The sequence below is a fragment of the Carassius carassius genome, chromosome 18, assembly GCF_963082965.1.
Source record: "Carassius carassius chromosome 18, fCarCar2.1, whole genome shotgun sequence".
NCBI lineage: Eukaryota > Metazoa > Chordata > Actinopteri > Cypriniformes > Cyprinidae > Carassius > Carassius carassius.
The window spans coordinates 9509533-9628455 of NC_081772.1; the positions used below are offsets into that span (position 1 = coordinate 9509533).

The window sequence follows — 118923 nt, forward strand, 5'->3', positions numbered from 1 at the left end:
GGCGCTACTTTCAAGTAGTGATGGGAGAAACAAAGCCTTTTTAAACTCTAAATCAGTTCAACCAATTGCTTCTCAAAATGATTTACCATTTGAAGCACTCAGAACACTGCTGCTGGTTGAAAAGACACAACCCAAACGTGCGTACACTTTTTTTCTCCAAACCAATTACAAATGTTTGTAATATAGTAGAACATGTTAAATGTAATCTACAAATCATTAAATGCTTTATATTAGGCACCGGTTCATACGTTTACAGTCCTTTGAAATCACTTTTAGAATTATTTTTCCAGCTGATGAAAACATTGACAGCATCTGAATGTAAAGTTAGTGTGGATTATATTGCTAATATAGTTATTTTTATCTTTATCAGTGTTGATTTGAAGAGGTATTAATTCTGTGAGTTTATAGGGGGAGCAATATTGTTGGAATCAATTTCAGAGTAGTTTTATAGCTAAAAACATTATCATTTTGCATTTATAAGGAGATTGTGAGAGTGACCTCCCTCACCGGTCTGTAAAAGCAAGATGGCAGAGAGTCTTTGCATAATACTTACCTCATCACTTTACATTGTTTACAAAAGCCAAAGGTATCTCAGTTTCGTTACTCCTTAATTTCTAGTTTTTTTGATGTGTTGCATGACAGGGTGCTGGGAACAAACAGAGATACAATGGTGTGGCTGACGCACACATGTTGTGGTCTGAGATGCGGTGCTCATGCACGACATCTAACTAGGTGGTTGGAAAACTGTATATAGTTACTTTTAAATAACTTGAGCATTAAAAGCAGCAGCTGGGACACATTGCAGCTTATAGTTAACACTTACTGTATAGTATAGTAAACGCAACATAATCGTCCGTTGGTGTGGACACTAATATAGTTATTATTATAGTTATCTTTAGTCATCGTTCTTGGTGTGAACAGGCATTTTTTACTCTAACCCTAACAATCTCTTTCCCTCAAACACGTACATGTGCCTTAAATCACTCAGCAAAGAGCTTCATTTAACACAGCGTGATACTGTGTAACTCAGATCTGTTTGCTTTTGTCAGTTTTGCTTCGCAGTGATGACTCCTGAATGACTCACAATTTACCCTCAACAGCACTAAATGATGAGTAATAAAAATATTTTCTCCTACCACGAGGAGGCTGCCCAGCCGCTGTTTGAAAGGCCTAATATTTTCCGACCCATATGTTGGCACTTTTTTTACAGTTGGCGTCAGTGCATGGAGAAGGTCTAAGTGCAGGCACTTTGAAGTGTTTGTGGTGTCGCCACATCTGCCAACAAGATGTGTTTGCGTGGGATATGGAGCAGGGGATTCAGGGGTTGTCGGTATTCTTTAACATCATGTGACAATGAACAAGATCTCTTTCCTGGTGAGAGAGACTCATAAAATATGACTGTTTATGTTAAGAATCTGCAGGGTGTCTGCATTTTAATTTGTGTTCATAAGGTCATTGAACAAGATAATAAGGATTACATTGAAGTCATTGACGGGAAGTGACTACATCCATTTCCCTGACATCGTTCGGATTAGCTTAATGCAGAGAGTTGTCTGCGCAATTTCTCATGCCAGTGCATGTCCTAATCCCTTCACACATTCCAAATTTGGGAAAGTAATAACAAAGAAACTGATTTCAAGGTCGCTTTCAAAACTCTTGGATCTTTAAAAATAGTAACTGCTCGAGACGAGACCAAGTCTGAGGTTCACTAGCCCTAGGCAGAGCCATCTCCATATTTCTGTTAACCTCTGCACCAACAATTATGGCTACAACAGAGCCTTTAACACAGTTAAATGATGGCAAAACCACAGAAACTGTAGTTTAGCCAGTTTCTGCTGTGCCCATATTTGACTCACTGCAAAGCATTTTCATAGTTCATTATTTTCCTCTATAGCTTCAGTCTTGCTACTATGTGCCAATTCCGACAGCAGCTCTGCCATTTGTTACCATTATTAAAGTCATATTTCTCAGCTCGGTTCATAAATCGTATTCAAAATTGGTGAGCGAGCTGCCCGCTCTCTCATTAGTAGGGGCTTTGCTGTGGCCTGGAGACGACTGTTTGCTTAGAAAAATTCTGCATTCTTTGGTTGGAGCCAACCAATGTGAAATTAATGAAAATGAATCAACAAGTTTTAAGCTATAAATGTAATTGCATTAGGCTTAAATGTATTCAATGATGTTGGTAATAGTCGTTTAGTGGATTTTTGTTGTTGTTGTCCAAAGTGACTTTGAAAGTACTAGTAACTTTGAAAGTTTAAACTTTTATAAGTTTAAGTTTTTATAATAGCAATTTGCATATACTCCAGAATGTTATGAAGAGTGATCAGATGAATTGCATAGTCCTTCTTTGCCATGAGAATTAACTTAATCCCAAAAAAACCTTTCCACTGCATTTCATTGCTGTCATTAAAGGACCTGCTGAGATCATTTCAGTAATCGTCTTGTTAACTCAGGTGAGAATGTTGACGAGCACAAGGCTGGAGATCATTATGTCAGGCTGATCGGGATAGAATGGCAGACTTGACATGTTAAAAGGAGGGTGATGCTTGAAATCATTGTTCTTCCATTGTTAACCATGGTGACCTGCAAAGAAATGCGTGCAGCCATCATTGCGTTGCATAAAAATGGCTTCACAGGCAAGGATATTGTGGCTACTAAGATTGCACCTAAATCAACAATTTATAGGATCATCAAGAACTTCAAGAAAAGAGGTTCAATTCTTGTAAAGAAGGCTTCAGCCCAGGGTATCCAAGAAAGTCCAGCAAGCGCCAGGATCGTCTCCTAAAGAGGATTCAGCTGCGGGATCGGAGTGCCACCAGTGCAGAGCTTGCTCAGGAATGGCAGCAGGCAGGTGTGAGTGCATGTGCACGCACAGTGAGGCCAAGACTTTTGGAAGATGGCCTGGTGTCAAGAAGGGCAGCAGAGAAGCCACTTCTCTCCAAAAAAAACATCAGGGACAGATTGATCTTCTGCAGAAAGTATAGTGAATGGACTGCTGAGGACTGGGGCAAAGTCATATTCTCAGATGAAGCCCCTTTCCGATTGTTTGGGGCATCTGGAAAAAGTCTTGTCTGGAGAAGAAAAGGTGAGCGCTACCATCAGTCCTGTGTCATGCCAACAGTAAAGCATCCTGACACCATTCATGTGTGGGGTTGCTTCTCATCCAAGGGAGTGGGCTCACTCACAATTCTGCCCAAAAACACAGCCATGAATAAAGAATGGTACCAAAACACGCTCCAACAGCAACTTCTTCCAACAATCCAGCAACAGTTTGGTGAAGAACAATGCATTTTCCAGCACGATGGAGCACCGTGCCATAAGGCAAAAGTGATAACTAAGTGGCTCGGGGACCAGAATGTTGAAATTTTGGGTCCATGGCCTGGAGACTCCCCAGATCTTAATCCCATTGAGAACTTGTGGTCAATCCTCAAGAGGCGGGTGGACAAACAAAAACCCACTAATTCTGACAAACTCCAAGAAGTGATTATGAAAGAATGGGTTGCTATCAGTCAGGATTTGGCCCAGAAGTTGATTGAGAGCATGCCCAGTCGAATTGCAGAGGTCCTGAAAAAGAAGGGCCAACACTGCAAATACTGACTCTTTGTATAAATGTCATGTAATTGTCGATAAAAGCCTTTGAAACGTATGAAGTGCTTGTAATTATATTTCAGTTTAAATGGTAAACATTTTGCAATCAAGATGATTCACTGATCACCAGCCTTATGATTTTTTCCCCTCTAATCTAAATAAAAGACTGTTGGCATTATCCCACAAGTAATAAAAACCAAGCCTGAACCCCTGAATAGGTACCTGCTGCTACGTCCACTCTAATGGCTCTCTCAGGCTTTCTCTATATTTTATTTATTTTCTCTCATGGTGATCTGTTCTCACGACCCAGCTGCGATCTAATGCAGTTCACCACAAAATAATCTGAAAAGAAAGAGTTTGTTCTCAACAACAAAAACATCCCCACTCTTACTGTGGAAACCAATAGTGAATCATGAACCTAAATAGCTGGTGGAAAACAGTTCATGTGAGAGTTATTTTGGCTCATTATTGTGTAATCCGAATTGAAACCAGCATGAGCAATGATTCTTCCAAAGCCTGAGAGGACTACAAGGTGATTATACAGGTTATAAACAAACAGCAAAACCAACAGATTACTAGAGACCGAATGTGTTGTTAACCACTCCTTTGAATCTAATTGGGTGGGTTTACAATTAAACTTTGCACACTGTCCTCAAATTAGGTGCTAGCTGTAGCTAATTATCTTAAGTTATAGGCTTGCATATATAGTTTCCTTCCCTTCTTTGTCATCTAATTAACCTGGAAGACCCCTGAAAAAAGAAGTGAAATAGAAATGTTTCCCTCTCATCCCCTCAAACTATGATATAGTATAGAAAACGTACTCGGTTACTAAACGTAACCTCGGTTCTCTCTAGAAGAGCGAACGAGTACTGCGTCTTAGCTAAGACGCTACGGGAAAAGTCTCTTTTCACGAAATACTGAAGCAAAAAATTATCCTTAATTTTGTATTTTTGTAAAGCGCATTTGCAGCAGTACACAGCCATAGGCGAGACGGCTCGCTCGCTCATTGGCTTGTTCTGCGGCAACTGCACAGCCTATCGAGCGCAGGCTGATGCAACATCAGACCAATAAGGGCGCTTCGCGCCCTTCTTGCCACTTCCCGCCGAAACGGGTGTGGCCCAACCTATAAAAGGAGCTCAAAAAGGCTGACTCACCTGATTTATTTCATCGCCGAAGCGAACCAGAGTGAATCGTACGCACGGCAGAGAACGCAGTACTCGTTCGCTCCTCTAGAGAGAACCGAGGTTACGTTTAGTAACCGAGTACGTTCTCTTACGAGAGCTCTCTCGTACTGCATCTTAGCTAAGACGCTACGGGAACCTGATGTAAAACGCCGTGCGCGCAGGGATCACACACCAATAAACCTGAAGCAACGCCCAGGATTTACAGTGCACAGTCACCTGAGGGACTCACAGAGAGTCCGGGACAGAAAAGGGGGAAAGCCCTCCGTCCCATATCTAGCAGCATCCGTAGATGCGGCAATATGACATCACACAGCCGAGGCAAGGCCTGACCAATGTGGCAATGCGGGTCTTACGCAATACTGCCCATATAACAGTCGGCAGCGCATAGCGCTCATGAATTCAGAATTCCCCTCAGGGCCCTGATTCTTCTATACCGACAGCAGCCTTGCTTGCAAGGCGGGAACCTCCAGGTTATAGAACCTGATAAATGTAGACGGCGAGGCCCAACCCGCCGCCATACATATATCCTGCAAGGAGATCCCAGTAGACCACGCCCACGACGAGGCGACGCCTCTTGTGGAGTGTGCTCTGACGCCCAACGGGCACTGAAGGCCACTGGAAGCGTAAGCTAACGCTATGGCGTCAACTATCCATCTGGATAGAGTCTGTCTCGAAACAGCCATTCCTTTGGAATGTCCACCGAACGAGACAAATAGCTGCTCCGTCTGCCGAAAGGCAGCAGAGCGAGACACATAAGCTCTTAAAACCCTGACAGGGCAAAGAAGACTCGAGTCTCCATCCTCCCCTGACACCGGCAGGGCAGACAGGGCAATAACCTGAGCCCGAAACGGTGTGTTGAGGGATTTCGGCACATAACCGTGCCTAGGTTTGAGTATGACCCTTGAGTCATTGGGCCCAAACTCCAAGCACGACTGGCTCACAGAGAGCGCGTGCAAATCACCCACACGCTTCACAGAAGCGAGAGCCAACAAGAATACTGTCTTGAACGACAGATGCTGAAGGCTAACCGATTGGATAGGCTCAAAAGGGGGACCCTTCAAGGCCTCCAAAACCGCCGCAAGGTCCCACATAGGGACTGACGGAGGTCTGGGAGGATTCAGCCTCCTAGCTCCTCTGAGGAACCAGATGACTAAATCGTTCCTTCCTATTGACTGACCGGACGCCGTTTCAGAAAACGCCGCGATGGCCGCCACATAAACTTTGAGCGTGGATGGGGCTCTGCCCTTATCCAACAGCTCCTGTAGGAAGGAGAGGACCTCCGTCACCTCACAACTAAGGGGTGAATAACCTCGAGCTGTGCACCAGCTGGAGAACACCGACCACTTCGAGGCATACAGACGTCGTGTCGACGGAGCTCTAGCCTGAGTGATGGTATTTAGCACTCCCACTGCGAGATCAGCGGGTAACCGTTGAGTGCCCATACATGGAGGGACCACAACTCCGGTTGAGGGTGCCAAATCGAGCCCCTGGCCTGCGAGAGGAGATCTCTCCTCAACGGTACCGGCCATGGGGCGACATCTGCTAATTGCATCAAATCTGGGAACCATGGTTGGTTCTTCCAAAGAGGTGCCACAAGCAGTATTGAACATCTCGTTTCTCTCACCCGTTCTATCACCTGCGGAAGGAGGGAGACGGGAGGGAACGCATAAAGCGGGCAGCACGGCCATTTCCGTGACAGCGCGCTTTCGTTCTTGGAAAAGAACGCGGGGCAGTGAGCGTTTTCGTGGGACGCAAAGAGGTCCACCTCCGCCATGCCAAATCTCTCCCACAACAGCCGAACTGTTTGCGGGTGTAGAGACCATTCGCCCGTAGGGACATTGCCTCTGGACAGCCTGTCTGGACCCAGATTCTGCAGTCCAGGCACATGCACTGCTCTCAGCGAGCGCACGTTGCGTTGAGCCCAAATCAGGAGGCGTTCCGTCAGCCTGTACAGGTTTCGGGACCCGAGACCGCCCTGGCGATTTATGTAGGACACCACGGACATGTTGTCCGAACGGACTACGACATGGTGATCCTTGATATGGGGACAAAAGCGCGTCAGCGCGTTCTCCACTGCCAGCATTTCCAGGCAGTTGATATGATGGAGCTTTTCCCGTTCTGACCATAGGCCAAAGGACGGTCTGCCTTCGAGCAGCGCTCTCCATCCCGAAGTGGAGGCATCTGTCGACACCATTTTCACACTCGGGGAAGTCCCCAGGCTTACACCTGATCGGTACCAGCCGTTCGCTGTCCAAGGTGCTAGAGCCGCAACACAGCTCTGATCGACCTTGAAATGCAGCCGGCCAGACGCCCACGCTCTGCGCGGCACCCGAGCCTTCAGCCAGAACTGCAGGGGGCGCATGCGGAGCAGGCCCAGCCGCAGAACCGGAGATGCTGAGGCCATGAGACCCAGCATCTTTTGACAGTGTTTGAGCGACACAGTCGCGCCGCAGCGGAAAGATCTCGCTGCGCGCTGAATGCCCATCGTGCGCTGTGGTGACAGTCGCGCCGTCATGGAACACGAGTTCAGAACTATACCCAGAAACAGGATCGTCTGACTGGGGTTCAGCGAACTCTTCGCCCAATTGACACTGAGGCCAAGCTTCTCGAGGTGATCGAGTAAAACGGCCCTGTGGTCCACGAGCTCCGCTCGTGATTGGGCCAGAACCAGCCAGTCGTCCAAATAATTCAGCACTCGTATGCTTCTGAGTCTGAGAGGAGCGACCGCTGCATCCATGCACCTCGTAAACGTACGAGGAGCTACGGACAAGCCGAATGGCAGGACTGCAAACTGGTATGCCTGGCCCTCGAAGGCGAATCTCAAAAACGCTATCTGTATTTGTATCTGTATTTGAAAATACGCGTCCTTCAGATCTATTGACATGAACCAGTCCCCTCCACGAATCTGCGCGAGGAGCTTCCTGGTCGTGAGCATTTTGAAACTGCGTTTCATCAATGCCTTGTTCAGCTGTCTTAGATCCAGTATGGGCCTGAGACCCCCGTCTCTCTTGGGCACCAGAAAGTATCTGCTGTACAGCCCCCCCTCGCTTTGAGCTTGAGACACAGGCTCTACAGCCCCTTTGCTCAACAGTTTTGATATCTCGGCCCGAAGTATGTGTGCTACTTCTGTTTTGACCGTAGTTTCGACGCGCGCTGAGAAGCGCGGTGGGCGTCGAGAAAACTGTAGCGAGTAGCCTCTCTTTATAATGCCTAGCACCCAATCCGAAACCCCTGGAAGCGCTGACCATGCATCTGCATGAATGGCTAAGGGCTGGATGTGACACGCGCTCTGTTGACTGGGCAACGGCGGCGCTCGAGTGTGCTACGCATCTGAGGCGGGGAGCGCGCTGATCACAGCGGGCAGATCGCTCATCCTCGACCCCGTTCCGGCGCTTAACCGACTGGAGGGAGGCTGAGCGGGTCCCGTGGGACTCAATATATCTGCGAGTAACCGTGGGCTGCATGTGTGCACTTTTACCACTTCCAACTCGCCGTCTGCCTGTGCAGAATGTACGTGCACGGGCCTCGTTTTTACAGAAGCCCCGCGCCGTAAGTGACATAGTGTATGTGGGCACTGGGAAGTGGGCACGTTTACTATGCGGCGCGCTCGACCGATCTGTGTCGATCTTATGTGCGCCAGCCCTGTGTGCAGGGCTTGCTTACATGCGGGGATGGGCACTGGGTAGTGGGCATCGTCACTGCAATTAAAGCACCATCGGCCGTGGCCGGACGAGCGTGCACGGGTTTCGTTTTTACAGAAACCACATGACGCGTGTGACATAGTAATTGTGGGCACTGAGGGGTGGGCACGTTTACTATGTAGTGTGCGCGACCGACTTGAGTCGACATTATGAGCGCAGGCCCTGTGTGTAGGGCTGTGCTTACATGTGGAGATGGGCACTGAGGAGTGGGCATCGTCACAACATTTATAGCACCATCGGCCGTGGCCGGAACACCAGAAAAAACACTGTTTTTGTGAAACATCTGGGTAGCCGTGATAACGGCTTTTGTGTGCAGGCAAGCGGGCACTCGTGCAGGCTTGCGCATTGCAGAAGACACTGAGGCAGTCGCAACTCTTGGAACTGCAACAGCGGCGCGCTTGGGTGAGAGCTCGGCCGCAGCGGAACTCGAACACCGGCGCTTTCCCAGCAGTGCTAGGATGCTTTCGGGGCTTCTGGCTTCACCGCAATCCTCTGCCGCGGCTCCCGCGGCGCGGGGCGACGGCTCGAAGAGCGAGAACGGGGTCCCGAGCTGCGTTGCTGACGCTGTCGTGATGGCGCAGCAGGAGGCGGTGGGCGTGACTGAGAGCTCTGTGGGGCCGGTCTAGAGCGGCTAGCTGCAGAACTGGAGCGCTTCGGCAGGAAGTGCTTGAACGCCTGTGAAGCTTTCTGGTCCTCGGCGAATCTCTCCACAAACTCGTTGACGGAAGATCCAAAGAGGCCGGCAGTTAGCGGAGCGTCAAGAAACGCAGCGCGCTCAGACTCCTTGATGTCAGAAAGCGTCAGCCACAAATGCCTCTCAGCCACCGTAGCGGAAGCCATAACCCGTCCCATGGCCTGTGCAGCGGACTTAGTAGCGCGGAGGGAGAGATCCGAAGCACTCCTCAGATCCGCGAGACAGATCGCTTCAGGTCCCATCTCATCCAGCTTGCGGAGAAGATCGCCCTGGAAAATCTGTAGCGTCGCCAAGGTGTGTAACGCAGACGCAGCCTGCCCAGCAGCAGAGAATATCCGTGCGAGCAGCGATGACGTCATGCGGCAGGCTTTGGATGGCAACGCCGCCTTAGTCCGCCGTCCAGCAGAGGGCGGGCAAAGGTGCGCTGCTATAGCCTGTTCCACCGGCGGAAGTGACAGGTAGCCTCTGTTCTTAGCACCGTCCAGTGTGGAGAATGCTGACGAAACAGATGAGCGGATTCTCGCCGAGAATGGAGCATCCCAAGCCTTCGCCACTTCTTCGTGAAGCTCAGGAAGAAAAGGGGCGTGTTTTGAGCTTGAGGAAGAGCGCTCATCCAGAAGATAGCTACCATCCAGCCGGGAACGTGAAGGGGGCGCTGGTGCAGACCACTCGAGGCCGAGGCTCGCCGAGGCCAACGAGAGTACACGCATCAGCTCCTTATCGATATCCCCCCGTCTGCTGGGCCTCTGAGCAGCGGGCGCGAGATCCACGGAGCTCGCCCAACCCTCACTGCCCGAAGCAAGCAGAGAGCACGTGTCTTCTTCCTGCGACGCGGGCCTGAGATCCACTTCCTCCGATGACGCGTTGGCAAGCAGCGGACGCTGAGCATCGGGAAGCGATGCAGGGGAGACCGGCGAAGCGGAGGGAACCGGCGAGCTCGGCCGAGCTGGAGGCGGTTCTGGTAGGCGCTGCGAGCGGCGCTTTTTACGGCGCTGCGGCGCAGCGGATGATGCAGGCTTCGAGAAGGATGCCAGGCGAGTCCTCAGAGTCACCATAGGCATCAACTCGCAATGAGGACATCCGCCATCAGCGAGCGCGAGCGCTGCATGGTCTTCACCCAGACAGGAGACGCAGATGACATGACGATCTCCTTCGCTGAGCGGGGTTCTGCACGAGCCGCACGAAGGCATCTTTAAAAAGACGCAGCTCTTTTGTGAATGTGCGTCGCAGGGCGAACACACACACAGAATATCACAGAACAAGGATTATAAAGGATATGGGCGCCGGATAGCGCAGCAGGAACGGCAGTGGAAGGCGGCGGTGCCAGCGGCTTCAGGATGGCTCGTCCTGCTGATATGCTCTTCCAGACGGCGCTTGCTTCCTCGTGATCCAGCGATGCGTGAGCTTCGCTGAAGAGATGAAAAATCAGGTGAGTCAGCCTTTTCGAGCTCCTTTTATAGGTTGGGCCACACCCGTTTCGGCGGGAAGTGGCAAGAAGGGCGCGAAGCGCCCTTATTGGTCTGATGTTGCATCAGCCTGCGCTCGATAGGCTGTGCAGTTGCCGCAGAACAAGCCAATGAGCGAGCGAGCCGTCTCGCCTATGGCTGTGTACTGCTGCAAATGCGCTTTACAAAAATACAAAATTAAGGATAATTTTTTGCTTCAGTATTTCGTGAAAAGAGACTTTTCCCGTAGCGTCTTAGCTAAGACGCAGTACGAGAGAGCTCTCGTAAGAGAACAAGCTTTTGGCTTAGTTGTGGCAAAACTAACACATGTTGCTAGTCAGGCTAGTAGCTCATGGAGCGCTAATTAGGAAAACCGGCAAATATGTTTATTGTTTGTGCCAGTGTAGTTGATTATCATCCCCCACATTGTAAAAGCCCAATTCAGTCACAAGAACAAATGTCTGACCTCAGCGACCAATCAACAACATCAGGCCAGGCCAGACAGGGTCACATGATCGTTGATGAGGCAACCGTGGTTTGCTGCTGACATTTTAAGGTGATTGTGGCTAAATGTATTCTCCTCAGTAGTACCAGACAATACTGAAGTAGCTACTGTGGTGTGTTACGACCCTGTCTAGGGTAAGGCTGCAACATAAACCGAAATCCGCAATCAAAGATCCTTTGTACATTTATTTACAGAACCACAGAGTAAAGCAACAAGGGGTGAGCAAAGGCCAAAACAACAAACAAACACCAAGTAAGCTCCTAACAGAAAATACTAAATTTCCTAACAAAAGAAAAACTAAATAAAAATACAATATGCTACCCTAACTCCCCATCTAATGAAAAACAGGAGAAAACAATATTTGCAAAAGAAAATGGCACTCCCCCCCTACAGCTTCAAAGTGTAGAAAAGAGTATTTACAAAACTTTACAAAATATACAAAATGGAAAATGAGATTGACAACACCTTATCACCTCAAAATCCACACTGCACACAATAGGCAGATCACCAGGCAAGCTAAGAGCATCAACACTCTGTAGCAAACACACAACAGCACATGTACAATGGAACAACAGGAAATCACAAGATGAGCAGAGCTCCCTCCTCAGGCTCAAAAGATCTTTTTATTGCTGCTCCTTGGTCCCATTTGCACCAATCAGATCTGGAGATCACTTTGGTAGGATCCAATCCTGTGAAAGAGTGAGAACTAGGGGACCAGCAAAGCAAGACACACACACACTATATGTCTCAAGACGTAACAGGTGATATGAACATTTGAGATTGTTTAGCTGGTGAAACATCTTTCCAAAAAAAATTTCAGTAGACAAACAACATAAAACAGTTGTGAAAGTCTATCCCTCACAGCCTCATTTTCATTAATGTTAAATTCAAAATAGTTTCTAACCTAACTAAGGTGTATTTTCTTTATACCCACTATGATGGTAATGTTAGATTTATAAATCTTTACAAAAATGATTTAAAATGACTGTCAGTGGAATAATATAAGCACAGTGTGAAAATAAATGACTAAATGCGCTAAAATAAACCACTGCTCCCTGTTTGGAATACCAATCCTGTTTAATAATTCATATTATAATCAGATTTCCAAAATATTCCCCATTGGTCACCCTACCTGTTAGCCCCACCCCAAATGTACGCCATTGGTTGAGCCATTGTTGCAAGCTAGAATCAGGGTATCTAAAGTGTTTATCAGTTGTACCCTTCAAAATCCTTCATTCCAAGGGGCCCTTTGAAGTGGGCATTTAGCCCTTCGGTTTGGAAAGACCTTTATTACAGTGTCTATTATTGTTCTCACTCCAAAGTGACCTTCGTAGGCAAATTTATCCCGTCTGGAACACTGCAACAGTGTTTTTTTCACAGTTTTTGGGGGAATGTACAAATGGCTTAAGCCTACTTATCTCTGCAGATAGTCATACCAGAAGGCAATTTGACACTTAAAATACTATATTCCATTTAAAACCATCAATTTGTCATGCAACTTGTCAAAGTTTGAACAGTTTGAAGATCAAATTAATGTAATCAGCAGTACATGATAGGGGCAGTGCATATCTGAATGAACTATTGAATATCAGCATGACCTATACAAAGTATGTGTAACTGAGCTCTGGCCTTTGAGCTGACGTAGAATAAGGTTGAGAGCTGGTACCAAACAACAAGCTGTGAACGCTTATGGTTGTAACTCTGTCACACTCCTGGCAGGGACCAGCCCCAAATCATCACAATCCTTCATAATGATTTAAAGGGAATATTTTGAGATTTAAATGCATTTTTTTTATTATTTTTCTTTTCTCAATGCGCCAAACCATAATATGTCAATCAGTGGTATCACATTTCAAAACTCAGAGGACCAATTTTCCTGGTATCAAGCCTGTAGTCATAAGACTTTGAGGTTAAAGTCTAGTTACGAAAGGCATAAATTCGTATTAAATTTGAGTAAAATGAGATTTGAAGCAACTTGCATAAACTTTGACACCACAAATGAGCATTAGTCTTTTTGAAAAATGAGAAATAATTGTTGAATAAACCTGAATTTTGATGTCGCTGTCCACTGCCAGCTCTAGGCACACGATAAGGTGGTGATAATTACTTATGTCAGTGCAACACTCCCAGTTGTCTGTCAATGTTATGTTTGAGACTCTGTGCCTGGAGATTGGCCCAGTCCAGCTCCAATATGACCAAATGTATTAATGTTATTTCTGTTAATACAGACCATTAGCTGCCAGACTGCCTCTGAAGGAAACAAGAAAGATTAAACTTGATAGCAGAAACTGCCAGATACGTTCACCATTTCTGAATAGGTGAATAGACATTTGAATGCTATTTACACAGATTTATAAAATAAATATGACTGCAGCCTGAGGGTGTTTTGAACTTTGAAACATGTATTTGCAAAATCCTGTGAGTGCAAGGAATATGCTTGGTAAAGAACCAGCATAGATCACTCAAAAACATAACAGACTGACTGCATTGCATGCTCTGAGTGTTTGCACTTTTTTCCCCCAACAAACCGCCTATTCACGGGGAAAAGGACCTGCTTGAATTTTTACACTGCACTGCTCAAGACATCTTTGTGAGGCTTACATGCTGAATATTTGAGGTGACTTGCTGATGCTCTTTATGCAGACACGTTCTGACAGATTTGGACACAGCCCAGATACAAGGCAGATACAAAAGAGTAGTCTGTCAAAACCAGGGATAATTCCCTTCCTCTCTACAAAGACACCATCTGAGAGCCATTTTCCTAAACAGTGTGGTTTTTCATGGTTGGGAAAATACAATGAAGTTTTGAACTTTTTGACATTATTTATTCCTTCTTTAAATATGTGAAGCAGAGATCTGCTTTAAGAGACACAAAGAATACTTACAGGAAATATCCAACAAATGCTCATCATCATATCCTCAGCATTGTACGCAAGCAAAGATCCCCTATTACTGTAAGTTATTTTATATTTGCCCATTTTACCTGGAAAGCGTTGTTGTTTAAAAGACATACTTGTCCAACAACTTAAAGCATTTGGGAGACATCATGACCAATGTCTCTGAAAATGTTCATTAATACAGTTCAATGATTTATTTCTGTATTGTTATGATTTATTGTTGTAATAAAATAAATGTCATTGATACAGTTTTTTAAATGTATTACTCAGAATGATTAACATTTTGTACTCTAAATAACAAAAAGAGACTATAATGACACAATTCTTTCAGTTACAGCATTATTTTCTTGTAAAAAAATAAATAAATAATTTATTTTTCTTTAAGATACTACAGTAAATGTACAAAATATTACATCTTTTTAAAAGGGTGATACAATTATATACATCTATGTATTACATTTCAACAAAAATGGAATATATATATATATATATATACATATATATATATAAATCTACACCACAGATTTCTGTCAAAGCCAAAATAACATGTTTGCACTTCTACGTGATGTTAACCTTAGATGTTTTATGAAGTAGAAACAAAATAGCCTGCTTCAATTGCTTTCCGAAACTGCAAAAGCTACTGGAAAGATCACAAAAAAATAAAAAAATAAAAAAACACTGATTCCTTACACTGAAATTACTACAGGTCAGCTGGTAAATGGAATTTAAAAAATATATAATTTTATGCATTTATAATATATACTATACAGAGGTGCAACACATTCATCTAAAAAAAAATACTCTGCTTTTTCCAAGTCTTTCCTTTAGTGCATGGCGATCATCCATACAGGCACAATGACCTCAGGAAAGCCTTCTTGCTTTTCCACGTCCAGTATGGTAAGGCCTGCTGTCTGAATAATGTTCTTCATGATGTCCAGATGGCGAATAATGCTGCTGTCAATGGGATCCAGCTTGCAGCCCTGCCGCGCCATGTTATCCTTGATGATGATCACACCATTTGGCCTCAGGCTCTTCTTAGCACGCATTAAAAACTCCATCAGGTCCTTATCAGTAAGATGACCTGAAAAATTAAAGATAGTTTGTGAATCCTTGACAAAAAGAGTGTATACATTTCAAATGTCCACAGTCCAAAAGTCATTTAGCAGATACTAAATATAACTACTTGCTGTTGGTCAATTTGGTTAGGTCTAAAATAAAATCTGTCACCACCTGGAATTAATGTATTATCATTATATGGTTTTAAGCAGTTTCATGTAGAAATATCTGCTGCCAGTGTCAAATGTACACAGACTGGAGTGAGGAAGATGAAACTGTATACTTAAAAGACTCTGACTAGCATTCAGCTGCTCTTATTACAGCAAATGGGCAAAGATAGCCTGGTCCTACTAAAATAAACAAAAGTAAGACAGTAAGACAAAAGCAGACAAAATACATATTCCATAAAATAAAATAATCCATGAAAACAATCAGTTCACTCACAGGCAACCCACTGCAGCCAGATGACATCGTATCTCTTTGTAGGTGGGATGAATTCCTGCAGATTGTAAAGGTAGTATGCTTCAACTCTGTCTGCGTAATCTCCAAGGTAACACTCATGAGCATGGAGGATGAACTCTTCCATCATGTCAAGCATCTCCATAGATTCAAACACAGGAAACAGAACTCCTTTAGACACCCTCCCGATTCCACAGCCACAGTCCAGTGCTCGCTTGGTGCCAGCCTTTCCTGGACCCTGTCAAGAATATGCATAATAATAAAACACATAATATATGATCCATCTAATTGTTTTCCATTTGTTTTGGTGTTCAAAAACAACAAAGAATTATGAGCGCTAGTCCAGGTTCATGGTCAAAGTTTCAGCAGAACAGCTGAACACTATTCATGAAGCAAATGCAATTTGTCAGCTTGGATGTGTTAACTAACCACATGTTCAAATAGTGTAATAGAGACGTGTACAGTTTGGTCATTCTGATCTTGAGGTCTTGCTATCTAAAAAGTGTGTGTGAGCAGTGAAAAGGCAATAGGCAATTGAAAATGATTGTCTGCTGTTATAGACTGTATCTGATAAATAGGATATTATGTGTACATATATATATATATATATATATATATATATATATATATATAATGTACTCTTTTTAACTGATGTATGAAAACAAATGAATGAAAAAAATTGGCGTAGAAACAGTTATCACTTAGAAATTTCTAAAATAATTGCATTGGAATAAACATGACATTCTGAAGTAGAAAGACTGAAATAGTATTTTCTTGTAAAACATACTCCAATAATCTTTGTTTTAGTTACTTCAAAAGAAAGGGTAAAATTTCATACAAGAAACTTCTTCAGGAACTGTCTTGAGCCTTCAAGGTCAATCTCTGATATCTCCACAAAATCTCCCATCATGCCCTCCTCTGATGCCGGGACATCCTTGTAGAAGTTTTGTGCCCTGTAGTAAAACTGCTTCTCCCCTTTAATGTACTCACAAGTCACTGCATAGAGTTTCACTGTAGGGCAATAAACATACAGGCAGTGAAGAAAACAATGCATAAAAGTTTTCAGGTTTTTGTGAGAATTTTGAATTCTTCACAGACTACATAAGAAAAATAAGCCATTAATTTAATTACTAAAATCTAATATTGTGTTGTAGTTGAAATATAACTACATTTACTACAACTATATTTGATCCCGTCTTCTGTGGGATCAAAGCACCTCAAGGGAAAGTGTACAGTTAAGAGATGAAGTTTCAGTGCAATTGTATCTTCTTATTCACTGCTCACAACAACATTTAATCATAAGTATTTTTTTAAGGTACCGGTTATAAATAACATCTGTTTATGGAGCAAAATATCTGAATTTCTGCAAATTGGATTAAAGCATCAAGATACTGTTGATATTGACACTGTTGTAGTACAACATTGCAAAGGAATGCTTTGTTGGCACATTTAGGGGGTTAGATAAAGCAACCCAACATGCGATACTCTGTCAGCAGCAGTCTAATGTCACATTATGAAGTTCAGCTGGAACATCTGCTCTCTCGAATAGCTGGTCACTAAAAGGACAGACCAGTTATTAAGTCACTGCATGCTTGGAAAGTTCGAGTCAAACATCAGATCACCGGATGATTACTGGCAAGACCTTGCTAAAGGGCTACAGGTGAGAAAACTGGGTGAGCGAGTGAATTATGATACTGAAATTACGAGCAGGCTTTGACATGTGAACCATAAGATTACTCGTCCAAAGTCAAAAATAGTAACACGGGGTAGTGATTCCCTGTGGACTCTTTTATTTTGGACCTGTATATTTTTAATGGCCCTCTTTATAGCTTGACAAGCACTCATCTGCTTTGCCTTATTGGTTTATGAGGCAACATTAAAACAACCTGCTAGTATTAGAATACATTTCAGCCTAAACAGACATTAATACTCATTTTTTTGTGAAAGAGAAAAATCAATTTACATCCTTTTACTCATTCTCATGTCATTCCAAACTATTTCTGTGAAACATAAAATATATTTTGAGAAATGTATCAGTGCTTTTTTCCATACAATGGGTATAGAAAATCTGTTTTCTTTAAAATATATTCTCTTGTGTTCCACAGAAGGAAGAACATCATAAAGGTTTGGAACGACATGAGGGTGAGTAAATGATGACAGAATTTTCATTTTTGGGTGAAATATCCCTTTAAGCTAAGCACAAAACACTGATGGGTTAATTTCAGTCCTCCAAAAAATTTTAATGATTGTCTTCCCTTTTAGTCTAAAACACAGTTTATGTCATGTATGATGCATTACAAATATTTTCGCTGCTAATGCTTAATTTTATTGTAATTCATTATGAAGAAATTCACTGTACTTTGCTGTAATTTTGCAAGGCATTTCCAGTTTCCATCGTGCTGAATAGGGTAAATGTTTTTTCAATTTTATGCTTTACTCTTCCCACAAACACCATACATTATATAGGCTTATTTTTGGATGATAGCAGCAAGTGCTATTGCTAGCTTTTAGTTACCTGGAAGATGTTTTATAGAGTTACCTTTTTAGAGTATAGTTCACACTTTCTAAATGTTATAAAAACTATTTCAAATATATTGCATTATGCATTATTCTTGTAAATATAATTTAATACCAACTATCAATTATATCTGACTATCTAACTATATTGTTTTACCTGGGTAATGGCTAAGGGTAAAATGTGTAGTTCGTTGTGCTTTCTTATTTTTAATGCCACACCAAACTCATCAGTAACAATGCAAATGGGTATGATTGTGTCTGTTGAAAGAAATCATTATATCATTTGTTAAGTTTTTTAATGTTTTCTCAATGTTTCACCAACACTTAACCACAATTTCCAAAGCCTTCCAATACTTTGAAATCAAGCAGTCATTCCTGCCAATACACCAACATAGTAAAGCCACAGCTGATGTTTTATTATTCAGTGTAATGTAAAATATGCAGGATGCACATACATGGTTGTGCAATTATGCTTAAAATAACATTGATTGCTATATATATATATTATATGTACAGTGAAAATTAATTGTGTAAAAGTGTAATGGTTCGGGCATAGTTGTTCAACCGTATTTTCAGATATCATTTTGAAGCAGCTTTAATAGGGAAATAAATGCTAATAACATGAATACTAATGGTCACAGGCCAAATACTGACAACTCTGGCACTTCATACTCCAACACCACGACTCCATAATTAAAATGTCTACCTTACAGTTTTCATCACAACAAGATTTACAATAAATATCAGTAATCTTCAAAAGGTCATAATTCATACAAACAATTCACTGTGCCACCCACACCCACATCTTACCCAGAGGAATCTGTTCCAGGAGGTACAGGTAACTGGCGAAGAACTCCTTCCTCAGTGTATTGTGCAAGTGGAAAGACATACTGTGCTTGCACATCTCGTCATCTGTCTTTGCCCAGCGGTCTCGGAAAGCTTGATGCGTCCCACTAAACTCCATAATGGAGGTGGAATCAGACATCCTGAATCTTCTTCAAAGTGAAACAGATAATGTGTAGCTCAAGGTGTCTCTGGAAGAAATGCTAAAGTCACCACGGTGCTGCAATATCTGTGGGCCTCTGGTTACTCTATTCTGTTTACTCTACTATTCTATTCTCAGCAGTACTTAAACCTACCACATCTTATCAGATCACCTGCTTTAGGCCTGGGGTGGAGGAATGAGAAAGGGTTGGGTAAGCTTGCCTCAGAAAATGGGTGGGGCCTTCTTCTCGAGTTCCAGAAGAAGCTCCTTCTCCTATGTTCCACAGACACAGAATGGCATATTAGTGCATACCAAAACGAACCAGAGAGTCATGCATTCATTCACAGCTAGCGACAAGCGGCTTATGTAGTGGCTATTCTTAGCACTGCCTTCTCATGTTTTTTTTTGTATACACAGTATTGGTGGCAAGTTCACAGTGGTGAGGAAAGTTCAAAGACAGATCTAATCTGAACATGCTGTTGCTGCTTATTGTTTGTTACAATAAGAAAAATGCAATTCACTAAAAGAAATGTTTTAGAGTTACTCATACAAATTGTGTGAAAAAGCAGAGAGAGGGAGAGCGAGAGAGAAATAAGATATCATTTTTAGTAATGTCAGCTCATGGGCCATGTGTTGCTCATATGACTGCAGATTTAAATTTGGATAAATTGCCAAATGATCATCACCTTAGTGTATGTGATATTCAATCAACCAAAACTGAACCAGTGCTAAAATTGGAAAAGCATGCTCAGTGCAATTAGAGAAGACTGTTTTTAAATAATGCAGTTCTTACAAAGCTGGTCCAAAAAAGTCATATTTAAAAGGGTAAATGTTGCAAACATTGTCACAGTTTGTTTGAGGTTTTAAAAAAATCTTAATAGATATCACAAACCACCATACTTGCCCAGCTGATTCATCACATTATACAATAAGATTTTTTTTTGTTATACACGTTTTCTGAAATGTAATGTCTAAATATGTAAATGAGGCGTTATTTAATTAAAAATTAAACCTCACTAATTTGCATAAATTTCCAGAACAGAAATCTGAACATTAGATGAAGCCAGATTCAAAATTAATAAAATTTTGTTTACATATTACAGTTAAATGTCTTGGATTATTTATATTTTTTACCACACAATAAATACTGTAGACGGGTTTTCTAAGGTTTTAGAGGCTAAGTTAATAGCTAGTTCACGTCCAGCTTTTTATAATATAGCTAATTATATATAAGGACTATATAATTTTTGCTTGAAATTTATTTAATTACGCTTGAACTAATATATAATAAAATGCGCTGAAGAAAAACATTATACGTATAAATACATTCGATACAAATTAATTCAACAACAGTCAAGCCAGCACATGTATTCTAAGCATAGACAGTAAAATTCTAAGTGAGCGGTACATACCTCCAAATGTACAGATGGCGCTAGAGATTCTTACGCCCATTTCTACTTCTTCGCTCTTTTACGAAATTTCAGGACACACCCATAGCAACACAAACATCAGCATCCTGTCAGAGCAGAAACGATGAAGCAGTGAAGACATTAACAACACGTCAAAATATCTGACAGAAATCAACCGCACGTTTATTTGCTTTGATTTATGAGCAACAATGCAAGCGGACGACGCCAGATATTTAAAACGGTGAGTGTTTGTGTAATGCGATCGAGCTCTGTCATTAACTGTATATTGATGGAGCTTGAGCAACACTGCATAAAAACACCATATATGCCTGTAAATGTTGTTTTCTATGATGTAAGATATAGATTTTTGCTATATGTGTTGGCAATCTTATGCATAGGCCTTTCTTTCAAATTATGGCATCAGTTTGTATTTATGTGTCGGAAGGAGACGTTTGTATGATCATCATCATCATCATCATCATCATCATCACCAGATCATCATCATATTAAATAGTTATTAATGAATAAAATATATAAGTACGAATGCTATATTTATAAGCGTACTGAATGTTTACATTAATATTTTACAAGGTGCTTTGAAATTTAACATGGTACTATCAGGGAAAAAAACAAAAACAAATCACGATTGTTTTACCAATAAAGGACCCCTTTTATTTTTATTATAAGCCTTATAAATCGACCATCATAGGAAAACTGCATAAGGCAGTAATCTGTTATGTTTTGTCTTCAGGAAATATAAGGGTGGCAGTTTAGATGTCCACCCCACAGAAAAAGCCCTTGTTGTCCAGTATGAAGTGGAAGCGACGATCCTGGGGGAGATGGGAGACCCAATGCTAGGAGAGCGCAAGGAGTGCCAGAAGATGTACGATCCTTTAAATAAATGGAATAGTAGGCAAATTGATTGTGCGGTCGATTTTTAGAGCTAAAATTTCCCTCCGATTGCAGAATCCGTCTGAAAAGCCTGAATTCCAACACGGACATTGCGTCTTTGGCACGGAAGGTCGTGGAGGAGTGTAGACTCATTTCCCCTTCCAGACTTCCTGAGGTGGAACAGTTATTGTTCTACTTGCAGAAACGCAAGAAATCTGCAGGTATGCGAAGAAGAATGGGGTAATAATATAATAGATAATGCTTCAGTACTTTAGTGATTGTTTATGTTTTGTTTACTCAGAAAAGAAAGAGAAGAAACAGATCAAGCCAAGAGATCTGACTCCTTTTGAAGGCATGGAGGTATAGCTGAAATGAATATGCATTTGTTTCATTGTTTTTGTGTCACATATGATAGTTCTCAACCATTTTTGACTCACCTAATGCTTTATCTTGTGTCCTGTAGCTTGATGAGGAGGCCAATATTAATAGCATAGATGACTATATTGAGCTCTTGTATGAGGACATCCCGGAGAAGATCAGAGGAGCTACACTCATCCTCCATTTGGCCCGTAACCCTGACAACCTGGAGGAGTTGCTGCAGAACGGTGAGTCACGAACTGGAGCTCATGGCTCGAACGAGTCATTTTTAAACAGTTTAGGATTGCATTTTTAGTGTTCAAATACCTTTACATTACAATATAAAAAAGCCTGGATTTGATCTCATGTAAAATTGTATGATTAAAAGCATAGTTCACCCCAAAAAAAGAAAACCCTTATGTCCTTCCAAACCTGTATGACTTAATTTCTTCTGTTGAACACATAAGAAGGTATTTTAAAAAATGTTTAAGTGTTTGTTTTTGTCTGTGCGATGACGGTCAGTGGGCTCCAATGCTGGACCCTAACCTTTTACAAGATGTTTTCTTATGGGTTTGAAAACAAGAAAGAAAGTCATAGAAATTTGGAACAAACTGAGGTTCAGTCAATTATGACAAATGTTAAATTTTTGGGTGAAATATCAACTACTTTTATAGGATGCCATATTTGATATTTTGATCCTCTCTTCACAGTCATTCTCATTGCATTATTATACGTACCTCATTCATTCCTTCATAACAAAAGGATCTGTATGCCCTATTGTTTTTAACCTCTGACCTTTCCTTTATGAAAAAGGGATTGTCACATTAGCTCAAAGACTTGAACCCTACACTGTAAAAAAATGATTGTGATTTTAACAGTAAAAGACTGTAAAAATGCTACAGTAAAAACCTGTTAATTGGTTAACAGTAAGTTTCCATGCTATATATGAAGAATAACTGTGATTAAATTCAGTGTAATTTTACAGTAAAATACTTTTAAAGTTACAGTCTTTGGAAGTGAACAATAAAAAGTCATTGTATAATTTATGGTGAATTTACAGAAAATGACATTCTCAGTATTCCCTGCATGATGCTTCATATTTTATGTTTTATTATTTATTTTTTTTTCAAATTGAAATAACTTTGTTTCTTTATAGTTTTTTCTTATCAGTTGTGTACATTAGGGTTTTATCTTAAAATGTTGCTACCCTATTTTTTACGGTGAAGTTCTGGCAACCACATTTGCCGGTATTTTACCGTAAATGTCAGTCTGTAAGATTAAAAAAGAAAAAAAAATTATTTTATCCAGCAAGGATACTGAATGCTAAATGTAAATGCCACTAATAGTTAACATTAATAAAACAGAAAATGAGGGTCTATTCATAAAAAAGGATGTTTCTTCTATTTCTGCTATCTTTCATGTGTTCAATCTCTCTGACCACTTTGGCCTCTGTAACTCTATATTTGTGGCTCTACAGCCTGTTTTACAATTTCCACCAAATATTTGCCCATTAGCATCTACATCAAAATAGTGTCATTTGATTTCTCCCATCATAACATATTCTCAATTTTCACAAGCAGTCACATTTTTCAAACCGTTGCCACTTTGTATTCACAACGTGAGTTCTTTTCATGAGCAATGAAAGCATTTAGTGTTTATTTGTCTGCTCTCCCACAGAGACAGCTTTGGGGGCGCTGGCCCGGGTCCTGAGGGAAGACTGGAAGCAGAGTGTTGATTTGGCAACCACCATCATCTACGTCTTCTTCTGCTTCTCCAGGTAAACGGGCTACACATCTGCACGCTCTAGCCAAGACTCGCTCTTCAGTTTGATGGCTGAGACACAACAATGACAATGGCGAGAATATATTTTCTTACATGAGAATCATAATAGTAAATACTTCTCTCATAATACGTCACATCAGCTGCTGTCAGGACTCGTATGAAAAGCGAGGCTGTAGGTAAATGTGAAAGCTAGAATCATTCTTGAATCTCTGCCCTTCCGATGTTATTGTGCAATGGTTTGGTTACGATTCATCATATACTCTCTGTGAGCGAGGGTGTTTGACATGGGTTGAGGCTTTATTTTGGCATGGTTGGAAACACGGTGAAGGTTAAACAAACATGCTTTTTATCTCCAGTTTCTCCCAGTTCCATGGCCTGATCACTCACTACAAGATCGGAGTGCTGTGCATGAGCATAATTGAGCATGAGCTGAAGCGCTATGACCTATGGCAAGACGAACTGCTGAAGAAAAAGAAGGCTGATATCCTTTCAATGTAGCAGGGATCATAGGTGAAAGAGCGATGGGATGTCAGAGAAAGAGTTACGGTAAAGTCATGCCAAGGGGTGTTATCTTTTAATTAAAATGTTGCCCTCTAATTACTGCTCTGAACACAAGGGTTTAATAGACAAGGTCCTTGACTTTTTGAAACGGGACGATGACCCAGACAATCAGAACCTGAAGAAGGAGTACGAGAAAGCCCTGAAGAAGTACCATGGATTGCTGACCAAACAGGAACAGCTTTTGAGAGGTAGAACACATTATTACCCACATATCCACAAAGAAATGTCTCATTTTACAGCTTAAAGAAGTGTTTTGACTAGACAGGCTGATACTGATGCCAAATATGATTGTTGTGGCCGATTTTATAAATATGCACTGTTCAATACAATATTAAAAATCAGTTGTCTTTCTGTAGATGATGCTTGTAATTTTCTTATTAATGGAAGACAAGAGCAGTGATCAGAAAATCCTTTTGAAAATAATTATTATTTTAGAGTTCTGTTTGTAATCTTTAGTCGGGGACATCCTTAGTTTTAATCCAGTCCTGCTTTCTTCTGAAAGTCTTCCAGCTGTGCTGTAGGCACATTTGCTGCTATGCTGCTTTAACACTGAACACAGTGAGAGCCAGTCTTGACAGTCACGGTAGCATGGTCGATTAAACCATTGCAGCGTTTCTTTTCCATCACCCTAATTAATGAATGTCTAAAATATAAAAAGAAAAGGAAGCCTAAAATAAGCCCAATGTCCGGCCCGCGTGTGAGCTATGACATTAAAATTGACCTGAAGCCTGGCCCTGAGGGCGTAAATAAGTCAGACCACGTCGGGCTCGGGCTGAAATGCAGGTCTCTGATTTTTGTCAAAGCTGAAAACAGTTGTGCCGTTGTATATTTTTGTGGAAACTGATAACTGATTTGTGTGGGTTCTTTAAAACAACAAGTATTAGAGATAATTTCTATTGTTGTAAAAATAAGTCTTTAATGCATCAAATTTTGATGTATTGCTTTTAATGCATATTTGCTGAATTGAAGTATTTTAAATCTTTCTGACTCCAGACATTTGAATGGTAGTGTATATACAATTTGAACTAAATATATACATATATATATATGCTTTCAATATTATCTTCTTTAAATAAAGATTTGAAAATGTATTGATAACTTTGCTGCTTGTGTTTCTATGCCATCAGTTGCTCTGTACCTGCTGCTGAATCTGTCTGAGGACACCCGCACGGAGCTGAAGATGAGGAACAAGAACATTGTCCACCTTCTGGTGAAAACACTGGACAGAGACAGTGAGGAGCTACTGGTGCTGGTGGTGTCCTTCCTCAAAAAACTCAGTATCTTCTTAGAAAATAAGAATGACATGGTAATACTCTCATATGTTTTTAAGTGACATTAATTTAGGGATGTCTTCAAAGCTTACAGACATGGACTAATATCCCCAGAACTCCCATTTTGATTTCATGGGGTGTTTAAAAGCTATGTTAAAAGATTGTAACCTGGAAGGTTGCAGGTTCAAACCCCTCAAGTCTACACCCCCCAGTTGTTAATTTCTTCCTATTACTTCCTAAATCAGCCACACCTGTTTTCATGATTTGTTGCTTATATGATGTTCTGTGCTACTTCAGGACAGTTTAGCTGTACTGTGTAGTTGACTACTTATCCCACACTTCCTCCACCTGCAACCAATCACACACTTAACCCTAGAACCAAGGTTATCTCAGCAGTCATTTATTTTGATTCATAAATCAGCTAATTTCTGATCTTCTAAATTAAACACATTTGTAAAGGCAGCTGAGCAAAGATTGTTACAGTTTTGACAAATGCTATGGAGATGATGGTTCTCGCCCATTGTTTGACGCTGACTGTGAAAGTAAGGTTGTAGATGTAGGCAGTTATTAACATTGAAGGCTTGATTTGAAAACTAGTTCCAGGCTGTGAACTGTGGCTTTAATGGGGATCATATTTCTGCTGGGCTGCCTATCTGTGGTTGTGTTTGACCACAGCTGGAACAGGCAGATGTGTTAACAAGCAAAAGCAAAGGCTCAGGCACATACATCCCTCTCTTTTTGATAGGCTGAGATAGATACAGTCGAGAAGCTGGCGAAACTGGTGCCCTGTGAACATGAAGATCTCCTGAACGTCACTCTGCGCCTCCTCCTTAATCTTTCCTTTGACACGGGCCTCCGCAGCAAGATGGTGCAGGCAGATCTTCTGCCCAAACTCACCGCACTGCTAGGTAAGATTCAAGGTGTTTTGGACTGCTTTCCACGGTTTTATTTCATTTCATTTCATAGTAGGGATCAAAATCTTTTTTTGGTGCTTTTTTTAAGCTATATATAACTCTAATCTCTATAAATCCAATTTTGGACAATTTATTTTATCTTATAGATTTTTGTTTTTACTAAGAAAATGTTAATATTATTTTTTTATTTTATATGTACTAATAGTAAGGGTGCAACAGATTGTAGATCCAGACCAGGACCCACGGTTTGGCACACAAGTAATTGACAGATTAACTGTTAAATTTAACCATCATAGAGTGAAAGTTTATCATTTGCACGTGTTTTGTCTTGAATCGGGACACACACACATTGTTTTTTTGTGCGCACAGCAGAAGTGCTCAAACACACACACAGAGAGAGAGAGAGAGAGGTGCAATTCAGACAGCGCGAGAACACTGCATTGATTACTCTTTCACGTCTATTTGTGCTTGAACGAACACATACACACAAAGCTATGTTAAAATACCCAATTTGGCAAGTATTCTGGTAAACACAGTTGGTTATGTCTTAAGTGAACGTAAACTGCTGAGAAAAAAGCCAGATGTGTATCAGTTCTAACTTAGGTCCGTGCATTTGGTCTTAAAGAGACAGCAGCCTATCAATACCTGCTTCTGTCTGCTAATCAAACAACACCACAGCTCTAACAAAGGTTACAACCATTGAGACAGCATAAGTCTTGCTAAACGTACCTGTTGTTTATGTTGTGTTTGAGGAAGCAAACCTTTCTCAGCCTCATAAAGCAGTTACAGTCTTGCTCTGTCCTGTCTTTCAAAGACCACTTCCTGAGATGAAATGAAACACACGAATGGTGCATGGACTACACAGAACCAACAATGTGTTTTTTTTTTTTTTTGCAAGGCCTCAGGGGTGTGGTGTGTCCCATGCAATTAATGTAATTTATTTGTTAAAAAAACAGCTTCAGCTCTAAAGTAAATGTTGTTCTTCCAGCACAGAGGAAGTCCACATTTAGCGGCTTACGGAGATTTTCTCTCTCCGTCAGACACATAAAACTACTCATTCTTTATAAACACTTTGGACTGGCTGCCAACAGCTAATGGTCCTTTAGATGATGTGATGTTTTTGTATGTATTTTTGGAAGAAGGTGTGTGTAACTTTCAGGTCTGCTTTGTAAGAAAATGACGTCCTGTCAGAGTATTACAGATGCCTCATGAATCTTCATAGTGGACCGAGTGAAGCTCCTATCTGCTCTCCTGCCAGAAGACCCTTTGAGGGTCATGACCTTGCTGATAAGATGAAAGTGAAGCTTGGTATCCTCTCAAAGCTCCTTAAAGAATGACCTCATAACCAGAACCCACTTACTGACAACTCCCTCTCAAATCACACTGCAAAAAAATGATTTTCTTATGATGATTATTTTTGTCTTGTTTATCTATATCTTATCATTCTTATATTAAGTTACATATGCTTGAGAAGCAAAATGACATAAGATATTACATTTTGTTTTTTTGAAATGTTTTTTTTTTTGAGTCTTTGCTTAAAACAAAAAATTATATCTGTTAAGGGGCTAAGAAACTAAACTTTATTTTTTCCTTATTCATTGACAGATACTTTATTATTTTAAGAAAAAACTCTCTTAATGTAACATGTCATTTTGCTTCTCAAGTGTGTCTTGATATAAGAATGTTTAGATATGTACTGGAAAACAATACTTTCCTACAGAGTAAGAAAATATTTTTTTGCAGTACAGGAAGAGTTTACATCCAAGTGCAGTAAAGAACAAATTTCACCTGTTACACAGCACACCACTGCTAATACATCACATATATTTGCATTGAACTTAGCAGTGAGCACCTACAAACGCCATCCAGTGCCTCTTTTATGGTTTCAATATTTAAATGTGTGTTTTTTGCAAAGAACTGTATATTGTTGTTTATTTAGATAATGTTATATAGCTGGATAACATAGATGAGGTTAAAATATGTACAATTTGGAAAAGAAAGGGCAGAAACAGGAGTGAAGTGAAAAAAAAGTTTTGCTTATTATTTTTCAATCTGTGACCATTGTTTGCTAACATGTAATTTTGACATTTTGTACAATATAATTTACTTGGGTTTTTACATTAGCTTATTTTTATTTCTTTTTTTTATCTGTGGGAGTAAAATGACTGCCCCCCCTCCCCCCAGTTATTCCATCCTTCTGATGGGCCTGAGATAGATATACATATATATATAGAGAGAGAGAGAGAGAGAGAGAGAGAGAGAGAGATAAACAAGTCAATACCACTAATTGAGTAATCAGTTAATGGCTAGTGGACCAACTTGGCCCATCCCTTACTGTTTACCATTAGTGTGTATCAATGTCTCAATCAACTCTGAAGGACAAGGGCGTTAAGGTTGTAGTGGTCTCCTGAAGGCCTTGCTGCCATGGCTTTTATGTTGGTTGGGTGGTTTAAATCTTACTGGGGTGTAATTGAAGTTTAGCTCTCCTGTTCACCCACTAAACACACCCTGAACAGGATAATGAATTTTTAATGGGCTTTTTTTCCCTCCCAGGCTCCAGGGCTGTTTTGAACATTTTAACAGGCCCTTCTCCTCCATCATCATAAAGGATCCCCCGTTTTCCTCCCCCGACATGCAGGCCGAGGCGATAATTCTGTGTGTGTGTGTTTGGTGTGTGTGTGTGTGTGTGTGTGTGTGTGTGTGTGTGTGTGTGTGTGTGTGTGTGTGTGTGTGTGTGTGTGTGTGTGTGTGTTTGTGTTTGTGCTTGACCTCTGAGTGTGTGCTAGAGCTCGTTTGTATGCTTGTGTGTGTCTTTCACTAATGAGAAGCACATGTGTGGGCTAGTCGTGGTGCACGCGGTGCAGAACAGCTTGGCTTGAAGTTATTAATCGCAGTAAAATTTATGCTTCCTCCTTTTTTCCCCAATTAAATGGAGAAGCCCTTCTCTTTTCAGGGGTCTCTGGGAGCACATCTGGTTCCAATAGGCAGAGATAACCTTGCCTAAAGGGCTTGTGGCTGGCTATGACCCATCCCCGCCCCCTCTTCCCTCTCTCGGGGTCTGGGTCTGTCTGTCTGATTAAGTCAGGGTTCAGGTCCTTCAGGTTCTTACCAGGTCCAGGTTTCAGTCTGCTTTGTGAAGGGTAACTGTGCTTTAACAGGGTCAGAATTACTCAGTCCTGATATAAATACCAGATAAAAAATACAAAGATTAACAAAATAATTCTTGCAGATTTGTTTTCTCTATATTAACACTACTGTTAAAAAGTTTGAGGTTAGGATTGTTTTTGAAAGAAGTCTCTTATGCTTATCAAGACTGCAGTTATTTGATTAAAAATAAAGTAAAAACTCAGAAATCATTCTAATAAGCTGATTTGATGCTCAAGAAACATAACAACTTAATACTTTTGTAGAAACGGTGGTACATTTATCAGAACTCTTTGATGATTTTTTTTATGAACAGAAATGTTGTATCGTTATTGAAGTATTTAATGTAATTTTTGTTCAATTTAATTCACCCTTTCTGAACAACAGTATTTCTTTCGGTCCAACAAAACTGAAAAAATACAAACTTTTGGATGGAAGCATAGGTCAACATTAATGGCCAAAAAAAGTGTCTCATTCCACTCCCTAGTTTCCTATGACATGAATCCTGAACACGGATTCTGGCACTAGCAAAGGGCCTATATACTGTAAATATTGGGACACTTGTGCCTCGAATTGTCCTGTTTATCCTGCTGTGTGTTTAGATAAGGCTACCTTGAATATGCAGAGAGTATGTCTGTCCATTCATGGCTCGTGTGTATTTGTGTTTCAGGAGACGAAGCGCAGAGACAGATCGCCATGTGCATTCTGTACCACATCAGCATGGATGACCGTTTCAAGTCTATGTTTGCCTACACGGACTGCATTCCACAGGTGAGAGGTCAGCCTGCATTAGCATGATCTTATAGCATGGGACAGGAGAGCTCTATATCCACTCTCACACCATGTCTAAACCGAGTGTGACTGTTGTCACATTTTCTTGAGTCATGCGTCATGAGCGTTGTTCATATCTGGTGTAGACACTATGTCTCAGATAACTCACTTACTGGCCCTCTCTGAATTTCTTTAATACTGTAAATGTGTCTGTTGTGAGATTTGCACCATAGAATTTCATCACCTAAGGCCTGCTGCATAAACCTTGCCCCTGTGTTAAGATTATCTTAAGAAGTACCGTATTTTCCGTATTTTAAGTCGCACTTTTTTTATAGTTTTGCTGGTCCTGCGACGTATAGTCAGGTGGGACTTATTTATCAAAATTAATTTGACATGAACCAAGAGAAATGAACTAAGAGAAATGAACCAAGAGAAAACATTACCGTCTACAGCTGTGAGAGGGCGCTCTATGCTGCTCAGTTCTCCTGTAGCATACACTGAGCAGCATAGAGCGCCCTCTCGTGGCTGTAGACGGTAATGTTTTCTCTTGGTTCTTGGTTCTAAATGCGACTTATAGTCCAGTACGACTTATATATGTTTTTTTCCTCATCATGACGTATTTTTGGACTGATGCGACTTATACTCAGGTGCGACTTACAGTCCTAAAAATACAGTAGTCTGATTGACAAGCAGTTAACCAAGGGGTAAATAGTCTTATTTTTCAGATTCACATTAGAAAAGCTTAATTATCAAAGGAAATTTTAGTTTGAGTTTTTTTGATAAGACCAAAAACATGCTTCATGACAGTAATAAAAATTATTTTCATTAAAACGTTAATGATAACGATTTCGTTAACGATTTGCCAAATCAAACATTAAACTACAAAACTAATAATTGTATGTTTTTTATACTGATCACAATTAACAGGAAAGGCATGAAAATTCTTCAGTCGAAAGGTGTGAGAACCCTGTGTAGTGTTGTCACTTTCACCTTTGGCTTGGCGAAAGACGAAAAAGGGAAAGGATTCATTTTTTTCACATTTAAAACAGGTTACAGAAGCATGTTCGAGATTATAGTTATCATTCAGTTACACCGAATAGGGAACCAACAGACATGTGTAAGAAGAAAGGATATAGAAAGGTCCTTCATAGACAAATTGGGTGACTAGAGAGATTGAAACATGGTGACAGCAGGCTGGGGGTTACCAAGGTTTTGGTGGGGCGACTGGATGTTGCATGTGAAAGCAGGGCAGGTGCCAGTAAGTCTAGCCACAGTGATTTAGGCTGCAGGGCGGCTGCTATGTGATACTCAGAATGGGACTGTATGCTTTGCATACTCACCGCTGCCTCCTCACTCTCTCTCCGGGCCTCCTGCTTATTGTTAACGTCAGGGGGCGATGTTGACAACCCTTGACCACTTCAACCCTGGTCTGGACCTCTGCCCAGTACACTTTTCCCCCATGCTCCCTTCCTGAAGCCCTACCGTCCCCTCAGGTAGCAGAGTCCGGTTCTCTTTTCCACTCGGGGTGTGGTGATGTTAGCCAAGCTAATGGAGAGTGACATGTAAGGTTTGTGTCTAAAGTTCGGATTCACTTGAGAAAAACAGGAACCCCTGGACGTCTGGGAAACTTTCAAATTGGGTACGGGGGTTTGGAAAAAATGTTAAAAAAGGTCTGTCAGCTTTTAAGTGGGACAAAGGCAGGTTTGATTAAAGTTCTAGGCGGGTCAGGACTTCAAGTCAGCTGCTGACTGTTGAGTTTGATCTTTCAAGAAGGAAGGGCACACTTGAGCTTGAAGCTTATGGGTATGAGGGAACCAGATTTTTTTTTAGAAAGGATGCATTTAATTGATCAGTAAAGTGACAACAAATATATTTAAAATGTTACAAAATATTCATCAAAAAAATCCTCAAAATGTATTGCAGCTTCCACAAAACTATTAAGCAGCACAGCTGTTTTCAACACTGATCATAATAAGAAATGTTTCTTTAGTACAGAATGCTTAAATATAGTGCAAGACGAGAGAGAAAACCCAGGTCTGGTCCTCTCTCGTCTTGCACTGCTGTCACTCCTCCTTTTATCCTTCCGGAGCTCCTCTGTGGCACTCGAGACCGGTGAGTGGCACAGGTGTCACTCCTTATTACTTTCACTCCACCGGCCTCGCTCCATTCCCACGGCTTTCTGCCTCGCCCCACTCATCACACCCACTGGGGAAGTCGTGGCCTAATGGTTAGAGAGTTGGACTCGCAATCGAAAGGTTGTGAGTTCGAGTCTCGGGCCGGCAGGAATTGTAGGTGGGGGGAGTGCATGTACAGTTCTCTCTCCACCTTCAATACCACGACTTAGGTGCCCTTGAGCAAGGCATTGAACCCCCAACTGCTCCCTGGGCACCGCAACATAAATGGCTGCCCACTGCTCCGGGTGTGTGTTCACAGTGTGTGTGTGTTCACTGCTCTGTGTGTGTGCACTTTGGATGGGTTAAAATCAGAGCACGAATTCCGAGTATGGGTCACCATACTTGTCCGTATGTGACGTCACTTTTTTCACTTTTATAAAGTCTCGAGATGTTTTTTCAAAGTTAAACTTGCATTAAGTTTACATGGCTATATCAAAATGTGAATCTTTTGTGCGATATGCAAGTGCAATGGTTAATGGTTAATTCATTGTGTTTTGTTTGTCAGGTAATGAAGATGTTGTTTGATTGTGGTGAGGAGAGGATTGACGCTGAGCTCATTTCCTTCTGCATCAACCTGGCTGCCAACAAGAGGAATGCCCAGATCATGTGTGAAGGTGAGAATAGTTACAAATGTGCAACCAAAAAACAGTGAAGTGAAGACTAGGTGCTTAATTTAATGGGTTTTTTTCAAGGCAATGGCCTGAAGATGCTAATGAAGAGAGCACTGAAGCTAAAAGATCCTCTAATGATGAAGATGATCCGAAATATATCTCAGCATGATGGACCTTCTAAAAATCTTTTCATTGTGAGTGTCAAAAATGAGAATACATTCATCCATACATATGAAGTTTATTGTAGAGATGTTCATTGATGTTTACTCCATTGAAAACTAATAAGCATGTAATGTGTTTGAGGACTATGTTGGAGACTTAGCGGCTCAGATCGGACTAAAGGAAGAGGAAGAGTTTGTCATCGAGTGCTTAGGAACTCTTTCCAATCTTACCATTCCTGATCTTGACTGGGAGCTTGTGCTGAAGGAGTACAATCTGGTGCCTTATCTCAAAGACCACCTCAAACCAGGTCTGTCTCAGTCCACTTTACTATTTTACATCACAATGGAAAATACATGAGAATATTAATTGCAAGGTCTTTTTTTAAATGACTTCCACTTTTTTTTCTTATGTAGGCTCTGCAGAGGATGACCTCATTCTGGAGGTGGTGATCATGATTGGCACGGTCTCAATGGATGACTCCTGTGCCGTAATGTTGGCCAAATCAGGCATCATTCCTGCTCTAATAGAGCTGCTGAATGGTAGGTAGATGCTCAGATTGCTTTTAAAGGGCATGTGCTGAAGTTGACATGTGTTAGTGGAAAAAGAGAAATAGTAATCTCTCTCTTCTTTCTATCCTCAGCCCAGCAAGAAGATGATGAGTTTGTCTGTCAGATTGTGTACGTCTTTTACCAAATGGTGTTTCACCAGGCCACCCGAGATGTCATCATTAAAGAAACACGTATCCTTCATCTTGTAAAACCTGCAGATGCATGATGATGTTGTTGCTCTGTCATTCAGCGGTTTCTATTTTAGGGTTTTTGTACTTGACTGCTTTCTTGTCAGAGGCTCCAGCATATCTCATTGACCTGATGCATGACAAAAATGCAGAAATACGCAAAGTGTGTGACAATACATTGGACATCATTGCTGTGAGTATAAATCAGCTGTACCTCAAGTAGTGAGCTGTCTTTCACCAATTTCAAGTTGTTTCAGTGGGCATAGGGGCCTAGTAATGGTCAAACAAATTATTATAGCCATTATGTGCATGTAACCCTTTTTACATTCAATTCATATTGAGGAACCAGTGTTTTTGCTTGACGGAATGTTCTATTTTGGCTCTTCACACATGAGGGCTTCAATCCATCGCTTAATGACATTGCAGAAACTATCTGTGCATTCTGGTTAAATCACAAAACAAAGTACACACAAATATGTCCCTGCTTATGATATACAATCACTGATAAACATCTTTGATTTTAATAATGGAAAAATAATCATGCAAGGGTAGATTAGAACCCAAAACCTTGACACAGAAATTGTCATTAGACTGTTTAAGACTACGATTATTTCTTGCGTATCTCAGTATTTATACACTGACGTGAAGAATCTCGGGCCTAATGGTACATTTTATTATAGTACATGTAAGAATGAAACTATCACTTTAAAAATAAGTTCTATGTTGATACATTAAACCCCCCCCCCCCCTACACACACACACACACACACACATCACTGGTTTATAGTCGGAGTCATTTGACATAAGAGACTGTTGGATGAACACCGTTGCTAGCGGGTTAAGTGTATAAACTATTCTGAAGCAGCTCTGTCAGATGTGATCTGTCCCAGGTCTCAGATTAATGTAATTAGGGCTGGTCTTGAGGCCATGGGAAGTGTTCCATACATCTGATCGGAAAGGGCCATTAAAGCTGGGAGCCACATCAAAGAGAGAGGAGGAGATGCCTGCTTAGTGTCACATGGGAATGGTGGACAGAGCGCAGATCCACTGAATACCACACATTCACATACACGTTGTCGGTCATCATCCCATTTTTCTTTTTCTATGTTATACAAATATGAAAATGTGAAATCTGATGACTTTTGTTGAATGTTTTTCTACTTTATCTTGTCATACCCAGACAGGAGAAGTCATTCATAATTTTGAAATTTGAATTTAGATTTTTTTTTCCCCAGATTTATTTATAAAACACCCAAACCTGCTCTGGATCTAAATGTTCAGTAACATCATGAGCTCAGCTGCTTCAAGATTGATTAGCCGGGGTATCAGACCACATTCATCACTGTGATTGGCCACGGGAGTGCAGCATGTGGTGCCTTTAATGCTTTACAATGATGAATTTTTGGCATGGCAGAAAGTGTCAGTGTGCATGCTGGTGGTGCCAAACCGGTGACAATGAGGCCTGTTTGAGGCCTAGGCCTCAGGTGGCCATCAGAGCCCCAGGCCTTCCACCCTGTCTGGGGATGATTAATCAGAGAGCCGGGTTGCTTAGCTGAGTTATTTCCACCAACCTCAAAGAGGTTTTATTACGCTCAGTCCCTGTAGAGTTCAAATAAAAACTTACCATGTTATCTGTCTGCCGAGCAGCACAGCACACCTGATTCATCCAACATCTTCAGTATGTCAGTGCCTTTCTGTGTCCTGTGCTAATATTCTGGCTGTTCTCTCTGTCTGTGTCTGTAGGAATATGATGTGGAATGGGGCAAGAAGATCCAGAGTGAGAAGTTTCGCTGGCATAACTCTCAGTGGCTGGAGATGGTGGAGAACCGACAGATGGATGAGGCAGAGCCTTTCATGTATGGAGACGATGGAGAACCTTTTCTTCAAAATGGTGACATCCTGGAACGGCCGGACCTCTTCTACAGTGCAGGTTATATTGGGCGTTTTTTTTTTTTTTTTTATATAGCCGTTTATATAGAAGTTCTTATGAATAGGGTGTTTAAATCTTATTTTATTTTTTCAAACGTGTCATCATACTTTGGGTTAGGGTTTTATATATATATATATATGTGTGTGTGTGTGTGTGTGTGTGTGTATATCTTTCTAAGCAATCAGACATGATTTTATTTGGGAGAGTAACACAAGCCCTGCTCCCCATATTGGCCCCATATATAAGATATGTGCTCTGGTAATTCTACTGTAAATCTGACAATGCTGCTTGTTTCAAACCTATTTATGGACAGAAAGTATTGATATATTTAATAATTAATTAAATGTTTCCTTTTGTGCTTTTGTGAGATTCGAGATTCTAAATGTGTATTTTTCAATAAAAATAATATTTACTGGGGTAAAAAGACATGATTTCAGTTATGTATATATATATACAGTACAGACCAAAAGTTTGGACACACCTTCTCATTCAAAGAGTTTTCTTTATTTTCATGACTATGAAAATTGTAGATTCCCACTGAAAGCATCAAAACTATGAATTAACACATGTGGAATTATTTATGGAATTATATACATAACAAAATAGTGTGAAACAACTGAAAATATGTCATATTCTAGGTTCTTCAAAGTAGCCACCTTTTGCTTTGATTACTGCTTTGCACACACTTGGCATTCTCTTGATGAGCTTCAAGAGGTAGTCACCTGAAATGGTCTTCCAACAGTCTTGAAGGAGTTCCCCGAGAGATGCTTAGCACTTGTTGGCCCTTTTGCCTTCTGTCTGCGGTCCAGCTCACCCCTAAACCATCTCGATTGGGTTCAGGTCCGGTGACTGTGGAGGCCAGGTCATCTGGCGCAGCACCCCATCACTCTCCTTCTTGGTCAAATAGCCCTTGATGCCTTCAGTGTGACTCTACAATTTTCATAGTCATGAAAATAAAGAAAACTCTTTGAATGAGAAGGTGTGTCCATACTTTTGGTCTGTACTGTGTGTATATATATATATACACTCACCTAAAGGATTATTAGGAAGACCTGTTCAATTTCTCACTAATGCAATTATCTCATCCTCTGATGGCTACTTCCAGCATACTGTAATCTGTAATTTGGTTAAAAATCCAGTGTATAAACAAACGTAATTTTTATAATTAATTTTTACAATTCAAATTTTAGATATTTAATACAAAAAAATCTAATAATAATAAAAAATAATAATAATAAATGCAAAATATTATGAGAAATGTGATGTATCTATTGTCATGCCTTAGCACAGAGGTGCTACTGATAGTTGGTTTCTCTGTGATTCATGCAGATGGAATAATCCCAGGAGATGGTGCCATTAGTCCAGAGTTCTTCACAGACTTCCAGAATGGAGACCTGTTAGGACCACAGGGTTTCCCCAGCAGGTACATTTAAATATGATGCATTAGTCAAACTGGCTTTTGTTATTACTGCACACACACAGACACACACACATCTTTGTCTGCCAGTTTTGTTGGCTTTAGCAAGGTAGGGCTCAAAAGTACTGCGTCAAAGATTCCTCCGGCATTCCCAGCAGGCCGCAGCACTCCTCCAACAGTAATACCCTCAGCTTTGAGAGTAAACACAGCTCCCTCTATTTAGCTTTTTCCAAATCTGCCTCAGTTGCCATATACCTACTGTTTAGGGGTTTCTACAAAGCACTAATGTGATGAAAACTTGATGCTATGATTTATGGTGTGGCCCACTTTGTGTCACAGCACTGTGCAAAATATTTGAGCTCAGTTCCAAATATTCAACTCAGTAATCATAGAGGGGATTATTTGATATGGGTCCATTAATGATAATACAGTGACCCCTTTAAATGATTAGACACTCATAGGTTTTAGGCTTAGGTTACTCATAGGTTGCATTTGGTCTAAAAAAAAAAGAAGAAAATAGACTTGATCTTACTGAAAAACTGACTGTTTGTTTATGTCCTCTTGTATTACTGACTAGCTGTTTTCTTGTTTGACACTGTAAAGCTGCTTTGACACAATCCGTATAGTATAAAGCGCTATATAAATAAAGGTGGCTTGACTTAACAACAGGGAGAGCTCGCTAAATTATACACCAGTCTGTGAGGGAAAGGATGGAGACGTGAAGTCAGGGAAGAGGCGCTGAAAAATAAGGTGCAAGTGAATACGAGGGGGAGGGGGCAGCAGAGGAAGCCATGGTTTTTTTCACAACTCTTTGTAAGCGAATACACTGAGAGAGCAAAGGGAATTGGGCAGCCTGGAAGTGTGGTTTTCATTTGCTCCGTATGGTGTTAGAGATCCAGGTTAACACAATAATGAATTCCAGCCTATGAGCCAGGAGCCAGACACACTGGGAAAGGCTCTTTTAAAAGCCTTTTATAGAATCACTTTTATTTATAGAATAGCACAGAGCAATCTTTCATTTAGCACATAAAGAACGCTTAGTTGTTCTAGATGAAGAGGACAAATTCTTGGCTACATTTGCTTGAAAATAGGAGTTCTTTATTGTGAATGTTATGGTTAGAAAAAAGTTCATTAATCAAATATTTTAAACTAAAATAAAATGATTTTAAAGCAGTAAAGCGTAAAACATTATTTTTAGTAAAACATTGTCAGGGCCAACCAGGAAATGTGAAATTCCCCCAAGAAGTATTTGGACACTTAAGCCTCAAAAAATGTTTAAAAGACATTGCATTAAAAAAAGTGTTAAAACAAATGGAATGTATTTATTTAGCTTTCTTTAGATTATTTCTGCTAGCAAACGTTACGTAAGTTGATGTAAGTTAATGTGATGAACTACACCTGGGGTTTCTCTGCTGGGAAACCTGTGTGAACTTGAGGGGAACTGACTTCATATACTCACTAATAGAGACCAGTCGGTTTAAAGTAATAGAACAAATGGCTAAATAATTAAAGTCAGCTCTGAGAAAAAGTCTAGCATCATTTGTTTGCAGATAACACTTGCTTTGATTTACTGTTCAAAGTTTGGGATCATTATTATTTTTTTTTTTAAGAATTAATATTTATTTGATTGAGATTTAAATAACCCTAAATAAATAATAATTACAATAAATTTTGTCATTCACTTTTGTGTTATTTCAAACCTGTTATATAGAAATACTTTTAAAATACTTTATGGTGCTTTAAACTTTTTTTTTTTGTTTTGTAATCCTATAGAAAAGAGCACCTTCTTTTCTCCATTTGTGTTTCATGAAAGAAATAAAGTTGAATTTGGAAAGACGTAAGGGTGAGCAAATTTAACAGAATTATCATCTCTGGGCACCAGAGGAAGAAAAGAGACCGGCAACACAGATGCTTTCCTGTTTAGAGGTTTCCGGGTGTTTTTTTTTTTTTACAGGATCTCACCTCAGTGTTAACTCTCAGGGGCCACTGGGGCCAGACATGGGGATCTTTTTTCAGCCTGTGTCAGTCTCAGATCTTCATGTTATCACCAAGTGCACTGTGTCTGTGATCTTTGTGTGTAAAGGGCCAACGGCTGTGTTTCATAAGAAGGATAAACAGCATCTACATCTCAATTGATTTGGTTTAGATTAAATGATTAGACAAATGATTCTAGATGGAAAAAAGGTTGGTTTGAGTCACTAGAAACATCATTATTTGCGGAAACCTGTGGAAATGTCATTTTTTCAGCTTTCCTGGAAAGGAAGACAGCATCCCTTTGGGATGAATGATTCACTGCAAGAATGATTGTAACACAAACACACACTTTTAAGGCCTGTCTCTTACCTGGAGACTCTTTGTAGTGATCATCTGATTTACAACACACTGCCTTTTCCTTCTCATCAACCCTTTGAAACTTAGTTAGTTATAGGCTTCGGTTTCACCCAAACTCTTTCCAACACATCCAACCTCTCCTCTTCAAGCTTTTAACAATGTCTGAAATTTCCCCAGACAGCATTGGTGTACCTCAGAGGTTAAAGACAGGCTTGCTGCCCAGAGAGGGTGGGTGTACTGGGAGTTAAGGGGGTAGCACGTGTAACCCATCACTGGAAGTGATTTGGTCTAAAAACAACAGCATTATGAGAGCTGGAAGGGGCAAGGCAAACAACCCATATTTTAAGAATACAGGCCAAAGTTGGAAGGATGGTTATTTAGGGGCTTCATACTAGTCCATTCCAGCTGATGTGACATCATCCCATTGGTCATTTACCTTGAGGAATTAATATAATTCTCACGGTTTAAGAATCTAATTTTTAATTTGTGAACACTCCTGGTGTGAATAATATCATATATAATATGAAATGATACCGTTTGTCATTTGCCTTAAGGATGTAATATCATTTTATTGTTATTGAAATCTAATTTTTAATTTGTGAACACTCCTGGTGTTAATAATATAATTTGTGACATAAATTAGATATAAAGTAAATAAATGTAATTGATTATTATTTATTTAGTATTTAGCTATGTAGGATTGGAGCAGTTCTGTTTTAAGTCTAGGTAGCTCTGTTTTGCAGAATCATAGCGCCATCTAGTGATGCTTATAACCTTTATCTAACCCATATACTGTCCTAACAAAATACATTGACCTGATTTATGTTAGTTATTGTGATTGACTGATGTGACTGGCTGACAGCTGGCTGTGTCTCTCTTCCTCCAGTTCTTTGACAGACGGGTACGGACAGATAGGTGTGACTCCAGCGCGTCCTGCCACGGCTCACGGCTTCCGGCCCGATGAGCAGTTTTATTACGGTTACACGGCATCACGGTAGGAGAGTGTCAGGAAAGACCTAAAAGCTATGAAAACCAATTAAATGGATCTCAAAAGATGCTACTTAGGTTTCTTTACCATTTCAAATGAAAGCCACAATACTGATTTTCTTCATCATCCGTATCATTATCAGTAATATGTGGATATTTATTCCATTCCATGTGAATCTCAAGCCTGAATGTGTTTTAAGCTGAATGTTCTCAATGAAGCTATGATTTGCAGCCTTCACTTTGAGCTAGATCAGGTAGTTTTAACATAATTTAGCCTACTGTGTATTGCTTGTCAACACTGAAGAATCTGGCTCCACATTGAGTTTTCTGTGCAATATAACAAAAGTAGGATTTTCCAGTAGGTGCATGCTGTTTCAGTGATGTAGGTGAGTTATTTTAAGAGTGTTTAAAACATCTATTTATACATTAAAGCAAATCTGTCCGTTTAATGCATGACTGTTGTTCAGATTTAAGTTTCTGGAAGTAAAATATTGTGTAGCTTTAGCTGCAACTCATGTATTTGTTTTATTGTCATCCATAATAGGATTTCCTTCAGTTTTGCATATGTTTACATAAAGCAACTGATATAAGAGTCATTTTAATGATAGTGGTGCCCCTCTGTGGACTCGCATATGAAATTAGGTATTATTTTCAAATACATTTCATACATGACAACACAACACAGTGCCCATGGGGACAATAATGTCACTTTACAGTCTTAATATCTTCACTACACACTAATGTGATGGTGCAAAAAAATGTTGCCTGTTATTTATTATTATTATTATTTTGCTTTTGATACTGTAGTACCACTTTTAGAACACATCTTGACTTTATATGGTGCATGATGACAACTTCATATGTATTTTGTAACGCAGCCTATTTGAGTGTTTTTTCTGTTTTTTTTTTTATAATACGTGCGTAAATAATATGTGCATTCAATTTCATTGGTGCCTGGGAACTGTCTTACTGTTTTATATGAAATGCCTTTTTGTTTTATGTGGTGCAATATGAAATACATAAATTGATGTGCAAAAGCTTTCCCTGTGTGTTATTTTGACATAAATCTTTTGCATATATAGTTTGGTTTTAGCACAGCAGGAACTCTGCAAATGCTCGTCTTGTTTACTTTCACTTGATTGCAGTGAAATGCCACGCATTTTGTTCATTCTCAATCATTCACTCCCATCATTCAAGCATTCCTTAAAAGGGCATGTATGCATATTTAAAGATGTATTGATGGACTGTCTTATTGTTTATGTGGATCTTGTATAGGGAGTCAGATACTTGGAGCTGAATCTGTAGTGACTGTCTCCATGTATGTACTTCCAGTGCACATGCGGCAAATGTACTTGTACTTGTCGCTCAGCGTTTGTTCATAACAACAAACGGCACCTCGCTGTAGATATGTCACAGAGCCAGATTCCATGGAAATCAAACCTGTCAGACTTGCGTTATGGCAGACTTTGACACAACTTTTCATTTTAGGGACATGTTTAAGATCCTTAATGTTAAAACTTTCTTCATGTGGTGATTTTCTGAAGGTTGAAAAAGACCTTGCTGAAATTGTAACAATGGCATGTTTCTTACAGAAGGATTCCTCATAAAGATTCACAAAGGATACTCATTTCCAAACTCAATATTTTTGCTATAGTTCAGATTTAATATATTATTCAAATGCTAACATAGCAGTTCTTTTGTACATATTAGCTTAAAACAGTATTGAAATAAGATGATCTGTATTACATTCATTTTATTAAAATAATCCTCATATATCCTCATAATCCCCAATATTTCATTTATTTTCAAATGTAATTCTACATGTGTTCTGCATTTTATTATAGAGAAATATGTGATACTTTTGAAATATATTTTGATGCATAAAAAGTTGAAAAGAACAGCATTTATTCAAAATATAAGTTTTGTAACATTATTGCTGTTCTGAGTGTCTCTTTTCATCAATATAACACTTCATGACTGTATAAAAGTATTCATTTCTTTAAAAACAAAATCTTACTGACCCCATACTTTTGAATGGTGCTGTATATAGACATACATATCTACAGTAAACTATAATTTCCTTCTGCACAATGATGAAGCCGAATCCAAAATGTACAATTTGTCTCCTCACACAGAAAATGGAGGGGTTTTGAATCCCGACCTGACATAGTCATTGAAACTTAAACTATAGAATCTTGTTCCTCGATTGTTTGAACTTGAACTTTTTCTCCATTTTCTTTGGAAGGATGAACCACATCCTCTATTTCAATAATCTCCACCACAAGGTCACGGATCTCCTTCACACAGTCCAGGGGCCTGGTTTCATCCTCTAGGTTCGGTAAAGACTGGGATTCTGAGGCTTTTTCCGAAAGATCCAGGATATGTTTGGCTGTGAACTCTTTATCTTTTGCATCTTCAATAGTTAAACAAACTGCAATCGGATATGTGCTTTCATCACATGTTGGTGACTCAATCTGGGCTTGATCATTTGACGTCTTTATCGTTTCTTTCCTGTGATCCTCAGTTTCAACAGGCTCATCATCAGAACCAGAGGTTTTCATACAGATTGGGTTGACTACTACTGTGGGTTTATTAGCAAAGTCTGAAGAAGTTGCATCACCTCCTTTTGGTGAATCACAAGTACCAGCACTTTCTACAGCTTCTGTTTCCTTAATTAAAGGGGTGGAACAGACCGAAGCTTCCAGGGCGATTGTGGTGAGTTCTGGTTTAGTCTCGGCTGATGTATCCAAGGTTGATGTTTCAGCAGTGAAAAACACGTCATCACTGCTCTCCTCTAAGAGAGTCTTTTCTCCCTCATCGATTTTTTCCATGATAGTCAGAGCTTGACCCATTGCACTATTTTCTGACACGTGAGCGGTCATGGATTTGTCTGCATTCAAGGCGTTTCCCAGCAGCGGTGAGGGCGGCAGGGACGTGCGCACGCTTGGGGATGTGTTTAAGCGTGCTGGGCTGCTGGGTGCGGATCCCGGGGGTGTGAAGGAGAAGCTGGACACACTGAAATTGTACCTGCTCTCTGTGAACAGGTTGAATTTCTTCTTGCTGGCTGCCTCCTTGACCACTGTCATTCAGAAGCACAAATCAAATTTGAGATTATAATAAAATATAATAATAATTTATTGTTCAGTAGCATGCATATATATATATATATATATATATATATATATATATATATATACACACACACACACACACAGTACAGACCAAAAGTTTGGAAACATTACTATTTTTAATTTTTTCTTCTGCTCATCAAGCCTGCATTTATTTGATCAAAAATACAGAAAAAAATTTAATATTGTGATATATTATTACAATTTAAAATAATTGTTTTTAAATTTATTATACTTTAAATTATCATTTATTTCTGTGATGCAAAGCTGAATTTTTAGGATCATTATCACATGATCCTTTAGAAATCATTCTAATATGATGATTAATTATCAAAGTTGGAAACAGTTCTGCTGCTTAATATTTTTTCAAGGATGCAAGGATGTGTTAAATTGATAAAAAATGAGAGTAAAGAAAATATATTATTAGAATTTTTATTATTTTAAATAAATGCAGTTCTTTTTAACCTTTTATTCATCAAATATATTAGACAGCAGAACTGTTTCCAACACTCATAATAAATCAGAATATTAGAATGATTTCTAACTGATCATGTGATAGACTGGATGTTACATGTGACACTGAAGGCTGGAGTAATGATGCTGAAAATTCAGCTTTGCATCATAGGAATAATTTTTTTTTTTTTAAGTATATTCAAATAGAAAACTATTATTTTAAGTTGTAATAATATTTCACAATATTACTGTTTTTTCTGTATTTTTGATCAAATAAATGCAGGCTTGATGAGCAGAAGAAACTTCTTTCAAAAACATGAAAAATAGTAATGTTTCCAAACTTTTGGTCTGTACAGTGTATATATATATATATATATATATATATATATATATATATATGGTGGCTATAAAATGTATTTTAAAACCTAAACCACTCTTCTGAGCTACTTTTGAAATGTCTTAACAAATAGGCTCAACGCTACTCTACAATTCAAAAGTCTTCGGGTCTGTATAATTTTTTATAAATACGTTAAGTCTTTTCGCTTATCTAGGCTGCATTTATTTTATCAAAATTTTGAAATACCATTACAATTAAAAATACATGTAACCTTTTTCTGTTTGAATATATTTTTTACATGTAATTTATTCCTGTGATGGCAAAGCCGAATTTTCATCAGTCATGTTGGAAACAGTATTGCTGCTTAAAATTTTTTGTAGACTTTGTTGATCCTTGTTTTTCAGTATTCTTTGATTTATATAAAGCTCAAAAGAACAGCATTTATTAAAATAAAAATAAAAAATAAAACTTACTGACTCCAAATGTTTTGAAAGTTTGTTATTACTTTAAATATATAATTTGGTTTGAAATGTTGTTATAATACAAAGATATTTATTCGTGTTTATGTTTAAAACATTTTGCGGCCAATGTATGTGAATGTGCTAACATCACAAAAAAACACAACTTTAGTTTTACTACTTTAACCTGTGCTTTATACTTACTAATGACCCTAATATCAGTAACGTTTTTTGCAAAGCCAGTGTATGGAGGCCTTTCTGTGATCATGTGACATACCCATGCTGACGTCTTTTTCCAGTATCTGCTGGATTATGTCCTCATACACATTTTCCACATTGATGAAGTTTGAATAATCAGCAAATATATATTGCTCAAATTTGGGTAGCTCCTAAAAGTGCATTTTGAGAAAAGACTTTTAGAAGATAAAAACCAATTATGGTTTACATATTTAAGCTTTCAGTGATTGTATTTACATAGTGTAAGTGATCTCAAATGTACCTCTTTGAAGGATGGGGCCAGGTGCTTCTTGATGCTGGGTAGAGTGATGTTGATCAAAGCCTCCTGCAAGATCCTCTTCCTCACTGTGCTGCTGTCATAGTCAAATTGCTGTAGGACAAAAACAAATTAAAGTAAGCAATCTGACAACCATCTGTGCTTATAAATGAAAATGATATGCTTACCTTCAGAACCCTGTTTGAAGCCTTTTGCATAGCCATCGAAAGGCTGACCGATGGATCCTCCAGAGCCTTTCGCACAAGCAGCTCAAAAGTGTACTCTATATTTTCCATCAGCTGAAATCACACAGCAGACATGTTTTGGATCAGAATCAGTCACAGAAACTTAGAAAATAGTTGGCTACTTGGTTTTGCAGTTTTGGGTACCTGTTTTAGGTCTATCTGTGTGCTGTCCACTAGACCTTTAATGCAATAGTTGAAGGGTTGCTGCAGCTCTTGGACGTGATCTGCCAGTCCATTCACTTTCTCATAACAGCTCTGTAAATTAGCCTTACTCATCTTAAACAGAGCCTTCAGTGAGAGGGAAAGAGAAGCAGAGCTATTGTATCACGTCATTTACTATACAGGTTAGCATTAATGATATTTACAAAAAAAAAAAAAAACTAAGTAATTCGGCTTCAGAAAAGTATAATGAAAGACTTTTTATGGTGATTAATTGTAAATGTGTTAGTTTTTCTCACCTGTCGGAGTTCCTCCCTCTGCTCAGGGTCCTGGAAGTCCTGACAGAGCTGCTCCATCATGCTCTCACTCAAGTCCCGGGCCTCTATGAAGCCCAGGCTGATGGGCCCCATCACTTCCTCCAAGATGGCTGGCAGATACGGCTGCACATGCTCAGTGCAGTATTTTGTTGCTGGCTCAGTTACCATGGCTAACCAGATTGGGAGAGAAAAATATAGTATTTATACACACACAAAAAAAAATGTTTGTGACCCCAAACTTTTAATGGGTAGTGTAAATTGTATTATAGTAGATGTTCGGCCAGTGAGAGATTGTGTCTCTCTCTCTCTACACACACACACACACATATATATATATATATATATATATATATATATATATATATATATATATATATATTAAAAGCCAGAAATTGGCTCTTTTTTTAGCGTGATCGTGTACCTCTGAGCTTGCCCTCCAGGAAAGCTCTTGAGCTGGTGATCTGGTCCATATCAGAGCGCATGAGCACCTCCTGTTGTTTCACCATCTCTTGGCACTCCTGCTTCAGTGTGGATATCCTCTCCAGCAGATGAACTTGCAGCAGGAAATAAGCTCCTTCAACCATCTATAAGACAAACGGCTCGGTTCAAGGATCATTCATTAATAGCATAAATCATTCATAAGTGTTCTATTAATCATTCTTTGTCAGTAATCACAGCTATGGAATGTAACCTGTTTCTAGTTTGTTTCTGGTTCGTTCCACCCTTGAGGAAACACCATAGGGACATTTCTGGCCTAGAGCTGTTTGGGTGTGGGGCATCCTACATGTACGTCAGCATCACACCCCAGTTTCAAGTATCAAGGGCAGGTTCTGGAGAAACCCAATGCCATAATAGGACTTTATCTGTACAATAAATTCAGTAGATCTAAATAGGAAAGGAACCCACCGCAAACCACACTCTCCTCTTGTCTGCCCTCTTGCTCTTCAATAATGGCTGCAATTCTTTCTCCAGATAAGGCATCAAGTCTTCCATGAACAGATTAGCAAGACCCTAAACACACACACAAGTACAGATTCAGAAATACTACATGCATATATGTATAGCTGAACAAACATTGAGAGCAAACTCTTAAGTGCTAAACCCCAAATGGCACAGTCTATGTAACCTTAAACCACAAGACTAGACTTAAATGAACAATCACCTGATATGATCTGTTTACATAAAACCACAAATCAATCACTGACCTGCCTTCAGTTATTACTCAAATACAATCCAAATAAAATAACTTCAATTAATAGAAAATGTGGCAACAGGCAACTATACCATATCATTTTAACTATGTTATATGTTATTTATACATATATAATATAAAGTAATTCAAAACCATTCAAACAAACAAAAAATACGAATAAACTCTCACAATACGTGTTCATGTTTGTCAAACAACTTAATTCAGTAATATTGATTAATGATATGCTGTGCATGTCAGCTATTTTAAAATGGCTTCAAATGCAATTAACTAGTCCAGTAAGAATTATACAAAAATTTTAATTTTAAAAGTGTACAGTATGTACCACAGAAAATATTCCAGTGTTTTACTGTGAGCTTCAGGACACTTCATGGCACATGCAAGTTATTTAATATGTGTGAGACGCACTGACATATGTGATGTATTGATAGTTCACGGTCACGTTGACTGAAAAAGGTGAAACTCTGGAGTGAGACTGCCAGTATGCAGCATTACTCAGATTCCACACAGTGCTCAGCCTTGATGTAACAGTGTGTGATTTGGAGTTTTGGAGAGTGAGTACAGATATCACATGTGGAAGTGTATAATACAACATGAAAAATTTTAGGTGTGGTTTTTATACTCAAATCTACCATTTACGTATCAAATATGTACAAAGACAGAAAGAATGAGCCTGTTCCATATTTCAACAGCTAGAACATTACGTCATACTAGATTAACAAAAGATGATGTATATGTTATTTATTGTATTGAACATTATTGGGGTTTTCTGACAACATGCTGTCAATGTGAACCAGCACAGGATGTGAAAGGACACCTACCCGCACATCACTGCCTATGAGCATATCCCATGATTCATACCGGCCTTTATTCTGCCCATAGAGCTGAATGGCTTTGAGAAAAGCCTTAACCTCGCACGTCTTCTTCTTGAGAAAATCTGTTGAATGAACCAAATATTATATATTTTTTCACACCACAGCTTTCACTGGTTACACAGTTCCTACTCTTATTCAATTATAGTGAAAGTGATACCTTTGTTCTGGTGGCGAACACAGTCAGATAAAATGGAGATGAATTCAACTTGAGAGTCCTCGTCTTGGAAACAGAAATAGGAATCCTGGCGGTATTCAAGTCTAAGATAAACTGGGAACTGCCCTGGCATGCTCGCCACAGGAGGTGCAAAATCTTCCTTTACATCTGCATCACAACACAGACATTTGACTCATTTTGTTAGCACACCATTATGTTTATGCAAAAACTAAAAAAACATAATTGATGTTCTTTAGAAATTATTTTATTAAATTATTGAGTGTTTTAAAGTTTTTACTTTAATGTAATGCATGAAAGAAATATTCAAAGATGTTTGATATGCTTAAGGAAAATAAATTGGGACATTTTTTATTTGCCGAGGCTCAATTTCTATTGAAAACTAAGATATTTTTGATTAAATAAAAAGCAGCCTTGGTGAGCATAAGATAATTATTCAGTACACAATTAGTAATATTCAATACATTATTACTAATATTTGTCATTCCGTCAGTGATGAATGAGGTTTATATGGCAATTTATATTTAGTAATATTATCAATTTAACTGCAGTGGATGTGAAAAAAAAATTAAGTAAAATTAAAATTTAGTTTAAATTAGCTCACTTAAAATATAAGCATTCACTCTAATTGTACTCACTTTTAGTGCAAGGGCAGCACTGGTCAATCATTTCCATGTATTTCTCTTCTGTAGTCAGAATGGTACCACCTGTAGGAAACAGTCTGTGTAGTGGAGCCGACCCTTTTAAAAACGTCTGCAGGAAAGCAGGTAGGAGATGATGGGGTAAATGTTATCATTGCCTCAGTCAGCAAAAGCTCATTGTTAGATGGTGGATGATGCCTCACACCTTGTAGCTCTCGTAGCACTCCAGGACGTAAGTGGCATGGATGACTATATATCTAACCTTCCACCTCCTGCTGTCATCAAAGCAATGCACATTCTCTTCATACAGCACCTTTCCAGGTTCTGGAGGGGCCTGGGTAAATAAAAATAACGAGTCAGTCTCAAGAAGAAGAAAAAGTTATTGACTTAATACATATGTCATTGTATGGAGTTTATCCACATGGGATCTGATTCCTACCCGTTGTTTGAGAAACTGTGCGTGCTCCTCTTTGCGTTGCTCGAATTCATCTCGGATCTGGGACAGGTAAGCCAGAGAATATTGTTTCCTATAAATCGGTGCAAACTCCTTAATTTTCTCGTCCACTTGCCCTGCAAGGCAACACAATCCAGAGATCATTACACTATTAAAAGATACTTGCTTAGCATGAACTCAACTTTGACTTTTTGATTTTCAAATATTTGTAGTCTCTTGATATCTGATTTGGAAGCTAAACCAAACCAGATAGTTATGGATGAACGCAGGACTGTGGCATGCTGAATTTCCTAAGTTTGTGAAGAAAGCACAGTCTCTGCTGGGCCTTTTTAGCAATGGAGTCTATGTGAGTGTCCCACTTCAGGTCCTGAGAGATGGTGCCCAGGAACCTGAAAGACTCTCCTGTAGCCACAGTGCTTTCCATGATGATTTTTCCCAGTACTTCATACAAAATTAGCTAAACAATACTGTAGTAAAGAAGATATTGATGTGTTAACTGCCAATCAGACTACTTCTTCCCTGGCCCGGCTTAAACATTTCAACATTCTTATTAGTACCCTACTTTTCAAACTTCATAGATTGAATGCAGACTCGTGTTTAAAAACCTATTTGCAGGCATACGGACATGCATAACACATGTATTTCATGAAGCATGGTGTATGAATAATCTTCAGGCAATGCAATGTATCACCATAATTGTTACAATATCACTATATAATCTTAATAATAAAACGGATATTTCCAGTTCTGGGTGCTGATTGGTCAATAAAGCATATACGTGATAGTGGTTATATAACATACATTTTTTTGATATCACATTAAATTATTTACTTTAAACTATTGATGCTTCTTGTAAAGAATATATGTGCCTTTAATATTTTATTTAGAAAAAGGTATGGCTGCATGTTCTGAGTAAAATTCTGACTGTTTGCAATACAGCACAACCTCTTCTTAGAACGGTTTATATAACGTTTTCAAAAATAAAGAAATATATCATGACAGTCTTGAGTGAGAATCTTTTCTAACAAAACAAATAAAAGTAGGAATTTAAAAGCATTGGTTTTGATGCATACATTTTGCTATGTTAATAAAATGTGTAATTGTTTCCCTGATACTGAACTTTTAGATTTAACACCCAAACCAGAATGCCCACTCTGAGAGGGTGTTCCTACTTTCTTAAATTCCTTGTATAACATTTTCAGATTCTTGCATTATGTAACATGCAACTAAATTTAGATGGCAGCTGAGAGCTACGGCATTCACTTCCAACATGTGTCACAATGGATTGAAAGTACTGTAATGAGCTGCTCTATTATCATATTCCCTCTCTCTCTCTGCAGTCTTCTTTGAACTATTGTTTTATTTTTAGGAGAGATTAATTGTTTTGAAAGGAACTGTGGTTTGAGATTTCTTGAATTCTTGATCTCTGACGTGTAAGACTTGGCCTATCATAGACGTTATGACACAGCTGACCTGCAAAGCCAGTTCTGTATGAAAATACCTCAACACAGACATCATTATACTTGTACACGAGTACAAGGTTTACGAGAATGTGCATGTGTTTGTTAGAAGACTTTATTGTTTATTTTATTTTTTACATCCTTGCAGCTGTTGACTACACACTCTCTTTTCACCTTAAGTGTGAAAGCACAGCACTTGAGTTTACTGTTGGCTCATTCACAGGAAGTGGTCACATTTGTGTCCCACTTGTGTTTTCATAACATAATTAACAGGATACTAAACATGAAGTCACGTAATTTGATTGATTTAACTAATATAGATACAATACTAACAATACTGATATCATTCCAAGTGGAACAAAGTTCATTTAACTGGGAATGTACGGACTGGCAAAATAAAAAACACTAGCTTGAATGCTCTGTAAACTGCTTTCAATAAAAGTGTATGTCAAATGCATATATATTAAAATAAAAAATATTATTAAACTTACTGTGATGGGACTAAAATTTCTTAATGCTTTTACATTATTTGCACATCAAAATTAGTGCTTTCTAAGTATGCAACCACTTATTCAGGATTTGCGATTGAACCAAAAAATATCTGGCTGATTAACTGAAATATAGTTTTAAAAATGCATTTCAACAACACCCTCAGTACTGTAATGCTCTTTCAGCATGTTTTGTCAGCTGACAGATCGAAGGTGTTTTTCCATTTTAGCAAATAGCAGAGCTGCTTTTAATCCTTTACACTCTCTGACACACACACACACACACACACACACTCACACACACACACACTCCAAAACCTCCACCCATGTAGTTTACAATGGCCAGAAGAAGAAAACAAACAGGTTTCTGCCTCTCACTTTTTTCGGCCTTGCAGGTTGAGTACTGCAGTTATCTGATTGACACTAATGATAGTCATTGTCCAATGAGGCATTTACAAGTTCAAATTCATCAATCATTTTTTTCTACCTCTGAGAGGCCATGCAATTTAGGACAATACTAAACAATTTTTTTTTAAATGCATTTGAATAATATCCACCCTCTTTCTCTGCCCATATAAGTGCAGTATAGAGAAAAGTTTTGAACATCTTATTATGAGCCTATTATTAGCCAGTTAGAAGTATCAGAAAATAAAACATCAGTGTACAAACATAATTTACTGCTATTTCCACACTAAAACAATTTTAAAGGAAATCCAAAAGCCACTTAATGTGCACATAAAGATCCTACATCACATACCTTTTATGTAGTTGGATTTATTTTCATCCAGGAAACTGGATGATGCTCCCATACTGCTCTGCTTCAGGTGAGCTCTCCTCTGTTCTGCCGAGGTGAGGTGATTCTGTGTCACTGTATTCACAACTGTGAGAGAATCTGAAAGCAGGTGTTATATTTCAGGATGGTGGGAGGGGCATGAATGAAAAAGTCACACCGGGACATTCAAGGGCTGTCTTTTAAACCCTAAAGAGCTGTCTATACCCAGAATGCTGTCTAGGGAGCTTACTAAGTTTTGACACACTTCCTTTGATTTCATGGAAATAACATGATATGTGCTTTATACATGAGTGTTCTCTGTGAATATACGAGAGCATCAGGGATGTGTGAAATTATCAGGTTATCATTAAGTTGTCATCCAAGGTACTTCAAAGAAAAAACATGGAATGTTTTGTTACTGATTTGTTTGTGAAGTACAATACGCCTTTGATATATTAGACAGACTTTATCCCATTACGGTCTATTACCAGTTTCTATTCAACTGAACATGCCAGTTAGTAAATTTAAGTGCATTTCAGGAAGGTCTAGACATTGTACCATTTAAATGAAACTGGTGTGGCAGTAATCTACGTGAAGACTTTCACAGGACAATAAGTTCAAGCTGATTTATCACATAAAACCTGTGGACAACCCAAGTCACCCCAAATATATATATATATATATACATAATAATAATTTTTTTAATAATACAAGTTTTTTTCAGTCACATTTAAAATATACTAAACAGTGAATAAAAAAACTCAAAGGAGTGCATAACTTAACTACTATCAAAATAATAAGATAACTTACAATCCCAAAAGTGCATTCCTTAATAGTCCTAAATGTATGCTAAATTTTTTTGTTATAAAATGTGGCCTGGAAATTTTTGTTGATGTTCTTTTTGTGATTCAAAGCAATGTTCTCAGTGTCAGTCTTCTCAAATTATAAGGACAATATATGATGTGAAATGTTTTATTGACATTATAGCAATCACGTAAAATAATGAAGTGAACATGAAGTGGAATTTAAAAAAAAAACAGATCAGGTAAGATCATTATAAACCTTTGAGAGGGTATTTATAAATCATTTTAGAGATTAAAAATGTACAAACCAAAGAGTAACAGTCAATACTGCATCACTGTCAGCATAGAATGATTAATAAAATACTGTATGCCTGTAATGGGTCAAAGTCTCAGTGCAATCCACAAAAAACAACAACCAAACTGGAATACCCCTTTTTCATTCAGATGAAACTCTTTTTTTCTTATCCAAAAAAACAAAACAAAACTTCGGAAACAAACTTCCTAAAGCAAATAGGAAAATTAATCAATAAAAACAACCAAAAAAAAAAAAAAGCAGGGTACCTTTGTCTGGTCCAAGCACTCAAATGCATGTCCATATCAAAATACTGCTTGGTTTCATGAATATCTAAAATCAGAGAGTTTGACGTCGCTCTGAGCTGACAGTGCTGCTCTGAGGGGCGGATGAGTATGTAGGCACACTGTATTTTGTAAGAACTTCCTTAAGCTGTGCCAGGGTGGCATCAGTCCGCACACCTGTTGGGTCAAAGTGTGTGCGGCTCACTCTGAATCCGGCCTCCGTGAGATACTGCAGGAACTTGTTGAGCCTGAGGAACAGAGTTTAGCATCAGATCCTGCTTGTATTATGATATTTGTATCACTGTACAGCGATATATAACAGTGTATAGAGAGGTTTGCGCTGACTAACTTGGGCATGTTCATGCCGCGGATGCTGTGCCGATGGATGCTGTAGTAGAATGCTGGATGCTCCAAAGATGTATCTGCTTTGATTTTCTTCAGCACATTCCCAGAGTCCTCCCCTTTGGTCTTTCTTTTCCCTGAACAAAAAAGTATAAGATGCACAACATTTTCTATATAATCTAGCCACTTCATTTTTTATTCTACCACAAAGTCCACTTAAAGGCATAGTTCACCCAAGCACATTTAAGCTTCCATTTACCATATCTGATGAGCTCTATATATGTGCACTGATCAGTTTTTATCTGTGTTCCTCATATGATCATGTCTCTACAGAAGACTTAGATTACTTTATGCTCTAATTATGAAATGATTGATGCTTTGACATTTTTGGTGTAATGGCCTTGCAAAGGAGGGACAGATATCGGTTAGGTTTCATAAAAAAAAAGGTTTTCATTTGAGTTTCAAAGGTAAATGTAAGGATTATGGGTATGGAACGACATGAGGGTGAGTAAATGATGACAGATGTTTAATTTTTTAAAGAATATCCCTTTAATCTTGGACAAATAGGCACAATTAAACCCCTGAGAGTAGGGAGGAGAAAAAAATACCTGATTGGTCAGATGTATCTGCTTCTTCAACTTTCTGTAAAGTTTTTATGACCACACCACATTCCACTAGAGACAAAGATGTGTCAAAATTAACTGAATAAGACTTCATTAAAATTCAAGTCAATGCCCCGTTGTAAAAAACACTGATTCATCATCTCCATTTTATTGAATATTAAGTGACGGACAAAATCTTGCACACCCAGACACACCTTGGTTGGAGACGGCAGAGTATCCCGGGACAGAGAAAGGCTTGAGAGTGGTGCAGTCAGCTTCACAGATCAGAGTCTTCACCAGAGGCTGGATGTCTTCCATATTGTGCTGCACTGCCGCCACCAACATCCTCCTCAGAAATCCAATGTTGAACAAAGGACCAGCCCTGATGGATGAAACAACAAAGAAAAAGGAGGAAAGGAAGAAAGAACATTTAAGAGCGATTAATGAAGGAATTACGCATCATCAAGTGTTTTTATGAACAAAAAGAAACATGTATGAATGACTTCATCTCACCAAAGTGGTCCAAGCTCTACTGCAGTTTTTCCTGGCATACTTCCATGGCACTGGCAAGGCAGCTGTCTGTACAGGTTTTCTGTTGATATCACAAGTAGAAATGTGATTATTTATGCATTCCTTGGGAATCAAACCCATTACTGGCTCAACTGTTTGTGCTATAAGAAAGCTATCAGGATGCATCTATTTGTTTGTCTAAATGGCTTGTCACCTTCCACCATGCTTCCTGGCTTGAGGAACACCCTTTCTTCACACCACTGGCAGTGCAACAGCTGCCGCAGTTTCTTAGATGACTCATCTGCCTGGGTGGGCCCTCTGAGAACTCGCACCACCACGAGGACAAAGTGCTCAAGAGCCACGGCCAATAGCACCTCGATCCCTTTGTTGCAGCGTGCAGCAGCCCTGCAAGTACACACATTAAAAAGACCCTGTCAGATAAACTACATTTGTGTTTGGTGATTCATTTGAGAAAATCTGCCCACCTGGCCACAGATGCCAATACCATACGTGCTGCGAGCTCCCTGTAATACTCGGTTCGGACAATCTGGCAGCCGTAATGCCGAAGCGTCACATTCAAGGATTTGGAGTAAAGCGAACCAGTGTCTGTCGACGTCACGGAGACTATGCCCAAGTTCCGAACATTGCGAAAAGCAGCATCCAGATAGTTTACAGATGTTCCAAATGGGTCGAGGTGACTGATTTAAAGACAAGTATGTGGTGAGACAAGATATTTGCAATAAATAATCATGGGTACAAGGTTTTTAGTCATTATTTCTCAGTCTCACATGTAGTCAAAGGGTCTCAGGTGCATGATGACATTGGCGTCCATCTTCACCACCTCTACCAAAGCAATGGGGGAGTCTGTGTCTCCCGCTCCATCTAGCTGCCGGCCCGTACGATTCCCCTCTACTCGGATGTGGTTCAGTTGACAATTCTCCTTGATCATCTTAACGCAAGCTTCATTTATGTCATTTATAGTAACCTTTACAGAGTTACGCAGATGCTTTGCCCACTGCAAACCCATGATACCTACAAAAGGGATCAATATGTTACGCAAATATGCTGTGTTATACTTACATTTTTCTTAAATACCGGTAATTAACCACCTGAGCAGTGATATTATCATCATTAGCTATTAGCTTATCTTTCTGTACAGAAGATTTCCTACCAGTGGCTCCAAAGGCATCGAGGCATTCGAGTGGATTCCTCTCCTCAGCAAGAACGGCGAGAGAGCAGAACACCAGCTGCCTACAACAATTACATAGAGATAATCTATATTTATTTATATATCCTGCTTTTTCTTTACTTTATTATAAGATTCTTTAACAGGATGTCCATGACCCATTGGACCCAGATTTTTTTTTCTAAATTGTATATTTTTGAAATAATTAATTTAAGTCGCCAAAGAACAAATAAATATTTAATGTTGGCAGGACAATGTACACAAGTCATTCTGCAGAAAAAAAAGAACACAATTTTCAAACCTGTTTGTCTTCATCTTGCGGCTAAAGTAGGTGTCTGTCTTCTGGGGAGTGGTGTGGTTGGGCAGGAGCTGGACATTGGTGCCCAACTCTTTCATAATCTCACAGGCCTGTCCACCTGGTACTAAGAAAATCAAAATGTTATTAAAATGAACTCCAAATTTCTAAATATGTATGCGCATATTGTAATGAATAGAAGTGTTTTATTGTTACAGATGCCTTGTGTGAGACTTTACTTTAAACTGCAAACCAAAGGCCTAATCATAATTAACCACAAGGGGATCTTCTACAGAATGTTACTCCAGAAGACATTCATCATGTAAATGTGTGCGTGCTTTATGGTTTAGGATAGATCTGACTAGTCTTACCCTACCTGAATACACAAGGTTTAAATGCAAGATAAAAGACTGCGAAAAACAAACTTGAATGGAACCATCTAAATTATTCCACATCAACAAACTGGTGTCTAGTTCAGGCAGTTCTCCTTGAATGGCAAGTCTGGCACTCTGTCAACATCAACAGAGTAAAGGCTCACCAGGGCCTTCACAGGGGACATCCGAGCTCCCTGAATAACTGGCCTCCGTCTCACCCTTGTTGATGTGGCGTTTGAGATGACTGATCATGTCTGTCTTGCGAGCAATAGTGACAGAGCAAACCACACAGTGGTAGTGAGCCACCAGTCTGCCTTGAGCCTGGAGATAAAAACATTTATACATACATTAATAGATCCATTCCAGAGGATCTCTTTTCTGATTGATAGGCACAGGTAAAAGCTTTACTATACATCTGTACTTTCAAGTATTTTCAGAGCAAGTAAAAAAAAAAAGGTAGGCAATTTATCAAAAGACATAAAGATATTTATAATGTTTTCACATAAAGCTATATAAGATTTCTATTTCACATAAATGCTGTGCATGTGAACTTTCTATTTACCAAATCATAGTTTCCACAAAAAATTAAGCAGCATTGATAATAATAACAAATGATTCTTGAACATCATCAATCAGCATATTAGAATGATTTCTGAAGGATCATGTGACTCTGAAGTCTGGAGTAATGGCTGCTGAAAATTCAGCTTTGGTGTCATAGAAATTAATTAAAATTTAAAATATATGAAAATAGTAAGCAGTTATTTTAAATTCTATGTTACAGTATTAGCATCTTACTGTATTTTTTTATGAGATAAATGTTGAACATAAGAGCATTACAATTTTTTTAAGCGTTAAAAAAAATATTATTGACCCCAAACTTCAGTGTGTGTGTGTGTGTATATAGTAGCGAGCTTCTGATGAACAGGTAAGTTTCCTTAAGAATCACAATTATGTATTCTAAATAAGGCATCTCTACCATCACTTTTTTTACATTTTACATTTGGTATATTTTGTCGTGTCAGTATATTTTCAGCCCAGTGATGGGTATGCAAAAAAACTAAAATCATAACCCTGATCTTACCTGGTCAGAGCCTAGACTGGACTTGACTTGTCTGCAAGGTAGATGACAGATGCACATCTTTTGGCCTGTAGGAGAGGAGACAAAGTTCATTTTCCCCAAGCTAAATTTTCACATGTATTAGCTGATACCTGAGGTGCCCAGCTTTCAAATGCTTGTTGGAAAAACACTATTACAGAGGTGCCAAAGGGAACCTAAAGACTATTTACCTTCAAATTCAACATAAACTTTCCAGTGCAAGTTCTGCAGATGTCGTCTAAGCTTGTGACTGTAACAGGCCTTGAATTTCTCTTCTGGACACAATGGACAAGACTTCCTCCCAGCTGTTAAAATCATTGAACATATCTGTTAGCTTCCCATCCAAGTGGTCTGCTAATGGTGTTAATAAACAGACAGAACAAACAGATACTCTGGTTTCTGTACCTCCATTTAAATCCACAAGCCCTTCGAGCCCTTCCAGTGTAGTTTGGATTGATGCATGTCTCTCTGAAACAAAGACGGACATTTTCAAAGCTTTAACAATACTCAAGGAATTCATACCTGGGGAGTGTAATAATTATCATAGGGTGTCAAAATACTGTTGAATATTTACCAGACACAATAGTGGAGGATGTTTGTCTATTTTTGTCCTCTATTTTCATTGGATTAGTTGGGGCTTCACGAACAGTCATTTGCTCACATGCCTCAGATTCAGCAAGCATCTTATTAGTGTCACTCTCAGTATCTGTCGAAGTAAACAGCAAATTCACACTTCAGCAAAATACTGGAGAAAACCTAAAGACAAGAAAGTGTTCCTTTTGCATAAAAAAAACAGATTCCAACTTTTCTTTTGTTTTATGAATGTCACATTAAAATTGCCTTGGTAGCCTATCACATATTCATTTTTTTTATATGTAGATTTTATTATTTCACCCTTGTTACTGACCAAGACTTTCAATGTTGAAATAAAAAAAATCATCTTGAAAATATATAATAAAACAATTATATTTTACTGAATGGGTGAAATAATATTTTTAATATTATTGTGTGAAGAATGTGGATTGGTTAGATTTGGTGACATATAAAACATATATTACAGTAATTCAGAATTATTACATAAAATGTAATGATTTTTATTATCACAATTTATTACTTCTATAAGAATTTCTACTATTAAGTCGTAATTATGATTTACTGTACCATTTCCAAATACATCCACAGCAAATGGGAAAATGTACACACACACACACACACACACACACACACACACACACACGAATTCAAATGGCTTATGTTTAGGATTTTAGTGGTCGGAGAAATTACAGAAAAGTGATTATAGTGGATTTCAGCACACCGATCGTCTCGCAGACACTGTAGTAAAGAAAATTCATGAAAATCCAACAACTATACTTGAGCGCCCTCGTATGTTAGGCAATGCACATTTCCATAGTGCAACCAATCAAGGCTGATGTTTCCAAGCAGAACGGCCCTAGTGCGGAGCTCCGCGACAAGACCATTGCTACATAAATACAATACTGATATTTACAGCTTATTGTTCAATTAATAGAACACATCGATTGATTTAGTATCTGCAAAATCTCTCTCCATGTCAGTTGTTAGTCGATATGCGCTGAGATACAGAGACGTTTTGAATATTTACATTATTTACACTTAGGTCCTATGGTGGAGCTCCGTGAGGAGGCCTACATTTACTTCAGCAGTTTTGAAGTCGTATTAAGAATAAATTTCATAAAAATACTAAATTCCTAAATTCTGAGTGTTATTTAAGGAACCTACAAAACACGTTGGAATCTTTTTATCATTATTAATTTAAATTATTTTGCCTTTTCTATTGGCGTCCTCCTGATGAAGTTGCTCAGCGTCCTCTTCTTTGAGCTCCGCCATTTTCCCAAACAAGCGTACGTAGAATCCGTACGCAATGAGCGTTGTGGGCGCGCACCAATCGTGTTCTCTCGAACTACGCCAACTAAAAAGAAAGCGGAAGTGAATTCAACCAGCCAACTGCAGTGCAAGTGGTGAAGCGAACAGCTCTCATTGCTTCATAATTTTCTTCTTTTTCAGTATTTAAGTTTACAACATTCTTCCCGCGTGTGGTAGGTAAACCTCTTTCACACTAAAGCTTCAGAAAATACAATTAAAACTGGTAATTGGCTCTTAATTTCTACCAGTTCCTCAGCATGACAGGATTTTAAATTGTAAACATTTAGGGAGGGCATGACCAATGTGTTATAATGTAAATACTCGGTTGCCATTTTTGTCACAAGTGTATTTGTGTATGACTTAAAGTTGTGACATATTCATAACTTCCTACATATTTAGTTATGAGATATAATTGTGGTGTTTTAGTTCGGTTGATTTACATTGGCGTTATCTGTTCCTCAAGGATGAACTGGATTTCTGTCTGGGATTTGCTGATATGCAAATCAAGGTTTTCTTTGTACTTAGTTTTTACTAGAAAAGCACTCTAAGAGACAACATTTTTGTATGAAAAGTGGTGCAAATGTTCAATTTTGTTATGTTTTTCATATTGAGTTATATATTATTCTTTATGATTTCTTTGATGATACTCTTTATCAGGTTCATATTACTGTCTTATGTTACTCATATACTCAGTATTATTCATTTATTCTTTATTATCATTTGCATTTATTATCATATTCCATGGATGTAGTATTTTTCTCCTCAGTTTGACATTTAAAGGCCCATCTTGTTATGATTAGAAGGTGTTTTCGGGTAGGATGATGGAAACTTTATGTTTCTACAAAAATATTTTGTCAATGTAAAGGATGTTTTTCTAAATTTGTCTTCGTTTCTCTTTTCTGAAGAGAAATTTCACAGGTCATGTCAACGTGACCTAGTTCTGACCATAATTCAGCATAGGTATATGGGAAATATTTGACAATAGGTAGGCTAAATAATTACATAATGGATAAATTCGTTTGACAGTTATGATCCAGACATAAACATCTGGTGATGTTGGTAAGATGTAAGTTTTCCAGTTGGTGAATCGAATTCTGACTTCTGCCACGTATTAACTTGCTACGTGTTTAAATACACCTTAGCTTCAATAACAGGTTCTTTCCAGAGGTCTCTGTAGACCTCTGCAGCCAAGTGAAGAGAGACATTTTAGACAGTAGCTCTTTATTAAGTTCTAAAATGTCTCTTATCTTAAGTTACTTATTGTTTTGCTATGTCTGGATTTTAAATGAAAAGCACATGCTCTTGATGTATTTGTGACCCCGTATTCAATTGAGCCTACTCCCTTTGAGGAAATTAATTCTAAATATTGACCATCATAGACATTATTATTTACTTTGTATTTTTAACAGTTTGAATGCTTTTTGGATACAATAATCATTTTTACTAATCTTAGATGGGCACAATCTTTCATATATGGCTTTTAAAACTATATTAACTTTGGATTTCTATTTTCTATATTTGAAGCTGGTTATGATACTTAATAATTTTGTTTGCAAGTTATGATTTGTAGTTTCATTTTCTATATTTTTCTGAATAAATATGCCATCTGACCTGGATTGAATTCTGTATCACCAGTGTGTATATATATATATATATATATCAGTTTTAGTAATTTTAGTACTTTAACTTCAACTTATTTCAGTTAGATGCCAAGACAACTAATATGTTTCTAGTATTTAATATTTTATTTCAGCTTCATTTCAATGAATGAAAACAGGTTTTTTTTGGTCATTTTAGTTTAGCTAACAACACTGGTACATTTGAAGTAATATGATGGAAACACTGTTCAGTACTATAGATTTACTGCTCTCCTCGTAAAAAGTAATGACCAACCAACCTGTGGAGACAGTATTTTTGATTTTTGAATGAAATTGTTTAAAAAAAATATGAAAAATATTATGTTCTGTCATAGGGTTTTGAGGATGTCGAGCAAGAAATCAAAGAAGAAGAAACACAAAAAGGAGGAAAGAATGTCATCAATCTCTTCACATGAGGATGAGAAGAAGGTGAGGAATCTGCAACAAAATCTAAATAGATTTTAATCTAGTTATTTGTAATATATGATTTATGCTTTATATATATATATATATATATATATATATATATATATATATATATGATAATTTATCAGTCAGTTTGGCATGTTCATTCTTATTCGTTATAGCATTAAATTATTAACATTAATTCTTGTTTGTATGTAAATCTCATAGGATAATAAAAGCATTTGTTAAATGTGTGAATGTTTTTTGTTCACAGGAGAGAGATGCAAAGAGATTCACCAACCCAAAAAGAAAACACAAACATCATCATCGGCATGTAAGGTGGGTTATCATGTAAAAAAAATTACAGATAAATCTGGGCTCAACATTAAGACTTGTCATGTGCATCAGTCATTCACTTATCGGAGTAAAAAGGTTACGTACTTTGATTTATTTATCATGTAAATGAAATTATTCTGAAGCAATATTCTCATCAGGGTTCTGTGAGTGCTTAAATCAGATTTCCTTCATAAAGCTATATTTTGTACCTTATTAAATCTATTCACCGTCTTTCATGACAAATAATTCTTAAATAATCATTCAATACAATTAGAGTAATAAGACACTATAGGGCTTTTACCAATCATATGAAATCAGTATGAACCAAATCCATCTTTCCACCGCAGAGCAAACAGAAGCTGCATCTGAAGTGGCATTTAGAAATCATGTACACAGAAGCTAAGAAATATCATGAATGCATTTACATTTGCAAAATTGCTAAATGTTATGGGATTAATGTTTTAAATCAAATTTAAAAAAATTCTAAAATTTAAAATGCAATGATACTTTTAAATATGAAACTAAAGCACCAATAGGTGGCGCCAATTGACTGTTTTAATGAGCGAGTCATTCAGTCATTCATTCAATCGATTGGTTCAAATGCCTGATTCATTCAAGAATAAAGCAAGTGATTGGATAGGTAATTGAACCATTGACTGACACGATTCATTCAAAAACGCTGAATCATTAGGTTACGAAACAACATAGTGTCTTTATCTGAGATGTGCAAGTTCTGCTGTACGTTTGTGTAAAACTCATTGTCAAAAAAAAGAGTAAAATAAATATTATGTCACAAAAGTCACTATATATTAACTTTGATATTTCTTTATTGAGCTGTTTTATAAAATCAATATCCACTTTTTGACTTTTTAATGCATTATATTTTGTTCTGTTTTTATTTTCTGTTTTTATTATTATTATGCTGTTTATTATCAGCATAATAAATGTAATAAAAACAAAGAAGAACCTAATAAAGGTGCTTAAAAGAAAGTAAATCATATCACATTTTTATATTTCCTCAATCACCGTTTTCTCACCAAAGAGTTATTGTGAGAGTTATCTATTCATTAAAACTTAATACTGGCTTCTTTTTTTTCCAATAATTTGCAGTTCTGACCAAGACAAAGCTAAAGAGATGAGGGCCAAGAACTCAACATCAACAAGAGGATTTGAAGGAAGATTCAAGAAAACAGAAGTTAGAAACAGCATGAGCAGGGAAGAAAGATCCAGAGAGAGCCAAGCAACAGAGAATTTCAGGCCAGTTTTCAAGTCAACTGTCACACATGAGAAAGAGCAACTAAATCCCAAAAGGAAGCATGAAAATGTTAGTCCCAATATCTCAGGGAGAAGCTCCACCAGGCATGCTGCAACAAACCAGCCTTCTTCAAAAGAGTTGGAGAAAAAGAGACGGGAGCTGGTGTCGAGGAGATCCACAGCGGAGTATCCCAGGCGGATACCTGCAAAGGATGAATATCCCCCGGAGAAACTCCAGGAGAAGAGGAGGAAGCTCATGAAAAGGCCGTTGTCGCCAGAGCTTCACGCTGAACCCAAACGAAGAGACATTAAATACATGACCAATCCTGCACATGCAGAATCTCATTCTGAAGTTCAAAAAGAAATGAGGAAGACGTTGATGGCCACGAGGTGCAAGAAGATCAACCCTAATGTTGATGCACAGAGATCTCATAACAACTCCAAAGAAGCTTTGCCAGTAGTGAAACATGAAGACTCTGGATCTAAACTGAAATTACAAGACGTTTCACCCAAAAAACCAGAGCATGTAGAGTTGGGTAATGAACCTGGTGTAAACTTAGGAGAAAAAAGGACATCCCTTGGTGGTCCCACAGCAAAAGTCAGTTTCAAGATCCCAAAGAAAGCCAGTGCTGTTAAAGCGTGGACAAACACGAATGTGTGTAATGTGAATTCTTCAGATGGCAGGACTCAAAGTACCACTCAGCCTTCTTTCCCTGGTTCCACTCCTTCTAAGCACACATTTCTCATCACACAGCAGCAAGGACAAAGGCCTCAAAAGGTTTCTGCTCAAACCTCTCATAAACCCACTTCTCTTAGCTCATCACATCTTTCATCTATATCTCACCAAGTCCAGGAGGCACATACTGACAAAACAAGGGAGGTCACAACGCCGAACAATACATCCAGCAAGGTCCAACATGTAAGTGTCTTGCGTTTTCACCACAGTACTATAGCAGAATGCAGAAAGATCTGTATGAACGTTCACCAAAAAGTGGCAAAAAGGCTATGTGCAATCTGGTTAACATGACAACAGAAAAGAGAATATGCTCCATTTCAGATCATATTTAAAAGGAACACAACAGTGAATTTGAACTTTATTAATGCTGCTAAATTGTAACATATCTCTAATAGTTGTTTTGTACAATTTCAGGTAACTCCTCAGGAAGCCGCAGAGACCTTTGACTGTGACCATGAGGTTAACAACATGCCTAGGATTTTAGAATGAAACATTCTGTGTTTGTTTGTTTCTCATTCTTTTTCGTTCATTGTTTAGATGGAGCTGGTGGAGGAGCTTCACCTGGCACGCTCTGAGAGACGACTGGAGGTGAAGTTGGTGGAGAACTGTGGAGAGCTCACCTGCATGGACATTGACCCTCCAGAAGAGGGTGCCGGCACAATGCTAAGTAAAGTCACATATGAATTTATTTTTTTTTTTATATATAAATTATTGCTGGAATGGCTAAAGGCCCATTCTCACTAAGAACTGTAGCTATAAAGAAAATATTACATTAACTGTGTCAGTGATTGGATGGATGTCAATGGTTTTATAGTTCATCAGCAGCCAAAAAAAAAACAGTTGTGAAAGTGAATCCAACCATATCATTCCTCTGTGCTGCTATTATTGTAGTTGTGGTGTGGACAGTTATTTATTTACATTTAGAACTATTTAAACTTATTTCTTTATTGTTATCATTATTATCCTGCATAATTGTGCTTTATTGTCTTTGTGTCTTTAACACATACATGTGAAGATCAACATAAACAGGGACTGCTTATTGTTCTGGATACCAATGTGCTGCTCAGCCACCTGGACTTTGTAAAGAAGATTAGGACACATGGTCTCGGTGGTAGGAAAAAAAGATATTTTTAAGTCTCTAGCTTTTTAACTTTTTAAACATTTTAAGAATTATGTGGGTGTAGCTTTTCACTTTGAACACCCTCATCACAGGGCTGGGGTTCCCCACTTTGCTGATCCCATGGGTTGTCCTGCAGGAGTTGGACTATCTAAAGAGTGGTAAACTCTCCAGCAAGGTGGAGGACAAAGCCAGACCTGCTGTCCACTACATTTATAGCTGCCTAAAATGCCAGGAGCCCAGACTTGTGGGCCAGTCAATGCAGCAGGCCTCCCAAGCTGTTGGTGAGTAATTCTCATCCTGAAATGCATTATCATTTAGATTTGTGATGTGCCTGTATTGTGTATTTACTTTTCTAGACATGTAAAAAGAAGTACACTTTGTTAAGGGGTGATAAAAATCAACTGCTGGGACATTTCCAAAAAAAAAAAAAAAAAACCTCATCAGTCTTTAATTTTAATTTTTAATTTTATTTAAAGTTTGTGCTAATTAGCTGTATCATTAATAAAAGTCATTACCACTCAGCTGCAATATGCGTTTTGTTAATTTAACTGAAGTCAAAATAAAATAAAGTATCAAATATTTCATAAAAAAACTTGACAACTGAAAATATAAAAATAAAATCAATTTCTAAATATTAATAAATCCTATAAAAGTATATGTATGATGCTAAAAGGACACTGCATTAAGGAACACTGACATTTAATATTTGCATGCTCTGATTTAATTATTTTAAAATAATTAAATATTAAATTATAAGATCACACATGCAAAGTAGTGTTAAAAAGTGTTTTACAGTTGTATCATAAAATTGCATACCAAAGACCACTTTATCATACAGTCACCTATTTTAAAAAGCTCTTCATTAGTGCATGGGATTATGTTCAATACTCTAAAAGCATCCATGCATACTTTAAAAAAAATCCATTGGGATTATTATGACACTTAGACACTTTTGACATTGTTGCACCACTCCTAATCTGTCATAGTACTATGGATCATATGAGTTCAGCTTTGTCTCGGCTTTTCTTTCCTTTAGGTGGGCCTGGTGTTGTAAATAATGATGACAGAGTGCTACAGTGTTGTCTGCAGTACCAGGCTCTGTACCCAGAGGGAGCTGTAGTTCTTTGCACGTGAGCACTAACACTTAAACCTCTGTTTCACCTCTAGGCATGTCTGCACTTTACCCCAAAATTAAAACTTTGTCAATAATCACTTAACCCCACGTCGTTACAAACCCATAAAAGCTTTCTTTGTCTTCAAAACACAATTAAACATATTTTGGATGAAAACCTTGTGACTGTCCCATATACTGCAATATATAAGTAAATTACACTGTCAAGGTTTAAGGAAAAGTATGAAAAGCATCGTCAGAATAGTCCACCTGCCATCAGTGGTTCAACCGCAACGTTATGAAGCGATGAGAATACTTTTTGTACGTGAATAAAACAAAAATAACAACTTTATTCAACAATTCATTTCCTCTGTGTCTCTCCACACCAGCGTAGTGCCATTTTGGAGAATATGGGCTGGACGCAGGCAGCTTATGTGCTTCTGTGTCAGCCGTGCCACGAGGATGCGCTGTTTTCTTTCAAATCACAGTGTAAATACACATAGAAAACGTATCCTTGTGGTGCGGCTGACACAGAAGCACGTAAGCTACCTGTGCCCAGCCCATATTCTCCAAAATATTCTTCTTTATAACGTTACAGTTGAACCACTGATGGCAGATGGACCATTCTGACAATGCTTTTCATATGTTTCTGGACCTTGACAGTGTAATTTACTTGCCAGAATATGGGACAGTCACAAGCCTCCCGGTTTTCTTCCAAAATATGTTTAATTGTGTCCTCAAGGCAAACAAAGCTTTTACGGGTTTGGAACAACATAGGGGTAAGTGAATAATGACAAAATTTTCATTTTGGGGTGGAGTATCACTTTAAGGACATTCCCATTTGTTTAGATCTGTCTTGTCATTTGACAGCTAATGAAATGCAAGGTGGCCATGTGTATGCTTTATGAATGAAGATGATCTGATTTAATGATTGTATTTTAGCCATTAATGTCACCCTGAAGAATATTGAAGTTAGAGGACATGCCTTCCTGCTGTTCAAATATATCTTCTCTCAATCTCTCTCTCTCTCTCTCTCTCTCTCTCTCTCTCTCTCTCTCTCTCTCTCTCTCTCTCTCTCTCTCTCTCTCTCTGTTTTTATTTATTTATTTTTTTGTAGCAATGATAAGAACCTATGCAGCAAGGCTCTACTCAGTGGGGTGAAGGCCCTAAGTAAGGCAGACTTGGTAAAAGAGGTGGAGGGAACCAGATCTACGATTCTAAACTACATTCATGCTCGGCCCACTGTGCCGCCCTCAGCTCGACTTGTAGAGAAAGGTCAGCTGTTATCAGTATCACTGTTTTTGCTTCATTAGTAGAATTTTTCTAAATACCTGAATTTTTCTTGCCTTAATGTAATGTTCTTTTGTTGGCACCTCCCTGTGTGAATGAAGCAGAGGAGGAAGGATCACAAAATAATAGACACAGCGATGCAGCGGAGGAAAGACAGTTGAGTGAGTGTGTGTCTTTGCTGGAGTCCTGCCTCCAGGGGGCGCTGTCTGAAGTGCTTGAGGAAGAGATGAAGGCAGCTTATGGAGAACTGTGGACTGAGGTACCACTGCACTCTTTGCACACATTGATCTATTCATCTAGTAATTTTTTATGAAGTTTATTTTAAGAGCTGCTCCTCATTCATCTAAATGCATTAGTCAAATCTAAAGTGTGATTCAGGTCTTAGATTCGCTGTAGTCCCTTTATTCTCTTTGACTTTATTTGTTTGTGTATGCAGATAGTGTACGTGAAGCCTCCGTGGAATCTGGAGGGGCTGCTCAAGTGTTTTAAGAAGCACTGGATTGCTGTGTTCGGAAGCATCATTAAGAGGAGCCTGCTCAGCTGTGTGGAGATGCTGAGTGACTGTCTCTGTTCAGGTGTGTAAGTCTTACTACTTATTTTAAAGTGTATTAAAATAGAAAGTAGTTATTTAAAATTACAATAATGTTTCACAATATTAGTGTTTTTAGTGTATTTTTTTCAATAAACAGTAGTGTATATTCACAAAAAGCTTTCTTTATTCATAATTAATCATGCACTTCTGACACACCTTTGTCAAATTCATTACTGGAATCTCTGAATCATCTCTAAATGATCACAGAAATAATATATGGGTAAACCATTCCTTTAAAGTGAAGTGAAGTGAAGTGAAGAAGTGAAGTGAAGTGAAGTGAAGTGAAGTGAAGTGACATTCGGCCAAGTATGGTGACCCATACTCAGAATTTGTGCTCTGCATTTAACCCATCCGAAGTGCACACACACAGAGCAGTGAACACACACACACACTGTGAACACACACCCGGAGCAGTGGGCAGCCATTTATGCTGCGGCGCCCGGGGAGCAGTTGGGGGTTCAGTGCCTTGCTCAAGGGCACCTCAGTCGTGGTATTGAGGGCAGTGAGAGAACTGTACATGCACTCCCCCCACCCACAATTCCTGCCAGCCCGGGACTCGAACCCACAACCCTTCGATTGGGAGTCCGATTCTCTAACCACCAGGCCACGACTTCCCCACAACCAGTATAATTTTTTAAAGGTTCAACCAGTATAATTTGTGTGTGTGTGTGTGCGTGTGCGTTTGTGTATGCGCATCTCTGAGTTTGTGGTTTTTATCCACACTCATACACACTCTGTTCTCATGTTGTGTGTGGAGTTATGAGTTTGACCTCATTCTGCCAATCACTGCAGCAGGAGTATAACTGTGCCTTTCTTCTCTGCTGCCTTTGGTCATGAGCCCAGCCCAACAGAGGGGAGTCAGGGAGTTTGTGCAGGAGTGGAGGGGTGGAAAAGTACCAGGGGCCTCCTGTTCTTGCCTAAACGGATTTAATGCACTTTGTGGAGTTGAGGAAGGGTCCTTCACTCATTTTGTCTGTTCTTTTGTTTTAGTGGGTTAGTGGTATATGTCCAAGAGGTGATAAATGTTGTCTAACTTGTTGTAGAATTTATAATAGATAATCTGTTATCTGACTAGATTTTTCCCTATAGATTCATATTACAACTGCGGAATGCTGTAGGCCTAGCTATTGGTTCTATTGGTTTTTCATAACAAATGCTATATAAAATAATAAAAATAAAGAATCATTATTGACCTGGTAATGATTAATAGCCTCATAATAACAAATGCTACGGTTAAGAGCTATGGTAAATTTTCGTAAGACAAAGAGCCATGTGTAAAGGGGTCTAATGATGAGTGATGGAAAAATGTTTACCTTTAGAGCTGTGAACTCATTTGTGAACTTTTGTATTCTGTCTTTTTCCTATTATACCCAGTAATAGGAATGGACAGAATACATTGTGACAGTAGAAAATGTGTCTGAACTGTATTGCAGATGGTCGTGTGTATCAATCTTATCTATCTTAACTTCACTTATAAGGGGAAGTCGTGGCCTAATGGTTAGAGAGTCGGACTGGCAATCGAAAGGTTGTGAGTTCGAGTCTCGGGCCGGCAGGAATTGTGGGTGGGGGGAGTGCATGTACAGTTCTCTCTCCACCTTCAATACCACGACTTAGGTGCCCTTGAGCAAGGCACTGAACCCCCAACTGCTCCCTGGGCACCGCAGCATAAATGGCTGCCCACTGCTCCGGGTGTGTGTTCACAGTGTGTGTGTGTGTTCACTGCTCTGTGTGTGTGCACTTTGGATGGGTTAAAATCAGAGCACGAATTCTGAGTATGGGTCACCACATACTTGGCTGAATGTCACGTCACTTTATGTTATGTTGTGTTGTGTCTGTCTGTAGACAGGTCCATAGAGCACAGATCTTTTCTCAGAGCTCTGAGATTGGCTTCAGAGCTTCTGTCAGCAATGGCTAGCAGATCTCAGTACAACGGTCATGTAGCTCAAGCTCTCTCTACCATTCATATGCTACAGCAAAGACTACAGGTCAGTCTCATTTTGATACAACAGTGGATAATTGTTTCATTCTTATTGCTCATGAACTGTGTATATGTGTGTGTGTGTGTGTGTGTGTTTGTGTGTGTGTGACAGTCTCCGAAGGCTCCAGTAGAGGGTAATGACACTGATAAACAGGACTCTCTGATGGCAGAGATAGAGGAGAATGTAGCTCCGCCTCCTCGGACATCCCATCAGGAAGTTTGGGCGTTATTTGAGAGCATCTGGAACAATGTGTGTCAGATTAGGTGAGAGAGACCAGACAGACTGAAGTGTATTTATTTCTCAACATGCAATACTGTTCAATAGTTTGGGCTCTGTAAGGTTTTTTTTATTTTTATTTTTTTAAGAAATTTTAACTTATTCAGATAGGATGCTTTAAATGGATCAAAGTTATAAATTTTACTAAATATAAAATACTTGTATTTTTAAATAAATGCTGTTGCTTATCTTTATTTCATTTTATCAAATATAATTAAAATCGTACGTGTTACTTCCCTAACATGTCTACTAGTACTTACGAAACGTTGATCACACTACAAACAATACAAAACTATGATGCTATAATAAACAGAAAAGATTAATTCATTGTTTACCTAGGAAATTATTTGAACTTTCAGTTTATTAAAATATCAATTTTTTATCATGGTTTCCACAAAAATATAAAGCAGCACAACTGTTTTCAACATTAATATAAATAAGATGTTTCTTGCCCATCAAATCAACATATTAGAATATTACAAATATATTAAAACAGAAATCTGTTATTTTAAGTCGTAATAATACTGTAAAAAATATATTTTTTTTAAATATCTCTAACATCTTTCAAAAACATTCTTCTTTTTTTTCTGTGCAGTTTTCATAGACATTCTTTGCTAAAGTATTACACTTGAAGAATTTGAAGAAATGCTGATCTACCTTGCACTATCTCTACTGTAGCTTTTAATGTTTTAATGTTTATTTCCGTTTGGTTCTCTCTCTTCAGTTCATCTTTGTTCTCAGCGCTCAACTACACTCCAGGAACCACTGAGCCCAGCCAGCGATCTACCTCACCCCCACCTCAGGAAGCTCTCTCCTGCCTGCAGAGGCTCTCCACAGCACTGAAACAGCTATTGGAGGCTCTTCAGAGGTACACACATGCTAATAACCACACACAACTGTGCAGTCCTAGAAGCATCTATTACCATTCCATCATGTGCATCAAAGCAGAATTTACTCAGTGTGTATCCTTAGTCACTTGAGCATGTAGAGGACAGAGATAGGTGTGTGTCACATGTGGGGAGGAGTGTGATGGTCTTTATCCTCATAATCGTTATTACATGTGACTCACTTCCGTTGCTCAGCATTCCTGCAGCTTTTATGGCTCATTGCTCGTAGGGAGATGGATTTTACAATGACATGGCAATTTTTCCTGTAAATTAAGTTCTCTGCATCTCGCGAGCAGAAACTGTGGAGTGAGTCATAGCTGTAGTTACACAGAGACACCTATTTTTTGTTGCAGTGTAATAGCGGCCATGACTTACCTCACTGGCATACTGAACTTCCTGCTTGTATCATTGACAGCCTCTTAATAAATATATAAATCACAAAAAAAAAGATCTCTTATAAATCTAAACTCTTGTAAGGTAGCATGTATGTTTTTTTTTTGTTTTTTTTTCAGATTGCTTTGTTCTGGTTGTCAAAGAAGTTAATGAATTGAATTACTTTTTTGCACAATAAATAATTTAGTCTTAGTGCATTAATTGCAACACCAAGAGGTTTTTGTTTAGCAGAAAGAGGAAGCGTACACTTGATTCATTACTGCAAATGAATGATTTGTCATGTGAAGCGTGTGCTGCATTGTCTGTCTAATTGATTATATACTTCTTTGATCTCATACAAGATGCCACACTCATGCATCAGTGCAGAAACATTGATTTACACACCAGCTTGTTCATTTTATTCTAGTCTTTAATTATGACTTAATGTGAAAGAAGTCTCCTTACCAATTACATGATCAGATATTATGCCTTTCCACTATGTTAGTTTATATGACAACAGCGTTTTGGGGAATGAAAATGCATATTTTTGAAAACGCGTTTCAAAGTGCAAGTTTTTGAAAACGCCACCGTTATTGTTTCCTTGTAAACAGCAAAAATAGGTATCTTTGAGAACAGTGATGCCATGTGCGTGCGTATTAAGAGTTAGGTGTGTAGACATGTGCAGTGCGTGTCGATTTTAAAGGCAAGCACAAACAAACATGCACAACATTGGCGGAGTATATGGTACTGTTGTTGCTGCTCAAGAACAAATCTTTAATGTACATCCTTAAAAAGCAGAGAGAAACCCTAGAGCACTGCGATGGATAACATTTAGAGAATTCAATCCAAAATAACTGTGTATGAGGACAGTCCCAAAAGATATGCATATCAGTTTCATTAAGGTCACAACAAAAAGAACTGCTTGTATCTATGTCTGATTTAAACCTTTTCAAAAACACTTTAAAATCTGTGTAACAATTTGAATGAGATTTCTTTAACCTTGTTAATTATTATGTATTCCGAAGACAGAGTCCATCATTTTTTCCAATCAATATTATCAACCACATTCCTCCAATAAGAGATCACATATGGAGTTGTTACAAGCTCCTTCATCATTATTACGTGATGAAGGATGTGACAAAAAGCATAGTTTTTCTACTGAGATTTCAAATGGGTCTAAAGAAATAGATAAAGTGCTGGATGATCTAATGAGTCCCTTAAAAGCATAACAGCTTCTTTAGGAATAGCGTCTATGACAATGGAGAATTCTTTGGGAGTTACTGGAAAATCACATTTGCATAAGAATTCTTCGTAACTTAAAATAAGACCTTCTGAGTTAAATAACTGGGAAACGATCAAAATGTTTTTCTCAAACCAGTTATTAAAAAAATAAATATTTTCTCTTGTATAAAATGTCTTGATTGTTCCAAATGAAGTACCGGGGAAGGGAGAAATTGTGCTTAAAACTTAATGACCATGCAAGTAATGCGTAGAATGTAGGGGATTCTAGCAATATTATAATTACAGATCAATAGGAAAGCGAGACCACCTAATTTGGAAAAGTAGTAATTGGGGATAAAATTCCAGTTTGGATTACACAAAAACTGTCTAATCCAATTAATTTTTAAAGTGTTGTTCAAAGAAGAGAAATCAAGGAAATTCAACCCACTATACTCATGTGTTCATTAATACAGACTTCTTAACATAATGGATTTAGTTTTTCCAACAATAGAGAGAGTGTAGAGTATGCAGGTCTTAGCAAGCAGTATTCTGTCTCTCAAGGTCGTCTCTGCAACCATGCATTGAATCTTCTTTGAGCTTTAATTATAACCGTGTCAAAAAATAATTGATTAGTTCATCTATCGAGTCATCGGGTTTTTCAAGTTGTTTGTTCATCACGTGACAGACCCATAGTCTTTAACCAATGCAGTCTGAGCCGGAAAGAGACTTAATTATGATAATAACCAACTCTTTATTACCTTTGTTACAATGTTCAGCGTATGGAATATAACCATCATGACAGAAATTCACACATTTATGAACTGTAAGAAGTAAAAAGCTACAATGATGAAGGAACGACTCGAAAAAACCAAAGACTCATGAGATGAACTAATCAGTTCTCTTTCCGGCTCAGACTGCATTGGTTAACTCTAAGGTGAGGTGAGCTAATCATAAACTGAAGAAGACCCAGGTAAACAATGAATTAATATTTTCTGTTTATTATAGCATCATAGTTTTGTGTTGTTTGTAGTGTGATCAACGTTTTGTAAGTACTAGTAGACATGTTAGGGAAGTAACACGTAAGATTTTAATTATATTTGATAAAAGGAATGAAATAAAGATTCATTCATTTTGCTGAATGAGACTCAAAGGTCCGAGTCGGTAAAGTAATCCGAACTTCCCATCACTAATACGGTTTACTAACAAGGTGACAGCGCTAACTACTGGCCTGGCATATGTAATGCAGCGTTTTTAGCTATTTTTGCGGATATGTGTAAACCTGAATCGTTTTGAAAATGTTGTTGTGTATACATGAACATTTTTTTAAACACAAGGGAAAAACGTTTTTGACTACATCGTTGTCGTGTAAATGTAGCCTGAAAAAGCAGGATGACGTGGTTTAAAGGGAGATTTGGTTCCGTCTCCATGGATACAGCTAGACTCATTTTTATGTGCAGAAAGCAGACAGATGAGTCATCAGAGCTAACACACACACACACACACACACACATACAAATGTGCAGCACTATTCTGTATCCCTGAATGAGAAAGAGCATGCATAATTCAGGCTTTCTTGCTGAAAAAGCTTTTTCTTTCTGCTCCCTGTTTCGTCTTGGCCCTTACTCCACATTTCTTTCTTTCCTTCTCACTCCCTCTGGTGCCTATGCTGTCCATGCTTTAGAGTCCCACCACCTCCATTTCTCTCATTTATACTTGGTTTCTCCACCAGCATCTCTCCTTCAGCTTTCTCTGGATCTTTCAAAGGTTATTCAGAGAAATATCTCAGTGTAATGTGTTTGTATGATTGTATTTTCCATCAGCAATTTTACATCTGTATAATATAAGCAGCACGTATTCATTTTGGCAGCCATGTTAACAGGTTGCAGTATTCACACTGCACAGAGAGGCAGCACAACACTGCATAACAGAAGCGACACTCCAAGGAGAATTTTGGCACTGAGTCTGTTTTTGCTACATGGCACAATGACGTTGCACTGTGAACCTGTGTCAACACAATCTGTGCAAATATAGATTTTTATTAAGCAATATAAAATAATGTAGTGACCTACTTAGCATTTCTTGGAAAAAAGGTTTGTCTGCAGTGCAAGTGAAAGGAAAACAAACAGCTCTTCCCATTCAGTAAATCAGACTTTGTTTTTTGCTGTTTTATACTCCTACTGTTGCAATTACTCCTACTGCTGTTTCCTCATTGCTTATGTGCTGCAGACACAGGATGGTTGAAAAAGGTCTCAGTTCTGACTTGCTTGAACATGGCAGCATCATGTCTAAAATTAGAGGGTTTGTGTCTGTCTAAATTTCCCTCTTTTCTAACATCACACAGATTGTTAATGAGTAGATGCAGTGAATACCAATTTACATATTTTACAGTTGCAGGTCACTTATCACAGGGTGTCTCCTTGGGCAACCTTTACTTGAGGGCATAGCAGTAATAGTTCAAGTATCAGCTCAGATCTTTCACCACTAGAAAACACTAACCTGCAAATGATTATTTGATAGATTCACTGATTTATCTGATACATTTTTTCATTGTAATCTTAAGCTGCCTCTTTATGGTTAATAATAAACATATAAGTGTGTTCTGGTACACTGATGCATATTTAAAAACATACAGGATTCTAACTGGTAATATCTAGCAATAACTACTTATATTATACACAGGAGGGTTATAATATGTATATTAGTGATCATATTAAAGGCATAATGTAAGTAAATGAAAGTAAAGACAACATTAAAGTACAATTAAAGGTTTCCCCTCCCATAGGCTGTTATCTGCGGGAAGCAGTGTTCAAGATGCACAGTCACTTCTCTCCTTCATTCAGACCAGTGAGGTAAGAAAAAAAAAGGGCCACTAAAGATAATACTTTTTGACTAGTCATACCCATGTTATATTGTATAGGACAACAACAGGTTGGGAAATTGATAAAATATATATTTATATAACAGTAATATTACTGTATATATAACAGTAATATCATAACTACATAATATATCAGCTACCAATCAAATTGTTTATGCTCACCAATTTGATTGAAATATTCGTAATATCAAAAAAAAAAAAAAAAACAGTAATATTGTGAAATATTAAAATATGAATATATTTTAATGTTTTAAAAAGCAATGTATTACTTGTCAAAACTGAATTTTCGGCAGCCATTACTTTAGACTTCAGTATCACGTTTCTTCAGAAATTATGCTGATTTGCCATTTAGATAACTCAAGTAATTTCTTATCATCATTATTACAGTTATCATTTTAACAGGGATACTGTAACTTTTGATTAATTGAATGCATCCTTGCTGAATAAAATTATTAATTTAGCTCTCCCACAACCCCCTACCCAACTAAAAAAAAAAATTATTTATATATATATATATATATATATATATATATATATATATAGTTATATATATATATATATTACTGACCGCAACATTTTGAACTTTAACAATACATTCATCATAAATCGAAGGTGGTGATTATCCAGTACATGTGTGTTGGGCTGTACGTTGTATACTTGATGTTAATAGATATGCTTTCTGCTTTCAGATTGCTGCTATGGAGCCACGTTTCACTGCCACGGAGCTGTTTAATTGTGTGTCGCAACAGGAATACCGGTTAGTTAAGATTCATGAGTCGAAGTCATACTTGCAGCAGCTTTTCTTTTTATTATCCTGGCTACGTGCATAGAGCAGTTTGGTCACTTTCAGCAGAAAGGCATTTCAGCTGGAACATAGTATGCTGTTCTCAGGTCATTGCTCAATTCAGCAGGCCTCCGCAGATGTCTACTGTATCCGAGAACTAGTTTCCACTTTTAAGAGTGTTATTGCATCAAAATCTTACCCGTGCCTCAGAACACAGTTCTGGTTTGAATGGCAAAGTGAATCATGACCTGTTTTTTGGTGATCCGTTCAAAAATTTAGGGGCATTGTTTTTTTTTTTGGTAAAGAATTTAATACTCTTAATGCAAGTATGCATTAAAATTGATAAAAAATGACAGCGAAGATTTTTACAATGTTACAATAAAAATTCAAATAAATTGTTATTTTGAACTTTCTATTCATCAAAGAATCATCAGAATTCATCAAGTGTTTTTTTTAAGAAAACTGAAATATCATGTGACGCTGATTTCTGAAATATCATGTGACGCTGAAGACTGGAGTAATGGCTGCTGAAAATTCACCTTATTTTAAAGTTATGTTTTAAAATAAATTAAAACAGACAACCGTTATTTTAAACATTGTTGATATTACAGCATATTATAACTGTTTTTTTTCTCTCAAATAAATGCAGTCTTGATGAATATAGACAAAACAAAACAAACCAGTCTTGACCCAACTTTTGAACGGTAGTGTATTTTGAGCATATTTTCATTCCAGGATATGTCTAGTTTGATTGAATATCTAATAAATTCTCTCTCATAAGGTATAAATCATACAGGGTATATACACAAATCTAGTTAGATAGTTCTCTGACATTGCGCAGCATTCTGTGTTATAACTCTCACTAATGTGGCACCTGTGTAATAACAGGTTGTGCTGAAAACTGTCCTCTTGTGCACTCTAAAATACTTACACTTTAATACTGAGGAAGTCATTAATGATACATAGAGTGCATTTAATGATACACCGCTTTCCCTTAAGTCGTTAGCCATTTATACTCATTTCTGGTTAAAATATTTCGCAATTTATTCCCAGCAGTGTACAAATGTGTTTGTGAAACTTCTTCTAACTGGAAACTAGAACATAAGCATGCTTTATCTTGCCTCAAAGATTTTCATATGGCCAGTGTGATGATTTTGATGATGATTTGATGAATGTAATGCTACAAAAGAACGCTAATTATTCAGTGTACTCTAATGTGATTGCAGTCGTAAATATTAAGATTTGCATTGTTTTGGTTTTATGCCAATTTACTATAGAATAGTGGGGGATAAGTAATCTGACAGTCAGAAAAGACAAAGTTAAATTAATAAATACAATGTAATATTAATATGTCACAAGCATATCTGTGTTGTATTGTGGTTATCAAAAGCAGTTTTCATTGCAATTATATATAATAATTGTATTTTAAAAAGCACCTTTCAAATCCTCAGTCACTTTAAAATGTAATTTATATATATAATTAATTATAATTAAGCTTTTATAGAATGTATAACTAATTACAATTACATTTCTATAAAAATGTCAGTTATAATCAGTTATAATACAACATTTTATATTGTTTTATATATCATAGTGTATCCTTATACTAGATGCGCATAAAGTTATTGCAAAATTCTAAATTTAGCATACTGTAATTTGCTAATTTTACTTTGCTCAGTTTACTGAAATGTATTGTGGTGTGTACTAATCAACTTAATAACTAACCATGCCTACTACTATGGAAGCATGGCTTATAAGTAAGTCTCCATGTCTCTAATTCTAATTCACCATAATTTAATGAGTAATATTCACACAGTGGGCCACTGGGCTGTATTTACATGTTTAAAGTGTCATGTTTGCACTGTCAGCTCCAGGTTTCTTAATCTCTTTTGTAATTGTTTATTAAGCAGGATTGCTGCTTGCAAACTTTGACTCTGCGTCTGTTTGTCAAGGCTGTGTTAGTGTGTTACTTCAGGGCCAAAGAAGATGTTTGTTGATTAACTTTATCAGTCAATTGTAGCTGTACACACTTACACACACATTTGAGTGAGCCGTTGACAGCTGATCTTAAGCAGCTCACTTACCTTAGCTCGGTCAATGAGCCGCGACACCCAAGAACTCAATGACCTCATTTCATGCACTGATCCACCCGTGTCAAATGCAGGCTTTAATGGGCCTGATCAGAACTGGCAGATACTGCAGGCCAATGCACAAAGACACAATGATCAGGTCATGTGCCCAAACTGTGGTGGCATGACTGAATAACACCCACAAATTCATATGAAGCATACATTATCAGATGCCTCAATGTGACCTGTTACATAACACACTGGTTTCAGTAAGCTATCAGGCTTTGCTTCGGCTTTCTGAACCTTTCATAACTTTTGAAAGACTTTAGAAGTCAGTTGGGCTGTCATCTCATGTAATATTGATTTGTGGCCTCAAGATTACTTAAAATGATCCCTCCTGAAGTTAATCTGTAACTAAAAGCACCAGTATATGTTTTACGGTACCAGAAAGACTGTTATTCAACCGAACATCTTGTCTCTAGGGGTTCATATCTAAGCAACCAGGTATAGCACTGACGCTGTCAGCTCATGACGTGTTTGTTTTCGAGCGAGCACCATCGCTGCGTTGTTATGTTCTGTTCTGTTTTGTTGTCAATTTGTTAAGGATTGGCTTCATAAAGCATTCACTCTGCTGTCACGCTGCCGAGGGGATCTGCCCACATGGTGTACGGTTGCCATGGCAGCACGGTTGTGAAGTGGATAATTGCAAGGCTGAAGGAACGGAGTCATCCGCTTAGTGAGGGTTTGCACTGGAGAAGGACAAGTGCATGGATTCCTAATTTTTTTTTCAGGGGAGTAGTTATGTAATATAAATTTGAACAACAGAAAATGTGAACAAAACAAGGCAACAAGCAGCAACCGGTTGCAGGAAATAGAGGGAGGAGAGAAATAAAGTAACACAATAATGGCCTTCATTCAAGTCAGTTGTCAAACACTGTGCCAGGGTGAGAGAGAGGTCAGAGATTTCTGCCATTGTTTAAATGCCTTTCCTTTCCCATGAAAATTAGTAATAAACACAGGAAATATTTTTTTTTTGTAGACAGTAAAGCATTTCCCATAGATATATAAAGTTAACAGCACGCTAACTTAGAGAGCAATTGCCTTGTATTTGAATTTCATTTTTTTATTACTATTTTTGTAGGATTTTTTACATCAAATCAGTCATCATTTAGAAACAAAAGATAATTTTCTTCCCAGATTTTAGCCCTTTGATTTAAACACTTCATTTTTAGTCCATAAAGAAGTCTTATAATTGGCAGTAAAACTCTGCAGCATTCAAGTAAAAAAAAAAAAAAAATATATATATATATATATATTGTAACTATATAAATATATGAAGTGTCCTCATCAGGTCTCTGCAAAGTCATTTCTTCAGCCACCTTCTCTCAACTTCTTTCACTTCTCTCTTTCATGTATGAGACATCTACTTCCTGTTTGGAACCACATGCAGTGTAGCGGAAGTTATCCTGTGTGAAGTGAAACAGCAGGAACAATCAGGGACACTAACAACTGATCAACTCTTCATAGCTTGATCTGCTCACTGTTCCGACCTTCATCCTGTCTGCTTTCTATTTTGTATCAAATAGAGAAGAACAATGAATAATGTTGTCACCCTTTTAGTTCACCCCAAAAAAGAAAACTGCCATCATTTATGCACTCTCATGTCATTCCAAACTTGTATGTTCTTATTGTTTCATTGGAACACAGAAGAGAAGTATTTGAATACTAATAATGATAGAGAATGATTTATTTATATTTTTTGCCAAAAAAAAAAGAATCACGAAAAGTCACAATTACCAATAACCTTCTTACAGACATGAGAGAGAAGTCTTATGTGTATATGTGTGTGTGTCCTCAGGGAGAAGCTGTGTGTGGGTGGAGCGCAGCTGTCTGAGCTGTATGTGAATCTGGATCACTGTGCTGCTGCTCTGAGTTCTTGGCCCTGATTTCCCACCCAACTTTCCATGTTTGGAACCAGCCAACTGTGCGCTTACTATCAGACCAGACTCCTTTGGACCGACCTGGTTCTGATAGCAGAGTCATGATCTACTGGATCCAAAGGTCCATCAACCTGCTGATCCTCTGTCCTTGTACAAACCTGTATTAGAGTTAGTGGCAGTCACATGAGCCCGACTTATTATTCAAAAGCATCTAGGCATCAAGGGCTATCAGTCTTGTAAACTGGAATTCATGAAGTTGGATGATGTTCTAGTTCTTATTTTGCAGTTATAATCATTTATAAATTTGTACAATTGTATTAAAATATTTGGACTATTTATTCACCATAATTTATAAGTAATGCCTCCCATTTTGGGAAAGTTTTAGTGATGCTTCAAAAATTGTTATAGGTTTGTTGGTGCTTGTGTTTTATGCTGAAGAATGTAGAATTGCTATATGTTAAATTTCTGCTGTGCTACTTAAAAGTCCTCCTGATGTCTGGGAGCAGTTGTGGTAACAGGTTATTATGTGTTCGGAGAGAAACTGAGGTATTACTTCATGGAACGACATTCAGTGCTGCAGGGCTTTCAGTAAGTAGCGACAGTGAGTCACGTGTTAAAAGCCAATTTTCCTGGGCGTCAGTCTAGCCACACTTTTGGAAACTATCCTGAAATCCACTTATTTGTTCCATGATTCTGAGAAGGTACATTTAGTCACCAAATAAGGTTATTATGTGACTTACACTGTTTAAGTCTGATAAGCTGCTGTAATTGATTTATTCCCATCGATCTTAGTTCTGTCACTGCATATGAAATACCATCACCAACATGATCCTCAGATTTTTTTTTTTTTATTCATATTTTCTGATTTCATGTGAAACGGTATCTATGCATAAAATGTTTTATTTGTATTAAAGTGTGAATAGTTCAAAAAGAATATATATTTTCCTTTATATATATTTGGATTTTGATTAAAACATTTGAGCATCAATGACTTGCCGTTCTTTTTTGCCACATATAACCTGAGGATATTAATTTGGGTTTCTGGTTTGTAAAGTAGCACTGTGACATCACAGTTTGAGGGCCATATGAGATTATGGGAACAGTGATGATTTCCGAGATTACTCCAAAGCTCAATGACATTAGCAAGATAAGAGCTGTGTTCATAGGTCACTGAGGTCAAAAGACATGATTACAGTATTTAAAAGATTTTGCAGTGTTTTTAACTCTTTAATGCCATGCACTTGTAGATGGAAAAGAGAACACAAAAAGTATTCTCGCAGCTTCATTACATTAAGGTTGACCCACTGATGTCACTTGGTTTATTTTAACGATGTCCTTACTACGTTACCTTTCTTGGCCTTGAACGTGTGAGTTGCATTGCTGTTTATGCAAGGTCAGAAAGCTCTCGGATTTCATCAAAAATATCTTAATTTGTGTTCCGAAGATGGAATAAGGTCTCATGTTTTGGAACGACATGAAGGAGAGTAATTAATGACTGATTTTTCATTTTTGGATGAACTAAAATGTACGAACTTGAGTTTGGTTATAGAATACATTTGTCACTAGAGTAAATGACCAAATTGTGTTTTAACATAAACATTTAGAAATGGAACAAGGTAACACCCTGCAAGGTCTAGAGACACGTTTTTTTTTAAAATTATTTTAACTTTAGTGCCGCGTTTTTTTTAAAAAGCAGCATCATGCGTGAGAAGCAGGAAACTCGGATGTGCAAACTTTAACGGTCCGTCTAGCCCGTGATTAAATAAAACATAAAATTGGAAAATTCAGCCCAGCAGAATTCAAAAACTCATATGTATCATGTAGTTCTTTCGGTATATATTTAAGATGTTATGAGTTCCTCATCTTCATCCTCATCAGTCCTCCTCTCACAGAAATCACAGGTAAGTACCAGTTCACTGCAGTGACTTCATGACCATGGCCCGAGTCCAATGGATATTCAGTGCCAGTCAGAAAACCTGTAATCCTTCCGGTAGACCTTGTGTGGCTTTTGGCCTACTTCCTGCCAGCACAACTGACATGATTAGTCTGGGATTAAGACCGGTTATTATTTGTGAATGGAGTGAGGATGAGGAATTGTTGGATACGAATCAACCCGTGTAATAAATGCACTTATAATAAACTATCCACTGGATCATAAAATACAGTAATCCAAAATCATAGCTAACGGCACAGAAGGAAAGATCTGTAAATTCTCATTTTCTTTTGCCTGGTTTCCCTTCTTCTGATCCTAAATTCACTTATCTAAATTGGTGTTATCCCACCAGAATAATGTAACATTTGATATAATCACACAAGAATTCATTTCTAGACCTAAAATGTGCAAAATACACAATCCAGTTAAATGACACATACTCAATACAATGTTGACACACAGATACTTTTACAGATTCAAATGGTTTATTAATGACTAAATATCAGCTCATAACAAACAGATACTTTTACAGATTCAAATGGTTTATTAATGACTAAATATCAGCTCATAACAAATGTGGTACAGAATTTTCTCCCCCTATTAAATTTGAGAAAAACAAAACCATGGAGCCAAATTTTAAATTTTTATTTTTTTGCTTCCAAATGCTAAGCACATGAAATAAAAATAATAATAAATAGATGGTCTGAGAAGGAAATGAGCATCACCTCGCTTGCTTGAATCGGTCAAAAAAAAAATTAGTAACAAGATCTAATGAGCAGAAGCACTAAAGCATGGCCGATTATACTCATGTGAGTGTAACTAAACTGGCACTGATTAAAGTTTATTAACCTCATGGGTGTTGTGTGTCTGCTAGCTCATCCATCGATCTATTGGTTACTTATCAGTATATCAAAAATATTAAAAAAGGCCATCTTTAAAGATTGGTACAGTAATCCTACGTCATGGCTAATGATACAAAAAAGGAAAGCCATGTGTTTGGATGTTTTGTAAAATAAGGCTTTGTATAAGCATGGAATTTCAAATTAAGTGAGCTAACAAAATTAAAAATAAACCTATAAAGCAAACATTCAAGCAGAATCACTTCCTTAATGGTTTCAACCAATCAATGCGGTCTTCAACTTGCTGAAAATGGTGAAATTCAAAACTACGCAACTCAAAAAAAAAAAAAAGTACCCTCAGTAAGTACAATAAATGTTGGCATCCTTAAAATGAGAAAAAAATATATATATATATACACAACAACAAAAATAAAGTATGCTATATGCAAAGGCTTAATGTTGCTTTTGGCAACCCCCAACGGACCACCCCCACCCACCTCCTCCCAAACACTGTAAGAAAAGTCAGCCTCATGGGTGACCCCTGTAAAGACCCTACCCCTTGATGCCTCAAAAACCCACCCGTCCTCCCTCCCGCATACATACAGGACATCACAAAGCACGATTACGTCACTAAGCCTGTTAGTTTGAGTGAGATAACCCCCCACCCCCATTGGTTCCCTGACCCCTGGCTCTTAAGAATTGGTGAAGGCATCTGCACAGGGGCTCCACTCGTCTGTTTTAGGGCTGTAGGCCTCAACCGAGTTGAGGAAGTCGTTTCCATCAAAGCCACCAACGGCATAGATGATGTCACCGAGCACGGCTGCACCAGCATTGCTGCGTGGTGAATTCATGCTCCCCAGCATCCTCCATTCGTTTTGGGCAGGGTCGTACATTTCAACGCAATGCAGGGCATGAGAGCCATCAAAGCCGCCCACCACAAACAGTTTACCTGAGAAAGACGAACATTGGTTAGCTTCTTCTACAAGCTGCATGTTAGCATCCCAGCATTTGTCCTTTGCTTACCTTCATGGACGGCCACTCCAGCTGCTCTGCGGGCTATGTTCATTGGGGCAACAAGGGTCCAAATGTTGTTTTCTGGATTGTAGCATTCTACACTGTTCAGACAGTTCCAAGACTCTGCTCCACCGATCACGTACATAAAGCCATCCAGCTCGCACACAGCAGCCTGCTGCCTCTCTGTAAATGCGCAAAAATAACTTTGAGAACAGTATCTGCAGATCCATCTGGCTTTTTATCAATGTAATCCCTGCTGTACAATTAAGCTGTGATCCCTTATGTGCCCAAAACCTCTGTGGAAGCAATTATACTGATATTTTTTTATGTCAACGTGACTTACTAATGTTTAAAGGGGCACAGCTGGTCCAGGCCTTGCTCACAGGGTCAAAAACATCACAATTCTTCAGACCTTTCTGTCCACATGGATCTGATCCCCCAACTACATACAACTTGTTGTTCAGAGCGCAGACACCTGAGGAAAATCAAGCAAGCAGTTAATATAAAGCTACTGTATTCTCTTTGTTGGACAGACAAATTTAAAATTCATTTCAAGGAATGCACAGATTCTGATAGAAATTGATATTTTATGTTATGGCCTAGAACCGAAATAAGGCTGACATTAAAAGGATATAGTATTTCATCTAAAAACAATCATTTTAAAATGCTACAAGTCAAGTTTTTACCTGCATTGCAACGATTGGTCCTGAGCTCAGGAACTTGAGTCCACTCGTCAGCACTAGGGTTGTATGTCTCCCCACAACTTAGTTCATCTGAATGGCCATTGGACCCACCCATCACATAAAGCTGATCCTGATTAGATAACAGCAACAGTTTTTTTTACCGTGCCTTTGAAGGCTGTACTTAACACCCATTTAACCATGTACACACCATGAGCACGGCCATCTGAAATCGAGCGCGTGGAGTCCTCATTGGAGCAATGAAACTCCAGCTGTCTGTCTTCATGTCGTAACATTCCACAGTCCTCAAGCACTCCTCCCGATTGTAGCCACCTGAATAACGGATCGGATAGAGTTACTCAATGAAAGCAAGAGATACAGTCAGATGTTTCTATGGAATTTGTGCTGCCCACTTACCTGCGGCGATGAGTCGGCCGTTCAGAGCAGCAATGCCCAGGCCAGAGCGAGCATAGTGCATGGGTGCCAGCAGCTTGTCCGGTTCCTCTTCCAGTGGCTGGCCCTCAAAACTCAGGCTTTTGGTCAGACAAGGTGTGGCCGAGGGCGAGGCCTGGGGACTGCTGCGCCCATGGAGAATGATCACACACAGCACTCCATTCAACACGGCCAGACACAGATATGTATTGTCTGTGGGGAAAGAAAGAGAAAGATGACGACTTTAAGGGACCGCAGAAAAAAGTCTCGATTATCTAAAGACATTAAAAGGTGCAAACGTACTGGTGGTCTTCTCAGAAGCAATATATTTCCAGTCCTGCTTGCAGGAATGTTTGGCAGATCCAGGGGAGAGACTGCCAGAGGAGCTGGTGCTCAGCTGTCGGTGTACATTCTCACGTGGGGGCTTCTTCTGCAAAGGCACAGCGCAGCTACAGACTCCGAGCCCATGCTCCACATACACACCACCTCACACAGTCCTAGACTCTTTCTAGGCATAAGCCTAACTCAACAACTTACCAGATGATTGGCTTGCATCAGGTTAAAAGAATATTCTGGGTTCAATAAAAGTGAAGTTCAATCAACAGCATTTGTGGCATAATGTTGAATGCCACAAAAACTAATTTGTCTCATTCTTCATTTTCTTTTAAAAAGCAATATAAAAAGAATATTAAGCTTATCACTTTATAAAAGTCTCACATTAATTGTTCTATTAAAACGTGTGCATTTCAGCTTAAAAGTTATTTAAATCTTTTACAGTCATTTTAGCCTTTATGTTATCCTAGCAACAGAGTTGGATATAACGTTGTACAGAAAAGATTAGCACAGTTTTTTTTTTTTTTTTGTCCACAGCCCACACTAGAATCAAGTTAACATGGATAATGTTTGTTTTGTAGCTATACTATTGGAACAGTGAGTATTTTAACATTTATAGATTAGCCCCATTTACTTCCATTGTAAGTGCCTTTTTTTTTTTTTTTTTTTTTGGAAAAGGAGGGACAAATGGAAATTATTTTTTTGTAATAAACCACAGAATGACACAGATGCTTTTGAATGAGCTTGTACTGATCCTTGGACTATTCCTTTAACATTATATCTACATCAATCTAATTCTAATGTAAAGCCAAAATATAAACAGCACTAAAACTAAAACCCAATCAACACACTCATCACGCACACACCGTGATCACTAGAACTCAAACAGCTCAGATTCAACAGCCCAGCACAACAAAGCAGCTGCTCTGCTAGCATTAAATCTTGTATTTACTACGGGCCTGCTGCTGTCCAGCCTGAGAAGAGCTCGGCGCTGGTTGTGTACCTGCACAAACTGGATGTGGTCATCCTCAGTGCCAAACACCTCAGCCTGCCCATCAAGCAGCTTGTGATCAGCCGAATAGTACACCATTTGCACCTGCAAAACACACAGCAACAACAGATCCCATGTGGCTGTCTCCATGACAACAGAGCACCCAACAATGTGGGTCAGGGGAAGAAGGAAAGTTAAGGAAAGGGCCATAGTGCTCGTTTGCTGCAAGATGCTGGTTTAAAAAAATAAAAAATAAAAAAAAAAGCTTCTTAAAGAATAAAAACAATGTTGTTGTGGATTCAGGACCATTTCAAAAGACCTTCTGGACTTTTCAATGCACTGAAAACAGCAGAATGTGGATCACATACAGTTAGCCACAAAGCATCTTGGGGAACCTTCATTTGACAAAGAGTTTGGAGAAGGAAATAGACAAACAAGCTCCGCCAGTGCATGATCGCGGTCATCCTCCAGCCATCCTCTCAGCAGAGGGGGTTAGTCAAGTCAGACGTCATCACACAAATTCCAGTACAACACTGGTTAGCTGTTTTCAACTTTTACAGCTAAAAGATTTGTGCTTCGTTTATGAAAAAAAATTATAATCTAGGATCGTCCTCAAGCTATTTTCAAAACAAAATATAATACAAAATTCAGTTCAAATAACTGAAAAAATAAATACTGAAACTGGATTTAAAAAAAAAAGTAAAAAAAAAAAAAAAAAAAAAAAAGTACAGATTGTAAAAACTATATATAAAAAAAAGTGCATCTGTTATTTAGGAATTGCATTTAAGTATATTTATCTATAGGTACTTACAGATATATTAAGTATATATAATGGTAAAAGCAAGGTTGCATCAATGTTTTTAAGTGCCCTGCACAATGAGAAAGTGTCTGAAGTTAAACATTTTAAGCTGCCTGTAACCACCAGTGCACAGTGCTGATGCCAATGAAACAGGACCAGTAGGTACTGCTGAAATAAAAAGAGGCCATTTGTATATAGCTATAGTAGTTTTTTTATAGGTTAATAATTTTATTTTTTCTCTCTTTTTTTTTGTATAATTGAAAAAAAAAAAAAAGAATGTTTCGTGTTTCTGGCTGTTGCTGTCACTGCTGAGTACCTGTGCTGGGAATGTGTCCAAAAGCAGATTAAAAGGAAGTAGGAACTGAGAGTGACTTTCTGAACATCCCTATAAGCTGCAATCAGTTTCCACTTCCTCTATTTAGGATGAAACACACCGAAGGTGCAGTGTGGAAGCCTTTTGTGAAGTTGATGGCTCTCTTCTTTCATTCGTACGTGATCAGTATTCAGGTGTATACTACTGTGTAAATGTAAAATGCCTTAGTTGTATAAAACATTCATATCTGTGTCCCAGTCATCTGAATATCTTGTACTGTAAGTGTGTGCATGAACAACTGTATGACATGCTTTGCATTACTTTGCATGCATGTCAGTTACAGTAAGTGGACTAAATATGTGAAGGTCTTGAAGTGTTCACTGCGGTGGTTTTAAATGATCTATGTACTGTAGGTGAGTGCAGTTGTTTAAGAGACAGGAGCCTAGCACTCGTTTCACCACAGCTCCCTCTCGTTCTTTTGTTATTTTCTTTCTTTCACTGACTCATTACCCTGGAGGGCCCCAGTCTTGGCTTCTTCAGTCTTGTAAGAATCCTGCTGATGTTTGCTCTAATAAACCTAAGGAGAGATAAATCAGTGGGGAGGAAGAACTGTTAGTGTTGGTTCCCAGAGCAAGCACACTCACTCAAACACTCACACACCTGCTTAGAGAAGAGAGAGATGTCATTGGGACGGCAACATGTCATGTCACTCTCTGGGAGCAGACAGAGTAGCTGCAGTTACTGCACAGCACTGAGCATTCAGGAGGCTTTTAGTTTGGCTCACCTGGACTACCCACTCGCCTTTGCGGAGGGTGTAACAGCCCCGTTCTGTACCTAAATGTATATTCTTTAAGGCCTGGGGTGAATTGTGGGTGAAGCGGGAGAGGAAACAAAAAGATATATATGGAAGGCAGAGAGAACAAATCCAACCAACCTCTACCATTAAGGTGGCTGGTGTGAACGGACCTGTTAAGTCTGTAAATGGGATGTATTACGAGGGGGAAAAAGGGAGGGAAGTGAGAGAGGAGCTCACAGTGGAGCGCAGTACCCACCTCCTCCATCAGTCGCTCCAGGGGTTCACCATTTTCCCACAGGCTGCGTTGCACCCAGCCAATCACCTTGGAGTACAGCTTGCCATTACTAGGCAAGGTCAAGTTATCCTCCAGCATCACCTCCAACTACAAACCAGACCAAAGGAAAGCTTATTTAACATAAGAGAACAATAAAGACTAGTACATGACCTGAAAGGTTAAAGGTCAGCTTACCTTAAGGCGTGGCAGCTTGAGGAAATCCTCTTGCTCAGACACGTCTAGAAGATGCTCCTGGATATAGCTGTCGATCTTGCCCAGCAGACGCCCATCTCCCATGCAGCTGGCAAAATTACGATAGGAGATGGCGCTCTGGGATTCCATCTTGGAGAGAAGATAGTCACCACAGATCTGGAAGCAAGGACAAAAGAGTAAGTTAGAGCTTCATCTCAAGTAAAACGGTCACACAAACACTTGCTTGATTAATATACCTGCTTCACTCTGTCCATCTTGAGCCGTTTGGCTGCAGAGTAAACCTCCTTAACCAGCTCTTTATCTGCCTTTAACCTGCAGAGAGTAACAATAAATATCAGAAATAATTGGTTGCTGCAAATGGAAAGCCATTAATATGGTAAAAAAAAACTGCCTGTTGATGGCTCTAAATGGCTGATTACACGTTGTGTGTGTCTTACTGGGCAGTGTAAGCATAGTTGAGGAGGATCTCCACAGCCTTGGGGTCCAGATCCTCAAATTTCACATGAGAGATACCATGAGGTTCCAGGTCGCCGTTAAAGATTTCAAACAGATATGGACTGCAACAAGCCAACACTGCCCGATGAGCCATCAATTCATGGCCACACACCTGCAAAGGTAAAAGGACAAAGGTTAAGTCTTTTAATGACATTGCAACAAAGAAATATGCACCAATTCTATTTCATTTATTAACAGGTAATAAATTGCATAAAATAAATCTGGATTTTCAGATATGGTGGTTGGTCATTAAAATGTCATTGCCATGATTCTGGCATTGCTATGTAGCTGCCAAGGTGTTTTGGGTGGGTTTTAGTATGCCATGCTGTTGCTCTGTGCATCTGAACAAATCCCAAAGATCAAGTATTAGTATTAGTATGAGCTTGGCATCATTAAATAGCAAAACAAATATCCTGATCACTTACAGTATTTCTATTTGGAACTAGAAAGTATTTTTTGAATCGAAAGAATTTAATCTTGAGAATTAATTATTAAATCTCTTAAGAAAATGATAAGCCTCTCATTCAGTCTTTGAAATATTCTGAACACAGAGGGTTTTGGCTTTGTCCGTCACATGGCTAAAGGCCATCAAAGATCCGGGACATGCGTATAAATGAACACACTCTTCCCGGAGTCTTGTTTCACTGTCTCAATGACACAGAGAATAATACGTTTAAAAAAAGGGTATGTTACCTGAAGTCTCACATCACAGAACTGGCCGTTCTTTCTAAGGGCGTTCATCTTGGCCACAGTGGAATCCAGGAAACTTTCATCCTCAAAGATCAAATATCCGTTGGGAATCATTTTGGAAATTAAGCCTTTGCAAAAGCAAAACAATAACAGGCTTAAGTTGATTTTATGAATTTACCTCAAAATATCCATCCCACACTGTGTATCTTACATAAACACAATCACCCACACACACAAATACACATAAAATACAATGTATCACTCATTTTAGCTGCCAGCTAAAAAGCTATCAGAGTCTAAAATCACTTTAAATCCGTCCTATTGTGCACACATAACAGCTTCATGTAGAAGTCATGCACTTACCTAATACCGAATGACGTACGTCTGGGAGATAGTTTACTTGGGAAAGCCGTAAAAAGGCACGAGTGAAGTAGAACCAAAAATGGGAGCCTCGGTCTTCCTTCACTACGAAGTGGATGGAAAAGGCAAAGCCAGGCAACCAGTGGGCACGGCAGGGGGTCAGAGGTGACTCAAACTCTCAGGCTTAGAGTGACTGCAATCAAGTCCTCGCGTGTCCCGTTGGCTATAGACTCAAACCTTTTCTGTGCTGATCGTGCATTATAACCTGCAAAAAACAAATAACAAACAAACAAGGGGTTGTGACAACTGATTAACTCGGGAACACTGATAACATCAAGGGCAATTTCTAGGATGTCAACGGCCAGGACATCTATACTGATTTAGAATGAACTAACAGAAATGAAAGGTTCACAAAAAAAGCTGCCAATCACAGACTGACCCAGCTTTATGCAACTGATCGCTTTCATGGTGTTAAACATGTGCCTTACTCAGGATTAGCCTTCACTCCTGCTGCACAGAGAGTTCAAATGAATCCGGATAGAATCGGTTTCACACAGATTTCATTCAAGAAGCTGCTTTTCAGACCCTCCGTTAACCCCTCCCTCAGTCAGACAACACACACAGATTCTCCCCATCTTCTTCCCCACTTAATCACATGGCTCTACCACACCCACATGCTTCCGGAAATTTCCACAGGTCTTTCAAAGCGCATTTAGCCAGCAGATGGCCAACTTTAAGGGGCGGAGGATGGTCACACAACCAAAAAAAAATTACTTGGTCAGGAATTTGGATGGATTTATCACATTCCCACAATGATGTGGCCACAGCTGTGTGCGGATGGAAAAATGCAGAAGCGAAAAACAAATGAGCTCCAGTGTGCGGAATCCTCATGTTTTACATGAAAACAAGCTAGTATTTTTCCACTCACATCCTTTTATGCACTTTCAGCCTCAGTCGACAAAAATGCTCCAAGTAGGCAGTGGAGGTCTTTGGATAATCTGCTCATCCTTCTTGCTCTATCCTCCTCAGGGGTTGATTACTGAAAACAGCAATCGGAAAACTCTAGGCCTTAATTTACCTCATCATTGGGATGCTTCCTTTTGAAGATAAATGGCATTGGAGAAACACTTTCAAGCACTAGGAAAAGCGAAAAAGCCAGGAAAGCACTGAATTGTGCCCTTTTTCAACTAAATTTATTCCACTAAATCTCACATCTAAGGTTAATCCAAACACTTTCCTGCTTTAAAAAAGCTTTAAAGAAGGATCTTTTTTTTAAAAATTAAAAATAAAATTAGATAAGTTATAAAATAATTTTCTTAAACTTTTCAAGAAAGTTTCAGATTTATTAAATAAAAACACTTACTACATGCAAGTTTTTTATTATTATTATCCTTTCATAAATTTAAAGTTTGAGTCATACCTCATTTTAGAACCTGAATTAACTTTGTTTTGTCATTAAAATGTCACATTATTTGATATTTTATTATATGTATTGACCTTGACACATTTTTTAAGACGAAATCAGCGTCATGTCATTGACTCCTAAAACGTGAAACTTTCCACTCATTGACGAGTCTGAACTGTCCAGTTTCACACTAGTGACCTTAATCTGAGAGTGGTTGGTTCACTTGGAGTGGAACCAGGGACTGATACTTTAAACCAGGCCATTTACAGGAAGGACAACAGACAAAGCCTATGGTGACACTGCAGCTTCAGATAGACTCACAAATCTGTCCATTGTGTAGCGACAACCACAGCATCCACACACAATTATTGACAGAGCCAAGGGTGAAAAGACAAAAAGACGAGCAGATACCGAAATGCGTGGTGGCAGAAAAACTCTCTGAAAGACTGTTTTGTGCATGAAATCTTTTTTTGCCCCCTCTGGAATGCAGTGAACAGCATGCGCAGTCGGGAAGCGTGGGACTGACAGTGGGGCGAGAGAGAAAGAGATGAATGGGTTAAAACACACAACAACAGTTGTTCTATTGACTTCTGCAAAAGTACTCAACAGATAACCCAGACTGAGCAACAATTTAATATATCGCTTAAGGCCATACAAAAAAGAAAACTAAGGTTAAAGAGGACAATGTGTTCTTTGCATGCATTTGTAGATAGTTCAACCTGCTCTTAGTTTACTCCATGACGACAAGCAGTATTTGCAATTATATTGGTCTTCATCGTGACTTGCAAGAAAGGGTTTTATGCTTTCTCTCTGGGATCTCCGCCAGCTCTGAGAAAAAGGTGAACTACATTAATCAGCATCAGAAACACACAGGCTTGCAAACATTTAGATTTATATTTGCCCAATCTTTCTATGCAAAGCGATTCACACCAAATTTTACCAGGAAATAAGACCTTGTGAACGTTGTGTCATGTTTTACAGATAATTATTTCAATTAATTTCCCTGGATGTCTAGAATAACTAATAACATACATCTATGGAGTTGATAAATACCCCAATGTACCTTTGAGCTCATGAATAGCTTGATACAACAGTGAATTTGCATAAAATGTGTAGAAACTTTGGAAGTGGGTGTTCAACTAAAGAAACAATATAATGACAAAATTGTTGTGCAAGAACAGAGGCTGTGGAAGAAAATGTATATTATTAAATCATATTCAGATGTGCACTAAAGTCTTAGCTGCGTTTCCAGGGTTTACGTAACACCTGGCAAAACCAGTGATTTATTCTCTTTCGGCCTAAACTAAAACACACTGCTACTCTTTCCATAAACCCCATAGGCAGCAGAAGATCTTATGTAATTTAAATTCCTAATGACATAGATGGAAATAATCTATACTATGACTGCTCCATCATAATAATTACAGTTCAGTACTTTTAAATATAATTTTTTGAACTGCTCTGTGAATTAATAGATTACATCATGAGAGCAAAGGGCAACAAAGCTGCTATTTTTATCTTGGCTTTTTATCTCTGCACCTCTCTAATGAAATGCTAACCTTTATGGAAAAAGGTTAATGGGAGAACACAATTTAAGCATTGAGCTAACAGAGGCACCAGCTGACCTCATGCATGAGAACAGGCTGGAAAACTGAATAATCGTTCACCGCGTACAGAAAGAATGTTTGAAAGGAAAAGAGACAGAAGACAGTGGCCGTCATAGAAAATGTATCAGTGATTCACATTAACCACAACATGCAATAGAGGAAATTAGTAATTCTTAGCGGAAATATAAAATAACAGAAAAAAAACAGCATCTTAACTCTTAGGAAACTATGGATGGATAATAATACACAAGCAAAGGTAGTAGTTTAAGGAGCACAGGATTTGCTGCATTCATTTCCCTTACAAATGAAGCACTGTGGTGACAATTAGGTCATCCATAGACAGATGGGGAGATATAGAACGGAAATGGATTTGTGAAAAGTGAAACTGCTGCTTCCTTTGATTTACAAATGGGATTATGAAACATGATTACAAATTGTATTATATACTGTGGGAATGTGAACACAATGTTAGGTTCTGGAAATGATTGCAAGCATTTTCAGGTGTGAAGTGAGAACATAGAAAGAAAACGAGGGGGGAACCATAACCATAACATGAAATTCCCCAGCATTTGTCATTTCCATATTCTGCATATATAAAAAAAAAATATACATATCCTTTCATGTTTCACACAAGTCATACAGGAAGATGGAAAAAGCTGATTTTGACAAATAACCTATGTTTTTGTTTTCCAAATAAAAGAGTGATTTCAGTGTAATTTGTTGCAGGCTCATTTACTGGTAATAAATAATTGATAATAATACTGGCTGATGATGATAAATAATCAAATAATATTGTGATTGTTTCTGAAGCTGTGGTTGCTTTTCTGTCTCGCGAGAGTTGGCAACAGTGCTTGCATCATACAGAGCCGGGACCCTTTCTTGAACGTCTCGTCCAAGTCTACGGTAAAATCCAAATCTAGGTCACTAGGACTTGGTCGTTATTTTTCCATCTTCCTGACAAAAGATCAACGAGGAGGTAAAATGCATGTTCTGCGTCAAAATATACGAGCACTGGTCTCTATAAACCACACCAGTCACTCTTTTTAACCTTGATAAACTGTCCCGTCCTGGTTTTCATTTCTGATATTTCATTTACGTCTTGGTCGACATTTACGGTTATTGTAAAGATGAAGAACGTTTTTTAATTGAAAAACGTTTACCTTGTCACGTTAAGCAGACAATAATCAGGACAATAGCATAATCACAATTTACAGGGCAAACAGCGAAATTTGAAAGTGTATGGAGCCCATTTTTTTAATTAAACGGGAAAAACGACATGTTATATAGTCTGGGGTAAGTTAACGTTAAATTAACTGCCTGACGATTTAATATTTAATGTGCAATATTTCAGCACCTACAATTCTGTTAGATTACGTTAAATGCCAAATTGTGAAAATAATCGCTGTACGTTAACTGAAAAAAACCCATGTTTACTTTGTATATTTTTATTTCGTAATAATACTAATAATTAGTTCTTTATTTTTATTATCAGTGCTTCGTTAGAGACTTATTTTAAATGTACGTTATTTTCATATGTGTGAAACAAATGTACAATGTACAAATAGAAAAATCCAAATAAATTGAATACTTTAAAAAAACGGTTTCCTGTGAGCTGCAAACGTTAAACTCACGCGGGTGGATTCTTTCTTTGAACAGAGCAACGCCTGCGGTTTTCAAGACACGCGCAGAGCAGATTACAACGCACCATATGGCAGTCGCGTGAGTACATACAAGCGTACGTGTAATACAGAATAGCAACGTACAAGCAAATCATCTTCAGATTTTCATCTTAAAATAAATAAAAGAAACACGTAGTATTAACCAATCATAGGAGGACAGGAGGCGTGAAACTTCAAATTTACCGATAAGCTTGATTCTTACCTGATCTGTTTGACGGTAGATGATAGTAGACATATTTAAGGTCAATTCAGAGCTGTTGGTTGTGGACTGCAAAAGCAACAGATATGGCACGTTTCTGCGTTCGTACAACCCTGTCGTTCCGGGTCTCGAGAGGGTTAGATCGGTGAACGAGGTTTGACCTGACAGAGACGCTGGAGCACGAGCTTAACAAAGCCACGGGGCCTGAAATCGCGTGTGACGTAAAGCTAGAGCTCCGCCTGCGGAAAAGTACCGACGGATTGTGGTGTGAGGGCGGGCCCTGGAATCGGTGGACAACCATGGACAGGAAAAACGGATAGTTAAACTAGTCAGTACATTTCAGTCGGGCCAATTATTTTAATATAACCAATTGAATAATTTAAAGTGCTTAAACTTAATTAAACATGTTAATTGAGATTTATCTATTTCTTACGTGAAAAATTATTCCAAAATATTTCCCCCGAACCAAGATTTTATAGACATCTGTTTCTACCATGGGCTAAAAATACAAATAGTAATAAAAAAGGTTATTGTGACTTTATATCTCATTATTCTGCTTTTTCTTTTAATTCTGAGTTTTCATTTCATAATACTGATTTTTTTTCTGCCATGGAATGTAAAATTAAGATGATTGTGACTTTTTATCTCAGAATTCAGACTTTTTTTCTCACAATTGTGAAAAAAAGTCAGAATTGTTAGATGTAAAACTCAGAATTCCAAAAAATAAGTCAGAATTGTGAGAGAAAAGTCACAGTTATCTTTTTATGTTTTTAACCCACGGTGGAAATGGGCTTGCATAGTTTTAAAATGATAAACATTCAACTTATCTTTTGAAATGTATCATAAATATTTTAATATTTTGACACTACTAATTTCTGAGGGCGAGACGTTAAAAATATTTTCTTAGAGGGCCTTAAGTCAGGGGTTTTGAAGTGAGGTTTAGAACCTTATGGTTTAGAAACAAACATTACCTGCAAATTTTCTTATTTATTTTTTTTGCCTTAGGCTTTACACATCCAACGTCAGTGATTGTAGGGTGATTATCTTTGCATGTGGTCACTGGCCACTAAGACTTTGTATATGGTCACAAATTAGTGAATGATGAGTGTCCTGATAATGTCTTTTAGATGTCGAGACCTCCGATACCATATCAGATATTGCACTCCTTCATCTCCTCATGAGCAAAGAAGCTTAGTTTTTCCTGTGATGCAGGAGTGCATGTCGTGACTCGTCAGAGCCAAATTTTCCCTTAATATCCTCTCTTTCCTGCACAGGTAAGACTATCTGCCTTAGCCAGCGTTGTAAATCTTAATTGGCTTAATGGATCAGCGGCACGACTATAGACCCATGAGCTCAAGGTATAAGCTGCCCATTCTGTAACTGCCAGCAAGCGTAATGCACTGACTGAATAATGCCAGTAACAGAGGCCCTAGAAACATCCTGGCCTTTGTGTGCAAATCCTCTTCAACAACTGAACTGACAAGCAATTGTCAACATACGGATCATGTTTTTTTTTTTTTTTTTTTTTTTTAAATAAAGTTGTAGGCATAACTGAATGATGGGATTAAACTGGAGATCCTGTTTACACACAAAACCATTGTGGCCCTTTCAGGGAGCCAGATCAGTGTCTGTCCAGGGACCAGAGAGTGGGCTTGTTCTCTTTGTTGTGGTATAATTATTGTAATCTGTGTTTATTTAAAGTGTTGACCTATTTCTATGTAACATGACTGCTCATGTGTCTAGAAAAACACAGTTTTTCTTAACATAATGCAGGATCCTACAATATATTGTTTAAATATTGTTATTTCAGATACTCACTGTAACAGAAGTAACTTAATAGTTTTTGTCATATTTGTAACTTAAAAAAAAAAAAAAAGTTGCCAGATGCCTCTATATGTAATATTCATGTGAATTTGGAATAATAAATCTAATTAAAAAATACAGCAATTACATAATATACCATTTGTGACCTTTTGTTTAAATAGTTCATGAGAGCAGATATGAAGCATAAGCACTGCCCTCCAGAACTTTTTGAGACTGAGACTGATGAGATTTGTAGTGTCAGTTTTGAGCTAGCGCCATGTTCTTGTCCCATCAAGTTTCAAACAGATACACAGCCAGTCTGAATCCTCATGTATGTTTGGTTTGTTTAATCACATTGTGTGTGCGTGTGTGTGTGTGTGTGTGTGTGTGTGTGTGTGTGTGTGTGTGTGTGTGTGTGTGTGTGTGTGTGTGTGTGTGTGTGTGTGTGTGTGCGCACATGGTTATTTAGTTTGTGTGAAATCCTCAGGCTCAGTCTACTGGCACAGATGTGTTCTGACAGCAGCAGTATTAACATTTTTATGTGAGAGGCAATGTCCTGCAACTAACATGTGAGGCTGGGGAATGTTCCTGGCAGGACATTGAATCAGATCAGCACCAAAAAAAAAAAAAAAAAATATATATATATATATATATATATAATGAATTAAATAAAAAAATAAATCTTTGTTGAGCTGGAGTACTCTAAAAGGAAATATGACTGTGAGGAATGGAAAATCTTTTGCAAGTTGTTTTCAAAATAGCATGCTAGATGCTTGAGTGTGATTTCAAATTCAACAGTTTACATAATAATAGTTTTATGAACCATTTACTTCTTGAATGAAGCCCAAGTAATTTCTGTGCCACTGTCACCTAGTGAATTTGCCAAAATGATGACTGTTTTTAAACACGTTTCCAGAACAGTCCCTCTTTCTCCTATTAGTTCCAAAAAACAAATGGCTTCACCTCAAATTCATACTAGCAATGTTTGATGGCACCACAAATCAACCTGTAAGTTCTAGTTGTCACTGAACATTAAGCTAGCATAAGCTAATTTTTTTATTTAATTAGTATAATTAACAAATCTTATAGTCTTTAGTTTTAAGTCTTTTTAGTTTTAAGCGTAAGTGCAGATACAAAATGGTTATGTTCATATATGGGTAAACCAGTTTAGTAAAACTTGATCGTGCAGTGTACTGTTCGAAGACATGTACATAATTAAATCATGCTTACATACTGTACTGCAATGTACTCTTAGAGAAGCTGGCTTATCTGTATTTTTTTGTGTTGAAGTGAAATGGTTTCACTATCAGATGATTTAAAGGGAATGCTGGGGGATTTAATACACAGCAGATTTACAGTATGAGTCATCCTTGCTGAGTAAACCTTCCTGTTTCTCATACAGGTCCTAAATGGAACATAATGCATTTCCAGGATGTACTAAAGATCTCATCCATGTCTGTAATATCCCTATGGATATAAAACTGTTCATTTTAACAATCTCCCTTAAGGTCATCACAGTCTTTAAATCTATTCCTGCCAATGCTTCATAATTTCATTACTCAGATACAAACTGCACAAGATATTTGCAAGTAATAATTTAAAATGCCACCAATTGATAGAACTGCAAATAAATCAGCAATGAATTAAGAACCTGTTGTTTTACACCTTAAAATGGCTCATCATTAGATTTATGAGTTGCAGGCATCCTGTCTGCTAGCATCTAATACTGCAGCCAGGACATTCATTCGGCAGCAACCGCTATCTGACATTTTTATTGTTCATATTGAGCAGTTGAATGTAGCGCATCTAATTTCATTATTCTGCAGAGCTGGTCATTATTTACTTAGGATTTTATTGAAGATATCACACAGTAATCATAAAAAAATGTAGATCATCAGTTTTAATTTATAGAAGAAAAGGAACCTGTCTCACCTCATTTTCATATTTTAACATAATTATATGCAGATTAAGAATTCCTCATACATTTTTTAGGAGTCTATACAAGCTTATACCAGTAGTCTAGTTTATTTATATATATATAAAAAAATCTTGGTTGCACTTTATTTTACAGTACGTGTACTTGCATGTACCATCAGGGGTGGCGAACATCGGTACTTGAGAGCTGCAGCCCTGCAGAGTTTTGGCTTCAACCCTAATCAAAAACACCAGAACAAGCTGATCAGGATATGAAGGGTTGAAGGGTTACTAGAAAGCTACAGGCAGGTGAGTTTTAATTAGGGTTGAAGCTGAACTCTGCAGGGCTGCGGTTCTCCAGGGCCGGAGGTCGCCACCTCTGTTGTATATGATTATCATGTGTAGAATTTGTTGGATTCACAAGCAGTATAGTACTAGGAAGACTTCTGATGTTTTGGTAACTGTCTATTGCCTTCATCTGGCTGGAAAGGGCAGACAGTATAGATGTACCATGTTTACATTAAAAAATAATAATAATTCTGTTGTGACATTAACATTGTAGTCACTAAATATTTATTAGACTGTCACTAAAGCTCTGATTTGTTAAAGATAATTGGATATTATGTTTAGATGTCTTGGAAGTCTTTTTGGGAACTCTCTAATTCATTTAATGGAGTCAAAAGCATAGCTATGAGGTAAATATTTAGCTTTTTTTTTTAATTTACAAGAGCTGTCCTGAACCAGTTGACTAGAATGAATTGAACCTTCGAGTGTGACATATAAGAGATGACCATTTCAGATGAACTGATTCTCTAGAATGAATAGAACTTTACTGCACTGCATATGAGAATACGATTTAATTTCAAATGAACTGGTTCACTACAACAGATCGGACTATGAGAGGGAGAGCACACAGATTTAATTACCTCAGCCCAGTCTCATGTGCAATGAAGTTGCATTTATGATTTAGCGTTTGACAAAAAAAAAGAGGCTCGTTAACTAAACAGCTAACTTTTTGTTTTTTGTAACAGCTGAGCTAACACTGTTGAAAATGCAGTTAAGTTTTACTTATTATTCCCCAACCTTCATATCATATAAAATGTTGTCTGTTTAGTCATTCACTGGGCAGCAGCTCAGCTTCCTCAGGTTTCAGACAGAGCCTGTGTCTGTGTCTCTTTTGGTGGTTATTTGTCTAGTTTATTGTACTTTCCCTCAGATGCCCTTAGTCCAGCCAGCATCCTTGTTCTACTCAACCCCTCGCTTTACCATTGACTGTGGTAAGTAGGTCAAAAATTTTCTCACCCCCTTTAGAACTGTGCTGGTTGCTGTTGGCCTTGACCCACCAGACGTATTTACTTTACCAGACCATAGTAATACTAGAGAAACTTCACTTACAGAAGAACATTGAGGTGAGAAATGTCTGATTCCCATTAAGAGCTCCATATATTCTTGTTGATAGGACTTTTGTTTTTTGCTATTTAGATTTAGTTCTGCTCATTAAGTCTGAGAACACACACAGCCGCCAAACCTTTAATTCAATTACAAGTTCTCTCGCCTGCCATCTTTATTATTTGTGTACTTTCTCCTTCTCTTTCTTCCCACATTCGCTCGCTCACCCCTTTTCTTGATGTTCCCTGTTGGTCCTGTATTACTTGAACTTGAAATTCATTAACATCAACGTGCCAGTCCTATTAAATGCCCATCATGTGATTTTACAAAGGATTTGTTATTCATTTAATTCGTATTACATTCCTCCATTCACATGTCCCAACATGACAGGATTTGGGATATTAAAAGATTGTGTTCACAGTTATGTATTTGCATATTTACCAGATTGAGTGGTATGAGATTAATTTGGTCAAACATAATCTATTTGTCTAACTGATGCTTCTCAGTTGTTCGTGTTTAAATCAGTTTTCGTATTATATACATACATATATATATATATATATATATATATATATATATATATATATATATATATATATATATATATATATTTTTTTTTTTTTTTTTTTTTTTTTTTTTTTTTACACTTGTCAGTATGTCATGTCATGTCATCGTTCATTAAATTATTGGCAACTAATTTTAGTCAACAAAACATGTAACATTTAAATTAAATTAAATTACACAATTAAACTAAATATTCAAGCATTTTATATATTATTAATGCATTTTATACATTTAGGAATGTATCAGCATTTAATAAAATCAATCAAACATTTGTTTAACATTAGTTTAACACTAGTCCCCAAAATGGCAGTGTTTAGGAAAACAATATGTGTCATTTGGTGATGCTATAGTAACATGGTTCATCTTTAAAGATCAAATGCAACTTACTTGATCTGAGCCCTTAGTCCTTAGTTGACTGAAATTCCTTGAATTACTGTTGGAATTTTCGTTTGTCCAAATCTCAGTGGTGTGTTTAGATTTTATGCTCCATTGAAAGGTGCCCTATGTCCTATATACTCATGTTTAGACCAAAGCATAATCAACTCAATGATCAAGTCAGTCAAACCAAGCTGATTGTAGAAATTGCACACTCAAGGAAATTAGGAATTCATTGGTATTTGTACTAAGAGTTCAGGAGTCCATCCATTGACACACTTTTGTGCTTGTGATCAGCCATTTATGCAATATGTTCCAGCACTGGTCAATTCCTGTCAAACCAGATAATTCAATGTTTTAAATACAGTTGCTCCTTTACGCTTAAGGAAGGTTAAGGAAACCAGTATGTCACCATGGTATAATGAGCATACTCGCACCCTAAAGAGAGCAGCCCGAAAAATGGAGCGCAGCTGGAGGAAAACAAAACTAGAGGTATTTCGTATTGCTTGACAGGAAAGTAACCTATCCTTCAGAAAAGCATTAAAAACTGCTAGATCCGATTACTTTTCTTCTCTTTTAGAAGAAAACAAACATAACCCCAGGTATTTATTCAATACAGTGGCTAAATTAACAAAAAATAAAGCCTCAACAAGTGTTGACATTTCCCAACATCACAGCAGTAATGACTTTATGAACTAGTTTACTTCTAAAATCAATATTATTATAGATAAAATTGCAACCATTCAGCCGTCAGCTACAGTATCGCATCAGACAGTGCACTATAGACCCCCTGAGGAACAGTTCCACTCATTCTCTACTATAGGAGAGGAAGAATTGTATAAACTTGTTAAATCATCTAAACCAACAACATGTGTGTTAGACCCTATACCATCTAAGCTCCTAAAAGAGGTGCTTCCAGAAGTCATAGATCCTCTTCTGACTATTATTAATTCCTCATTGTCATTAGGATATGTCCCCAAAACCTTCAAACTGGCTCTCATCAAAAAACCACAACTTGACCCCAAAGAACTAGTTAATTATAGAGCAATCTCGAATCTCCCTTTTCTGTCCAAGATACTAGAAAAGGTGGTATCCTCACAATTATATTCCTTCTTAGAGAAAAATGGTATATGTAAGGATTTCCAGTCAGGATTTAGACCGTATCATAGTACTGAGACTGCTCTCCATAGAGTTACAAATGACCTGCTCTTATCATCTGATCGTGGTTGTATCTCTCTTTTAGTTTTATTGGATCTTAGTGCTGCGTTTGACACAATTGACCGCAACATTTTTTTGCATAGACTTGAACACTTTGTTGGCATTAATGGAAGTGCATTAGCATGGTTTAAATCATACTTATATGACCGCCATCAGTTCGTAGCAGTGAATGAAGATGTATCATATCGATCACAAGTGCAGTATAGAGTACCTCAAGGCTCAGTACTAGGGCCGCTACTCTTCACGCTTTATATGTTACCCTTGGGAGATATCATCAGGAAACATGGTGTTAGCTTTCACTGTTATGCTGATGATACTCAGCTCTATATTTCTTCGCGGCCCGGTGAAACACACCAATTTGAAAAACTAATGGATTGCATAGTCGATATAAAAAACTGGATGACGAGTAATTTCTTACTGCTAAATTCTGAAAAAACAGAGGTGTTAATTATAGGACCTAAAAACTCTGCATGTAATAACCTAGAACACTGTCTAAGACTTGATGGTTGCTCTGTCAATTCTTCGTCATCTGTTAGGAACCTAAGTGTGCTATTTGATTGCAATCTTTCCTTAGAAAGCCACGTTTCTAGCATTTGTAAAACTGCATTTTTCCATCTCAAAAATATATCTAAATGACGGCCTATGCTCTCAATGTCAAATGCAGAAATGTTTATCCATGCATTTATGACCTCAAGGTTAGATTATTGTAATGCTTTATTGGGTGGTTGTTCTGCATGCTTAGTAAACAAACTAGAGCTAGTCCAAAATGCAGCAGCAAGAGTTCTTACTAGAACCAGGAAGTATGACCATATTAGCCCGGTCCTGTCAACACTGTACTGGCTCCCTATCAAACATCATATAGATTTTAAAATATTGCTTATTACTTATAAAGCCCTGAATGGTTTAGCACCTCAGTATTTGAATGAGCTCCTTTTACCTTATAATCCTCTACATCCGCTACGTTCTCAAAACTCAGGCAATTTGATAATACCTAGAATATCAAAATCAACTGCGGGCGGCAGATCCTTTTCCTGTTTGGCGCCTAAACTCTGGAATAACCTACCTAACATTGTTCGGGAGGCAGACACACTCTTGCAGTTTAAATCTAGATTAAAGACCCATCTCTTTAACCTGGCTTACACATAACATACTAATATGCTTTTATTATCCAAATCCGTTAAAGGATTTTTAGGCTGCATTAATTAGGTAAACCGGAACCGGGAACACTTCCCATAACACCCGATGTACTTGCTACAACATTAGTGGAATGGCATCTATGCTAATATTAGTCTGTTTCTCTCTTATTTCGAGGTCACTGTAGCCACCAGATCCAGTCTGTATCCAGATCAGAGGGTCACTGCAGTCACCCGGATCCAGTACTTATCCAGACCAGATGGTGGATCAGCACCTAGAAAGGACCTCTACATCCCTGAAAGACAGCGGAGACCAGGACAATTAGAGCCCCAGATACAGATCCCCTGTAAAGACCTTGTCTCAGATGACCACCAGGACAAGACCACAGGAAACAGATGATTCTTCTGCAAAATCTGACTTTGCTGCAGCCTGGAAATGAACTACTGGTTTCGTCTGGTCAGAGGAGAACTGGCCCCCCAACTGAGCCTGGTTTCTCCCAAGGTTTTTTTCTCCATTCTGTCACCGATGGAGTTTCGGTTCCTTGCCGCTGTTGCCTCTGGCTTGCTTAGTTGGGGTCACTTCATCTACAGCGATATCATTGACTTGATTGCAAATAAATGCACAGACACTATTTAAACTGAACAGAGATGACATCACTGAATTCAATGATGAACTGCCTTTAACTATCATTTTGCATTATTGACACACTGTTTTCCTAATGAATGTTGTTCAGTTGCTTTGACGCAATGTATTTTGTTTAAAGCGCTATATAAATAAAGGTGACATGACTTGACTTGACTTCAATATGACCAGCCATTTCTATGGTTACCCAATATAGACGTCATTCCCCATCTCAGAGAGGGTGAGGTTAGATCATGTGATGAGTGGTTATGTAATTCAGGATGCCTTTTGTGCACAAACACAGGAAATGCTTTCTCAAATGTAGATCAGTGTACACTCTGGAGTACATTAATTTAGAGTGTTGAATCAACATGAAACATAAAGTATATTTCATAAGCATGTTTAATAAGCTAAAGCCACCACATTGCGTCATCATTCATTTTAAATGGGAAATAGGAAAAGCCATTTAATAAAAACGCTGATGTGAACAATGTGAAGTAAATGTGAATGAAAAATACTGGGTAATAATTTTCTACTGCTATCATGTGGTAGTTACCAGGCACTTCTCTCAAAGCACTTTCACCACCTTTTCATCCTTCTCTCTTTTAATGAATCCAGTTCCTGAACATTAACTTTATCGGGGAGATACTAAATTTGGTTGTGTCTCTGAGTAGGTCTAGTTTAGTGAATTGGAAATGGAGAAGGAAATAATAGCTGTACTCCTCAATAGCCCTGAATTTTGATTAAGAGTGAGGCCACACTCAAGTACATTTTAGTCTTTTATGTTGTTTTTCAGGTCCTGTTCACCCACACACCCTTGAAAAAACCCCACCTCTATAAGGACGTTAGATGGATTATTAATAGGAATAAGTAACGATTTTTAATTCTACAACAGGCGGTTGCAGTGTGGTTGCTAAGGTGTTGTAAGTGGTTGCTTGCTGGCAAAGTCAAAAACATTCTTATTCCTATTGTTTTTTTTTTTCCATACATTGTAAATCATGTGGCTCCTCAACAAGCAGCACAATATGAGGTATAATTCATACTGTGATACATGCATTTTACTTACTGAATTTTAATAAATACACTGTGCCCTAGGGGTTGACATGATAAAGCACCAAACAATAAATGTTCCTTCAAGTAAATCTTGTTTCTATGTCCATGGTGTCAAGGGTAACCAGTCACTACTGCAAAATGTCATTGGTCCAAAATCCAGCTCCTCATAACCATACATTATACATTAGATAGCTACTGACTGACTGAGATTGTGTTACTTTGCACAGCCGGAAGTGCATTCAGGAAGTGGTTTGAAAGAGTTTTAATGCTGCTTTCTATGACTATTTTTGTAATGAGATTTGGGGCATTCATGCTTAACCCAGCATTAAAGGGCATCAGCTGAATTATACAGGTAATGAACATTTAATTGTACTATTAGGCTACTTGTTTTTGCTGAGATATGACTGAGACCTAAACTCTGGAACTGCTTAGTCTCCACCTCAGGGTAATATCTGTGCAACATGTGAGTCCCTCTGATTGATCCGGCTCCAGACTAACAGCAAATATTGGGCACCGTGTCAATAAAATAGATTAACTTTTAACCAGAATTCGACTAGTTGGCATCTCTATGACCCCTTATATCTCCTGGCCAAAGTATCTTTGATTGGATGAACGTGTGGAATGTTTTTTTTTTAGTAATGGAAAAGACTGTTCATTTGCATAGTCTTTGTGAATATGTAAAGCTGCTGCCTTAAAAAAGGACCAGAAAAACAGAGCAGCCTGACTCTCGCATGAATGCCTGCGTTCCTATTTGTGAATGCACACTGCATATTGTAGTGGTAGAAGGGAGGTGTCAGATATCGGAGCAAGATAACTTCTAATGCTCTCATGATCATAATATGCACTTTCTGAGAACTGAATGGCCAGTAACACATTACGATTGACTAGAGATGAGATGTAATTTTTCTTTATTTTATTGGCACAGTAGGTTATAAATGGGGTTTAAAAGTATGAGTTCACATTTAAAATCTACAAATGGAAATATACAGAATTGTTTTATTTGAATTTTGAAAAATTTAAGACAAGCAAGTGACACATTATGATTTTATTTATTTAATTAATTAATTTGAGAGTTCCTTAATATTTTTATATCCCATTTCATTGACATACAACATAGACAACTTTTTTTTAAAAGTGCATTTAGTTTTTTGGACCTCACTTCACTTTTGGATTATATATTGTTTTGAAAAGATAATGACACGCAGTTGTGTGCTAATTGTTTGCACATGCTCATTAAGTTCAGAAAAACTTTGTAGTGCTGATATCTGCTCTAGCATTAGTGACTCTCTAAACAGGCTTTATCATTTAGAAATCATTTTATGATGTCTTTCTCCCTCCCTCCCTCTGTCTCTCTCTCTCTCTCTCTCTCTCTCTCTCAATGGAAAGTGTTGTTCACATAGGCAAATTTCTCTCATGACTCTCTAAAGTTTCTCTCCTTCATCAAATGTCACATTTTAAACAAATCTTTTTTAATAACTCCTACAAACAGACTCAAGCACATATATTTTCAACACTATACAAACCTGTCATGTATTAAGCCGGTTGCTAATGGAGGACAAATACAGACAGTCAAATAATGTAAGCACACACATGTGCTTTGTTTTCTGTTGTTGAGCCATGACTTAGGAACATTTGTGCTTTGGTTTAAAAAAGGGGAAACCATTCTAAAAGTTTCATTTAAAAAATGCTAATACTATAAAAGACATTCTAGTCTTTGTTGTCATTGTTATGCTCTGAATAGAAGATGCTCACTACACTTAACATTTGTATTAAAATGTATTGAACAAATAGTATTTGATTTTTATGTTTAAAAAAATAAAACTGCATCCATATGGTCTTTGGCAACAAATGTTAAATGTTTTTTGGCCAATGTTAGTGATTCTTAGTCTTTTGCACCAGATGTTTAAACTGAACTGTAAAAATGTAATTTCTCACAGAGGAAATCTAAGTACATTGATACAGCACTCTCCTTTGACCATCATTAACCCAAATCTGGTACAGTGCTATAAAAAACAACCATGTTAAACCACACGGTGCTTTGTTATGTCTACCTCCACCCTCTTTGTTGCAAAAACAAAGCATATTTCTTGGAAGACTGACCACACTCACATGTTTCTCACTGTTAATTGCCTGAGAATGCTGGTGTGTGTGATGTTATGTGAACATCTCCCCTCTGCTTCATAGTTTTGCTGCACTTTTTATTTGCTGCCCACATGTGCTGCAATGGCTTCCTCGCATGTTCATAACAAGCAAACATTATATGTCTCCTAAAGTGATTCACAGATGATAAAAATACCCCTCATAGGCTTAGATGACATCTTGATTGACAGCAAACAGCTGTGTGTTTTATGGATGTATAATTATAATTTCAGAGTTGTTTCTCCTTTCCATTTGAAAGCACTGAAAGGCAAAGTATGTGCACACTGATGTAGCAGGTCATCTGTCTATCTGTCTAAGAAAGAAAGACAGACAGATAGATATTCTGAAGTTCTGTTCTTGCCCTCAGAACGGAGTCACATGGTGGAGCTCTTGAAGGCCATGTGCTGACTGCTGCTTACTCTCAGAATACAAAACGGCACACATAAAATCAGGGATGCATTAAAAGACACACACAAAGTCATTTCACCAAGGACAAAAGTATCAGCCAAATATGAGCTAATTAAAATTACAGTGGGATTCTTTATATTGAAATGTATTATATAGAGAGTTTATAGACTATATGCTATTAACTATTTGCTATACTTAAGTGTAAATAATGAAGAACATCATCTTTTCATGTTGAGCAAATCCAGAGAAAATAAGGAAATGAAGTGGAGAGAGAGAGAAACAAGCGATTCGAGGGGGCTCTTTTAAGGATGGAGAGCTTAGAAAAGAGGGTGTGAATGGGCCTCAAAAGTATGAGGCAGTAAAAAAAAGAGAGTTTGTTCAAGGACACATGGAAAAGGAGAAAAGAGGTTAAGTTAATAAATGCCAGTCCTGTCTTCTGTCAAGATGTTCAGCTTTTAAATGCACGCAGTTTTGAACTTTGTCATTCTATAAACATTAAGCCAATTCATGCTGAGAGAATCTCAACCTGCTGTTTGTATTTCAGGCATATAGTGCTGGCAGAGGAAATCAGCACCAGCTCTGTGAGGGCTCATTGATACACACAGCTGCCAGTATATCTTAAGATATCATGTAGCCTGTTTTATCTTGATTTATTTTCTCATTTTGGGTTCAGAAATCTCTAAGAGACTTAGCTCATAAACATACTTTATTTTCTGAAGCTCACCCTGAATGTAACCTTCAGACAAACTTGTTGATATTAGTAAATTTAAAGAGCAGGTCATGGTATTTTAAAGTGTCCTATTATTGTATTGGAGTCCCCTACATAGATCAGAAAACATTGTTATTTTCTCAGAATATACATGTAATATTAGAATCATTTTGCAATGATTTCGAAATTATTCGTTTGAAGCAGTTCTAGGCTCAAGGTTTGTAAACTCCTCCCTTTCATAAGTCTGATTTGATTGATCTGCTGGTTAAGTCTGCAAAGATGCTATAAGCTTACAAAAATGCCATCTCCATTGCAAGCACAACTGATGTTTCTCAGTAGGAAGTTTAAACTTTGTATGATGTCTGCACATCATCATCTTTCGGCAATGAAAACAAAACAAACTTGCTTTCACAACGCAGAACACAGCGTCTTCTCGGCCTGATGTTAACACACTAACTAGCGGAAGTGTTTGTTGGAAACTGTTCATATTTCGCGGGCAGGATGGGATTATGCTAATGTGTTTACCTTGTGACGTATAGGTAACAGACGGAAGATTTGAAAATATGACGACTCGTTACGGCGATTCAACTCAATCAATCAACAAATCAACTCTTTCTTATGAGAGACAATATATTTATTTATCATGCACTTTTTTGATTAACAACTTCGTACACTGTTTACATTGAAGGATAACTACATTACAAACTGCAAAAAATATATTTTTTGAAAACCCTTATGACTTCCCTTTAAAGCGAAAATATAATTTGGGAGCTTTTTCGAGTGATGAAAAGCACTTCAAATGTCTACTCTAAACAAGTCGTTTTTTTGACATGCTTCCTTGTATTTATGAAAATATTTACAAAAATTCGCAAGTACAGACAATCCTTCAACTTTTGAGTCATCAGAAGGTCTGTTTATGTGTATGGGTTTCAAAAGAATTATTTCTCTGTGTAAAGCATTCCACATGAGTTCTGTTTGCTTTGATAATGTACAACCTCCATTTGATAAAAATACTTTTTATCCAAACACATCGGCTCTGCTTACAGTAAAACATGTGATGTAATCCGCTCCTTCAGAGGTAATCAGAGAAGATTAGATCATGTTCTGTATGCTTGTGTTGTAAATGACTACTCTGTAACCCACAGACACATGTTAGGAAGGAAACCGTATCTTTTCCTCAGGTGGTCTGTTCTTTGTGCTCCATCCCTTGTTGTCACTAATAGTGTGAGACTGGTGGAGACAGGCTCACTGAGTGTTGTTCCCACATATGCAATGTTCCTGTTTGACATTCCAGCCTCAGACAGGAGAGGGACTCACAAAAAAATGTGACTCAGCACCTTCAAAACAGGATGAACTTTGTGTGTTATGCAATATATAAACCCATACAAGTTACAGTACTTGTTATGGGAAGGTGTTTTACAGCTGGATATGTTAATCAGTTTCACCTCAGTTATGATAAAACTATTTTGTGTGTGTGTGTGTATGTATGCATGTGTGTATATATATATATATATATATATATGTGTGTGTGTGTGTGTGTGTGTGTACTACTTGTAATTAGATTATATTACATTGTAAAATGCTCATAATCCGATTACACTTACTTTTAATGCATTTCATGATGTTGATAACAAAGATTATTTGATTTCTTTATATATTTGTTATTTATAACAATAATCCCATTCAAATCCTTTAACAAGTTAGGTCACAAGTAATCTAAAAGTAGTTGGGAATACTTCGCCTAAAATAAGTAATCAAATTACAATACTGACTGCAATTTTCATCATGTAATTTATATCGCTTTGTAAATCAGCACATCGCTCTTCCTCACATCACATCCAGGTTATGTAACACTGTTTCCTAGTTACCCTGGAGACAGAAGCTGCCCCTCTGTTCACCACAGTGTTAGCCGTCCACCGTCTCCTGTCTGAAAAGGAGGGTAATGGGAAATTTTAAGAAGATTTATTCTGTTCGCATGTACAGTCGTGGCCAAAAGTTTTGAGAATTACATAAATATTAGTTTTCAAAAAGTTTGCTGCTAAACTGCTTTTAGATCTTTGTTTCAGTTGTTTCTGTGATGTACTGAAATATAATTACAAGCACTTCATACGTTTCAAACGCTTTTATCGACAATTACATGACATTTATGCAAAGAGTCAGTATTTGCAGTGTTGGCCCTTCTTTTTCAGGACCTCTGCAATTCGACTGGGCATGCTCTCAATCAACTTCTGGGCCAAATCCTGACTGATAGCAACCCATTCTTTCATAATCACTTCTTAGAGTTTGTCAGAATTAGTGGGTTTTTGTTCGTCCACCCGCCTCTTGAGGATTGACCACAAGTTCTCAATGGGATTAAGATCTGGGGAGTTTCCAGGCCATGGACCCAAAATTTCAACATTCTGGTCCCCGAGCCACTTAGTTATCACTTTTGCCTTATGGCACGGTGCTCCATCGTGCTGGAAAATCCATTGTTCTTCACCAAACTGTTGTTGAATTGTTGGAAGAAGTTGCTGTTGGAGGGTGTTTTGGTACCATTCTTTATTCATGGCTGTGTTTTGGGCAGAATTGTGAGTGAGCCCACTCCCTTGGATGAGAAGCAACACCACACATGAATGTTGTCAGGATGCTTTACTGTTGGCATGACACAGGACTGATGGTAGCGCTCACCTTTTCTTCTCCGGACAAGCCTTTTTCCAGATGCCCCAAACAATCGGAAAGGGGCTTCATCAGAGAATATGACTTTGCCCCAGTCCTCAGCAGTCCATTCACTATACTTTCTGCAGAAGATCAATCTGTCCCTGATGTTTTTTTTGGAGAGAAGTGGCTTCTTTGCTGCCCTTCTTGACACCAGGCCATCTTCCAAAAGTCTTGGCCTCACTGTGCGTGCAGATGCGCTCACACCTGCCTGCTGCCATTCCTGAGCAAGCTCTGCACTGGTGGCACTCCGATCCCGCAGCTGAATCCTCTTTAGGAGACGATCCTGGCGCTTGCTGGACTTCCTTGGACGCCCTGAAGCCTTCTTTACAAGAATTGAACCTCTTTCCTTGAAGTTCTTGATGATCCTATAAATTGTTGATTTAGGTGCAATCTTAGTAGCCACAATATCCTTGCCTGTGAAGCCATTTTTATGCAACGCAATGATGGCTGCACGCGTTTCTTTGCAGGTCACCATGGTAAACAATGGAAGAACAATGATTTCAAGCATCACCCTCCTTTTAACATGTCAAGTCTGCTATTCTAACCCAATCAGCCTGACATAATGATCTCCAGCCTTGTGCTCGTCAACATTCTCACCTGAGTTAACAAGACGATTACTGAAATGATCTCAGCAGGTCCTTTAATGACAGCAATGAAATGCAGTGGAAAGGTTTTTTTGGGATTAAGTTCATTTTCATGGCAAAGAAGGACTATGCAATTCATCTGATCACTCTTCATAACATTCTGGAGTATATGCAAATTGCTATTATAAAAACTTAAGCAGCAACTTTTCCAATTTCCAATATTTATGTAATTCTCAAAACTTTTGGCCACGACTGTATGTTGAAGGAATGCTACAGATGTCCAGATAGTATTATGGATGACAGTTATTGTACAGTGAGTGAGTGTGCGACTGAGCTTTTGTGCAACTGGAATGACACACATTTCCCTTGAAAAAGAGTTACTGTAAACACAAAGCAGCAGTGGGTATGTGATAACAACAATGACTGTTTGAAAATGTTAGATAAAGATTATGGAATGTAGTCTGTTAGCCAGATTAGATAACTTTTTCTCTGTTTGTTTGGCTATATTTTGACCATGGGTTTTCATCGATTTTCCTCCAACATTGGCTAAACAAAATAAATAAGCTCATATAATTTGTAGAAACATACCACATATATAATTTACACTGTTACTGCCATAAATCCTTTTGTTGGTCCGCTTACTTAATTCACTCTAATAAGCTCATTTTATTACAGACATTTTAATTAGTGCCTCTTAAGGATAATATACCAGCCATCATGTTTTATTCATCACCAACAGTTCATTATTTATAACCACATCACTGCTTGCAAATCTGTAGCTTTTTATGACTTGCTATTGAAACATTTATACTATTTTTCATATATGAATTTTTAACATTTAAAATTCCTCTTTGATAATTGCTGCTTTTTATTTGAATATCTAAATTAATTAAAAGACAATTATACAATTTAAATAAAAGTATATTATTTTCTAAATTTAAACAAAAGCTTGCCCCCTGTAAGGGAACAGATTCTTCTGGTTTATGGGTTTAGGTGGGCGCCACATGGCTCCCTCTGCTGCTTGTAACATCTAGCCAGTATTGCCCGCTTCATTATGCAATGGCCTGTGCACTCTGCGTACCTCTTTCAGTGCCAAACAAAGCATTGTGGGGTGCGTCATTACTGGGTTGAAAAATTTGCAGACAGCACAGAATGGCAAGCTTAGAAAAAAACAGCAGAGAGAGGTTTTATCTTGCCACTGATGGTCATTCACACGATGGCTATACACAACATTCCTGCAGGCATCATTAGGATGGTACTCATCTCATGTCCCATGCCTGCTTCTCTTCATTTGTGTAGTTCTGTTTTGTATTTTCCTAGAAATTGTTCCTCACAGAGTTTTCATTTCAGAATTAATATTGAAGGTACCACTTCTCAATTCTCAGTATATCTTATACACATTGTATTATATACATATTTCTAACAAACCTGCTTTAAAATTTAGATGGAAGTGTCTAAAAGTGTATTATGCAGTTTTGCATATACATGTAGGTCAGTATTTTTTTTGTGTCAATTGGGGTGTGGTAATCAGTGAATATCTATGTGCTTTTGATCATGTGCACTGGACACTAGAAGTAGGACACAAAGAGGGTCTCTGTGGGAATTAGGTACAATATAATCCCGGGGATTAGACCTATTGAATTACAGAGCTGAGGGGGCTTCTTTGCTGTTCAGTTTGTGTTTGGAGAAGGATGGGCTGGTGTGTCATGTGTCCTGTTTTGGGATGAAAAGCATGTTCGAATGTTCGAAAACACTTGGTTCCCATTGTTGATGTCCGTCAGGCGGTAGGTGACAGCTTTTAATGTTCTATAAACACTGAAGCACTAACCTGAGTGTATCAAGGGGTATAAAAACACCATAAATCAGAACAGTGATTCAGATCTGCAAAAATAAATGTTAACTCTTGGTTTGTGTCAGAGCCTTGATTTGGGTTTCACATTAACCTTTTATAGTGCATAAATGTAAATGTTTTCATTCATGGGATGGATGGCTGTATAAACAAATGGACGGATGGACAGATAGTTGGATTAACAGAAGGATGGATGGATATAGATAAGTGATAGATGGGAATGTGATTTATTGCTCCTTGAGATAAATTATGCTGCAAAAGCAATACTTGAAACCCTCACAACAGATCACATCAGTAATACCCAGTTCCCTTAAGTAGTACATGTACATGTTTGGATGGCAAGGTAGTAATGTGTGGCTTGTACAATTTCTGATTTGGTTTCAGATTTTTTCCTACTATTATTTTAGGGTACCATAATCTTTAGCATCAACCAGCACAGACAGCCTGCTAGAGCTGGGCCCTGATTCAAACCAGCCACCAGCAGTTTGAGAGAGTTAATTACCAGTCAGTTCCAAGTAATTGAATACTTAAAGGTGAGGCTTTATCATGCCAAGTATGTGACTATTGGAATTTTATAGTTTACTGATATTAAACTCAAATTCAGTATCTAATTCAATAGATTCTTGTTGTGTGCTGCATTCATTTTGTTCCATTCATTAGTGGTGGTATGTATTTTAGCTATAAAGCACTCTCAGTTTATTTGTAATTAAATATATAAGAAACATTAAAATAATGAAAGTATTATAAGTTAACATTTTATTTGTTAACTTCATAATATCTGCTATTGCATCATTTTTAATCAATGTTGTTTTATGTGATGCTAGTTTTGCATGTTACATGGCGCACTCTAGTGGACAAAAATCAAGTGGGTGTGGGATGGTTTCGTGTGTTGATAGGGTTTGTGAGAGAATAAGTCACCCTTGTAATCATGGATTACAAAAATCCAAAGGAAATTTGGTGCTAATTGGGTTTCAAAATAATCTTTTTCCTCTTTCCTTTTAGAAGTTGGAAAGTAACAGTTTATTCAAGGAAGAGCAATTAAAATAATATCCTTTTTTTATCTTTTTTTTTAGGTTCATTATCTAAATAAAAACTTTTATACCAAGTACAGTATTTCAATTTTGAAGGTAAGAAACACTTAGACAGGTATTTCCATTTAGAGTAAGGATTTTATAATTATGATTATGCTGCAAAACACATTTTGAAATGTTTAAATATTGCTTTGGTGACATCTAGTGTCGAATTAATGAGAATTACTTCTCATTGACATCAGCTAAATTAATGGCAAACTAAACTATTCCCTTGCACCTTTTCCAATTGACTTAATATTAACATGTCATCATTTATGTGCTGTGGTCTGACAGGCGGCCAGTTTCAAACTGCGAACCAGGATATGTTCATTAATTCTTCTACCGTGCATGGCTACCTATTTGGCTCCTCTTTTCCACAGCCTTCTAATTTTATTTTATTTTAACTACTTTAGACCTACTCACAAAAATCTGCTGACCCTGATCCTTTACTCATAAAATCTTTAAAGCATACAAGCAAATTTAACTGACTTTAACATTCTACATGAACCACCAACAAAAATACATCATGCAATGATTTAAAGGGTGACGTTTCACAATAACATTGCCCCTTCTTCACTGCTCACCTTTATTTTGGTTAGCGTATGATGCAGTAAACGAGTCTATTGTCTCAGCTCAGCTTTTTTATGTGGGAAATGGCATATAAATCATATTAGAATTATTTTTTCCCTTTACTTTTCTCTATGTCTTCTTCTTCTTCTATATGTAAAAATTAAAAAAAAAATTTTAAAAAACGTTTACCCTTGAGTGTTCACTGTGTGGTCACATGTGCCATGATGGACAAGTGCAACCTCTGAGAATGGTGCAGTTTTTTGTTTATGTGTGACTGAGACATATTGGTCTTTGTGTTAGAGTGTGAATGTGTGCGTGCAGATCCACCACTTGAAGAGATTTCCACAGGTCATGTTGACATGTAAAAGGCATTTAAGGCTGGAAGAGCTGAGTTGCAGAGTCCTACAGACAGACAACGCAGCTCTCTGAGGTTCAGACTTCAAGACAAAACTTCACGTTAAACCAGTTTTAAGACCGCTGGCGGGTTAGTGGTTTGGCTGCAAGAATCCTTCATTTGACTGGTTTAAATTTTGTGCTTTTAACATAATGATGAGGTTTGGGTTTGAGCCACATCTGCAGTAAAAATGAAAGGACGTCCACCTCAGGTAAGCACTACTTTTAGTAATTATGCACATAATAGCAATGATGTGACAATCAAGACACTGTTACAAAAGATTTTTAGATAAATATTGCTTTAAACATATTATTAATCAAGGAATCTTGGAAAATTGTATCACTGTTTCTACAAAAAAATATTAAGGAACAACATTGATTATAATAAATGTTTCTTAAGCACCAAATCAGCATATTAGAAATGATCCTGAGACACTGGAGACATGAGTTATAGCTGCTGAAAAATTCAGCCTTGACAACACAGGAATAGATTACATTTTAAAATATATTAAAATAGAAAATGGTTGTTTTAAATTGTAATATTTCACAATATTGCAGTTTTACTGTATTTCTGATCACATAAATGCAGCCTCAGTGAGCATAAGAGATTTCTTAAGAAATGTTTTTTTTTTTTTTAAAGAATAATAATAAAAACAAATGTAACGCAACCCCAAACTTTTGAATGGTAGTGTATATTGGAGGCAGTATTGTAGGTTAAATACTATTTCACTGACAATATTAGTTACCAGAGAAAATAATTTTTGACCCAAGATTTGTAAAAACACAGTAACCAAAGCAAAGGTGAAATCTATAGTGCAGGGTGTTTACGCTAGATGCTGTGAATAGAGCTTTCATCATAATATTCCTACATATATAAATTCAAAATATAAAAATCAAGTCATCAAGACTATATTTAACATATTTTATTATTCAATCAATCACAAAAGCACAAACATAAAAAAGAAATATTTTGTAAGGCAGTCACATTGGTTTATTGAGTGTTTGCATTTTGTCTTTCTGTATTACTGCATTGTAGAGGCAGGTCCCTGTGATCAGACGATACGTCTCAGATCAGACTGGATCAGTAATGATCTGCTTTGAGGCAGTATTTATCATGATTGGCTTAAAAATGCCCCCTGACAGACACTGGATACAGACATGTGCATTCTGACACACAATAACAATGGTCCACAGCAATAAGTGCTTTGGAATGCTGGCACAGATACATTACGACAGGACATTAATACTCTATAACAGCATTAGTAAAAGTCACAATTACTGAGAGGACTCCATCTGACAAGAAAATCAAACAGATGTTGCAGAGGACTATTTAAACAGGTTGATGAATACAATACAGAAGAGCATAGAAAAGTATTCCTGAGAAGCTACGATAGATCTAGCGTACGACTGATGGCACGGTTATGCGTTTTCGACTATGTGAGTTAAGAGTGATATAACAGAAGAGGGTAAAATGCATTGAAATCAGATGAGAGGACCTCTTCAGCACCTTGTGGGAATTCATCACTTTGTTTTGAGTGTCACAGCAGGATTTTCTACTGCTGGGTTGTGTTTTTCTGTGCGCTATGCTAACCCGCTGCAGTTTACACTGTTTTCCTGGCTGTTAGGACCCTCACGATGCAGCCCACTCCACCTGCAGAGAGAGCCTGAGGAGAATACAGAGCAAGAATTTAACTACTGACCTCACACATGCTTTGCTATTACAACATTGCTATTACACTGCTACTTTTTAACCCTACCTTTTCATGCCATTGCAGCAGGACAGCGCTGCTGTTCTCGGACGGCCGCTCGAAGCCCTTGTAGATGTATTTCATGAGCAGATCTACTCCATTTTTATCCAGAGACTGAACTCCCTTCTCTATGTCAGTGCTCTTAAAGGAGCTGAGCACCTTCAACACTAGACCTTCAGCTCGATCCTACATCCAGAATGTCAGAAAAATCCATCAAAGCAACTTTATTAAGTTTTGTGTATTTCTGTGACTTTCAAGCCCACTGTAGTTAAGTGAGTGGAACTCAATGTCGTTATTAAAAGGGGGATTTGAAATGGGCAAAAAAAAGTCAATTATTTTAAGCTGAGACTTGTTATAGCACTTATCATTGCTCTTTTGTGTTTTTGATTGCTTCCATTTTCCTCATTTGTAAGTCGCTTTGGATAAATAGACTAATGGGATTGGACTAATTGGATGCTAAATGACTAAATGTAAAGAAAAATCAACAATGCAACATTTTCAATACAATTTTATATCGTAAATTGTTGAATCTGACAACAAAATGCTATGATTTCATATGAAATAGGAGGAAAATCACTTTTTACTTTTAGGAAAAAAGGTGGCATGACTCACTTTGACGTTCTGATTTTTTGTGTTGATTGGTGGGTTTTTTAATACTGCCTGCAGGGCACCCATAAGGTTCCCTCTGAAGAGTGGAGTTAAGAAAAACACCAACACAATTTAACTATCTATGCATGCATGAATACATGCGGCTTTACAATAGCCAAATGCTGTGGACATGCTGCATTTGAGGAAAAGGGGAAGGGGTGGGGGAGTTAGAAACAGGAAATAAGGCCCTGGGTACTCCAAAATTGACATATAAGGACATGAATTCAACTTCCTTGTACTAAATAATGCATCAGTTTCAAATGACAGAAGA

The 118923-nt window shown here is 38.1% G+C and overlaps 7 protein-coding genes and 1 long non-coding RNA gene across 12 annotated transcripts in view; 3 read left to right on the plus strand and 5 right to left on the minus strand.

Annotated features, from left to right (window-relative positions):
- Window positions 1–14366: 14366 nt before the first annotated feature.
- LOC132091851 (N-terminal Xaa-Pro-Lys N-methyltransferase 2) lies at window positions 14367–19324 on the minus strand. Of its 2 annotated transcripts, XM_059497949.1 has the most exons (5): window positions 19186–19324; window positions 18857–19080; window positions 16368–16540; window positions 15515–15767; window positions 14367–15095 (listed from the first exon to the last, which is right to left on the minus strand). In XM_059497949.1, exons 2-5 carry the CDS (start codon window positions 19029–19031, stop codon window positions 14839–14841), a joined length of 858 nt encoding a protein of 285 aa, XP_059353932.1. In that variant the 5' UTR covers window positions 19032–19080; window positions 19186–19324; the 3' UTR covers window positions 14367–14838. The 2 variants fall into 2 exon arrangements, with proteins under 2 accessions (XP_059353932.1, XP_059353931.1); XM_059497948.1 differs by lacking the exon at window positions 19186–19324 and having other exon boundaries at window positions 18857–19158.
- A 1186-nt stretch (window positions 19325–20510) lies between these two features.
- Window positions 20511–41520, plus strand: LOC132092307 (kinesin-associated protein 3-like). The gene is made up of 20 exons (XM_059498483.1): window positions 20511–20681; window positions 21192–21323; window positions 21407–21552; window positions 21633–21691; window positions 21795–21936; window positions 23366–23465; window positions 23827–23956; window positions 24126–24219; window positions 25159–25337; window positions 26048–26210; window positions 30031–30131; window positions 32811–32919; window positions 32998–33110; window positions 33220–33385; window positions 33492–33617; window positions 33719–33817; window positions 33922–34007; window positions 35558–35744; window positions 37074–37167; window positions 40379–41520. Exons 1-20 carry the CDS (start codon window positions 20650–20652, stop codon window positions 40488–40490), a joined length of 2370 nt encoding a protein of 789 aa, XP_059354466.1. The 5' UTR covers window positions 20511–20649; the 3' UTR covers window positions 40491–41520.
- An 885-nt stretch (window positions 41521–42405) lies between these two features.
- LOC132091852 (protein Niban 1-like) lies at window positions 42406–52258 on the minus strand. The gene is made up of 14 exons (XM_059497950.1): window positions 52127–52258; window positions 49407–49537; window positions 49173–49301; window positions 48965–49079; window positions 48312–48476; window positions 48101–48216; window positions 46976–47080; window positions 46491–46653; window positions 46052–46239; window positions 45738–45881; window positions 45537–45647; window positions 45355–45462; window positions 45133–45244; window positions 42406–43558 (listed from the first exon to the last, which is right to left on the minus strand). The coding sequence occupies exons 1-14, from the start codon at window positions 52176–52178 to the stop codon at window positions 42660–42662; spliced, it is 2538 nt and encodes an 845-aa protein (XP_059353933.1). The 5' UTR covers window positions 52179–52258; the 3' UTR covers window positions 42406–42659.
- An 841-nt stretch (window positions 52259–53099) lies between these two features.
- On the minus strand, window positions 53100–58631 carry LOC132092309 (TRMT1-like protein). Of its 2 annotated transcripts, XR_009422211.1 has the most exons (16): window positions 58500–58627; window positions 58331–58393; window positions 58117–58230; window positions 57911–57975; window positions 56994–57150; window positions 56462–56582; window positions 56146–56225; window positions 55763–56006; window positions 55460–55672; window positions 55189–55379; window positions 54978–55056; window positions 54680–54846; window positions 54471–54536; window positions 53870–53999; window positions 53443–53768; window positions 53100–53394 (listed from the first exon to the last, which is right to left on the minus strand). XR_009422211.1 is itself a non-coding variant. In XM_059498487.1 (15 exons), the coding sequence occupies exons 1-15, from the start codon at window positions 58606–58608 to the stop codon at window positions 53576–53578; spliced, it is 1992 nt and encodes a 663-aa protein (XP_059354470.1). In that variant the 5' UTR covers window positions 58609–58631; the 3' UTR covers window positions 53100–53575. The 2 variants fall into 2 exon arrangements, 1 of the variants encoding a protein (XP_059354470.1); XM_059498487.1 differs by having other exon boundaries at window positions 53100–53768; window positions 58500–58631.
- Window positions 58632–59735: 1104 nt separating this feature from the next.
- swt1 (SWT1 RNA endoribonuclease homolog) lies at window positions 59736–81702 on the plus strand. 3 transcript variants are annotated; one of them, XM_059498485.1, is made up of 18 exons: window positions 59736–60050; window positions 61800–61893; window positions 62144–62208; window positions 63316–64378; window positions 64610–64654; window positions 64733–64862; window positions 65211–65306; window positions 65408–65596; window positions 66352–66445; window positions 67544–67701; window positions 67818–67975; window positions 68153–68291; window positions 70151–70293; window positions 70399–70550; window positions 71288–71431; window positions 75826–75892; window positions 76611–76678; window positions 80633–81702. In XM_059498485.1, exons 2-18 carry the CDS (start codon window positions 61810–61812, stop codon window positions 80718–80720), a joined length of 2883 nt encoding a protein of 960 aa, XP_059354468.1. In that variant the 5' UTR covers window positions 59736–60050; window positions 61800–61809; the 3' UTR covers window positions 80721–81702. The 3 variants fall into 3 exon arrangements, with proteins under 3 accessions (XP_059354468.1, XP_059354467.1, XP_059354469.1); XM_059498484.1 differs by having other exon boundaries at window positions 59736–60000; XM_059498486.1 differs by having other exon boundaries at window positions 59737–60000; window positions 67821–67975.
- Window positions 81703–83168: 1466 nt separating this feature from the next.
- On the minus strand, window positions 83169–95990 carry LOC132092313 (influenza virus NS1A-binding protein homolog A-like). Its single transcript, XM_059498492.1, has 15 exons — window positions 95770–95990; window positions 90880–91141; window positions 90520–90644; window positions 89769–89938; window positions 89568–89643; window positions 89314–89487; window positions 89101–89226; window positions 86949–87041; window positions 85916–86042; window positions 85598–85825; window positions 85392–85513; window positions 85187–85313; window positions 84844–84975; window positions 84510–84683; window positions 83169–84435 (listed from the first exon to the last, which is right to left on the minus strand). Exons 3-15 carry the CDS (start codon window positions 90628–90630, stop codon window positions 84179–84181), a joined length of 1917 nt encoding a protein of 638 aa, XP_059354475.1. The 5' UTR covers window positions 90631–90644; window positions 90880–91141; window positions 95770–95990; the 3' UTR covers window positions 83169–84178.
- LOC132092317 (uncharacterized) lies at window positions 87240–87596 on the plus strand. Its single transcript, XR_009422213.1, has 2 exons — window positions 87240–87382; window positions 87423–87596. It is a non-coding gene; the product is annotated as an uncharacterized LOC132092317 (long non-coding RNA).
- Window positions 95991–117164: 21174 nt separating the features above from the next.
- The window catches only part of LOC132092311 (actin-related protein 2/3 complex subunit 5-A-like), a 2671-nt gene continuing 912 nt past the window's right edge, over window positions 117165–118923 (minus strand). The window contains exons 2-4 of the mRNA XM_059498488.1: window positions 118617–118688; window positions 118014–118190; window positions 117165–117920 (exon numbers count right to left, since the gene is read on the minus strand). Coding sequence (XP_059354471.1) covers window positions 117858–117920; window positions 118014–118190; window positions 118617–118688 — 312 coding nt within the window. The 3' untranslated portion in view covers window positions 117165–117857. The remainder of the gene's footprint in view (window positions 117921–118013; window positions 118191–118616; window positions 118689–118923) is intronic.

Excerpts from the sequence above, each read along its gene's own strand:
- LOC132091851 (XM_059497949.1), bottom strand. The coding sequence starts at position 19,031 with ATGTCTGATTCCACCTCCATTATGGAGTTTAGTGGGACGCATCAAGCT. Across the intron at positions 15,768-16,367 it reads AGTTCCTGAAGAAGTTTCTT|GGTCCAGGAAAGGCTGGCAC; the intron begins GTATGAAATTTT and ends TATTCTTGACAG. Across the intron at positions 15,096-15,514 it reads CTGGCTGCAGTGGGTTGCCT|GTCATCTTACTGATAAGGAC; the intron begins GTGAGTGAACTG and ends TTAATTTTTCAG.
- LOC132092307 (XM_059498483.1), top strand. The coding sequence starts at position 20,650 with ATGCAAGCGGACGACGCCAGATATTTAAAACG. Across the intron at positions 21,553-21,632 it reads GAAACGCAAGAAATCTGCAG|AAAAGAAAGAGAAGAAACAG; the intron begins GTATGCGAAGAA and ends TTGTTTACTCAG. Across the intron at positions 24,220-25,158 it reads ACAGGAACAGCTTTTGAGAG|TTGCTCTGTACCTGCTGCTG; the intron begins GTAGAACACATT and ends CTATGCCATCAG.
- LOC132091852 (XM_059497950.1), bottom strand. The coding sequence starts at position 52,178 with ATGGGAGCATCATCCAGTTTCCTGGATGAAAATAAATCCAACTACATA. Across the intron at positions 46,654-46,975 it reads AGAGGAGAGTGTGGTTTGCG|ATGGTTGAAGGAGCTTATTT; the intron begins GTGGGTTCCTTT and ends TTTGTCTTATAG. Across the intron at positions 46,240-46,490 it reads CCTGGAGGGCAAGCTCAGAG|CCATGGTAACTGAGCCAGCA; the intron begins GTACACGATCAC and ends CAATCTGGTTAG.
- LOC132092309 (XM_059498487.1), bottom strand. The coding sequence starts at position 58,608 with ATGCTTGCTGAATCTGAGGCATGTGAGCAAATGACTGTTCGTGAAGCC. Across the intron at positions 58,231-58,330 it reads GCTTGTGGATTTAAATGGAG|CTGGGAGGAAGTCTTGTCCA; the intron begins GTACAGAAACCA and ends TGATTTTAACAG. Across the intron at positions 53,769-53,869 it reads CGCGGCATGAACATGCCCAA|GCTCAACAAGTTCCTGCAGT; the intron begins GTTAGTCAGCGC and ends TCTGTTCCTCAG.
- swt1 (XM_059498485.1), top strand. The coding sequence starts at position 61,810 with ATGTCGAGCAAGAAATCAAAGAAGAAGAAACACAAAAAGGAGGAAAGA. Across the intron at positions 67,702-67,817 it reads AGCTCGACTTGTAGAGAAAG|CAGAGGAGGAAGGATCACAA; the intron begins GTCAGCTGTTAT and ends GTGTGAATGAAG. Across the intron at positions 71,432-75,825 it reads CTATTGGAGGCTCTTCAGAG|GCTGTTATCTGCGGGAAGCA; the intron begins GTACACACATGC and ends CCCCTCCCATAG.
- LOC132092313 (XM_059498492.1), bottom strand. The coding sequence starts at position 90,630 with ATGATTCCCAACGGATATTTGATCTTTGAGGATGAAAGTTTCCTGGAT. Across the intron at positions 85,514-85,597 it reads CGGCCGACTCATCGCCGCAG|GTGGCTACAATCGGGAGGAG; the intron begins GTAAGTGGGCAG and ends TCCGTTATTCAG. Across the intron at positions 84,976-85,186 it reads GACCAATCGTTGCAATGCAG|GTGTCTGCGCTCTGAACAAC; the intron begins GTAAAAACTTGA and ends GATTTTCCTCAG.